This window comes from Micromys minutus (genome assembly GCF_963924665.1).
Source record: "Micromys minutus genome assembly, chromosome: 1".
Taxonomy (NCBI): domain Eukaryota; kingdom Metazoa; phylum Chordata; class Mammalia; order Rodentia; family Muridae; genus Micromys; species Micromys minutus.
Window position 1 is genome coordinate 31,169,758 of NC_137969.1, and position 141,537 is coordinate 31,311,294.

The window sequence follows — 141,537 nt, forward strand, 5'->3', positions numbered from 1 at the left end:
ATGATGTGAGCTCTCAGCTTCCTGCTCCAGTTTCCATGCTTGTCCCTGTGTCTCTCACCTTTATAGAGATGGGCTCTGGAACCTTTTGCCCAGATAAACTCTTCTATAAGTTGCTGTGCTCACGATGTCTCACTACAGTAGCAGAGAAGTAACTAACATAACATTCATTGGTAGAAACAGCAGGCAGGCAGGCAGTTGGTTTTTTTTTTTTTTGAGACAAGGTCTCATGTACCGGGCTAGCCTTGATCTTGCAATGACTTCGAAATCCTGATCCTCCTGCCTCTGATCCTAAGTGGGTCATGTGAGTGTGCTCTATTGCTCAGTGTAGATGGAAATCAAAAGTAGACAAAGTGACGCTTCCTTAGTGTTAGCCACTCTGGGCTCTGACTGGCAGCAGTGCCCAGTGGTTCTCCCAGCCTGAATCGCATTCTGCAATACTCCTGGCAGCTGGAGCCAGGAGCAATGCCTGTGGTTTTCTAACAGGCCCTTCTAGGAGCTTCTGCTGTAGTTATTGGAGACTGGCTGGCAGACTAGTCAGGGCTAACAGTCCTGGATGGTATCAACTTCTTAATGGTAACAAGAGAAACCTGATCTACTTGAGACAGAAATCATGAACCTGCAAAATAAACCATCCCAAAGCGGCTTTACTGTGATTGATTCTGCGTGTACAGAGACGCAGAATTGACCTGGTGTGGGTGAGGGGAATGTTGTTTCTGTGCTTACTTTAGTTATTTGGAGACAAGTTATCACCCCCACAGTCCTGGATGGATTGGTGGACTGAGACTCACCAAGCAGACCATATTGGTTTCAGACTCAGCCAGGCCATCAAACCCAGGGAAGTAGAGTTGAAACAGTGACTGTGCATCAGGCTTGAGATCAGCCCTGACTCAAAAACAACAAACAAACAAACAAAACCTCACATGAATCACTGAATTATGATTCTAGCTGTTTTCATTGGTATATTATTGACACCAATCCCTTAGACAGTCAGACCACTTGTTTATACACTGGGGAGTCTGACCCACAGCCTGCAGCAGGTTGCACAAGAGACCAACCCTCAGCTATAGACATTGTCACAGGAAGCCAGCTCACTGTAAGTCAGACTTGCAGGAAGGCGAGTGCTCTCTGGTGACAATCAACAAGCCAATCTATAACTTCTGTGCAGGCTGCAAACATTCAGAACCTGATTAATAATTGGCAGCTTTCCTAGTTTATACCCTTGCTTCCAGTTTAAGACGAGCTAGAAAAAGACAAACACGTTCCCCTATCCAAAATATGTGAGGGTACATAGTGGACAGACCCTAATCAGATGTGTGAACAGATGCCCACAGTGGACAGACCAAAAGTGGAAGGTGCACACAACAGGTAGATCTTCTGTGTGAGGTGCCCACGGTAGACAACTTCTAACCAAGTGTGTGAGGTGCCCACAGAGGACAGACCTCTAGTGTCTGATCAGGGCCTTCTCCTCCTCCCTCCCTGCTTTATTCTTGTTTTTGTCTTTTTTTTTTTGTTTTTTGTTTTGTTTTGGGTTTGTTTGCTTGTTTACTTTGAGACAGAGACTTGCTGTGTAACCCCTGATGGCCTCAAAACTCAAACTCCTGGCAATTTTCTCTCTCTTCAGCCTTTTGCGTGAAAGGTACCAAGCCTGTTGGGAGCACAGCACAAAGGTCCCTGTGCCCACAGATCTCCAGGAAAACCATGAAGCACACAGGATTGTCCATTCAAAGGAATGGGTATAAAACCTGTTCTTCCATCTAGAAGGCTTGGAATTGGGGGTGATTAATAGCCTGGTGATCTGCATGATCTGTTGGGCCAGGCCATACCAAGTTCCTATAGCCAGGATCAAAGATATCTAGTAATCTAAATAATCCTTTCAGCTAGGGGCTCCCCAAGCTTCCACAACAAGGACTAGAGATACCTAAAAGTCCAAATAATCTAAATGACTCTTACATTACCTGTATAGCCAGAGACTCCCTGGAGCTTCCACAACCAGGACCAGAGGTAGCTAATAGCCCAAATGACTTCTACACCATCTGTATGACAGAGACCAGGCTGTATTCTTCCTTGGGCCTGTAGACTATTCTACCTCCAGAATATTATTCCTTGAAAGAAATAATATGTACCCTGAGTTGAGTTTCAATGTAATTATGCTTTCTTGTGTACCAGGGATTCTTTTATATCAGGACACTTTTCCCCCAAATTATGCTGGGTTTAAATATACTGGTAATAACTCCCCTGGCATCAGACTCTCTAAAAGTTTTCATCCAGGTTTATGAAATCAATCTGAACTGAGTTTTTAGTCTCATGTCTTTGAGGTTCATTCACCTGTCTATTTCTGCAGGGTTCCCCACACAAGCCCACCTTTAACCAGGACATTTTTGTTTGTTGTTTTTCAGACAGCACCTCATGTAGCCCATGATATCCTTGAACATGCTATGTAGCTAAGGTTGGCCTTGAGCTCCTTATCATCCTGTTTTAGCCTCCTGAGTGCTAGGATGTAGTGAGCCACATGCCCAGCAATTAGAACCTTCACAAAATGTTTTCTACTACAAAGCTTTTTCATGATGTGTGTCTTTGAGTCTGTAAACATGATGATCATAGCAAACTCCCTAGTATAGCAAGCTCTGGACACGTCTCTGGAAAAGCCTAAGCTTGCTTTGTTTGGTCATTTTAATTTATTTACATAGTTATCATTATATGATCATCAGTAGAAGGAATTTTACTTGGAACATGGACTGTGTATGTAGAGATGAGGTGAGGGCATTTCAAGTGGTTCAAAGGGAACAGAGAGACTCAGGAGCTCCAGGGCAGTCTAATCAAAAAAATTTGGAGCTGAAAAGATGGCTCAATGTTTAAGAGCGCATAATGTTCTTCCAAGGGTCTGTGTTAAATTCCCAGCACATGGTAGCTCACCATTGTTTATAACTTCAGTTCCAGGGAATCTGATGTCCTTTTCTGCCTGCTATGGGCACCAGGTGCACAACACACACACACACACACACACACACACACACACACACACACACGGTAATACAGTTATATACATGCAAGCAAAACACTCATACAGGTAAAAATAATCTTTAAAAAAGAGTAGAAAATGCCTGTCAGACATTCCTCAGGGCAATCTGATGAAAGGAAGCAATTCCTCAGCTGAGGTTCCTTTTTCCCATATGACTCTAGTTTGAGTCACATTGGTGGACACTAATGGCTCACACAGATTTGCAACAAGTAAGTTTATTGGGAGCAAAGCTATAGTACAGGGCTGAGAGGCCATATGAGTCAGAGTAGTCAGGCCCAATCATTTGGGGCTTCCTTTTAGGATTCAAGAGAGGGAGTTTGGCTCCTATGGGGTATGGGATGGCTAGTTCTCTATTCTGACTGATATGTTAGGCCAGATAATAATTTTTCAACTGCATATATCCCTTCCTATAACACTTGGTTTTAATCAGGTGCACACCCAGTTATGCACTGGCATAAGTTAGTAAATGGAGACTTCTCTCTGAAAGTTTGTTTGGGGCCACAGATTTGCTGTAACTGCATGCATCCCGAAAGAGCTCATGCTGGACAATGTCATCACCCTGTACCAGGATGCACTAGAGACATAACTGAATAAAACTGTCTAAATTTGATTGTATAGGGGTAGAGAAATTTATACTATTTTTCAGAGAGAGCAGTTTGTGCCTGATGCAGGTTTGGGTACAAGACTGCTGAATGCATTATTCAGAGAGGACGTTTGTGCGTAGTATGGGCAGTAAAGGATCGAGGTTGCAGTATTAGAAGAGGTGGTTGTTCAGAACCAGATCGAGTCCTAGGCTATGAAACTATTTCCTATGCTTACTAGCCTCAGTTTTGTTTCTAGCTTTGGTCAGAGCTGGGAAGAAATAATTCCATTTCATTCAGCCTCTCCTCTAGCAACTACAATTTGTTAAAAGATGAAATAAAATCCAGGCCATAGGAGCTAGAGGGATGGCTCATTAGTTAAGATGGGAATAACACATAGAATAAGTTCCTATGGAATGCTCAGTGACAAATGGGACATCTACATCACCATCCTCTGACCCCCACAAGCTCAAGAACCATCACTGAAGAGAAATCTAAAGATCATAAAAGCCAGAGGTGCAGGGTACATACCTTTACTCCCAGCACTTGGGAGGCAGGGAGAGCAGAACTCTGATTTCTAGGCTAGCCTGCTGTACACAGCAAGTGCCAAGTCAGCAAGATTGTTATAGAGACTCAGTTCAGAGGCTGGGGGGAGGACGGAGGCTGTGTAACTGTCTTATGTACATGACAAGACTCCTGCACTCATGAACTCAAAGCAGCTGTGGATGTTTGCTTAAGACCTGCACAAGATCAAGCCAGTCAACATTCTAGCATGGACTAGGAAGGGATTCATGAGCCTCCCCCAGAATTGTGGACTGGAATGGGAGGAATCATCTCTTTGAGGGCATGGATTCCTTTGGTTAAGATGTGCATGTAGCCCTGAGAAAACATACTACAATTTGCAGGATACTTAGTATTTTAAAATAAATATTGGTTTCATTTAGTTTTTTTTTTTTTTTTTTTCTTTCTTTCAAGATACAGTTTCTTTGTGTAGCCTTGGCTGTCCTGGAACTCTCTGTTTAGACTAGGCTCTTCTCCAATTCAGTGATCTGCCTGCTTCTGCCTCCCAAGTGTTGGGATTAAATATATGTGCCACTATGGCCCAGTTATAGTATTAATTTAGGATCAGTAAAGTCCATACTGTGTGTTGACGTAACAGTAAAACAGAGACCTGCTGGGATGCCAACTTGCAACTTGCTTTAGAAAATTTACATGATCCTCAGAAATTGTTCTGTGAATGTAGTAACTACATACAATGACTTAAGATTCTACTACGTGGGGGCTGGAGAGATGGCTCAGTGGTTAAGAGTGTTGGCTGCTCTTCCAAAGGACTTGGGTTCAATTTCCATCACCCACATGGCATTTTATCATCATCTGTAATGACAGTTCCAGGTGTTCTGACACCTTCACGTAGATACAAATGCAGCCAAAACGCCAATGCACATAAATAAAAATAACTTTAAAAATTCTACAACTTTACTCTGGCAAGCCCCAAATGTTCTTGCTGTTCTAATTTTTAACCTTCCTGATATGCCAAGGTTAGGAGAGAATAAAGCTTAACCAACACACACACACAGTAGTTTTGGCTTGGGTGTGAGATTAGTTAACATAGAGGGTTGGGTGGATCATAGGGTCCATAACTTTCCAGGGAACTCACAGCCACATCTTATGACCTGCCTCTCAGCATGTCTTTAAATGTATTTTCATTAAACTTTCCGTTTTAGAGATGCAGATTTTCTGGAGGCCAAGGAAGCTGAACTTGATCCCGCATAAAGCCTCAACCACATGCTCCTTATAGCATGTACATGATGACTTGGCCAATGTTAACCCTGGTTACACTACGCTTTCCAGCTTCCCAAATGCACCTTTGCATATGTGCGTGCGTTGCTGGAGCCTAAATTAGAAACAATGTAAGCTCAGGAACTTGAATATCTACCATAATCCTATCTTCAAGATGTTTTAGGACAACCCATACAGACAACAGGTTGCATACACTACCAAGGAGATTGCTGTTGGCAGCTATTGTACATTTTTGGAGTCTTTTTTTCAAAGTCTCTTGCAGCTACGATTGATCTTGAACTCATTTTCCTCTCTCTACCAGCTAAGCCAAGTGTTAGGATTACACAGAAGTGAGCTGCCACGCCCAGCCAGACCAGAAAGTTACTAGAAGAGGATTTCCTTGTGGCTCAGAGTAAAAAGGGAGAAATGCCAAGTGGCAGGGCGCCCAGAACCTGGGTTGGAGAGTGGCTCTGTCCCTTCCCAGGGGCTTGAGGCCCGCCTCCCTGATCGCTAGGCAGGCTGGGAAGTCGGCCTCCCTAAAGATGGCGGCAGAATTGAAAAGTTGGATCCACTCCCGCGCGGCCCTGAAGGGTTCGGGCGAGCTGGGGGGTGTTGGGGCGCTTTTCCAGAGGGGACAGGAAGGACTGGAGAATAGGCAGGTGTGCTCCTTAGGACCTGAGGAGGCGTGAGAGCTCCGGAGTGATCCTGGGTCTCTTCTGAAGCATCCGGGAAAGAGTTTGCCCAGCAAGGCAGCGCCCTCCTTGGGCCCAGAGGATTAGTCTGGGCGGAAGTGCGGGAGCGCCAAGGCTGTGGGCGGGGCACGAGGGGGCGGGGTCTCTGCGGTGGGCCGGCTCCCTAGGTCCGGAAGTGCGGGTGGGGCGCGGCCGGGGCGGAGACTGCGGGCGGGTCGGCGGCGCGGTGAGCGCGGGGGTGGCGGGCCCAGAGCGAGCATGTAGCGGCCGCTGGCGGTGGGGCTCCCGGGGCGGGCCGCGGGGGCCGCACGCGGCGACATGGAGGAGGAGGGCAAGAAGGGCAAGAAGGTGAGCGCTCACCGGCGCGTCCTGCCGCCGGGCGGGGGCGTGGGGTGGGGGTCCCTCGGGGTGAGCGGGCGGCGGAGCGGGCAGGGACAGTGGTCAGGTGGGCCTGCGGCTCCCAGAGGAAGTGCCGCGCCTTTCCGGTGGGGGGGTCCCTTTTGCTGCTCGCCCCCGGTCTGCTCCAGACGGCTTGTCAGGGGGCCCGTCTTCCCCGCGCGACGGGCTGGGGCCACAAAGGAAGTGGGCCCAGCGAGGGGCCAGAAGGTGGCCTGAGCTGGAACTTGGGCCATTGGGCTATGTCGTGACCGGCGAGGCTCTTATTGCCCACTTGGCTTTGTTTTTGGATGTCCAGTAAAAGCAAAGATGGACTTAGCTTCTCAGCGGGTTTCGCTCGTCGACTGTCGCTCGTATTTAATACCACTGAGCGATTTTAGTGACGTTATGTTTGGCAGTGAGATTTAGGACATGGTTCAAGAGGCTCCTTCGTTTCTGTAGTTTAAAAATGTGGCTTTAATTACAGGCTTGAGTAGTTGATAAAGAATATTTTAAGGAGCCAGGGAAGACCATGTGGGGATAAACTGCTTTAACTGCCTTTAAAGCGAAAAGTGGGGCTTGATAAAATGTATCCCTTTCAAATAAATGCTTTGCAATCTTCATGTTTGCCTGTCATTTTCATTTTGATAAATGTGTGCACGTTGTGGACAAGTTTAAAACAGACTTTGATGTCCGGGCTCAGTTACTACCTGGCCTCCTTGTAGCCTTTAATTGGCCACACCACTCACCTTGTTTTAGGAGGTGTCCCATTTTTCAGAAAGTCTTACTTGAAATAGAGTGTGGTCAGGTGGCCTTCAGGGAGTCCAGGCCAGCGGCGCTGACCCCCACTTTCTTTTGTTTTAAGACAGAAACTTGTACTTGCTGTTTAGATGTCCTATCAACTTGTAACCTCCGAAGATGGTTAAAGGCTGGGAAACACCCCCATGAAGTAATTCAGCCTACAAGTATAGAAGAGGGGGATTTGAGCATTGTAAAAGAAAAAGGGGGGGATTAGCTAGAAAAGAGGGGTGCTTTTAGGAAGGACTTGGCCCAGAGTGTGGATGATGCTGAACTGTACCAGCTGGTCTTTGTAATGCCAGTAGCCTGCATCCCTGGAGACTAGTCATTGTATTTGCAACACACTCTTAGTGCTCTGTAAGACACCTGGCCCACATTCTTGTTTGGGACAAATTACCTGGCTGGCTTTTGTTTTCTATATCATACAAGTTTGGGTAGAAAGCTGAGGAGCAGAGACGCATTAAGACCCCCCCCCCCAGCTTTTGGATCAGTAGCAAGAAAATCTTACAGTTACATGTGGTGAACTACAGACAGAGGCAATGATTAATTTCATTGTCTATTAAAGGAGGTAATGCGCTGTGTGGGGATCTGTTCAGTTGTAGGCATTCTGCCACCTGTACAGTTTGTTCCCTGTAAGTAGGCGAGACAGCCTTTGGGACCTGAATTTCTATGTAGGTCATGACTTAACACAGTTTACCAGGTATCTTCTGATCAAGAGCTGGTAGAACCTTCCTCAGTTGTTTGTTTGTTTGTCTTTGAGATAGGGTTTCTTTGTTATGCAGCCCTGGCTATCCTGCAACTAGATATCTAGACCAGGCTGGCCTTGAACTCCTTGAAATCCTGCCTCTTCAGAACTGGCTTAAAAGCTGTGCCACTACACCTGACTCCTTAAAGTGCTGTTTAATATGTAGTATCAACTCCAACTTAGGAGTTTAAGTGTGTTTCATAATAGTTAACAAGAGGTACTTGTTTTAAACATTTAATCAATTCATTCCATCTCACCCCGAGACAGAGATTCCCTTTGAAGATCTGGCTATCCTTGAACTGGTTCTGTAGATCAGGCTGCCCTTAAACTTAAATTCTCCTGTCTCTGCTGGGGACTAAAGGTGTGCACCACAACAGCTTGGCCACAATTTCAAACTTCCTACGTTTTATTACAGTTTAGACATTTAAATGCACCCAGCTCTTTGAAAGAGCTGTAAGCTTGAAATAGGAAATATTTCAATGAAATATGGAAATAGGAATATGTGCTGAAGATGTAGCTTGTTTGGTATACTGCTTGCCTTCCAGGAAAGAAGCCCTGGTTTGGATCCCCAGTGCTTTGGATGACCCAGAGGCATGATAGTGTATTATAATCCTGGCGCTTGAGAGGGGGAGGTCAGAGGCTCAGAAGTTCAAGGTCATCCTTGGCAGCTTACTGTGGCTCATGGCCAGCCTGGGATATAAGATGTAAGGATATAAGAACCTGTCTCAAAACTGGACTGGCAGGCCTTTTCCAGGTCTCAGACACTTGATGTCTTGTCAAACAATGGCTTTACACTGGCCTATTCTTCAGACAGAAAAACCAGTGATTCCCGAGGACCAAATAGATTTCGTGGAGGCAGCCCCAGGTGTTGCCCTGCCATTCTTGCAGCTACTATAGCAACAGAAATATGGTGAACTATATATCTCCGTCAAACAGTCTGTTGAGCCAGTTGTGTTCATGAACGCTCAATCATGGGGATAAAGAAAAGCTAGAGAGCTTGTGGAGCTAGCTATTGTAGAGTTGGATCAATCCCCAGCCAGGCCAGAGGGGTGAGTGCATCAGAAAAACAGGCTGACTAGCCCTATGACTTATTTTTATGTACATTGGTGCTTTGCCTATATGTGTGTCTGTGTGAAAGTGTCAGATCCCCTGGAATTGGAGCTACAGATTGCCCTGTAAGTGCTGGCAATTGAACCCAGGTCCTCTAGAAGAGCAGCCAGTGTTCTTTTTGTTTTTAATTAACCAGTTTCTTTTATGTACATCCCAAATGCTGCTCCCCCCTTCCAGTCTCTCCTCACAGAGTTCCTCCCTCCATCTCCTCTTCTGAGAGTATGGGGTTCCCCCTGCGTACCCTCCTACCCATCAAGTCAACAGCCAGTGTTCTTAATCACTGAGCCATTGGTCCAGCCCCTTTCAATTTTGTATATGTACATGTCTGGGTTTGCTCATGTGAATGTGGGTACCTGTGAAGGCCAGAGGCAATGACTTCTCCTGGAGCTGGACTTAGAAGCAGTTATGAGCCACAAGGTAGTGTGTTGAGAATTAAGCTAGAATCCTCTTTAGGAACAAACAGTAAGTGATCTTAACTCCTCAGCCATCTCCTCAGCCCTGAATAAGGCTCTTATGTACAGAATATTCTTAGATGTTGGTCATGTATAGTATTTTACTATACTAAATATGATGCAATGTAGACCTCTCCCCTACCCCTCTTTTCTGAGACAGGGTCTCAAATAGGCCAGACTGGTCTAAACCTACTATGTAGTCAAGGATGGATGACCTTTAACTCACATCTTCCTGCCTCTACCTCTGGTCTGGGATTATAGGTGTACATAGGGGGCCTAAATCCAGGGCTTTGTGTGTGATAGCCAATCAGTTGTTTTATCAATTTAAGCTACATTCTGTCTTCTTACCCATTTCTAAGGACAGGCACTTAACAACCCAGGCTGGGCTGGAACTAAGAATGACTGAACTGTTCAACTTCTGATCCTCCTGCCTCTTCCTCCTGAGTACTAGGATGGCAGGCACGTGGCACCTCCTCTGGATTTAAGGATAGCTGTTCAAGATACACAAATGCTTTGCTAAGTAAACTATATCCCTATCTCTGACCCTCTAATTAATTCCCCGCACGTGTAGACAAGGGTCTCATGTTTCAGGTGAGTTTGGAACCCCTTACCTGTTTATGGAGTGCTGGGGCTTAATTGTACAAACTTCGTGGATGCTAGGCAAGAACTCTACCAACTGAGCTTCATCTCTGGTTCCTCTTTGGCCCTCTTTAAAGCACAGTCTTGCCATGTAGACTTGGTAATCCTCAAACTTACTGTCTTTAAATTTGTGACAGTTTTCTTCCTAGGTGTTGAGATTACAGGCATATACTAACACCTGGCTAGTAAATACTTTTTAAAATTATTATTTTTAATGTTTTAGATTTCTTATGTGAATGAATGCCTAATATATGTTTGTGCACCATGTGTGTGCAGGTGTCCAAGGAGGTCAGAGAGGGCGTTGGATCCCCGGAACTGGAGTTACAGAATGTGTGAGTTGCAGTGTCGGTACTGGAATGGAACCCGGGTTCCCTGCAAGAGGAACAAACCCTCCAGCCCTGTACTTAGCTGTGTGTGTCCACTAATTGGCATATGGAGGTCAAAGAATAACCTGTAGGCTGTGAGCTCACTTCCTAATACTCTTTGGGTGGCTGGAAATTGTAGCTCCAGTTCCAGAGAATTTGATGCCTTCATCTGGCCTCCATGGGTACACACCACACAGATAGACAGATTTTTTTTTCTTTTCTTGAAACAAGAGTTTGACCATTTTTTCCTGGCCCTGCTGGATCTTGCTTTATAGCTCAGGCTAGGTTTGAACTTACAGAGATCTATCTTCCTCTACGTCCTAAGCACTGGGATTAAAGACATGTGCCACCATTTCTGGTCAAAATAAAATCTTTTTGTTTTATCTAATTATTTGTTTTTGAGACAGGATCTCTACATAGTCCTGCTTGTCCTGGAACTCACTATATATATCAGGCTGGCCTGGAACTCATACACATCCACCTGCTTCTGGGATTAAAGGCGCGCTCCACCATGCCCAGCCTAAGTAAAATCTTAAAAGACAACCCTCTCCTACTATGTGGGTCCTGGTGTGTGAACTTACACTATCTGATACCTTTAGCCATCTTTTTCATCTATTGATCAAGTGAGTTTTTTTGAACAAATTTAGGTGTGTACCCGAGTAGGGAAGTATGTTTTATAGTCTACCTGAATGAGGATCACAACTCAAGAAAATTGCCATTTGGCTTGATTTGTTAGTATCTACTTTGATGACTCTGCCCTGAGGTTGGAGCGCAAAATGGCCATGGTTTCCATCTGAGCCATGTTAGATACTTTGTGTTGATTAATTTATTTGCTTTACTTAAACATAAAAAAAGGTATGGTAGTCCCAGGAAATGTAGGATTAGATACTAAATGGTGATAAAGAATATTAATTTACTTGTCATTTACTCCCAGTGCTCGGGAGGCAGAGGCAGGTGGATCTCTGAGAGTTCTGTTTTGAGACATGATCTCACTATATAGTCCTGGCTGGCCTGGAACTTGCTATGTAGAAAAGGCTGGCTTTAAACTCTGCCTGACTCTGTCTCCCTCTTCCAATTTCTAGGATTAAAGGCACAGTAACACTCCTGGCTTTTTGTTTTTGCTTTTTCAAGACAGGGTTTCTCCATGTAGCCCTGGTTGTCCTGGAACTCTCTAGACCAGACTGGCCTCAAACTCAGATCTGCTGGCCTTTGCTTCCCAAGTGCTGGGATTAAAAGCATTGGGACACCATACTTTTAAAACAATACCAAAACAACCCCTCCCCCAAACAAACAAACCCCAAGAGGATCTCCTGTTAATTAGCCTGGCCTTATATTTACTATGTAGCTGATGATAACCTTGAACTACTGACTCCTGCCTCTACCTCTCAAGTGCTGAAATGGTAGCTGTGCCTGTCACCATGCCTAGGTACTGTGCAGTACTAAGTCATCCTTACTAAGTGCCCGTGCCATGCTTACCATAGAGAGGAGAAGGAAGGACTTCGGGAATTTGGCCCCTTAGATGTCAAACCCAAGAATATGAGAGGTGCTGCCGTCAGTATATTAGGAAAGATAGGAAGACAGCACCAAGTTCTAGGTGGGGATCTGGGGCTACCACTGAAGGTCAGACCCTGAGAAGCAGTAGAGGCGCCCTTAACTCTGCTGAGACTAATGGGCTGCAGGAGATTAATGTTGGCCTATGTACACTGAAGCTGCTATAGAGGTGTGCTGTAGTAATCTGCTTACTTATCCATTAGGTGAATGCTGGTCAGTACCACCAGTGCCAGGCACAGGCAGCCAGCAGCTTCGACTAGGAAGTGGAGCCTAGGTTGAAGAACTTTGAAAGAAATGATCAGGAGAACCTTTCGATGATGAAAACTTCAAGTACGAATGCAGCCCCCATGGCTGACTTCAAACAGGATTGATGTGTAGGCAGCCCTTTTTGTTCCTTTAGTCTCGTTCCTGCTTGTACCTGTGTGGGCTGAATTGTCCCTACATCCTTAGGTTCATATGCTGTCTTTAAACCCCCACTATCTCATGAGGTGACTGTATGTGGAGGGGGAACTCTTTAAAGAGGTGCCTGAATGCTTCTCCTTGATTGTTTTTGGGACAGGATCTCAAGCTTAGTTTGCCCTAAGCTTACCTTGTAGCCCAGGCTGGCCTTGAAACTATGGAAACTACCCTAGCCTCCCAGAGTGCTGAAATCAGAGCTTGCACCATCACACCTGGCAAGAGATGCTTGTGTTGTACCCGAGGCTCACTGTGATCTGAGTTGCATTATTATGAGAGGAGATAGGGACACAGTTGGGATCCAGGAAGAAGATGCTGCCCAACTACATGCATAGGAGAAACCCAGGAAAAGTAGCCCTGCCTACACCATGATTGAGTTTTCAGCTCCCAGAGCTGGCAGAGAATAAGCTTCAGCAGTTCAAGTAAGCCATTTTTTAAAAATTAACTATTTATTTTTGGCAATACAGAGTATTGAACCTAGGGCCTTATGCATATTAGGCAAGTGTTGTACCACTGAATGAACATCTGGGCTTTTTACCATGAGTTTATGATATGTCTGTGTGGCCCTAGGAAGATTGATTGATTGATTGATTGATTGATTTATATTACTTTTAGAGACAGGGTTTTTCAGTGTAGCCCTGGCTGTCCTAGAACTAGTTCTGTAGACCAGGTTGGCCTCAAGCTCCGAATCCTCCGGCCTTTTCCTTCAGAGTACTGGGATTAAAGGCATGCCAGTTTTAGAACATTAGAAAACAAAGCTGTTTTTCCGTATTTCTTCTCTGTGCAGTATGTGTATGAGGAAAAGGGAAGAGCAGTGAGACCTGTGCACATCTATTCAGGTGCTCTTGTGTGCATGGAGGCAGAGACTACACAAGGTCTCCGTGAGCCCGTCTCCGTTAAGGTTGGCTGGCCAGCAAGCCCCTGTGATCATCCACTCACAAGCTCTCGGGTTACAGTGTGTGTGTTCCGTGAGTGCCTGGGATCTGTTCTTGTGTGGCAGGCATTTTGCTCATTGAACCACCTCCTCAGTCCCTTAGCAGGGTATCTTGAGGCTGACTGTTAGAGGACAGTTTTTAGGTGGGAGGACTGTGTTCTTAGGGAGGTTTCTGAGAACTGATCTACGGGTCACTCTGGACAAGCTCTTACTGTATTTTGTAACAACCACGGGGTTACATCTCACTCTATTTGAGGGAACTTGAGGATAGCATTTACCTTGTCGTACCTGTCCCGGAATTCACTGTGTATGTAGCCTAGGCTACTCTTGAATTTGTGGTTATGATTCATCTCCAACCCCCTGAGTGCTGGGAATGCAGGCATAAACCGTCATAACGTTTATGCTGCAGTTCACTCTTATGGTCAGGGAACCACATAGAGTATTTTATGTGCAGACCCCACGGTGGAACACATTTTGTCTTTAGGATTCTGTAGTAGGAGTGGCTAGCATGAAAAAATCATGCCACCATTGTAAAGCTAGATCCTTCAGTGTGCTTGCTGCTGCTACACTTGTCCCTTAGTTTGAGAGAAACAACAAGATTTTGCTTTGTTGTTGATAAGACAGGATCTGTGTAGCTCTGGCTGGCCTGGTACTAGCTATGTAAACCAGGCTGGCCTTGAACCCAGGAATGTGCCTGTCTGTCTCCTTGTGCTGGGATTCATGGCAAGTGCTTGGCAGCATCAGCAGTTCCTCAGATGACTATGAGCAGTGAAAGGGTTTATGTTTGGATTGTCCAGTGAGACAATAGACGTTTGGTTTTTTGGGGTTTCTGGTACTGAGGGTTGAAAAACCCAGGGCCTCATGAATGTTAGGCAGGGGCTCTATCTCGGAGCCACACCCCCAAGCCAGGTCTTTTCTTTTTCCAGTACAAATAGGAAAGTTTTTTTCCTTACCTCTGTGCTGGTGCCAAATATGTGACACGTTTTTCCTCTCAAGTGTCCCTGATTGGTAACAGTTTTTTGTTTGGATTGTGTGAAGAATTAGGCATTTGACTACAGGCATTAAGTGTATACAATGAAAGTAATCCTCTTTAATAAGCACAGGAGGAAGTTGGAATTTGGCTTTTGTTTGGGGCTTAAGGTGGTGTATTGTGTCCCCTGGGGAGGTGGAAAGGACGCTGAACTCTGCTTGTGAGCCTAAGCCTGCATGTTGCTGTTCTTACCACATAGGACTCCACGTGTGCTGTCACCTGGGTGTAAAGTACACTTCACATGCACGATTACTTGTAGCTTTGAGGGGTGAGAAGTGTTTGTATCCATTCTGTAGTTTAAAATTCCATTAAAGTCTTTCTGACAGTTTTTAACCTACTTCATGTGTTGTACTGTGAGATGTATCTTCTGTGACTTAGAGAATTCTGTCTCCTTTGTTGCTTTACATGGAGTGAGTTACTAAGAAGGCACAGACGGGTGTATCTCTGGAGGTTGGAGGCCAGCCTGGCCTACATTGAGAGTTCTAGGCTAGTCAGGGTTGCCTAGTGAGACTCTGTCTCAAAGAGGAGGAGGGCCTGGATATGGCTCATTGGTTAAGAAAGACACTGGCCAGCTACTCTTCCAAAGGACCAGGTTTGATTCCCAGAATAAATATGGTAGAAGCTGTTTTACAATCCTATCTGACTTTGTAGCCGCCTTGGCCACCAGGTGTGAATGTGGAACGTACACACATACATGCAAGCAAATCACACAGACACATAAAAGTAAAAAATGTAAAGAGAAAGGAGACGACCTAGATAGGCAGGCTGGCATCCTGTCACATGCGAGTATATCCGGGTCTCATGTGGCTGTTGTGTGTCTGCTGTTCAGTGACTCCTTCCCTAGCTCCTGGCAGTTCGGCAGGCATCGGCTGTCAGAGCCCAAACAGCTTCTGTCTTGCGACTCCTCACAATGTCCTCTTTATCTTGAAACTCACAGGGCTGGCTTTCTGGGCTTTTGATCTTTCTTCTTCCCCTTTTCTTTGTTTGCTTGTTTGTTTGTTTGTTTTCTGGGGGAGTTTCTCTGTGTAACCCTGGCATCCTGGAACTCTACAGACCAGACTGGCCTCAAATTCAGAAAATCCACCTGCTTCTGCCTCCTGAGTGCTGGGATTAAAGGTGTTCATCACATTGGCCGGCTAGTTTCCTTTGCTAACCCAGCTGCCACGCAGCATTTTATTTTGTTTTTAAACATTTATTTACTTTTATTATATATATATATACATATATATATATATATATGAATGTTTCACCTGAATCTGTGTGTACATCATGTGCATGCAGTGCCTGAGGAGGCCAGAAGAGGGCGTAGGGTCCCCTGGAACTGGAGTTACAGGCATTTGTGAGCTGTGTGGGTGTTGTTGGCAACTGAACCCACATACTGTGCAAGAGCAGCTGCTAAGCTGCTCCAGCTCTCTAGCATTTCATTATGAATTATAATTTTTCTCTTTTTATTCTCCAGGTGTTCTGAGATTACAGGTGTGCACTATTACACCTGCATTTCCATGAGGATTGGAGCCCAGGTTCTGATGTTTGCATCTCCCCAGCTTTTCTCCTACTTTACAGTTTAAAATTTTATTTTATGCATGTGGTTGATTATCTATGCTTGTAGCTATGTCCCACGTGTGTGCCTGGTACCTGTTCCCTGGGACTGGAGTTAGAAATAGTGTGAGTCACCACGTGGGTGCTGGGAGTTGAACCAATCTTTCTAGCTCCACTCCCTGTTTCTGAGATACAGTCTCTCATAGCCTAGGCAAGTCTCAAATCCACTGGGGAATTAAGGCAGCCCTTGAACCCTGAGCTTCCAGCATCTTCCTCCCAAATATGTACCACTGCCCTTCACTTTGATTTTTTGTTTGTTTTTGTTTGTTTGCTGAGACAATTTCTCACTGTGTAGTCTTGAAACTCATTGTAGACCAGGCTGGCCTTTGTCTCTCAAGCACTGGGGTTGAAGATGTGACACCACACCTGCCTTGGTTTTTTTGTTTGTTTGTTGTGGGAGTGGGTGGGTTGGGTAACCGCAGGGTCTTCCATAGGGGAGGTTGGCCTCAAACTCTGCTTTAGGGAGAGTGATCCTGAATGATCCTGACTCCACCTTCCAGGTACAGGACTGGCTTGTTCTTACCCACTGTCTAGGTCCCGCAGCTGTCCTGACTGCATCCTTTATCCTGTCTAGTTATCTGATCCTGCCCAGTCACTGACTGTTCTGATGCATTTCAAAGAATTTTTTAAAAAAGATTTATTTATCTATTTTATGTATATGAGTACACTGCTGCTGTCCCCAGACACACCAGAAGAGGGCATTGGATCCCTTGTAGATGGTTGTGGGCCACCGTGTGGTTGCTGGGAATAGAACTCAGTGTTAACCTTAACCATGAGCCATCTCTCCAGCACTGTTTCAAAGGATTTTACAGACATTACTTTACCCCAGGATATGTCAGCATTCATGTTATTAACCAGAAATTTGTTAACAAGTTTCTTTCCTTCCTTTTTGTTTTTTCAAGACAAGGTTTCTCTGTGTAGCCTTGGCTGCTTGTCTATCCTAGAACTGGTTTTGTAGACCAGGCTGGCCTGAACTCAAAGAGATCTGTCTGACTCTCAGCCTCTCAAATGCTCTTTCTTTTCTTTCTTTTTTTCCTTGCCCTGGGAATTATGTGCATTGGTGTTTTGCCTGCATACATGTCTGTGTAAAGGTTTTAGATCCCCTGAAACTGGAGTTACGGAAAAGCAGCTAGTACTCTTAGCTGCTGACCCATCTTCCAGTGTCTTCTCTCCTTTTCCCTTTCCTTCTTTATTTCTTTCTTATTTATATAGAGACAAGATCTTGCTGTGTAGTCTGGAATGGCCTGGAACTTGCTATGTAGAGCAGGCTGGCCTGGAAAAATATCTTCTACCTCCAGTGTGCTGGGTTGACATAAGGTCCTACAATTTAAAAAAAAAATGTTTTTGGTCCTGCAATTTAAAAAAAATGTTTTTGAGAGACAATTTATAAACAATGAAATGTGCATAGTCTCCATTACACATTAAGTCTTGACAAATGCATACATTGACAACTTGTTAGCTTTCTGTAAACTATACCAAAACACTGGAGACAATATCTTTAAAAGGCTGCTTTGTGATTTAGTGTCCCAGTGTTGGATCTGTGTTCAGGTGGCACGTGGAAGAGGGAATGTGTCAGAACCTCCTGATCTAGAGCCAGGGGCAAAAGGTTGGTGTACGAGCTCAAACACACACGTACACACTTGAAGGGGGGAGGGGTGCACACACAAACAGTGCGACTTCAGGACCTTTTGACAAGTCCCACTCCCAAATGTCCAATTCTAGTACTAGGGACCAAATTTAAATGCTGGGGACCAGACATTTACCACACAGGCTGTTTGGGGAGAAATTGAGCATCCAAATTGTAGCAGAACCAAAAATTCTACTGAGAAATAGATCACCACCATCTCTGGGAGTACCAATATGCTTTCCACCTAGTTCCCCATGTTAACATTTCAGCACTAGTTAGGAATGAGCTGTAGTGGCATGTGCCTGTACTTCTAGAACTCCAGGGGAGAGGCAGGAAGAGTACAAGTTGAAGCCAGATTGTACATAATGAGACCCTGTCTTCATAACAAAACGAGAATATACCGCCTCTTAAGGTTTTATTTTTGAGACAAGGTCTCTGGTAGCCCTGGATGGCCTCAACCTTGCTATCTATGTATCTTGGACCTGGAGTATCTATCTGATCTTCCTGCTCTCGTGTAAGTATTTGCTATCATATGTGAGGGTTGAACCCAGGGCCTCATACTTGCTAGGCACATATTCTACCAACTGAGTGACAGCTATATTCCCAGCCTTGAATAGGGATTTTAGTTGTTAACGTTATTACTATTTGAGGCAGGGTTTGTTGTCACTGCCCTGGCTTTCTTGAAACTCACTAAGTAGATAGTTGGCCTTGAATTTTCAGAGATCCTCAGTATCCCCTTTGTTGGGTTCAAAAGCTTGAACTACCTATTATGCCTGGCCTTATTTATTTTTGAGATAAGGTCTCAGGCTGACCTTGAACTCACAGCCAGCAGTTCCGCCTTAGCCTTCTAGGTATTGGAATTACAGCTGAGACCTACCATGTCTAGCTGTATTTAGCAATACAAGGTAATACTAAACTGTTTCCAACTGAATTTCTTCCTTTTCCTATTCCCCCTCCTCTCATCTGCCTTCCCCTTCTTCATCTTCCCCAGCTCTCTTTTCTTCCACACTATCTTATATAGCACACACTAGCTTTAACTTGAGATCTTGCAGCCTAAACGTCTGTCTTTTAAAAAGACATTTTAAAGCTGTATTGTTTGACAATTTCCTACCTATACACAGTGTATTTCTGAACCCATCCGTCCTAACAAAGATGCTCTCGTGTGATTGATCTTACAGAATATTTTCTTTTTATAATGTGTATATATGTATGTCTTTATGTGCGTACTGAGTAGAATGTCTGAGGCCTAGAGGAGTATGCCACTGGTTGTAAGCCACCCAGTGTGGGTGCTAGGAACCGAACTCAGTATCCTGCAAGAGCAGAACGTGCTCTTAAATGCTGAACTGGCTGTCTTTCCACTTACCAAGTTTAACTTGGATGCTTGCTGAATGTAGATGTGGGGTTATTTACTAGAGCAGGGAACTGACCAGTGGCTGTACCACTGACTCCTCACATCTTACTTCCTGATGCTCTTCACTAGGTTGGGGCCTGAGTTCTCTCCAGGGATGGAGTGCTGGTGAGGTAGCTTATGCAGGTGACATAGCTGCTGAGTGTGTGACCATGACAGGTCCTAAAGATAGCTTGTCACAGGCTCCTCATCTTCTGGCCCGTACATTCTGCTCCCTCTTCTGCGTTGTTTCTGACCCATACAGTGGTGCCACAGATGTCAACTTTTGGGCCGAGCACCCAACTGTAGCTTACCCTCTCTGTACTTTGACCAGTTATGAGTCTCTGCATTAATCATGGCCCACTGTAAAAGAAGCTTCTCTGGCCACGGCTGAGAACATCACAGATCTGTAAGTGTAAAATTAAATATTTAGGGGCTGGAGAGATGACTCACTGCTTAAGAATACTTGGTGGTAACACTTACCTATAACTCTGGCTACAGGGAATCCAATGATGTTGTTGTACACAAACATGAATGAAGGTAAAAAACATTCACACATACAATGAATACATTTAATTTTAAAAATTAAAAAAATACACACATACACACACACACACACACACACACACACACACACACACACACACACACATACACTTAGAATGACAACATGTCCATTTGCCAAAACAACAGTAGTAGATTCCCCTCAAGACTCCTGAGCTTTTGGGCAGATTTTCAGTACCAGGCATAAATTCCCTGCTTCGGAGCAGGCTTCAGATCTCATTTAGAAGAGTTCCATCCTTCCTTCCTTCCTTCCTTCCTTCCTTCCTTTTTTTCTTCCTTTTTTTATTTCTTTTTTCCTTTTTTAGTCAGCTTTTCACTCTGTAGCCCATAATTCTGGAACTTAGTACTCTAGGCTGTCCTTGAAGTTACCTTAGCCTCCTGATTTTAGGTGTGAGCCACTGTAACAGGCAAAACCGAGTGCTTATTTTTCTTTGTAATACAAGGCTTCATACATGCTTGGTGAGCATTCTAGCTCAGAGCTATATCCTCAGACTTCCTCATGTTAGTAGCTGTTTTTTAAAAATAATTTGAGAATTTTGTACGATGACATTTTACTATATTCACCCCTCCCAACTCCTCCCACGTCCTATCCCCTTCCCTGTCTACCATATTTGTGTCTTTTTTTTATCCCCTATCTACCAAGTCCAGTTTGTGCTGCCCATATATTCATGGGTGCATAGCCTTTCACTGGATCATGGTTGACCTACCAGGGGCAACTATGAATTGCCAATAACTCCCTTGATATGTAGGAGTGAGATTTCGTTTCCAGCTTCCCTCTCTAGAGGACTAGTCACCCAGTGTACTTCCTGTAGGGGGCTAAAGAGGTAACTGGCATGGTGGTTAAGAGCACTGGTTTTCCTTCCAGAGCACCCAGGTTCAATTCCTAGCACTCACATAGCACCTCACAACCATCTGTAACATTAGGCAACAGACATATTCTTGGTGCATAGACACACATGCAGGCAAATGTGTGTATTTATAAAATCGACAAAACAACCTGTAAAGACAAGGTAGGAAGTATTTTATTAGACTTCAGGTCGTTAACTAGAGACTTAAGCAATGAAAGAGAAGGACTTTTGCTAAGTTTATACTGAACAAGTTCAAAATGCCATAATCATGGAGTGAGCAGTGTTTCTTTCCCTCCCTCCCTCCCTCCCTCCCTCCTTCCTTCCTTTTTTTCTGAGACAGGGTTTCTCCAGTCAGTCTTGGCTGTCCTAGAACTTGCCCTGTAGACCTGGCTGGCCTCAAATTTTCAGATCCACCTGCCTTTGCTTCCTTTGTGCTGGGATTAAAAGCATTTGCCAGGTGAAGTGATTTTTTTGTTTGTTTGTTTATTTTATATTTTTTGAGGTAGGGTCTGCTGGGTGTCTTTAGATGGCTGGCTGGTCTTGAACTCACAGAAATCTCCCTACCTCTGTCTCCCAAGTGCTGGAGTTAAAAGTGTATCATGCTTGGTTTAGAACACATTTTTCTTGTATTTTTGGTTGTGAGATTAGCCTTTAATGATGGAACCCTCTCTCCAGCCCAGATTTTTTTTTCCTAATAGGATTCTATTACTGAGAATGAAATTCTTTTGGTGACTAACACTCTGCTGGCCTTGACTCACGTAGCCAAAGCTGGCCGTCGATTCTTTCTCCTGTGGCCTACCTCTCAAGTGCTGTGGTTACAAGTGTGTGCCATCATTCCTGGCACAAATGTTTACTTGTAAAAATGCAAGTAATGCAACTTCAGTGCCCCTGGAGATCTCCCATGGAGAACGAGGTAGGTTCAGACTCAGTGTAGGAACCAACATTCAAGTTGCTTCCAGGATGTGCTTTTACACTGGAACCCTGAGCCCTGCTCGTAGGTGCTGGCGGAGGGTGGTGACCAAGATCTGGGCCTGGGCCTGCAACTAGGGGTTGAATGGTTGAATGCATACTTAGCATACACAAGGCAGAAAATAAAACAAACATGTATTTGTATTTTTGGTTTATAAGCAACAGGCAGCTGTTGGCCAATCCCAGTCTGTCTAACTTCAGGTCATTCATTTTGGTTTAGCCATGTCTGCTTTATCACCCTAAGGAACTTTCTGTAGCCTCTGAGCACGGCACACTTGTTCTCTTTCCCTGGCCCTCTGTACCTGTTTTGTAGCGTTGTTCTTAAACCGCTTTCCTGAAGGCCCCTCCCAGTTTGCTCTGTACCCTTCTCTTTTGTGCTGATCCGGGTGCTTGTGGAGGAAGGATGCTGTTGATAGGTGGATTAGTGTTAATTACCTTTTAAGTCAATGGGTAGAGTGGGGCTGGAATTACAAAAGCACTGTGGCCTCCTGGTGTCTCACTTGGTTGTCCCCGCCCCTTCCTTTGTGTTACCTGGTTCCTCTCGGTAAAGCTTTTAGAAGGGAGCCTGAGGCTGTGAGTGCTCTGGTTTAAAGAGGTCCTGACCGGCCAGTTGGTGTCTGGTGTTGAGTCCCATGGGTCAATAGTGGGACTGACGACTTTCCCACTATTCTGTGCTTGCTGAGTTTTTGAAACACAGAATTGGTCTGTAGTAACAGTTTGTTTGGAACCAGGAAAGATGAAATTTATTTGTTGTACGACAGTGAAGCAAAACTGTATGAAATTGCCCTTTTTACGGACAAAGTTGGACAGGATATGTTAGCTAGCCTTTTGATTCGGTTCAGCACAGAATTCATAAAATGGTTAACTTGCTTTCTTATGGGATGGTTTCACTTAGTGGATTTTCAGCTCTAAAATGGCTCAAAAGGCACCCACATGGTTTTCTATAGAATTCAATGGATTATAAAAATACCTACTGCTGGCTTAGGTGGTACTGTTTGACAGGGCTGATGTAGGCGGTCTGAGCACGTTTAAGGCAGATGCAGCTACACGGGAGCTTAGGTAGGTTATATGCATTTTGACTTAATTTATGATGGATTTATTGGGAGCTTAATTCATCATAGGGTCAGGAACATTTGCATTTTCATTTTGTTACATTTGCTTTTTTTTTTTTAAGTATATGAGTACATTGTAGCTATCTTAAGACACACCAGAAAGGGGCATCAAATCTCATTACAGATGGTTGTGAGCCACCATGTGGTTGCTGGGATTTCAACTCAGGACCTCTGGAAGAGGAATCAGTGCTCTTAACCGCTGAGCCATCTCTCTAACCCACATTTGCTTATTGGTCTATGGGTGTGTATAGTCAGTCATACCAATTAACAAGTTAAATAGCCATTCCTATTGCTAGCTATAACTGTAAGGGCTTTTTTATCAATAATAAATTTGACTTTTTTTTTCCTGGATGAGGAAGTTTAACTGTGAGGAAATTAAAACAACTTGCTTATGAACACATACATTATTTTGCTGCAAATTGATGACTTAAATTCAAGTCTCCTGGCCCTGGGCTAGTATAGGTTGAGCACTTTGCACCTCTGGAAATGGACCTGGAAATGCACCTATGAAGTCTTGCTGCTGTGACCAAGTTTTGAAATAGCATGTGGAGCAGGCTTGTCCTTGTCCTTCTGCCACTGGGACCTGGGGGCCTGGGGTCCTACCTAATGGTAGCCCTGCGTGTGCCCATGATCAGACTTCCAAAGAAGCATCATCAGCAATGGATTGCACCATTGCAGAGTTGGCTGGAAAAATGGCCACGGGCTGCCTGTGCTGCCCGTGGGATTCTGCTCTGAGCAGTGGGAGAAGGCTTGCTAGTTTACTTTGTGTCTCTTGCAGGCAATCTTCTTGGAATTGGCCAACAGTTTCTGGATGCTGTTGCTCTTTAAGCTTTCTTAAAACTGTAAACAACGTCAGTAAGCTTTGCAGAAGGAAGCTGTGGTTTCTGGTCTTCCTGTGTGCTCATGTTTTTTAGAGGGAGGGCTTAGCATCTGATCATATTTTCAACCATCTCAGAAAGGACTAGAAAAGGCACGGCAGCTGTCGGCAGAAGGGGAGGAACCAGGATTCCTCCAAAGAGACTTTTCCAACTTCAGTGCCCCTGGAGATCTCCCATGGAGAACGAGGTAGGTTCAGACTCAGTGTAAGAAAGAATATCCTTGTAGGAACCAACATTCAAGTTGCTTCTAGGATGTGCTTTCACACTGGAACCCTGAGCCCTGCTCGGAGGTGCTGGGTGGAGGAAGGTGGTGACCAAGATCTGGGCCTGCATGTGGGTGGCTGTCCTGTCCGAGTAAGGTTAGATTGATGCACTCCTTCATCTGAAGGAATGAGAGGCCGTGGGCTTTATGTCTTTCTGGGAAAATGTTTCCTGTGGCCTTGTAGTCTCTTGAGTTCTAAGGTCACAGTTGAAATTTGATAGAAGGGAAAGAGTTGAGGAATTGAGGGAACTCTGGGGATCCCTAGAGTGCACGCAGTCAGTGGGTGTATAACTGGACTGGGCTGCCAGCAGGGACCCTGGCCTGCCCCCAGCACGCCTCTGGGGTTAAGACTCTGGGAGACTTAGCAGTAGAGCAAGAGTAGTCGGGGTCCCATTTGATTCCATTCCTCCTGAACCAGGGCGTCCTGAGGCAGAATGTATGCAGGGGATATGTATGTGCCCATTGTCTTGGTCCTTGTGTCCAGGTCCTTTTTATTGGTAGGGACTGGAGCACTCTTCTTCACTCCTTTCCCTCTCCTCCCCCACAGTCTCTAACATCCCAGTCTGGCATTAGTTAAGGATGACCTTGAACTTCTGATCTTCTGCATCCCCAACCCTTAATTTTCCTTAAAAACCAAAAAGAAAGAGAAAAGTGAATGTGTCACAGGTGTTGCCAATACTGCTTGAAGCTGGTTGCTGTGAGGCTGCTATAGAGTAGGGGCAGCAGAAGGGGCTCCTTTTTGTTTGGTTTGGTTGCCTTTTTTGAGACAAGGTTTTACGGTGTATCCTTGGCTGACTTGGAACTCAGAGATCCTTTGCTTCCTGAGTGCTGGGATTAAAGGAGTGTGTCATGTCTGTCCACCCCCAGCTAGTAATGCTTTCTGTTAGAGTTTGTGTAAGATGCAGCCTGGACAGGATGTGATCTCGAGAAATGTTGGGTGGAATCTGTAGGGACTTGCTCCTGCTGGTCTTCCTGACAGAGCTATGCAGGGCCATCCACAGGTCTCCTTTCAGACCCCCCACTGACCTCTGGGCCTCCTCCCCTTACAGTCCCCTGTCCCTCCCTGTCCCTCCCTGGCTGTCTCAGTGCAGTTGCCGTCTGCCTTCCTGTTGGACTGGGCTTGGGGAGGCTGTGCCTTCACTTTCACTGTCTATCCATCCTGTGTGGCGTGTGGCCAGCATGCACAAGGCCTTTAGTAGCTGATGGTGGAGACTAAATGACATGCACTTGCAAACTGTTGAGGCCCTTTGTACCTTAGTTTGCTTCTTCTATCTCAGGCTTGCTAACACTTTCTCCAGAATAATGTACTGAGCTGGGGCTTTGCAGGGAAAACACAGCATGTGTGTCTGATTTGCTACTAGTCTTTAAAGAAAGAGCTTGCTCCCAGGAGTCTAGAGGTATCACTAAAGCTTTTATTACACAAGAAGTTAACTGCTAGACAGGGCCTTCTCCAGTCTATTTCTGTGTCTTCTTCCCACTATATACCTCCAGGGGAGGTCAGGGTCCATTATAGAAGAGGTGCCTGGGAGAATAAAATACGGCAATATTTTTTCCAAAGTCCTCCAAATCCTTCTAGGTGCTGTTGAGAATCTTCTGGTAGAAGAGGTAGGAACTTTAACTCTCATCTCCAAGATTTTCCATATCTAAGTCCTGGGGAGCTTTTATCTTCTTTTGTTGTTGACTAGTCCTGTTTGACATGGAGGGGTCTTCCACTTCATGGCTGCTTTTCCTTTCTGGGCAAGTCAGATCTGCTGCAAGACATCCCTGAGCTTCTCAGATAGTGTGATGTTGGTGTGTGCACTGATGTCCCCTTCTTGAGGTGGTGCCTTATAGTTGACCTTCTCTATCACAGTCCTGACCATGGCACTTCCTTCCCAATCCCTGCTCAGGACCCTGCAGTGTTTGAACAAGTTTTTCAGCTCCATCTGGGGACAATTGATCTTTCTTCTTGGAGGTCCCATTGCTACACTCAGAGGCTCACTCTTGGAGCGGCCATATATGTATATGGACATGTGTGTGTGTGTGTGTGTGTGTGTGTGTATGTGTGTGTATATATGTGTGTGTATGTATGTGTGTATATATATATATATATGTAAAATGTGTATATGTCTGTCTGTCTGTGTCCGTGCCATGGTGCATGTGGAGGACAGTCACTACATGGAAAGACCAGTGAGTTAGTTTCAGAGATTTGTGTATTTTTGAGATAGGGTCTCCTTGTCTACCCTAGGCTAGCATAAAGCTCAAGATCCTTCTGCTATCATGGGGTGTACCACCACAGTTGTCTGGGTAGTTGTGATTTTTCTGTTACTGTTTTTAGATTTCTGCCTCCTGCTCCCAAATGCACACACGTCTTTCTTCTTTCTGCGACACTAAAGATTAAACAAGAACTTGGTGTTTGCTAGTGTGGTGGTTTCTGTGCTACCAAGCTGCACGTCACTCTGTTTCCAACTTGAAGGACTATTTTATGCATAAGATGGCAAAGAATGGAAAAAGAATTGACAGGAGCTGGGAGGCTTTTCAGAGAGACTTTAAAACCTTCTCACTGTGCAGAAGTTTTGTTCATGTGTTCTGTATTCTTTCCCAGCTTTGTGTCTTGGTCCCTGGCTTGCCCTCTGACCTGAGGACTCAGTTTCTTCAGGGAAGACTTGGCCTGGAAGACCCTGCCTTTGTTGGGATTCCACTTAGCTTGCTGCTCTTCTGGGGTCCAACTCGTGCACACTCAGTAGCATGCTGCAGAATGAAGATTAGCAGTTGCTAATCTGCCTTTTATTCCTGGTGTACTTACCTACAGGACATCACAGCAGATTAAAGACCTTACGATCAATTACTGAAACCTGACTCTGCCTATCAAAATGTTATTTGTCCATTTGCTTTATTGATTGATTGATTCATTCATTCATTGAGACAGGATCTGTCTATGTAGCCCTGCTGATCTGGAACTCAGATCCTCCTGCCTCTGCCTCCCAATTAAAGATGTGTCACATCTAGCTCCTTAAGAGCTATTGTGGTAACTCTCTCCTGTAATTGTGGCCCTCAGAAGTCTGCAGCAGGAAAAGTGGCCATGAATTCTGCCCTAAGCCAGCCTGAGTTATAGAATGAGCCCTGTCTCAAAAAGAAACCATCTGAAAACAGACTCATAAACACATCAACGAAACAAAAAGCAACTTAAGATCTGAGATATAAAAAAGCCTCCATCTTTTTACGTGGGCCTCGAATGCTAGGCAGACCTCTCCCCGCCTGGCACACCCTTGGTACTTTGTTGTTTTATCTGAGACCCAGTGTGCAAACTTCCCGCCTCAGTAACACACTCCTTGTTCAGGTTTGTTTCTGGAATGTCTGAATGCTGTCCTCCAGTCCTGCTGTTCTAGCTGTTTGTCCCCACCAGCTGGGAGCTGAGGCAATGGGTTGGTCAGCCCTGTCCAGAGCATTAGTCATTCCTTATTGTGGGCTGTGCTTCAATGTTCTACATTGTAGGGACCAATTCAAATAATTTGAGGCATTGGGGACAGGGGTGGGGGCACATAGTGCTTATTCTATCCAAGGCTCAGTTGTAGGGCCAGACACATCCCCCTCCACAGTCAGTGTTTTTTCCATCTACACAGGTGTATTGAAGGCCCACTAATGGGTGCTTGAAACTGAGGGTAGTACTAAGCCCAGTATCTGTATAGACTTTTTCCTCATACCTACATGTCTGTGCTAAAGTTCTGGTGTGGTAAAGAGATGAGCACTATATATTATTATGTAGCAGTTGTAACATTGTCCTGTAGTAAACATATTTAAAACTTGTGACTCGTTACGTTCTGGAGTTCTCCATTTAGTATTCTCACAGTTTGACTGTGGGTAACTGAGATCCAGGAAGTGAGGCCGTGGGTAACGGGGATTGTTTCAGTTCACTTATTTGAGCTTGGTTAGACTTGAAGGCTCAAGATTGAGAGGCCCTGGAGGGCTTCCTCTTGATTTAGGCCTAGGATTTGGAGATTGTGCTTTTTCTGGCTAGTCTGTGAGTGGACTATGGTGACATTAATTCTGGTCAGATCTCCTGTTCCTTGCTGCTTAGAGTAGCCATAAAACCTGGTGGTTTGACATTATGGTAGGCCACCAAAAGCTGCTGAGCTGCAGACTCTTGGCTGTTTTTGCCATGGGTTTAGTTTCTCTTACTCTGTGCTTGTCCTGATTTTTTGCTTCACTATAGCCCTCCTTAGGGTGGGACTGTTCCCTCAGCCTTTCTGGATTATCAGTTCTGGTAGGCACACAAAATAAAGGTTCTGCACTGGGATTTATTACTTATTGAGGTCTGCACAGGCTTCATACATGCTACATTGGATGCTGGAGGCCACACAAGCTGCAAAGGCCAGACTAGGGGTCCAGCTCTGTGCAGGACACTTGCTGGGCATGTGTGGGGCTGGAGAGCATGAACTCTGAGACAGGGGAGAGACTTCTGGCCCATGTCACTTCATTACAGAGGGTCTGTCTATCTTTTGGGCTGGGGTTACAAGGTACCTCAGGGTCCTTGCCAACACAGACTCTATTTTATGAGCTGTGTGTATATCACTGTTACAGAATCAGTGTAAGTGGCCTGTGGTCTGTGGGCCTGCTGATTGGGTGAGAGCTTGGTTAGAGGTTGGTTTTGGCAAACCCCTAGTTTCAGAGTTGGTTTCCTGTTACTTCCATGTATAAGTTAATAATGAGTTGGACTGACAGACAACTGGAAAGGCAGACGGACGGAGCTAAGCCACCTGCCTATAGGAGCCAGCCTTCAGTCACTATCTACTGCAAGGAACTGTTGTTGAGGGAAGGAGCTCTGTGGGGCTGGGGAAGAGTGGGTGTGGATAGACACTCTTCTGCCCAGAGTGAGGGACTGTGGTTGTAGAGATGACACTTGTGGAGCATCGTGTTCATGGATCATGAACATAAGGACATTTAAACTCAGGAAGAATAAGGTGATTTACCATAATTTGAGTACTATCTGGTCAATGGTTCCACGGTGACGAACTCACAGCTGTCTTCATTGGGGTTGCATTGCTCAAATGTGTCACTAGTTTTGGGGGGTCATTTTTAGCCTGCAGTTGTCTAACCAGTCAGGTTGTCAGGTAAGTCTCAAGTGACCATTTCTCATTGTCCCATACGAGATTATCCTGTACACTGCCCCATCCATTCATCTAAACTCATCCTGGGGCTGAAAGAAACATTTGTGGGAGCTCCCAAAGAATGTGCCTGGAAGGTCCTCAATGTCAGCCTGTCCTCACTCATCTCCAAGTGGGGACCTGGCAGGTTGGTCCTCTTAGCTCTTCTGGAAGTGCCTCCTGTTCTTTCTGCTGGTTGTCACCTTCTATAGATCTTGGTTCTCCTGACCTTTCATGTGTTTACATCTTGTTATAGTCTAGGCCTGCGCAGTGATAGGTGGCAATTGTTCATCTTTCTCAATTGTATACTGTTATGAAAATCTAAATTAAAAAAATGGAGGGGCTGGGGGTGTAACACAGGTGGAGGAGAACCTGCCCAGTATGTGGAAAGCCCTGGGTTCTATTCTTAGCTCTGCAAAAAAGAAAACAAAAGCATATAAGCCTGTAATTACATGCAAGCCCATAATCCTAGCACTAGCCCTCGGGGTCGGGAAACAAGACTGGAGTTCTGGGTTTGAAGCTAGCCTGAGCTATATGAGAAATCTCAAAAAAGTGGCTGAAGTACCTCCACTTATTACTCAGCGGCAGCTGTTGTAGTCCCTGTCATCTTATTTCACTCTTTCCACACCAGAGGAAGTGCCAGAAACTGCTCTGTGTGCGTGTGTGCATGTACATGCGTGCACAGATCAAGACTATCCCCGGGCCACAGAGGCAGATGCCAGGTGATAGAATCAGCTCCCATGAGTGGAACATTTTAATATTTGCAGGGCTGTGGGTCAGTCTTTTCCTACGTTGGGTGTGTGGATGCAGAGGCAGGTCATGGGTTGTGGGCCATTATCTTGTCTGCGGTCATGGTAAGTGGAAGATAGTCTGAGGCTTTGATGCTGGGCTGTAAGGACAGCAGTTGAAGAGGAGATGGGTTGTCGTGAGTAAAAACTTCCATGAAAATAACTGTTGACTCCATGAGGTCTTGCGAGGATCATAGTTCATTTTAGAGACGGTGGCTTAGCTAACTGTCTTGTATGGGAAGGAAGCAGGATAGTTCAGACCATATGAGAGTAGCTGAGCCTTGAGCCCGTGCTCACTCTAAGCCTGAGGTCCTGAGCTAGAGGGAAGCTTGTGGGGAACAGCAGGAATGATGGCTGCGTGTGCAGTGCTAACACCAAGACTGGGCCTCCTGGAGCTGTGTCCATCTCAGGAGATCAGTGGAATTAAAGGGGCAAGGATATAAAGCTGAGGGGCAGGAAGCTGTCCATGGCACGAGGCTGCGGCACAAGAAAGGTCAGGGTGATTTTCTGAGGCTGGGTGAGTCTTGATTATTGGACTCATGTCTAGTGCTAGAGAGCTGAGTCTAAGAGTGAGGCTGGGGAGCAGCCCACACGTGGCATCTCCTGGGAGCCTTGGCCATGTGAGTCCTGTCTGATAATTTATTCTATGTTTGTTTGTTACTAGTTCGGAGGATAAAGTAAGGTCAGAGCTGAGTCTGCTGTGGTTTCCCAGCTGCTGCCTGGGTACCAGGAGCACAGTGGCTGAGTATCAGGAGAAGTGTGGACAGCTCTCCCAGCTGTCTACTGCAGAGAGAAAACAGCTTGGACATTTGCTCATGGCTTTGGTCTGTGAGCTGCTGCTGTAGAGGACGCATTTAAGTGTCTTGGTTTCTCTTTGGTCAGGAAGAATGGCTGGCAGCGCCATCTTTCTGCATAGCGGGGTATAGCTTCTATCTCGGTCGTTTGGGAAGGTTTGGTTTCCCTCTCCCTAGCCCACAGTTCATCTTGATTACAGGTGGAGTCTTCAAAGCCTTGGTGTGAGGCTCTGAGTGTCAGTGGCCGGCTTAGGGCCTTACTAGAGGGAAGACGCTGCATGAGAACCTGGGGCTCTGTTAGGGCCCAGGCTCCTTAGAGCTCATTTGACCTTGATTGCTGAGACAGATGCCTTTGTGGATAGCAACCCTGTCCCACTTGCACCCTCAGAGCTGAGATGACATGGCCTTACAGAGCTGCCAGGAGTTGGAGCTACGCTGTGTGACTGTCCTCTGGGGGACTGTTCCCCGAATGTTTTCATGAGAGTTGCCTTCTGAGAATGACAGGAGCCATTTCACAGGCCTGTCTGTCCTCTGTGCAGTCTGCTTGGACACTTAGGCTACCACAGTGTGTGAGCAGGCTGTACGCCACGCTTCAGCCTCACGTTGGTCCTTTCTCACAGGCTTGTGTGGACGTCTAATAGTTTTGGCCACCTCCTTTCGTTAATGGTAGGTACAACACAAATGAGTTAATAATGAACTCCAATCATTGCCATTTCTGCCTGCAGCCTGGAATTGTGTCGCCATTTAAACGAGTATTCCTAAAAGGTGAAAAGAGTAGAGATAAGAAAGCCCATGAGAAGGTGACAGAGAGGCGCCCTCTGCATACTGTGGTGCTGGCGTTACCTGAGCGCGTCGAGCCAGACAGACTGCTGAGCGACTATATTGAGAAGGAGGTGAAGGTAAGTCACCGTGGGCCACAGGGCATGCCTGCCAAACAGCTCGTTACCAACTCTGCATAAACACATTAGCATGCGCTCTACCCACTGTCCTGCCTCTGGATGTATCAATAACAAAAATTCCAAACCCAGTTCCAGTCCTTAGCTTTGCTTTCTGATCCTTTGTTTGGCAGGACACTGCTCTGTTTTGAAGATCATAGGTATTGTGTAGAACCGGGAAACCTTATCTCCTCTGATTTGCAGGTGACAGCAGGTGCATGTTCCAGGCCCTTTCAGGACCCAGACACTCAGTGTAGCGCTGTAGGCCTTATGTCTCAGGCGTGTGCCCAAGAGACTGCTCAAGCCTCAGAGTTCAGAGAAAAGAGGAGGGGTGACAGCCGTGGGAGCCCGTTGGAAAGAAGGAAGCAGGGAAGGTGAAGCAGCCTAATTGGTGGCTCTAGCTGGGTCAGGTCCCTGCAGAGAACAGTCCAGTGGCTCAGGAGGCCCCAGCACTGACTAAATAGGGATTTGTAGGCACCCTCCACACCCAGAGGTGGGCTTTGAATTTACTGACACCTGGCACAGGAGTGGGTGGAGAGACCTCGGCTGAAGGGGAAGCTAAGTCAAAGCCTATTAGGGATGATGGGAATCCATAACCCTTTTATGTCCAGGCTTCCGGAGTGTCTCTGAATAGGCCTCTCCTACAGTTTACGGTAAAGCGCCACTTCTCTTTGATGTAGCTGAGAAAATGTGTACTGACCCTAGCAATTATTTGCCATTCAGTTTGAGCAAAACCTAGCAGATGGAAAGTCTGCCCAGTACACATCTTCAGTCAGCTCTTCAGCACCGCCCTTTAACTCAGGACCTCTGGAAGAGCAGTCAGTGCTCCTAACCGCCGAGCCACCTCTCCAGCTCCTTAAATATGGGCAGCGGAGCATAAGTTCACATTTAAGGCAAACTCCTAACATTTAGCCCAAGACAGTAAACATGGATTCAAAAGCAGTGGCTCCGAAGTGAGGGCATTGTGTTTGCTGATAGAGGGTCATGTCTGAGGAGAGTGTTGTTGGGTAGCTTTGCTGCTGTGAACGTCAGACTGTGCAAACCTACATGTAGATGGGTATGCCAACCATCTCTCTTTGGAGTAAACATCATCTGTTGGCTGCTAGTGAACTACTTTCAACTGATAACAGCAAACTGAGGTTTTAGTTTTTAAAATGTTTTAAATGAGTTAATTGGTTTTATACATATGGATATTTTATTTACCTGTATGTCTGTACACCACATGTATCTGTGCCCACAGAGGCCAGAGGAGGATGTGGAGTTCCCTGGATCTGCTGCTGAGAAATGGAACCCAGGTTGTCTGGAAGACCTCAGCCATCTCTCCAGCTCTGGTTTGGTTTTTGAGACAATATCTCACTATGTGTCTCAGGCTGCCCATAACTGAAGGTCTTTCTTCCTCTGCCTCCTAAGAGGTGGGATTGTGGGTGTGTGCCCTACACTTGGTTATAAACTGTTTTTTACTGGAGTACTCAAATGCTAACCAGTACAATATAGTAAATACATAGACCAGTAACATAGTTATATTAAACTCCTTTTCTCTGCTTTGACAAACCAGCTGATTGAAGCAACTCAAGGGAGGCTTTAATCTGGTTCCTAGAATGAGGGTGAATAGAAGGAAAGTCATGGCTTCAGGGTTGTGGGGCAGCTGGTCCCATGGCACCCACAGCAGGAAACAGAGAGGGGTGCATGGCCATGTTCCGCTCACTTTCTCCTTTGTACACAGTTTGGGGTGCTGCTGTGTGGCCTGCCGTTAGGGTGGCCTGTCATCATTCCATAGTGCCCACGCCAGTAGTCCAGTCTAGCGGCTCTCTCACAGGCATGCCTGTGGGTCTGTCTCCTAGGTAAGTCTAGACTGTCAGGTTGGCAGTACCAACATCAGTCATTTATTATAACTGTATATGTGCTATATGGCTATTGTGTAGCTGTTAATATATTCCACCTTGTTTACACCATGTTACTATGAATTGACCCACGTGTTGCACTGGGATGTTCAGATGGCCACAAAGTTCCTCAGCATTAAGAAAATTTGATGCCTTCACGATCTTAGGGAACCACTGTCATATTAGCTATTGTTGGCCAAGTTCTCACTAGGCAGCATGTGGCTGTATAGTGTATTCCCCAAAATGCAAGAGGACATACTGTTAATAATGCAATAACAAAGATTCTAGTTTTGTCTTTTTAAATTTATTTTTATTATTTTTAAGTGTGTTCCTGTGTGTGTGTGTGTGTGTGTGAGAGAGAGAGAGAGAGAGAGAGAGAGAGAGAGAGAGAGAGAGAGAGAGAGAGAGCGCACAAAGAGGATTGTGCATAGCTGGGCATGGTGATATACTTCTGTGATCCTAACTGCTCAGGAGAATGAGGGGGAGGGACACTTGAGCCCAAGAGTTCAAGGCCATCCTGGGCAGTGTAAATAAGGAGGGGGGAAGGGATGGACTGTTGGTGATAACATTATTTTAAAGTGACAAATAATCAGCCTGGTCAAGGCACACACTTTTCATCCCAGCACTCCAGAGGCAGATGGATCTTCTTGAGGCCAGCCTAATCTACAGAGCATGTTCCAGGACAGCCAGGGAAAATGGGAAGATAATGTCTTAAAAATGATAAATGAAACAATAGAAACCTAAGTTCAATATATTTTTTTAAATGACCATGTGCCAGAAGGCTAAAACTCTTGCAAGACTGCCTGTTATAAATGGCTTATAGTATTATTCTGATTTACTGGGTTGGTGGTTGATTTTAATTGATTTTTAATCATGTACATTTATTACTCTGATAAAATAAAATCAATACAAAATCTTCCAATCTCAAGGAAATACTTCTCCCTACTCCAGTATGGTTCTTTAAGAAAATACATTAGGGTTGGAGAGACGGCTCAGTGGTTAAGAGCACTGACTGCTCTTCCAGAGGTTCTGAGTTCAATTCCCAGCAACCACATGGTGACTCACAACCATCTGTAATGGGATCTGATACCCTCTTCTGGTGTGTCTGAAGACAGCTACAGTATACTTATATATAATAAATAAATCTTTAAAAAAGAGACTACTGTAAGCTGGGTGATAGTGACTTCCTTTTAATCCCAGCATGTGGGAGGCAGAGGGACAGGACGGTGCAGCCCATCCAAATGCCGCATTCACCACTGGGCAGAGGAAGTAAGAGCTTGCCTTGGAGGAACTGTTACCTGAGGCCCAGGGTATGGTCAGAGCCTTTCAGTGGTCCTACAGGAAAGCCAGTAAAGAAAATACAGTGGCCAAAAAAAAAAAAGAAAAAAAGAAAAAAAAAGAAAAAGAAAAAAGTTGCTTTGCTGATGTGTGTTAGCTCACCTGTGATCCTAGCACTCAAAAGACTGATATAGGAGCTAGCCTAGACTACACAGAGTTCGCTGTCAGACTGGGCTACAGAATAAGTCCCTGTCTCAAAAATACAACAAAACCCGGAAAGGCTCAACTAGTGAAATCCCTATCTATGTGAAGAAAGTAGAATCTGAACTGGAGAGAGGGCTAAGGTGCTTCCTGCTCTTAACAGGAAACAGGGTTTTGTTCTGAGTACCCGTGTCAGGTAGTTCACACTGTGGCTCAGTTCACACCTGTGTCAGGCGACTCACACTGTCTGTGGCTCAGTTCTAGATCTGATACTCTTGCCTCCGTAGGCACCTGCACACACATAGGTATAAGTAAAAAAATCTTTAATTCTTACTTAGTTTTTCTGAAACAGGGTTTCTCTGTACAGCCCTGGCTGTCCTAGGACTTGCTCTGTAGACCAGGCTGGCCTTGAACTCAGAGACCTGCTGCCTCTGCCTCCTGAGTGCTGGGATCTAAACATATGCACCACTACGCCTACAATTTTTTTTTTTAAGGATAAAAAAATAGAATCCTTTTTGTTCCATGAACCTAAGTAGGAAGTATTGTGGCCATATTTTGGGTGACACTAAAAAGGATTATGGCCTTGTGTCACTTACCCCAGGTCTTGGAACTACATCAGAATTTCTGTGTGATTGCAGACACATGTCAGGGTACTTTGTTTTAGCATGTGACATACAAAGATAGGAGGGATAGCTAGTAATCCAGTGTCATATTGATAGCTTGTCTTAGTCAGGGCTACTCTTGCTGGGATGAGCTGCTATGACCAAAGCAACTAGAGGAAGGAAGGGTTTGTTTCCTCTCATCCTTCCCAGTGACAGCCCATCATCGAGGGAAGTCCGGGCAACAGCCTGGACAGGAGCTGATGCAGAGGCCACGGAGGGTGCTGCTTACTGGCTTGCTGAGCCTGCTTTCTTATAGAACCCAGGATCACCAGCCCGGGGATGGCCCCGCCCAGTGGGCTGGGCCCACTGATCAGTAGTTTAGAAGATGCCCTACAGCTGGATCTTATGGGTGCATTTCCTCAGTTGCAATTCCCTCTTTCCAGATTGTTCTAGCTTGTGTCAAGTTGAGATAAAAACTACTCAGTACATCACTTGAGCTTTTAACCAATTATTTTTTCTGTTTAAAAATTTATTTTCTGCTGCTTTATTTCGGGCATTTGCTAATTAAATTTGTCCTTTGGCAATTTCATAGCATACATAGTATATACTGAGCACTCCCATCTTCATCTGTCTCCCTCCCGTTATTCTGTCTGCAACCCTGTCTTCATTAAACATCTCTTTCCCATATTCTTGTCTTTTTTTTTTTTTTTTTAATTTTGACCCTCTTAGCCATCTTCATGACCCTGGGTTTAGGGTCATCTGTTGAAAAGCGGTGGGCTCAGCAGAGGGTGCTCCCAGAGTCTGTCGTGGCCAGTAAGTAGTTCAATAATGGAGTAGGTTCCCAGGGCCCCTCCTCTACCCATGGCTGGAGCGGCTGTGAGTTCACGATGACGGTGATAATACAGAGGTTAGAGGATGGCACTTCACTATCAGCTCCTACCCCCACCCCACCCACCCCTCACCAACAGTGTTCCCTGAGCCTTAGAGGGGTTGTGTAAGAGCACTCAACAGTCACTTTATTCTTCACATTCTGTCACTGAAAAGTGTTTTTTCAAGCAAATGCTTAGTTTTGTCGCTCATTGTTTAGTTACAGGCACATATCTAGAGAACAGGCGTAGAACAGAGGGCATTCAAGGTACTCTTAAAATCCAGCTCTTAGGACAGGTGAGATGGCTCAGTAGATTTAGGTGCTTATCACAATCCTGATGACTTGAGCTTAATTCTTAGAATCCAGATTGCTCAGAGAACCAACTCCTCCAGGTCCTCCGACCCCTATGTGTGCCTTGGTATCATATGCCCCCTTCCCACAGGCCTGAAAAATAAACGTAGATATGGGATTATTTTATGTTTGTCTGTTTGTTTTGTTCTGAGACAGGGTTTCACTATGTCGCCCTGGCTGGCCTGAAACTCACAGAAATCTGCCTGCTTCTACCTCCCAAGTGCTGGGATTAAAGACCTGTGCCACCATGCCTGATAGATAGGTCTTACTATAACTAATTTTGTGTGTGTTCTCATGTTCATGTGAATGTGGGTGCACTTGTGTGGAAGTCAGATGGCAATCTCAAATGTAGCCTTTAGTCATAAGGCAGGCTCTCTCTTGTTTGCTGCTGAGTACCCCAGGCTAGCAGGCTGGGAGCTCTGGGAATTCACTTTTCTCACCTCCCATCTTGCTGTAGAAGCCCTGAAGTTACTATGCCCAGTTTGATGTAGTTTCTGGAGATTTTAACTCGATCTCACATTTCCATAGAAAATGTTTTTGATTACTGAACTATCTTATCTTCCCAACCCTTTAGACTAAACTGGCCTTGAACTCCTGACCCTGCTTTTACATCCTGAGTGCTTTAGCTACTGGCATGTCCACAGTGCACTGCTTGAAACACCCTCCACCTCACCCCATTCCTTTCTCAGACATTCAGTAGAATTAACTGTTGAGCCTGTCTGGGTCTGGGACTCTGCGCAGGAAGGCTTTTAATTTCTGAGTCTATTTCTTTAATAGATCATTGGGTCATTCAGCTCGTCTGTTCCTCCTATGAGTTCTTCCTTCTTTGATAGGTTGTTTCTATAAGCAGACATTGTACAGTGGCCTCTTTCAAAGGTACAGTGTGTATTTATGGCCGAGAACGTGTAGGTCACTGTAAACAGATGCACTGAAGACTGGATCTGCTTGCTTTTGCCGGATGGTGCTGATGGTGGCAACAGGCATGGCTGTTGGTATTGGTGCTGCCACTTCTGTCCTATGATTGGCTGGGGGTAGGCGTGGGTGCAACATTCAGGATATGAGTGTGTGTCCATGTGGAAAAGCCAGAGATAACATCAGATGTCTTCCTCCATTGCTGTCCATGTTATTTTTTGAGACAGTATCCCTTGCTGAACCTAGTTAGCTTGTTGATTTGGGGATCCTCCTGTCTCTACTTCCCCAGCAGCATTACCGGAATGTTCTTCCTCACGTGCATACTGGGGATAGAACTCAGGTCTCAGGTTTGCACAGTGTGCACTTTACTACAAGCTCCTTCCAGCTCCCTCTGGTCTTCTGCCTGCTTCTTTGCCTGTCCATTTCTGATTGAAGTCCCAACAGTAATGTGTTTGTCTGCTTTTCTTTGTAGTTCCACTAGTTTTTACCTTTGCATATTTTGGTACACGTTGGGTAGACACATAACACATTGTGAATAACTACATTCTTATTGAAGAATTGACTCCCGGCCGGGCATGATAGCACACACCTTTAATCTCAGCACTTGGAAGTCAGGCAGACAGGCACATTTCTGTGAGTTCAGAGCTACATAGTGAGACCCTGTCTGTAAAATGAAGCAAAACAAAAAGCGACTCCTTTATCAGCATGTCTACCTCATTACCTCTGATTTCCCCCTGTGGTGCTGGGATTGAGTCCATGGCCTCATGCAAACCAAGCAAGTGCTCTACCACTGAGCTAACCCCCAGTCCCTCCACCCTTTCATTACCTTTGGGGGACAAGGGTAGGGTCTCCCCATGTGTAGTCCTGGATGTCTTGGAACTTGCTCTGTAGACCAGGCTGGCCTCAAACTCACAGAGATCCACCTGCCTCTGCCTCCCCAGTGCTGGGATCAAAGGTGTGTGTGCACGTGAGGCATGGCCTGACTCCTTCCATTTGTCTATCTCTAGTCTTACTTTATCTTTTTTTTTTTTTTTTAATTTTTTTAAAAAGTACATGAGCACACTGTAGTTGTCTTCAGACACACCAGAAGAGGGCATCAGATCTCATTACAGATGGTTGTGAGCCACCATGTGGTTGCTGGGATTTGAACTCAGGACCTCAGGAAGTGCAGTCAGTGCTTTTAACCGTTGAGCCATCTCTCCAGCCCCTTACTTTATCTTTCTTGTTTAGACTGCATTGGCTTTCTTTCATCAAGCATTACCTCAAGAGAACTCTTTCTGTTTTCTCATAATCTCTATGCATCTTCATAAACAAAGTGGTTTTCTTGTAGAGAACATAACTAGATCTTGCTTTATTTTAAAATCTGATCTGGGCTGGGTGATTCTCGCCTGTAATCTCTGCACTGGGGCGACAGAGACAGGAGGAACTGTATGGGAGGCCAGTCAGTTACAGGATTGCTAGGGTAATATAGAGAGACCCTGTTTCAAAACAAACAACAATAACAATATAATAAAATAAGTAAAATTCAGTCTCACAGTATTTGTCCTTTTTTCCTTCTGTGTGATGTGTGTATATGTGCATATAGTTTCAAAAAGGCCAGAGAAAAGAGCATCAGGTGTCCTGCTTTGTCACTTGCTACTATATTCCCTTGAGACAGGGTTTCTTACTGAACTAGGCCCTCCGCCAGCAAGTCTAGCGATCCTCCGTGTCAACCACCTATAGTACTGGGGTTACAGGTACCCATGGGACCATGCCCAGCTTTTTATGTTGACTCTGGGGATCTGAACCCAGGTCCTTGTGTTTACATAGCTAGTGTTTTTACCTGCTAAGCTATCTCCCCATCCTTGCGAGTGTGTGTGCCTTTTACTAGAATTAAAATTAGGGCCTCACATATGCTAGATCCCCAATACCCAATCTCTCTATGAATTGGTATATTTAGACCACTCATATTAAAGTAAATAGTGATGTAGCTAGGTTAACACTTAATATATTTAGCCTTTTTCCTTCTGGTTTTTGTTTTGGGTTTGCAGAAAACATTTACAACTAACCGCTCCAATTTCAGACAGTGTAGTCCTGTTTTATACGTAGTTGTGGCTATTTTACTACTGAAGACTGCTTGAGTAACCCTTACCAGGAAAACACCAAAAGTGTTTCAGATATTGGCATTTTTCTGGCATTGGAATGTTTGTATAATGTTTTATGGGTTGAGCCTCCCTGGAAATCCAAAACACTCAACAGTTTGAGACTTTTGAACATTGTCTTAGTTTAGGTTTTATTGCTGTAAAGAGACATCATGACCACGGCAACTCTTACAAATGAAAACATTCAGTTGGAGGCTGGCTTACAGTTTCAGAGGTTCAGTTTATTATCATCATGGCGGGAAGCATGGCAGTGTGCATGCAGCTATGGTGCTGGAGAAGGGGCCAAGAGTTGTACATCTTTATCCAAAGGCAGCCAGGAGACTGGAATTCCACTCTGGGTGGAGCTTGAGCATAGGAGACCTCAAAGACACAGTTCTTTCAACAAGGCCACACCTACTAGTGCCCCTCCCTATGGACCAAGCATTCAAACATGTGAGTCTGTGGGGGCATTGCTGTTCAAACTACCACAGGCATCATGTTGATACGCAGAATGTTCAGTCCCAGTAACTTTTTTTCCCTGTCTCACTACACACACACACACACACACACACACACACACACACACACATATACTCACACTCACACAATAGAGCAGTCAGTGCTCTTAATCGCTGAGCCAGCTCTCCAGCCCATTTATTTACTTTCAAGTTGCCCTCACCCAGTGGACTATTGCTGCTTTTATTTTCAATCAGCTGCTTTTAGGACAATTAAAATAAGAAAGTAGAAGATTTGATTTTACTTTAATTACTTATTATTTCTTAATGTAGAACACAGATTCTGATCAAGTTATCTCCTGTATTTTTGTTTTGTATATATGTGAGTGCCCACAAAGATATGTGTGTGCACCACACATGTGTTGTCTGGTGCCTGGAGAAGTCAGAAGGCAGTGGTGCTGGGAGTTTGAGTTGTATAGTGAGTTCCAGGCCAGCTAGAACATAGCAAGATCCTGTCAAGAAAAAATAGAAGGGGTTGAAAGATCCTTAGTAGTTGCTGCTTTTCTAGACGACCTGGGTTTGATTGCCAACACCCACATGGTGACTCACAACCATCTATAACTTTAGTCACAGGAAATTCAGTGCCCTCTTTTGGTCCCATGGGTACCAGGCATGCATGTGGTACATAGATATGCAGTCAAAACATTCATACACATTATTTGTGTACACATACCACACACACACACACACACACACACACACACACACACACACACACACCCCATACACACATAGTAATTATAAAATAAAATTTAAAATCTAGTTATGGGACCTGGATTCACTTCCCAGCACCCATGCGGCTCACAACCATCTGTAAATGCAGCTGGAAGGAGAAAGGGACCTGAGGGCCTGTAGACACAACTCAGTGGTTAGGAGCAGTGGTTCCTCTCATTTTATTCCCACCACCCATGTGCTGCCTCACACTGCCTCACATCTAGTGTGTAACTCTAGTTCCAGGGAATCTCCTGCCTCCTGCTTCCATGGGCACCAGACACAAAAGTGCTACACAGATACACGTGTAAGCAAAACATTCACACACATGCAAACTAAAAAGACAAGGTCCTGCTTCTGCTACTGTGCCATTACTTCATTTCTAAGGGCAGAGTCTCTGGCCTAACTTCTCCCCACAACCCACCTTTTAACACTTACTTCAGGGTTAAGTGTCAGACGTAGATTTTGGGGGTGCATTCAAGCCATGGCGCTTCGGTTTCCATTTGTGTGCATTTGTTGACTGCGCTGATTTTTTTTTTTTTTTAAAGTGGGGCTGTACACAGTGCCCCAGCAGTAAGAAGGAAACATCTGCCATCCAGGTCTCAATTGTACCAAAACTAGACTTGAGATATCTTTGCAAGACTTGATGCCAGTTGTGAACACAGAGTAGTAGGAAATGTGGGAAGATCGTGCACAGCTGCTGAGACTTCAGTAAGCATGTAGGACCCGGGGATGGAGACAGATAGATAATCAGTGAATCAATCTACCTACAGTGAGGTCCAGGACAGTCAGAGCAACACAGAAAACCCTGCCTTGACATTAAAAAAAGAAAAGAAAAGAAAAAAAAAAAAGCAGGGCTCCTCTAAGAGTGCCGAAAACAGATGGGCCTGGTGGCCTGGGGACAGGCCAGGGGTCTGCATTCTGTAGCAACAGTAGTCTGACTGTTTCTCACAATGCTCTTCCCTCTCTTGCAGTACTTAGGTCAGTTAACCTCCATTCCCGGCTACCTGAACCCTTCCAGTAGGACGGAGATCCTGCATTTCATAGACAAGGCAAAGGTAACAGCCCCTCCTGTGCTCTCTGCTACTTAGCTGCATCAGCCTGTGGTCCCCTCACCTTCGACCTCAGCCTCAGAGGGATAGCTCAGGTCTATCACTTTGCGAGTATCCTTGGCTCTACAAAGTCTTCAGACAAAGATGGTTTCTTAGTTGGAACCTCTACTCTCTAGACTTGGTTTTGGGCTGCTTCCCAAGTTCAGTCTGAAGATATTCTAGATTTCTAGATACTGAAAATCTGGATCTGAAAGGTAGTCTCAGAAGAATCCCCCACACGATTCAAGCATGTTGACATCCTTGGAGTGAGTGCCACTGTCCTGAGGGGAGCAGCACTTTTTGTCACCTCTCTTTGGCTTAGAGCCTGTTGTGTGGACTTTAGCCAGCACAGCTCTCCCCAAGGAGAGCTCGATACAGTGGCCCAGCGTTTCTGATGCCTGTGGTTCTTTGCAGCGATCCCACCAACTTCCTGGGCACCTGACTCAGGAGCACGATGCTGTGCTCAGTCTGTCTGCCTACAACGTCAAGCTGGCCTGGAGAGACGGGGAGGACATTATCCTCAGGGTGCCCATCCACGACATCGCTGCTGTCTCCTACGTCCGAGACGATGCTGCACACCTGGTGGTGCTGAAGACAGGTATGGACTTCGGGAGTGGTAGTCTGGAGGTCTGCGTCCTAAGGAGGGTCCTGGTTTTCCTGACATTGTGGAGATGGCTTCTGCAGCTATTATGGGTATAAATTAGATTTCCTGCCATGAGCTTCTGCCCCAGAGTTCCTGTCACACTCAGGGCCTTTGGAAACTTGAGGAATATAATATTCAGGGTCAGTGTTCAAATAAGGTTTTTCTTAGGCCAGGTGTGGACAAAGGCAGGTGGATCTCTGTGAGTTCAAGGCCTGGTCTCTAAAGTAAGTTCCAGGATAGCCAGAGCTACAAAGTGAGACTCTGTCTCAAAAATACCTTTCTTCTAGTGACTCCTCAGTCCCTGCTCCCCATAATTGATTTTGCCTCCACTGCTTAGGTACAGTGGACCCCCAGAAAGAGAGGAGTGGTAACCAAAAGCTGTGACAGGGACTTCTGAGCCCAATCCACATTTTTTTTTGTTTGGTTGTTTGTATTTAATAAGATAGGGTCTCTACATAGCCCTGGCTGTCTTACAACTCACAGAGATCTCCCCGCCTCTGCCTCCTAGATACTGGAGTTAAAGGTGTGCCCTGCTGCATCTAGTCTCCAGTCTACATTTTGAGCCCCAGTGTTCCCAAAGCTGGGACAGCAAAGCCAGTTAGTTTCCCTGGCCCCTGTGCTGTCTCTTTGTTCAGACAGCAGGGTGCTCCTTCCACTTGCTGTGCTCCTCCTCTGCTGATGCTTACAGGACCTGCCTTTTTCTCACTAGTGTACAAGCTTCTATGAGCTTCTGGGTGTCCACCCTAACATTTAAGCCAGTGAGAAATGGGAGGACCTGTTCTACCTGTGTACCTTGGCACAGGCACACTGGCCTAGGCTTGCTTGGGTCACTGTGAGTGGTTGGGATGATCCCAAAACCAGCCCTGGAGGGCTGGCGACAAGGCACAAGGGTCAGATGGTCTAGCCCTTTTCACAGTATGGGAAGAGTGTGCCTGGCTTATGATGCTGGTCCTAGTGCTATGGTCAATTCCAGGCAGCTGGAGGGTTGTGAAGGAGTTTTAGCTGCTCTGCCTTGTCTGTGTAGAATGGCTCATTCCCTGCCCAGCACACTTACACACCATATTTTCTCTTATACAACTCACACGTCCCATACCACACACACTACATACAGTTGCATATATCGCACAGCTATAGACTCGAATGCACTTGTCTGCCCAGCCCAGTCAACATCCACACATGCATGCCCTCACACAGATGCCAGTCCAGTCTGAACAAGCTCTCTTGAATTATTTAACTTACAAAGTGCAAAGGCTTATGTTTAGTTAAGGTCTCACTCTAATCTCATCTGACCTGGAATTCATTCTGAGGTCCAGGGTAGCCTCAAACTCACAGTGGTCCTGCCCCAGCTTTCTGAGTGACGGGATTACGCAGTGAGCCACCGTTCTCAGCCTGCTACAAGGGGAAAAGGCTTGTGTGGCTCATGGCGTCTGAGGTGCAGGTAGGGATTGCATGACAGAACAGAGCTGCTTGTTTCACAGGGAAAGCCCAAAAAGAGGAAGCGGGTCAGGCCCCATGGCCTCTTTTGATAGCATGATCTGGTGACCAACTTCCTCACTTCCTGGTAGCGCCACCCTGAGACCAAGTCTTTGCCACATATTTAGCATCCAAATTATAGTGCTTTGTTTTTCTTTTTATAGTTGAGTGAGCCTGTCTGTCTGATGCTAGACACTGAATTAGGTTGAGCAGTATGAAATTGTCACTAACTTTTAATTTGAAAAATTGCCAATTTAATATGACTCAAACTAGTACAAAGTATCTGACATGAATTACCTCACTTAGCATCTGTAATATACCTCAGAGTAGTCCGTGAGTCTCCTCACAAGTGAAAGAGGTGGCCTCGAATTGTTTCCTTCTGGCTTTAGACCCCAGCCACTCTGCAGCCTCACCAAGGTGACCCTTTGGCTCGTGACCCTCAGAGACAGAGAGAGGAGGCTAGCTCCTGACCAGGCTCCTGTGAGCATCTGAAGCTGGTATAGAGAAATGGTCCCTATATTTCTCATGCTGCAGGAATATTTCTCAGCTTAAATCATTAGAATACATTGTTAAGGAAGAGAAAATGAGATTTTTCCCCCATATAAGGAACATTCCAAAAACATGAGAAGCAGTCCTGAGACTCTGCTCCTTTCACCAGCAGAGAATGCAGCCCCGTGTCCCAGGGCCTGGCCTCATTTTGGCAGGAGCATATGTGCATCCACTCTGATTCAGGCTTCTGGGCACATGGCTTTGTTTGGCTTTTGGCTTGTAGTTTCCCCACCCAGGGCCAGGCAGATGAATCCGTAACGTTCGCTGGGCACCTCCTTGCATGTGGAGGTACCTGTGTGCCTCTTCTGTTCAGAGGGTTGCTAGTGTTTGAGGCAGTCTAGTCTGGAGAGCTCAGGGTCCATTCGCCTTAGAGAGTGGGTGAAACAGGGAACGTGTGTGTCTGCCAGAGTGTTTTGAATGATGGAGGAGAGACAGGTGGCAGGTCTGAAGCTGGTGGCATAGAGCAGCCTGTGGCCGTCTCGGCCTGCTGCCCAGAGGGCAGAAGTGACATTGCCACAGACGGCCCCTGGCTGGTGCCCACACTTCACAGCTGCCCACCAGTGGCCAAGAAACAAATTTAAAATGTTAACAGAAATGCAAAAAAGCGAAATGACTTATAATAATACATTCATAGTCTCTCTGTGTATGTGAGGGTGGGGCATATACATATACCAGCCGTATAATACACATCCCTAACCTATTTTTTTATTCATATTCATTTAATATAATATATTTAATATTTTTTGAGACAGTGTTTTGCTGAGGCTGGTCTTAACGTGCTAGCTCAGGAAGGCCTTAGACTCAGTGATTCTTTTTGTCTCCCAAGCCCTGACATTGCAGGTATGCTCCACCATGCCTGGTTTAACAGTGTGTTCATTTTGTCTCCTGGATCTGTATGTTGCTGTGAGCGCATGTGAGCAATGTGAAGATGACTGAGCTAGTTATTAATTAAGCGATCCAGCCCTGGGTGTGATTTAGCCTGCTCTGAACAATTCAATACAGCCTCATCATGGTGTTTATACTTAGAAGCTCTGTGGTCAGTGCTGTTGTAAGGACGCAGGATCTCACTGGTAGTTCATAGCCATTGTCTGTGCTCCCACCTCTGTCTGGTCTAAGCCTGTCTCTGCCTGTGTTCCCAGGGCTGTAGCTAAAGACTAATGTTTCTCCAGTTTTGCCTACTGCACCTGAGGAGAGTGACAACAGGGCCACCTCTTAAGTTTAGCTTACAGTCCCAGCACCCTTCCCAGGCTGGTCTGAGCTGTGTGCTGCTCTCAGAGCCCCATTCCCTGGACAACTCTGGAACCACAGTGTGTTTTGTGTACAGTGTGAGGATATGGCCTTGGGCCTTGTCTTTTTCCACAGCTAGACCATTCATTGGCTTTCACGTCCCTCACTTTAGTTTATCCTATTGGAGGAAGAGTGCCTTGGGTCCAAACTCCCTTGAGGCATGGACCCCTGTTGGGATTATTTGTAGTCTGTTGCCTGTTAACTTGAGTTGTGTGAGTTCCTGCCTTTATGCAGCTCTAAGCAGTTGAGTACCAGCTGGCATGGTTTGGCGCACAGTGGGTATGAAGATGGCTGCTTAGGCGTCCTGCACCTCTCACAAGCTAGTTTTGTTTGGAAGGGCTAGGGGCTGGATTTTATTTATTGATATATTTTTAACTAAATATTTTTATTTTAAACACATACCACACACATACACCACACACACGATGTGTGTGTGCTGTGGTGAACATGTGTGCCATGGCATGCACAGAGGTCAGAGGGCAGCTTGGTGGAGTGGCTTCTCTTCTTCCACCATTATATGGTTCCTGGGGATGGAGATCAGGTTGTTCGCCTTGCATGGCAAGTGCTTTCTCACTGAGACATCTCACAGGGCCCTGGGGAGTGAATGTTTCTGTCTTCCATACACTGCACTAACCTGATGTGTTTACTTCTCAGCCCAGGACCCAGGCATCTCTCCCAGCCAAAGTCTGTGTGCAGAAAATTCTAGAGGCCTCAGTGCAGGTTCCTTGTCAGAAAGTGCAGTGGGGCCAGTAGAAGCATGTTGCCTGGTCATCATGGCTACAGAGAGCAAGGTGAGACCTCCCTGTTGTGGATCAGAGATATTCACAGCCTCTGCCTATCCTTAGTCAAAGCCTTGCCCAAGACCCAGCTCACAACCTAGTCGTGCCTATGATTAAGAGATTGCCTTGCCTCTAGCTTAGCCCTACCCAAGACCTGATCCCATCACATTTCTTCATGGCCCCACTTAGAACCCTGGCCCTAGCCACCTCTTCCTTCAGCTCTGTCTAGCACTACTTCAGACATTGTCCCTTCCCATTGTTTCTCCCTGACCAAGCCCTGTCCATGTCCTAATCAATGTCCCCACCTATAACCACATCTATAACTCCCGGGCTCCAGAGGGCACCTCCCATACCTAGATCTACCTCATTCTTCTCTGCCACCCTTGCCTTCGGGCTCTTTCTTGGCCAGTCCCTAGCATCATCCCTGAGATGGTCAGTAGGGCATTTGCTTACCTGTTTCCTCTTCGGAATGCCTTGCCCCACCCCACACCGACTGACAGTGATGGCTGCAGGCATGGTGACCTATACACCACACCCACCTGGTGCTTCGAACCAAGTTAGTATTTCCTTAACACATGGACAGTCACAGTGGCACAGAGGGGAGCCGTGAAGCCTCAGGAATCACTTGGCATCTTGCACGTAGTTTTTGCCTCTTACTCTGATTGGCTAATGGTGACTAACCTAACCGTCCTAGCTTACCTCGCTAGCCCACACACTAGTGATGCTCTCCATCAGACACTGTAGAGTGTTGAGCAATGTCCACAGGTACTGTCTCATCATCTACCGTTCTGGACAAAATTAACCCTCTAAAGACCTGTTTTAAACAGCACACTGTTACAGAACAACACCACTTCTTTAGGAAATGCCTCTAAGGTCAAAAATGAGACCGGGGTGTCTTTTTCTCTCTTACTTGGGCTTAGATGGGAATTTTGAACATATTGATGACCCGTTAGAGGAAGAAGACGCAAAGGTGATGCCAACATCCATGTCTAGCATGGTCTCCAGATACCTGTGAGGCCAAACCTAGGCCACAGTCTCTTCTCGGACATTGTTTCTGTTTTCTGATAACCCTCTGGGCTGTGAGAGGCACAGAGCAGTCCCTTTGGTTTGGGACTGCTCCCCATTTATATTTGTGGGTACCCTAGAGACATTTGCCTCTGAGACATTATGGGTACCCTAGAAACTATGGGAAAGTGCTGTCTGCAGCTTTAGCCACTGAGGACAGCTGTTGTTCTTCATTCACGGTAGGTCGCCGCCGAAGAGCTGTGCTCCCTGCTCAGCCAGGTCTTCCAGATTGTTTACACAGAGTCCACCATCGACTTTCTGGACCGAGCAATATTTGATGGGGCCTCCACACCCACTCACCACCTGTCGCTGCACAGCGGTATGTTGATGGAAGGGGGGCGGCTGTGAGCAGTTCATCTGGAAGCATAGGCTCCCAGACAGAGATGCTGCGGAACTGGGTAGGTGGAGCGTGGTTTGGGGACCCTCCCTTTTGGTATACCTGAGCTGCTGTCAGTGTGGAATCAGTCCCTTGCAAAATCACAAGCAGACTGCTTGAAGTTGTTCTGGCTTTGTGAAAAGCTGAGACCAGAAAACTGGGGAGTGTCAGGAAGAGCCGGAGAACCCTGGAGGGCCAGCACCTCTGCACCACCATGAAAACTGGCTGTAGTGCTGTGCAGACCTCCTATTAGTCCATAGATACTTCCTGTCTGGGTGTGGTGACATATACCTGTAATCCTGGAACCCAGGAGATAGAGGCAGGAGGACTGCTACAAGTTTGAGACCAGCCTGGGCTACATAGCCAGACTCTGTTTCAAAATAGCACATTTCCTATATGAGTCACTTTTTTTATTGCTGTACCCAAATGCCTGACAAGATGCAGTGCAAGGGAGGAATGGTTTATTGCCTGTTCCTCATGGTGGGGAAAGCAGTAGCTGGAGGGGAAGGCATGGCAGTAGGAGTCAGAAGGCTCTATCACCCCGTAGTTGGAAAACCAGGAGAGAGATGAGCAAGTGGGGCTAGGCTGTAACACCTCAAAGCTAGTGACCCCTTCCCTCAGCAGAGCTCCACAGCTTTCTCAAACAGTGCCACCAATTAGGGACTAAATGTTTAATCCCATGACGAATGTTGGAACAACCTATGGGAAATATTTCACATTCAAACCAGTGGCCTGTGGCCCCTCCCAGCATGCTCCTGGCATTCAGATGATGCAAAGTAAATTAATTCTGACTTCAGAAGTCCCTGTGGTCCGTGACAGTTGCAGTACTATTCAAAAGTCCAGTCTCTCTCCAGAACACACAACAGACCTTTACTACTCAAAACCAGGTTACATACTTCAAATACACTTCCAGGGCACAGTGACACGGGGCACTACCAGCTTCTTACCAGGATGTAACCTAGATGGCCTCTGACCTAAATGTAGGAGCACAGTTTTCACCATGTGCATTTCTGTCACTATTCTCCCTTTCCACTACTACCATGTGTCCCATTAAGCCCTAAGTTCTAGACTCTTCCACATTCCTCCTACAGGCCAGTTTTAAAGGTCTATGGACCACACACTCAGGTTTCTCTGCAAAGGCCCTACTCCTGATACTATAATTTGTTGGTGTTCTTTAGGGTACAAACCCACAGAATGAGTATATACTACAAGGCATTCATTGGCTGGGCCCACGCGGCACAGGCTGGGCAGTCCACTGGAAAGGCTGAGCTCAGTGTCTACTCAGGCCATGAGACTGGGTTCTTCAGCAGTCCCAAATGGCCCTAAGGCCTGGGGAACTCCCGGACAGCGAGAGAGGAGCTGGGCTCCTGTCAGCAAAGGATGAGAGCAACAGGGTAGGTACATTGAGGAGGAGGAGCAGAGACAGCCGTGAGAAGCTGTACTTACCTCAGACAGCTTTGTGCTTGGGCCACAGCCACTGGAAGAGCCGCCCGCGCTGGGGGAGGATCTTCCTCCCTTCAGTTGATCCTTCTAGGAAATACTCTCACAGTCTGACCCAGAGGCGTCTCTCTTAGTTGATCTCAAATCCAATCAAGTTGAGAACTAAAATTAACCATCACAGTTCATTTGTGAGGAAGCTCACGAAGATAGGTCTAAACATAGCATTGCCTACCTGACAGAACCCAGTGCTTAAACCGCACAAGCCTCATGGAGTTAAAGCCATTCTAGAACCTCCAGAGGCTCCAGTTCCCTGACTTTGCCAGCTTCTCACCCTTCCTAATGCTGCAACTCTTTAATATAGTTCCTCATGCCATGCTGACCGCCTACCATAAGGTTATTTTTATTGCTACTTCATAATTGCAATTTTGCTACTGTTACGAATCTAATGTAAATATCTGGTATGCAGAACATGAGATTTGTGACCCAGAAGGGGGTTGAGAACCGCTTGCTGTTCAAGAGGCTTCCTTAATCTTTACCTCATGTATAGCTCTGCCTTTCTCGGTGGCCACGCTTCCCGCTGACACACATGGAAGCCCTGTTGAGCTTTTCCTTACCATGACATGTCATATCTAGTGAGGAACGCTTTAGGAGGAAGAAGTGTTTGCCTTGCTCACGGCTTCAGAGGTTTTAGTCCGTGGCCAGCCCTGTTCCCTGGGCCATGGTGAGACAGCTCATGATAGGAGAGCAATAAGAACAAAGACCTCCCTTCCTGGTGGCCAGGAAGCAGAGAGGCAGAGGAGTTCTGCACGTGATGCGTGTCCAGTGCATATAGCCCCAGTGACCCACTTGCATAATTAAGCCCCATATCTTCAGGTTTCCACAATAGTGCCATGAGCTAGGACAAGGCTTGTAGCCACATCAGTTCCCCAACACAATCCAGAGTCCCCTCCCTGTCTCCAGTCTTCTAATTAGTAACCTTCATTAGTCTTTGCCTTGCACTGTTGCAGTCAGAGTCCCAGGAGGGGATGTGACATCTTCAGATGCCATTGCATGTACCTGGTCTCTCCCCCATCACTGTCTCCTGCTCCCAGGTAGTCTCATCAGGACTTCACCTCCCTGAGAGCCTTTGTTTACTACCTGTCCTGAGGTTGACAGTGTCTTACCTCAGGGCTACAGAAGTCTTAACTACACTAAGTGGTACTTACTGGATATTACACAGGCAACTGCTGTGGGCCAGATCCTCTTATACTGAGGGACTCAGCTGAGTCCAGGTGAGAATGAACCACCCAGCTGTGGCTTCTGCAGGGTGACCTGGAACAAGTGACGTCACCTCTCTGATTAATGAGCATGTCTCCAAAAGCAGCTGTTACTACCTTGGCCATATGTGAGTTCTCTATAGACTCAGTCCCAGCCTATGCCAGGATGTGTATTTGAAAAAGCCCTCAAGAGTGATGTGGGCTCAAGTCTGGGAAACGAGCCTTGGTCAGTCACTCAGCACGTTCCAGGATAGAAAGCTCCATGATGAAGTTCCCAGAGCTAGGGTTCCTTCCTATAGATGTGACATTGGGTTACCTGCACTGAGTGCTCAGTTTAGGGCCAGCTGGGTACCTGGGCCTGAAATACCTGCCAGTCCCTGAAAACCCTCTGTGTCTTCTATATCTTTACCACAGATGACTCTTCCACAAAAGTGGACATGAAGGACAGTTATGACGCTGACGCCAGCACCTTGTGAGTACATGCACTGATCAAATGTTGGGTCTTTTTTTTTTTTTTTTTTTTTTTTTTATGAGTACATTATAGCTGTCTTCAGACACAGGAGAAGAGGGGGGGATCAGATCTCATTACAGATGGTTGTGAGCCACCATGTGGTTGCTGGGATTTGAACTCAGGACCTTTGGAAGAGCAGTCAGTGCTCTTAACCACTGAGCTATCTCTCCAGCCCCCAAATTCTGGGTCTTATGTGTCTGGTTTCTAGCTCGACCCTACAGGTTCCCTTTAGCACCACAGAGTCCAGTATCCCCGATGTCCACCTCTAGAGCCCTGCCAGTCCTTTCTCTTCCCTACCGTCTGTGGCCTCTGGAAGTGACCTTAGAAAAGGCACAACATGGTGGTACCTTGCACCCTTCTGAAGCCTGTTAGCTTGGCCTGCACATTCTCTCAGACTTCCTGACCCTCTTTTGCTGTCTGTCAGCTCTGGCCAAGCCTTCTGCCCTAGCTCTCCCTCCCTTTGCTCGTGACCCATCTGAGAGTTACTTCACTGTGTCTCAGGTCCACTATGGTTGGCTGACTCCTGGGATCTCCTTGATCTCCATATGTGACTTATACCCAAGCGGTTCTTCCTTAGTTGGTGTCCTTTGCTTATATGGTTGTATTTGTGAACAGGACAACAGGCCCCAGCCCAAACCAGGCATATGAGGTTGGATTGTGAGTTTTGTACCTTGTGCCTTTGCAGCTGCTTCCCGGACTCTGGGGATGTGGGGGGCTTGCCGCCCTTGCCTTTCTGCATGCAGGCATCACCCCATAGCAAGACTGTCAGCGAGAGTGAGCTGAGTACCAGCGCCACAGAACTGCTTCAGGACTACATGCTCACGGTAGGCAGAGGCCTCATCACTGACCGGGTTTTACTATTTGGTCTGCGGGAGTCTGTGGGCCTGAATTGGTGCTGGGCTGTTTGGCCTGGACCATGCTGGTGCTGTTTAGGAACAGCAGCTCCGTTGGTGCCTAGGCCTCATGCCTCTGTAAAGTCAACCTTTTGGATCTGTATACCCCCAGGTCATGTATGTACTCTTGCTGCTCCGTGCAGAGCTAGCTTCAAGCCCTTTAGCCCTACTGAGGACCCTTTAGTTTCAAGACAGCGGTTCTCGGTGAAGTTTCTCTGCTGACCCTGGTGACAAGGCGCACATGCCAGGCATTCTGAGGCTGCAGCAGGTACACGCCAAGCCCTCACTGCCCTGTCTGCACTTCTGTCCTCACAGTTACGTACCAAGCTGTCATCACAGGAGATCCAGCAGTTTGCAGCACTGCTGCATGAGTACCGCAATGGGGCCTCTATCCATGAGTTTTGCATCAGCCTGCGGCAGCTCTACGGAGACAGCCGCAAGTTCCTGCTGCTTGGTAAGTGGGGCTTGGGAGGGTTGCTGGTCCCCTTTGGGAATGTGCAGAGTTCAGAGGGGGGACTCCATCACTGATTCCTCACAGCTTGGCTGAAGCTGCAGGACTGACAGGTTCTTGGAAGGGCCTTTCCATCCTTTTCACTCTGCTCGGATCCTGAGACAGAGTCTAAACAAGAAACCATACATCAGAACCGCTGCTGGGAAGAGTCTAGGGACTATTCAAGGGGGTATTTTTGTCAGTGGGTTTTGGGGAGCATGTAGAAATTTGTTGAGTGGAAAAGCAAAGACACCATCTAGAGAGAAGGACCTATCTTTGTACAGGACACCTGAAGTGCCTGGCACACTCTTCAGAGCCACTGCCAGTCTAGGTGTCAGGCCTGTGACATCAGCCTCACACCTGGAAGGAACAGTGAGCTGGCAGCAGCTCTCTGGAAGCCTTGAGGTTCTCCCCAGTGCTCTCAGTAAACCAAGGAAGGCCAGCTAGTCTTGTTTTGTGTTGGCCTGGTGCGCATCAGCTGCCTGCCTGGGGCTGTCTTTGGTTGGGAAGGACTGGAGATAGACCCTAGCTCTTCACTTCCTGCAGGATCAGGTACCTAGCAAGGCTCACTTTCCAGACCCCTGGCATCCAGCCCAGAATGCATATTCAGAAGCCTGAAGCTAGCTCCTTCCCATTTTGTTCTCAGCTGTCTCTATGCCAGAAATAGCAATAGAGCCAGACACAGTAGGACCCAGCCATAATCTGAACACTTGAGAGATGGAGGCAGGAGGTTCAAAATTAGCTTTTAGCTATATAGCAGGACTCTCAGAAAAAGGTTGGAAGAGAGTTGAGCTGTGGGTACCTGCCACTTAGTCCTGCATCAAGCAAGCATTTTTGTTAGCCTCTAGGCCTCTCTACCACCTCCTGGCCCCAACCTAAGCAGGTTTTTGTAGGAGTTCAGAGTCCTGTGCAGGTCAGGCTGGCCTCAAACTCTGTGTAGGGGAGGATGACGTTGAGTGCCTTACCTTCTGGGTCCTGTGTTCTGTAATTAGTAGTGTAAGTGATATGTCAGGGTTCTCTTAAAGGAGAATGCTATCTGTAAAGTAATCTGCTGTGTCCATGAAAGCCTTAACCCCTCTGGATAGGCCCAACCTGCCTGCCCACATCAAGGTTCCAGGATTCTGAGATACTGGTCTTCCTGAGTAGGACTGGTTTTGGCATGAGTTCTGGCTTTGAGGACAGACCTCATTGCCAGTGGCTTTGTGGCTTTTGCTTTCTGTCTTATTTAGATAGAGGTTTTGAAGGTCACAGACCCTTAGCTGATGCCATGCCTCAAAGCCAAAGAGGGTGAGATTGACAGTCGGCAAGCTATTCCTAGCTGGGGTCCTTGTCAGTCAGATTTAATTAAACCTGGCTCCAGGGCACAGCTTGTGTGATGTGGGGGTACTGAGCCACCCTCTGAGGTGTCACTCTGGGGTTGTATGTTGGCAGGACTGAGGCCCTTTATACCTGAGAAGGACAGTCAGCACTTTGAAAACTTCCTGGAGACCATTGGCGTGAAAGACGGCCGTGGTATCATCACCGACAGCTTTGGCAGGCATCGCCGTGCCCTGAGCACCACCTCCACATCCACCACCAATGGGAACAGGACCACAGGCAGCCCTGATGAGCACTCGGCGCCCTCAGAGGGGGATGAGTGGGACCGCATGATTTCGGACATCAGTAGTGATATTGAAGCGCTTGGCTGCAGCATGGACCAGGACTCAGCGTGAAGGAGCGTGACAGCATACGCTTGTCCCACACAGCCATCCCAGGCCTTCCTGGGAGGAATGCCCAGACCCGAGTCAGCCCTTCTGAGCTTGGAGCTAGAGAGGGGCTGCAGACACAGGTGGCTCTGGTGGCCAGGTCCTCTACTGTGAAGGAGCGGAGAGCTGCCACAGGACATGTGCCCAACACAGGGCAGAAACCTCTGTGCCTATTCCTCAGGGGCTCAGCAATGCCTGTAGCATATCCCCACTTGGGGAGGGCCAGGTGCAGCTGCAGGAAGAGCCAGTCCTGCCGGCCTGGCCCTGGACGTCTGATATTTGCACATGACTCTCCTCTTCTAATTCTCAGAGACCTTAAAAAGAAGTTTACTGCAATGTGAATAATTTAATCTCCAGTTGTCAAGCATGTTTTTTTTTCTATTCCTATTGGTTGAAAGCCATGTTGTCCCAAGTGGGGAGGTGTTCATTCTGGCCCCAGTCTACTGGACCATGACTGCCCATAGCATCCAGGACTGGGGTAGAAGAGGCCACTGGTGCTTCTGCTTTGGCTCTGTGGACAAGCGACAGGAATAGGCGTTTTGGTATTTCTCACATGTCAGGGCTACCTTGATCTATGCGTCTGTGTATATGTATAGATTATCCCTAGGACAGCACCATGCTCTGGCCCTGTGCTAAGCTTCCCTGATGAACAGAAGTACAGTATATAAGGAGGAGTGAAGCCTGCAGAGCTGAGAGTTGGGGCTGCTGAAGGCTGACATGGGTCCTATGCCCTCACTTTGTCCCCTACCATCAGCTCTTCCCATGCCTCTGACTTCATTCTGGCCTCTGCCCTCTAGACCCTTGAAGCTCTTCTACCCACCAAAAGAGGAGGGAAGTGACCTGGGGTCAGGCTGCCCTAGAAAGCTAGCCTAAGGTCATATGCCTCTGCTGCCCATACTTGGAGAGGAGGCTCTGTGTCCTGGTCAGAAGGCCATGGGGCTCTTTGGACACCTTGGTTGTATCCAGCACCAGCCACAGTGTCCCTGGGATCTCCGGATGCTTTCCTCAGTGGTATTGTGGCTTCAGGACAGTATGTGACAGAATTTTCCTGTCACCTGTCCTGGAGCCAGTCATGGGAGCCGAGGCCAAGCCAAGGAAGTTGAGACACTATTGGGTAGTCTCTTGTTTTACATGCAGCTAATTCCGTCGTTGAGGTGGGGATACTGAAGACAGAGTGATGTCCACCCTGTGCTCAGTTACATCCTACTGTTCCATATGCACTATGTGGCAGGGCGTATGTGGAAGGAAAGGACCAGGGCTGCCACCCTTCTATAGACAAAGCCGAGGGAGGTCCAGAGAGAGACCAGGGGGTCCCGGGAATGACAGGGCCACGTGAGGAGACACCAGAGGGCAACCAGGTAACAGCAGAGATGAGTCAGATATTAAAGGGGTGGGGAGGCAATGGGGTGATAGCATCAAGCAGTGAGGTAACAAGGCAGCAAAGGATACCAGGTGCCAAGGAATCCCTAGAGGGCAGTGACTGGACATCAAAAGGCCCTGATGAGACAACTGAGGGGACTCCAGAGGGTGAGCATGTGACACTGGTTTATTGAGCTGCTAGGCTGAGGAGAAACGGCTCCAGCTTCCAGTCAGCAGCTACATTGTCAGTTCCTGTGGAAGAATCGTCATGTTAGCGGAAGGTCTTTTGTGAAGGACCACACTAGGGACATCTGGGCTAAAGAAAAAAAGCCAATATTTGCTCACCATGATGGCATTAACAATGTCACTGTGGTTGTCTTTCAGGGCCCGAACAGCCTTTGCTCTGGATACATTGGCCTGGGCCATCACCAGTTCAATGTCACGAGGTTCTAGTCCAGCCTCCTCTACCTAGTAGAAAGGAATAAGGAAGTGGCTAAAGCTACCTGAGACCCCTTGAAGTAGTGTGCTGCCCAGGCAGAGTAAAGTCCCACCCTGACCTTCAGCCCACCCCCACACACCCATCAAAACGTCCGGAGCCTCTAGGCCTCACCTCCTCATCTTCCTCCTCTTGCTCCTCACACTCTGGTCTCACCCGGGGCCCAGGTGCCAGCTCAGGGACCAGGGCTGAGGACTCTGAGGGCACCTTGAATTTCTCTGCTGCAGCTTTGTGTACTTGCTGGGACAGGTCCTCAATCTACAGTACAGACAGTTGTGTGAGTAGAGCTCACTGACTCCTGCCCTTCCTCCCAAACCACACAGCATGATCATAGCCAAGACAGACCTTGGCCTCACCAAAGACCACATAGGTGTCCGAGGCAGGGCTCTTGAAGACATCTGGCTTGGCAATCACAAACAAGATGTTCTTTGACTTCTGGATGGTGATCCTAGTGACTCCCTGAATCTGCCGTAAGCCCAGTTTCGACATTGCCTGAGGCAGAGAGCAGGAACACTTAAACCACCTTTCCTGTGGCTGGCTGGCTACCCTTCCCCTTGTCAGGCAGACCTCCCTTTGTAAGTCTCCTCAGGACATTCCAGTGTTTAGGGGAAGGGGTGGAATACTAGATTTGACCAACCCTCTTCATGGATAATATTTCACTGGCTACCGGGTTTGAGGGGCGTTAGTGAGGATGCCTCCCCTATGTCCTCTCCCAGGGTCCTCTAGGGGAGCTCTCAGCTGACCTTTCGAGCCTTCTTCTCACTGCGGCTTTGCTTGGCTTTGGCAATCGTCTCCTCATTGCTGCTTGCTGGGCCCTATAGGAAGGTGAGGGCTAAGCATCTGTAGGGGCTGGGCTGGTGCTCACCCAGAGACCCACCCCCTTCTGGGGCCAGCACCTGTGCCGGGCACTGTGATTTCTGAGGTGAGATATCCTGTTCATCCAGCTCACCGGACGACTCTCCATGGCTATCCGAATGCTGGCCAGAGCCTGGGGCCCTCTGCGAGTCTGGGGGAGGGGCGAGGTATGAGGGCCTCTTACTATTTTGAGTGGTCCACTAGACCCATCCTCTAGTGTCCCCCTGGGGAGAGTCCAACTGGCCCCTCACCACCACACATGCTCTTACCTTCCTCCAAGCTATCTTCATCCTCTTGTTCATGAGCTGGGGACCCTCGAGGGCCCAATGGGTTCTGGGTCCCAGAGGGAGGAGGCACTTGGCAGGGGCTTGAGATGATGCAAGCCAGGTCTTTGGCATCTGTGGGAGTCACCTTGGGGTTGATGGTGGAGTGAGGTGAGAGGCTGACACGCTGTCGGGCTCCCAGAGGCTTTGTGGATCCTGAGGTGGTAATGGCAACTGCTCCCTGGGCTCCTGCCCAAGGCATCACACCACGAGAGGCTGGGGGCTTCTCTTCCACAGAGGCTTTCTGGGGAGTGGGGCACAGGCAAGGGTCTGGGGGCTCTGGGGATGATTGGGATGCCCTGTCGAGGGCACTAGGAGCAGAAGGGTCAGGGTCCAGAAACCTGTTCTGAGGTGTGGTGAGCAGGTCACCAGCAGAGTTTTCTGGGGAAAAATTAAGGGTATCAAGGGTCACCTTGGTCTGTTCTCCGCTGCCCAGGCCCAGCACAGGCTCCTGCTGCTGGAAGGGTGGTACACACCTGGCAGTCTCTTCACAGTAGACCCTGCTCAGTGTGCATGTGGCTCTTGCTGGGGACCCTGGGCAAGAACCTAGCTTGGATTGTACAGATACAGCCACAGGAAGCCTGGGGCCTGAGGAGTCCTTGCTGCTCTTTCCCTCTACAGCTGAGTTCGTCAGCTGTGGCTGGCTGACCTCAGAGCGTGCAGCAGAATGTGCCTTGAAAGTCTCCGTGGTACCTTGGGATGCTGCTGACTTGGACCCATTTCCCAGCCCTGGTGGTTTGTGGCCTCTACCACGCTTGTTCTTGTCCCTTTGAGGTGAGTGTGTCTTGACCCCATCATGGGCTTCAAGACATGCTCCTTGCTTGGATGCAGGTATGTTTTCAGCTACTTTCTCCCCCATACAAGGTATGGGCTCAGAATTCTTTGTGCTCAAAGTGGGACCTGACTCTTTTCCTGGAGTCCCAAAATTGTCACTCTTTACAACTGGCTCTGAGCCATTCTGTTGGGCTTGGTATGAAGTTAGGAATAATGACTTTGGAGGAGGTTCTTCTATATCCTGTTCCTTAAGCACTGGCTTTGGTCCTAGGGCCACACCTAGTTCCCGATCAGCCTCGGAGGCAGAAGGCTTGGTCTCTGGGGTGTAGCCTGCTTCTCTCTGCAGGGCCTGAGAGCTGTCTTGAGCTATCAGCTCTGGGTGTAAGATGGAATCTGTACCTTGAGGGGGTGGAGGTGCCACCACAGGGATGTCCTGGGTTGCTGTGACAATCCCTTCATCCTCCTGGGACTCCAGTGTTCCTGCAACCACAGATTCTAGGTCTGAGGTTGAATCTAAGCCTTGCAGCAGTGAGGGTGATGCTATTGGGGTAACTTGGGGTATGGTGACGCCCTCCTCATCCTGCTGTGGTCCCAGCGTGGCAGCGACCTCAGCTTCTTGGTCTGAAGTGGGATCTGCACTTTGCAGGGGTAGAGATGGAGCTGTAGGAAACTCCTGAAGTGCCGCGACAGTCGCTTCATCTTCCTGGGACCTCAGTGTGAGCACAGCCTCAGGTTCTGGTTCTGAAATGGGCTCTGCACCTTGCAGGACTGGGGATGATACCACAGGGGTATCCTGGGGCTCTGAGATGCCTTCCTCAGCCTGCTGGAACTCAAATGTGGCCATAGCCCTGGCCTCTGGACCTGAGGTTGGATCTGCACTTTGTAGGGTTGGAGGCAATACCACAGGAACATCCTGAAGCACTGTGACACACCTCGCATCTTTCTGGGGCTCTAGTGTAACTACAGCCACAGACTCTGGGCCTGAGGTGGGGTCTGTGTTTTGCAAGAGCGGGGGTGACGTCATATGGGGGTCCTGCGGTATTGTGGTACCTCCCTCAGCCTTCCAGAGCCCCACTGAAGCCACAGCCACATAGTCCTGTGTGGAGGGAAGGCCCTGGCCTCCCTCCTTCAAGTGCTCAGGAAGGACTGGGCACAGGCTGGGGCTTGCCTCTGTGGTGAGGGGCCTACAGCCTGAAATCATGCTTATCCCCTTCTGACAGGGCTCAGGAAGAGCCTTGGATGCTTGTTTAGCAACTGGGTCAACTTGGTTCCCCACCCAAGGGGTCGCTGTGGTAGCTTCCTCCGCCTGGGAGCCTGGAGCTGCTTGCGGAGCAGGAGGTGTCCTAGTAGCTTCAGCCTCTGCGCCTAAAGTTAGGATCTCTTCTGCTATTTCTGAAGCTGACGCCTGGCTATTGGTAGGACGAATCTCTTGCTCTTGCTCTGATGTCTGAGGTGTGAACTCTGTCCCCAGAAATGTGGTCCTGCTCCTGAACTCCTGTTCTGTATTCTGAGCACTGGGCTGGGCATGGGGCTCCTCACTGTACAGCCTGTCATCATCTGCCCCTGCATAGGAAGCTGAGTCTGAGTCAGAGGAGGCTGCCGAGGTATCGTCCCGGAAGGCGAAGGCCTCGTCCATGCCCTCGATGATGGACAGATCAGACAGTGACTGCAGGAAGGAGGCAGATGTGCTGTCATCCTCACCTTCTCCAGCCAGGTCTCCGTCTGGGGTTGCAGCAGCAGCAGCAGCCTCCTCTTCGTCCTCCTCCTCCTCCTCTTGGGGCAATGGTGTCACCTCTACAGCCTCCACCTGGAAGATGAGGCTACCCCGGAAGGGTAGTAGAGCAGCAGGGATCATCGGGTCGTTGGCCAGGCAGTTCGGGTCAAAGAAATGGCCCTCTTGGCTCCAGGAAGAGCTGCTGTCTGCTGAGAGGCTAGACTCAGAGGACAGGGGCTCTGAAGGTGATGTGGGGTGTGGCTCTAGTTCGTCCACCACTGACCCTGATGGGGAGATGCCCCAGTCGGAGGGAACGTCCAGCCCTTCAGCTGGGGCTAGTAGGCTGAGGGAACAGGAAGGTGATGAGGCCCAGCTGTCCCCATCTGCTGTAATGTAGGAGCCGGAGGGTGAGGCTGGTGTTGGGTCCAGTAACTCATCCAGCAGCTCGGCCTCCCGATCCCAGGCATCCCTGTGGGGCCCATGGTCAGGAAGCAGGGCATAGGTGGTCTTGGTGGGGGTAGAGGGGGGTGTGAAGTAAGAATCGGGATCAGGGGGAGGGGAAGGCACAGGAGGATCACCCTGAGAACACAGCTCCGGAGGTGGGTGCGAGGCAGTGTGCCCACCCTCCCGGTCCCTGAGCACTGGCCAGGCTTCCCTGGATGAAGGGATGAACTGGCATGTCTCCTCACCCATCACGATGCGGGGCTCCAGAGTGGTGGGGAGAGGGACCTCGGCAGGCACAGGCCGGAGAGGCAGGCCCTCAGGGAGGACCACTAGGCTTGGGCTGCCCTCTGCCGGGTCCACCCAGGTTGAGGCAGCTCCACTGGGCCCTGCATCCCAGCTGGCCCCCTCAGGCTGGGGCCGGGCACCTGGCTTGCTGGACAGGAATGTGAGAGCCAGAGGACTAGGCCCTGGGGTCAGGCCATGAGGCTCCCGCTGGTCCCCTTTCAGGATGGTTGCAATAGCTGCATCACATGAGAGATCTGTGGAGACAGAAAAGGACATGAGATGCCCTCTGGACACACATCTCAGGGCCAGGCCAGGTAACTCGAGGATAGTCAGGTTTCCATGGATACAATTCCAAGGAGGGCTGGTCAGGGACGTTAGTAGAGAAGACAATGGCCTGTAGGCACAGTGTATTTCAGGAAGAATTTCCAGGTGTTTGAGCAGATCAGGCAGCTGCTGACAGAGGCTTTACAAGAAGGGGAACCATGCTGTGGTGTATTAGAAACCGAGGATTTGGGGGAAGGCACAAATAGCAATTGTCTCTGTTCAGAATCCAGCTTGCCGGGTCAGTCTGGTTCAGCTGGGCTTGTCAGGAGCAGAGCCACAAGAACCCACTGGGCAGTGCCAGCTCCTTCCTGTGACAAGGGCAGGGGTCCTGCACACTACAGCGCTAGAACATTGCAGGTCTACTGTAAGTAGGAGCCTTTGCCTCTAGCCCATCTCCCTCCTATCCTTGCTTCCTCAGAGCTCTCAGCATAACCCTGCATGGAGCTAAGTTTCTGGAGAATGGAGACAGACATGTACCACAGAGTCTGAATTGCAGCATCAAGCTCAAAAGCACCATGGTGAGAACTGATGCCTACGGGAGCAGGACAGCTGAGGGAAGGCAGCCACTCATGGTAACAGATCCTCCACCATGCTGGGAGCTCCTGGCCTGCCCTGGGGTCTTTCTCTAGGTCTCAGGCACCATCTGGGTCAGGTACAGGTGCTTAGAAAAGCTCATGGGCTGACATGCCTTCTGCTGACATGTTGTACCGCATACACACGCTTGGGCCCCGGAGCACTGTGGGTCAGAAAGTACTGAGGGACTTAGGAAGGTAGCAAAGAAACCTCTCCAGATGGCAGTACCCCACACTCCCTCCTCTCTTTCTGGCTAATGCTGTTCTGCCTCTTGCATGTCCCTACCCAGGTTACTCTGCACATTCATCTGAGTCTTGTGGCTTTTAGCTCAACCCTGTGTTTCTGAGTGCTCAGTTTTAAAGACTCTGTAACAGCCCTGCCCTCAGCTGGACCATGGCCAAAAACACATCTCTTTGAAGTATTCACTTAAAGCCTTCCTAGTGTCCCCAGAGCTCAGTTCACATCCTGTGTAAGAGGGGGAGGGGCAGTGCCTAGGGGCCTGCCGCTCCAGCAGGCACACAGCCAATGCTGCTGGCTTTACCATGCTCATTGGTGACAGGGCAACATCGCCTGCACCGTGGCGGCTTTGTCTTTCTCAGCTACTGAGTAGTCGTCCCTCAGCTAGGATGAGAGGGAAGCTTAGGTGGAGACAGCCACCTCCCTGATCTCTGTTCTCAGCCATGTCTGAGCACTGGGCTCTTTGACACCAGCTGGATTCACTGACCCCAAGCTGGGCTACTATGGCAATCAGGGGTCCTGACAGAAGGGGGTGGGGGGTACCTTCAGGTTCTTTGAGGGACATGGCACTGGATGTGGGTGTGGCTAGTAGCCATCACTGGGTGTCCCCAAGTCAAGCTCTTGCCATCTACACTTCCTAGTGTGACCCCAGAGCAGTAGGGCAGAATTGGGCCAAGGTTAAAATGGAAGGGGGAAAAAAAAAAGGTGTGTATGTGTGTGTCATTCAAGGTCACCAGGCAAAACCAGCTTATGACTGGGTCTGGGGAGTCCGAGCCTAGATTGCCTGTTTCTAGCAAGAGTAGGGTGGGAGCTGTTGGCTCTTAACCAGGATGCAGGACGCTGGATCAGCACTGATACCATCCCCATTTGTGCTCATCCTGTCCCTAGGTAACTTCTTGCACCTAGCAAGGTGCCCTTGGCTTTGCCAAGTTTCACACAGCCCACCTCCAGCAGGGACCATTCAGACTTAGAGTATCCTCAGGCCTGCAAGTGGGCCGACCTCCACCAACATTTAATACCTCTTCTCCAAGGTCTGCATACTAAGACCACTGCTGGCTAGGATACCTGTTCAGGGCCCCACCTCTCAGACCTATCTCTGCCGGTGTCCTCTGGCTGGGCTCCCTCCCAGGTTCCATCGGTCCTAAAACTCCCTTTTAAGTCTAAGTCTTGGGTGCTGCTTGTTACCCTGGGTACCCAAGGTACCTCTAAGGACCCTCTGGTGGTCACAGGATGAGCCTGCAAGGACCCTTTGGGCCTCCTGCTTCCAAACCTGCCACTCCACCATCGGTCCTGGGGCCCAGCTCTCTGTGGACAATGGAACGCAATGTAACACAAAGACTCAAGTAAATGGGACTTGGTCCAAAGAGTACGGTCCCTCACAGCCCAGAGTGAAAGGCCAAGACGCTGCCCTTTATAGCTTCAAGGCTGGGAGGATGCTGTCTGCGGCCTCCAGGCTTTCATGAAATCCTGGGGCTGGAGCGTGGGAGAAAGATGCAGGTAGAGGGAAGAACCGGTCTGGAAAGACAGAGGGGACTGTGGGGATGTAGAGGGATGGAGGAGAGAGAAAGCCAGAGAAAGGTATTGAGCCAGAAAGCGGAGCCGGCGCGGTCTCACCTGTGTGGGATCCAGGCCCTCCTGCCTCAGGCAGCGGCAGCTCAGCGCCTGCAGCCTCCCCGGGCATGGCCTGGACTTGTGCCTGCCGATACCCCCGTCTCTCTGTCCCTCTGTCCGTCAATGCGCTTGGAGTAGCCAGCACGGCCACCGCCCCTCTGCTGGGGGGGGGCGTAAATGACGTCAGCACTGCCCCGCCCGCCTATCAAGCCGAATGAGCGTGCGCCAGAGCGCGGAGCACTGCGGAGCGCCTGAGGGAGGGCGCTCCTTCCCTACGTTCACCCGATCGTCTCTCTCCCACTGCTGAGTCTAGGGCCAGAAGGCTGCGCTCTGCCCCGCCTTTCCCGCGACATCCAAGAGGCTGCTTGGAGGCCAGACTCCTCCCAAGGTGACATCGCCTCTTAACTGGAAAGAGGCAAAAGGTTTCTCCAGAATCAAGGGTACGAGTTAATCTGGGGAGATAGCTACATATTCTGCAGAGGGGGCAGGGCCACTTTAATAAGTGATGACCCAACCTATCGCTCAATGACTGGACAGAGGACACAGGGAGCCTAGGGAAGGAGCCTAAGCCCCTAAGCCCCAAGATAAGCTGAAACAGCAGCTCAGGATTGGCTGGTTCTGGCAGTCAGTCTCCATAGCAACTACCTCCTGTCTCTGTGGCAACGGGAGATGGAACCGAGTGCGCCAGGGAAAGTGGCTCCAGACACGCTCTTGGGCTGAGCTGGATCTTTGACTAATAGCTCAGCGGTCTGCTTCGTTTCCTTCAGTTTTTTATGACAGGGAAGAAATGTATCTCACCCACTCTATTCCCACCAGCCCTGTGCCACACCTCCAGAGACGATGCTTATTACCATTTCCCTTCCTGAAATGTACTATGCTTCCATCCCGGCTGTTGCAATGCTCAGCGTGCCCCCCTCCCCTCTCAGTGCCAGGCACCAGATGAATGAATGACACATTGTCATCTGTGAGCTAGAGTCCTGGAGTCCGGGAAATTGAGGCAAGCAAGGAGGGCGTGTCCCATGTATAGGATTTTTGGATCTACAGGAAGCCAGGTGCTGTTCCCTACTCCCCTGTACCTCACTTGAGGTGCACACCAATGTACCCCTGGTACCACATCCAAATGTAAGCATCTCCTGAATAACTGGTCCCCCTGCTTCGTTGCTGACAGCCCACCCTGTCCTCCTGATATTTGACTTTATTCCACTTAAGTACTGTTACTTCACCCCCAAGGATCTAAATTGTTTCCTCCTGTGAACACCCCCCCCCCTTTTTTTTTTTCTGTGTAGTCTTGGCTGTCCTGGAACTCACACTATAAGACAGGCTGGTCTCGAATTCACATCTGCCTGTGCCTTTGAAGTGCTGGGACCAAAGGTGTGTGTCACCATTCCCAGCCCCTGGTGGCTGTGATGGTCTGACCATGTTGTTTTTCGGGAAGATTGTAGAAGTATCTGGAGCTATGGGTTAGAAAAGACAATTGGCTGCTGAGAGCTTAATGAGCTGCTGTGGGGGCTTAAAGACAGTAATGTTGAGAGGAACAGATGATTGAGACCGGGCTTGGTAAAGCAAAGACTCTACTGGGGGCATCTGTACAATATTTTGAATTAAGAATCTGTGGTTTCTGGTAGGCTGGGGCTGAAGAATGAGCTGTGCTTTTAACAAGAGACCAGCATTACTAACATAAAACCTTTGCTCTACTGAGACAATTGACAATGGTCAGCTGGGGCTGGGGGAAAGGTGAGCTGTGAATAGTAGAGACCAGTATTGCTGAGGCAAAATCTTAAGAGTATTTTCTCAGGGTCAGCACACAGAATTTGTGATTCAGCAGGACCAAAGCTTAATTTCAAGCTGCCAGCCGAGCTTAGGATTGTGTATGAGTACCCAAATGGTTTAGAAATTACTAGTACTGAAGACATGACAGTTATGGAGAGCAGCTGGGAACAATGTATTGGAGACACCAGGTCTGGGACCACTAACAGCAGTGGGTGGGGTCTGAGACACCTTCGTGTACGAAGAGCTTGTAAGGTTCCCCGAGCCTGCTTGGACAGATCACAGTGGCTCCTAGACATTAAACTACACCACTGGGGGTTGGTTTTGCTTTGTAACTGTGCCCTGGTCCTTTGCTCTTGGAATAGAAGTGTATTAATTACTTTGGATTTTAATAAAGTCCAGTTGAGAGACTGGACTTTTAAAGGTGTGTGCCACCATGGCAGATCCAATGTGTGTGGTATGTGCACATGTCACTGCATATGTGGAGGAAGTCAGAGAACATCTCACAGAACTTGGCTTTCTCCTTCCACCATGCTGGTTCTAGAGGGAACTCAGGTTAGGCTTGGCAGGAAAAGGCTTTGCAAGCTGACTTGTTTTGATGGTCCCATAAAACATATTTTAAAATTGACCTTAGATCATCCCTCAAAACATTTTTCTAGCCTTTAAACAGTACCAACATATTTAATAACAGGACTTGGTAGTAAGTTCCAGGACAGCCAAGGCTAACCAGCAAGACCCTGTCTACAAAAACCAAAACAAGGCAGGCATTGGTGGCATATACCTTTAATTTCAACACTTTGGAGGCAGAGGCAGGCAGGTCTCTTGAGTCCAGCCTGGTCTACAGAACAAGTTCCAAGACAGCCTGGGTTAAAAAGAGAACCCATTTTAGGAAACCAAAAAAGTAAAATAACACAGAATATATTCCCATACCACTATGAGCAAAAATCAGAACTCAATAAATATTCATGTATAAAGCAGGATCTACAAGTATGTCCCATAATTCTAGTGGTTGGGAGACAGAAACCAAATTACTGCAAGTTCAAGGCAAGCTGTGTCTACAGTGAGTACAGCTCAGTCAGAACTCCCTGATACGACCCTGTCTCCAAAGAAACACAACACATACACGAAACAAAATAAACCAAAACTAGATTGGAAATTTCTGCCCCAAAGTGGAATTAATATAAAAATAGCTATGTCATCACTATTTTGCAGGGCATCATTTGTTATCTGACTTGGCCTAACAGCAGAGTTGTCTGGCAGGAGCCAAACTCAGACCCCTGCACTGCACCTGAAGGACATCTTGCTCTTGAGCATTTCTCCTTTCCCTCAACCTGACATCTGGTTCCAACATCCGAGTAAAGCAGTCTCTAGGAATAGTTCACACCCAATGTCACCCACGTCTTTTGCCAGGATTTCTCAGATGGAAGTTCCAGATATAATCCTCCTGAGACTTACCATCTGTTGGGAAGCAGTGTTTCTGTGAGAACGGCCTCATCGGGTTGTGTGTGAATACATGGCCTCAGTTTGAACCATTAAGGGTTAGAAGTGTGTCACTGAAGCAGGCTTTGAGACTTCAAAAGAGCCTCCTGTCCCCTGCTTGGTATGAGCTCTTGGCTGTTTTTGGTCCATTCCATGGATGCCATCACACTGACTAGACCAGGAGAGCTCAGGGTAGCAGCTACACTGGGGTTGTTGTAAAGCAAACATCCGTCAAAGAATAGAAATTCAACCAAAATTCAAGGGCTGAGACAGGATTCCTCAGAAACCCGTGCTTTGAGTCATCATCCAATATATGGCACCTTTTCTATTACAGGGATTCATGGGTCCAGCATCCAAGGGGTGGGAATGGTACCATGCACGACCACTTTTAGTGACACAAAAACCTTTTGCTTTCTAATCCTTCAACATTGTTACTCTGCTGGCCAAAAGACTTTGGTACCAGAACAGTGAATGCTTCTGCCCAGAGGCAACAACAAACACCTCACTTAACTGTAAGCGACATTTTGGGCTCCCCCTGCCCTTGAGTCAACGGGTTGAGAAAGTAATTAGCTGGGTGTGTTACATGCATCTTTAACCCCAGCACTTAAGGCAGAGGTAAGTAGATCCCTGTTGAATTTGAGGGCAACCTACACAGTGAGCTCCCAGGACAGCAAGAGCTGAGTGATGCTGTCTCAAAAAACCTACCAACCGCCTCCTCCAAACAGCCTTAAACAAGTTGGAGCAAGCAGTTGTGTTCGAGGTGTGACCAAGGGGGAACAGGACTGCTTCTCCTAAATGAAGTCAGGCTGTCAGTACAGGAGACCCTTCCAGGAATACTTTGGTGTAGTTATGTCCTATGATTACATCCAATGGGAAGTTTCAACCCAGTCCGAGTAGGAATGAAAAGGGTCAGATCCTTCAGGGACGAAGGGAAAGAACCGAGAACTGTTGAGTTGCTTGCAGAGGGTGAATGGGTAGTAGAGGAAAGCAGTTACAGATACCAGCTTAGGCCACTGATAAGTCACAGAAATAAAGATTGTGAATAATGAATGTTGTTTAGTATTCACACACACCTCAGGCATTTGTGTTTGTTTTTTAATGGTTAATCTTGGTTTTCAACTTGTTCGAATCTGGGACCAACTGACAGACACTAGACAAGCTGTGAAGCATTTTCTGGAGATGAGCACACTCCTCTAGAGTCCAGTGCAGATGTATAGGAGTTTGAGGTGGGCAGGCAGGATGGCTCAGTGGACTAGTATGCTTGCTGCATAAACCTGGGGAATAAACATATAAACTTGGACAAACTATCCTCTAGCTTACTCACATGCACATACAATGGCTTTCATGCCCACCTACCATAATAAGTAAATTAGGCAGCTGTGACTAAGAACTATTGAGTCCTGTAGTGAACCTAAAGACTGACTACCCCAGGTGTGCACCACTAAAGTGATAGATGGCTTGACATCTAAACTCTCTAAGGTGTTCACGAATCAGTCACCTGTGCCCCAACCATCATTAATCATATGTTAAAAAACAAAAACAAAAAAACCCGAGGAAATTTTACAAGGGTAAGAGCCCCGTGCTCTTGAAGATCTGTGCTGAGCATGGTGGTTCACCAAACACACGAGCAGATGGACCGCACTAGCCGGAGGGAGCACAGTGCTGCTTGTCTGTCCACACCGCTCCTTGCTAGGGTTGCTACCACGCCACCTTTCACTAAACACCAGAACTCTGCATCTCCAGCCTTCCAAACTGGACTGAAGACAAGTGACTCTCCAGGAATGTTTCAGATCTTGAGAACAAGATCGACGTCACCCAGTCAGCCGGCCTTGAGGCCTAAGCAGCTACCAAGTTCTCAGCTCTCCAATGCTAAGTCATCAACTGGTTCTGCTCCTCTAGAGAACCCTAACACATAGAAAATATCGGCATTCTCCTGTAATTCCAAAACTTGGGAAGTGGTAGCAGGAAGATCAGGATCAGAAGTTCAAGGTCAGCCAGCTTCCACTAAATACAAAAAAACAAGCTCATGAGACTAGCAGGAGAGCTCAGGCCAGGTGGCCTGTGAGTTTGAGGCCATCGTGGTCTACAGAGTTGAGTTCTGGAACAGCTAAGGCTCTACAGAGAAACCCTGTCCTAAAAAGCCAAATAAATAAATAGAAAGGAAAAATAAAAGAGAGCCCAGAAACGGGATAGTATAAACAAATCAACAAACACATCTGTTTGGTTCCCAGGCAGCCCATCTGTCTCTCAGTCTAGCTGTAGATTAGGCATCTGTACAAAGTCAGAGACACACATGTATATACACAGCTCTTTAAAAACAAAATAGGTGCACACCTTTAAACCCAGCACTATGGAGGCAGACAGGAGGATTTCCTGGGTTTGAGACTAACCTGGTCTGTGACAGCCAAAGCTACATAGTGAGACTGTCTCAATTCATTCTCCACCCCCCCAAACTGAACAAATGTCACTGTGCCACAATCATTCTGAGCCCTTGGTCATACAGTGAAGAAACAAAAGCTATCAGAGACCCTTGTTTATTGAACAATTCAGGACGTTGATGACACGCCTCCCCAAAATCTTCAATAGACATAGTGCAATTCTACTAAAATCTCACTAAACCTTGATGGAAAAACAAAGAAGCTACAGCTGAAACCACCTCACATAAGAGGACCCAGTGAGCATTTCTCACTATGCAATCCTGGCTGTCCTAGAACTCACTCCGTAAATCAGGCTGGCCTCGAACTCAGAGATCTGCCTCCTCCTGTCATCCAAGTGCTGGGATTAAACCTGGAGCCCCTGTACCTGGCTACCTGACACAAAGAGATAGCTCAGGCAAGTTCAAACTTGCAATCTTTCTGCTTCAGCCCCTCTAAGAGCTGGGTTACAAGAGTGTACCACCACGCCTGCCTAAGGCAATTTTATCTATCTATCTATCTATCTATCTATCTATCTATCTATCTATCTATCTATCTATCTATCTATCTATCAATGTATATGAGTACACTGTCAATGTCTTCAGATATACCAGAAGAGGGCACCAGATATCATTAGGGATGGTGGTGAGCTACCATGTGGTTGCTGGGAATTGAACTCAGGACCTCTGGAAGAGCAGTCAGCGCTCTTAACCACTGAACCATCTCTCCAGCCCCTAAGACAATTTTAAAGCCACACGGACAGCAAGCTTATCAACAGCCCCCAAACTCAGAAATGGACAGAAAAAGACGCAAACTTTTTACATAAGTACAAATACAAAACCCACCAAGGGAAGAGGGCTCTTAACATAGGATCTGGAGCAGCTGGACACCTAGAGGCCACACCCCTAACCTCATTCTAAATCTCACAAACACTGTAAAGTGCCTGCCTTTAAATGTGAGGAGGATCTGAGCTTGATCCTAGAGTGCATGTGTTTCCAGACTTAGCAAGGCAGAGACAGAAGGACCCCAGGGCTTACTTGGCAAAATCCTGGCCAGACACCACACCGACAATAAATACATAAATAAATGAATCAGAAAGCAAACAAAATGTGGACAGTGTCCTAGGTATAACACCTAGGCTGGGTTCCAGTCTGCACACTCAAGTGCACAAACATGAACACAGGTGCACAAAGAAGCTAGGCAAGAAAGTTCCTCTACTTGAAGATGAGCTCTTGCCTCAAAATCAATTAAGATTTGGGGCTGGAGAGATGGCTCCTGTTAATAGCATTCACTGGCTGATCTTTCAGAAAACCCAGGTTTGGTTCAATTCCCAGCACCCACATGTAAGCTCACAAGTGGCTGTTAATTCCAGTTTTGGGGATCTGATGCCTTCACACAGACATACATGCAGATATAACATCAATGCACATTAAAAGAAAAATGAGGTTAAGAAAAAAAAAGACAAAATTGTCAAAAACTTTTAGGAAAACTTCAGGACTCTTAGGACTAGACACAATCTGTAAGATTTGACACAGAAGTACCAGAAAAGGAAAAATGAGGGGGCTGGAGAGATGGCTCAGCAGTTAGGAGCACTGACTGCTCTTCCAGAGGTCCTGAGTTCAATTCCCAGCAACCACATGGGGATCTGATGGCCTCTTCTGATGTATCTGAAAGCAGGGACAGTGTACTCACATACATGATATAAATAAACCTTAAAACCACCAACTATTAATTGGGAGAAGATATTTGCAAAGGACTAAGACCTAGCCTCTTTAAAACCATGAAACCTGGGCTGGAAGCGTAGCTTAGCAGCAGAGCACTTACTGAGAATGTAGACCGTGGGTCTGATTTCAGCACTGCAATCAGCTGCAGACACTCTACCAGGTGGCAAATGCTCATCTGTTTTATCAAAGATAAATGATGCCCAGAAGATACCAGTAACTTAAACCCTCATCACAAGCAATTTGTAAGAACTATTGCACCAGAGGCTGAGGAGAGCTCAGCAGCTGAGAACACCTGCTGTCCTTCCAGAGGACCTGAGTTCAGCTCTTAGTGCCTATAGGTACCTTCACTCATGGCCTAAACAAAATCTTAAAAGCAAATAGAAACACCACCAGTACAATGTTTGCTGGTCGTGAAATAGCTACATCAATCTAGAAATTGTATTTCCAGTTTTCATCCTGAGTCCCCCATGAACCACTCTTAGAGGAAGACAGTAGCAATGTGACAGACAGCTCTAGGTGGTTAATATGGGCTGGTCAGGTGTCCTACGGATCCTGTGGTGACAGCAATGTCTTCCAGCTGATTTCTGATTGTCAGCACCAGAGTGGCTTTGTAGCAGTCCCACCACTGACAAAGCCGCCCGAGTGTTGACTGGAGATCTCCAGTTAGCTCAAAAGAAAAGCCAGTGGCCCATGTGGCAAGCATCCCAAACTTTTATTTCCTTACACACCAGCAGACTTCCCCAATTGGCTTGTCAGAACTACGCACCCACTCCACCTCAACCTAGACAAGCTGTAGCCAACTGCTCCTTCCTGTAAGCTGCTTCTTCAGCTTTGTGGTAACCAACAGTATGTGCAGAACAAGAGAAGTGCTAAATCCCAGAGGACTCAACTGGTGCTTTGGGGGGGAATGTGCCAAGTAGGGTAAGAAGCCCCTTTGTTTTAAGACTCCCCTTTGGACAAGCCTTATCTACGGGAGTCTCCTGCAGAGGACCCAGGGCCCCACCCGAAGGGTAGTCCATAACTTGGCTGTAGTAGTCATGAGTGACAGTCTGGCTATGGATCTTGTTATCAGCCAAGTAGACTTTATTCTTGTCCCAGAACTAGGGCCTTCCAAATGCCTTCACAGCACCTGCTCCCTTCAGACACTCTCTAGTGACATGGTGTGGGAGAGAACCTCTCAGGACAGTAACCACAATTCTGCTAAACACTCCAAGTACACTTCCTGGGAAGCTCAAGTGTCCAGGATCCTACCCATTAAAGTCCCAGGTTTTCTGTCTCTCAAGTCCCTCCTCTGCTGTGCCACAGCACACAGGCATTACTGGGGAGGAGGGGGAGAGTACACCGGTAGAATCCTGGAGAGTTAGGGAACTGGAGAGGGTGTGTGTGTGTGTCCAAAATAAGGGAGAGGAGACAGAGACAGACAGCCTGGAAGATACCTGGCATCCACCAAAACAAAAGGATTTATTAGGACCACCAGTCCTTTGGAGCTGCTGAGCATCCCCTACTCTGGCCAAGGTCCTACAGAGACAGTTCAACTCTGACCTGCCTGGCACTCACTGCTGGGTCCCTGAGCAGTCAGGTCTTTGGGATGCAGTCTGACTGATGGGAAAGGTCACTTGGCTAGCTCCTCAGCCACTGCTTTTCGCATCTTGTCCTTGAGGTAGGCGCTTTTCTGCCATTCAGACTTCAGATCCAGCCATTCATAATATGGGACCTGGAAGAAGGTAGTAGAGACCAGTCACATGGACTATGGAGTCCTTTCCTGTCTTTTCATGGCCAGTGGCCTTCCCACTCTGACAGTGCTGTTGACTGACAGCTTTAAACACTCAGTTCTTGGCTTCAAAGTCCTCAGAAAGAGCGCAGAGCGTGAGGCTATGCACATGGAAAGATCCTGGCTCTGGCAGGGGCAAAGAGATTGCAAACCAGTTATGTTCCAGCAAAGCTACTGAAGAAAATGTGCTGGGAACTTTATATAGCACTCAAAGCTATGAACTTTCTCTTTGCAGGAAACTCAGCATTCACATGTGATCTCAGCCCTGACACATTCCATAGTTATACAGCAGCAGTTGGTTACAGAGCAAGACAGAGCAAGGGTCCCATGGCTGTGCAGCATTTTCAGTTTAATGTGCCCACAGGGGGCAAGCTACGCTTTTGTGTGTGTAGAGTGGGAATATAGATTACACACCCACTGCAGTGATCCCTTGCTTAACAGGTACTCACATCTACCACCAGGAAGCCTGCAGCCACCACATGTCGACGGGCCAGGACAAAACGGCCCAACAAGTCCTTGCTTCTGCTGTTGAAGTTTGGAAACTCCCAGCGAAGGAAAGCGATTCTAGCAGGAGAAAAGGGTGCTCATAGAGCATGTTCCCAGATTAAGGCCAAAGAGATACAAGGCATTCAAGAACAGCAGTACTGTTGAATCCCTTACCAGTACATGACCAGGGATCTCTGGCCACATACCTTTTAGCTCCTGGGGGTAGTGGCTGGTTCCCAACTGGCTGGGCAAGGTGAGGAGCAACAAAATCTCTTAGGGGCAGGAAGTGGCCATCAGCATCCAGGAGCACCTCTGCATCTGCAGGGGGGGGAACAGGATGAGTTCCTGTAGGTGATGCCTCAGAGACCCCACAGCACACACACAAATAAGTATTAGGGGAGGTACCCGCCATTCTCTGGGTTGTTCCTTGCTATACCTATATGTAGGGTTACAATGGGCCTGTTAACACTTAGACCCTCTCCCGACAGAAGGGAACCCTTACCCAGCACCCAGCCATACTGTGTGGCCACCTCCAGGCTGCCCTTGTCAGTGCTCCCCAGCAGCGCCTTCAGTGTCTCCTGCAGCTCCTTCTGTAGGGGTGTCATCTTCTTGTTAGAGGGTGAGGGACTGGGGGCTACAGCTGAGGCTGGCAGGAAAGGGCCTTTATATTCAGGGTACTCCAGCAGGGCAGTGGTGTTGATGTGGACCAACTTCTGGAAGGTACTCTGGTCCTTTGGAGACTTGCTCTCTGGGGGAGGAAGAGAAAAAGGTAGGTTGAAGCACTGCAGAAATGGGGACCACAGGAAATACAGTATCTCACACCCAATCTTAGGCTGGTGTCCCAAAGTTAGGATCGTAGGACAACTGCAGGGAGTGGTTAAAAAGTCATGAGGTTGTGCTTTGTGTGCTCTGGACTTCTCTGTTCCCGTGTCTTCCCTGGCTGGTAGACCAGAAAGCCTACATGTTACATGGGAGTGCGTGCTTATGTTGTGTGCAGGGGAGAAGTCTCACCTAGAAATCGTGTGTGGACTCCAGGATGGAGAACTGTTTGCAGTTCTGCTTCTTGAACTTGCTGCAGCACACATAGTGCCCACACCAGGTCCACCTGCAGGGCTGGCTCCAGGCTCCCCAGCATGGAGTTCAGCTTCTCATGCACCTGAGTCGGGAATACAGCGAAGAAAGCAGATCCAGCCAGCGACTAAAACACCCTAGGAAAGTCTGCAGCCAACCTGTACTCTTGACTTGTCATAGCAGTCAATTGGAAAGCAAGACCAATTTCCTGACTTGGTAAAGCCTGCACCAATTCCAGGCTGATGTATAAGAATTTTCCTCATGCCTGGAGTCCAGTATCCTGGTGTTTTATTCACACTTTGCCCATGAACAGGGACCCAAGATCTCAAATCCCTTGGGATACTATCCAATGGGCACTGTGATGAAGAAAGAATATTTGGTCAGGGCACCTAGGTGGTGATATAGTTGTTGCCCCAGTAGTTTTCCTGTTCTCCAGTAGTCTCTGGAATGCCGCTCATTCCCACGTTGAATGTTGTGCCCACTCCCACCCCCTACTCTAGACAGCAGCCCGAGCCAGAAGTCAATGTGTCAGAAGTGGTAGTTCAGTGCTCATACCAATTTGAAGAACTGATCCTCTTGTTCAGGATGAAAGTTCAGCCGGGCAAAGGCAAGAAGAACACTGCACAGATGGGACAGGGAGACATCCTGTACTTTGGTCAGGAGGTGCTAAGACATTAGAGGGATAAAGTAAGTGCCCAGCAGCCATTTCTCCCCTCTCTAGAGTTCAAAACTGTTCAATCCGCAGCAGCTTTACAGACTACAACTCCCTGGTAGTGGCTTTAGAAACTTTCTGACAGCTACAGGGACATGCACACGGGCACCATGTTTTCATACAATTCTGCTCATAGTGTCAGTAGCTGGGAGTACAAAGGTGCCTCCCCACCTGGTGTGGCTGCTCCTTGGGAGGTCTGGCCAACAACTGACTAATGTAGATTTAGGTGCTTGGAGCCAATCACCAGACTGAGCTCAGAGACCCCCATGGGGGAGCTGGCGGAAGGACTGGAGGAGCAGAGGGGAATTGCAACCCCTTAGGAAGAACAACACTGGCAGGCTGGACCACCCAGTCCTCCCAAATACTAGACCACCAACCAAGGAGTGCACAGGGAGGGAAGGCCCTTGGTCCTATGGGGTGGGAGAGGGCAGATGTGGAATGGGGGGTTTGTGGAGGGGTAACTGGAAAATCATCTGAGATGCAAATAAATGGAATACAAACAAAACAAACAAACAAAGGTGCTCCCCCCTTTTTTGCAGCCATGGCTGCTCCAAGATGAATGGGAACAGGACACTCAGGAACAAAACAGGCAATTGCTCTCAAATGTTTCCCCTCACCAGTATACACCACCTCCCAAACTGGAGAGAGATCTGTATTTACAACCCACAAATGCATATTTTCAGTTTGGCTTTGCCTCCATAATTAAGCAGCGGTCCCAATGGTGACCACAGATAGCCCTGTGGTCCTAACTCACCTCAGTAAAGGCTTCAAACAAAGGCAGGTTGAGCCACTTGAGGAAGGCAAAGGACTTGGCGCAGCGGGCCACCTCTCCAGGTGTCATGCTGGGAACGAAGGGTAGGAGGTCAGCAGCTAGGCGCTGGGACACTTGGGTTTGGTGGAAACTGAGCTTACCTGTGGGATGGAGCAGACACCAGAGATAAGTTGTGGGGGAGGTCAATGTCCCACACCCACTGCTCCACCCCACCTTAGACTTGATGTCTGTGACTAAATTTATCCCTGAACCCAGAATGGGGACCAGGCCTCAAATGTCACAAGAGTTTCTATGGCAGCCTTCTGGGCCAGTGCTCGCCACCATCAGGACAGGCACTGAATTTGACACAGCTGCAAGTGTCTATGGTCAGGGCTTTCTCTTACCATAGGCGTAGGCCAGGTCCAGGAGCATGCCTTTAGTCATCGGGAAGGGCTTCTGTACCAGGTGATAAGAGATGGCCCGCAGCAAGGGCACCGACCGCCGGCTCTGTGCTGCCAGCGTCACTAGCACCTTCCTCAGCTCATCAGGGCCAAATTGCTCCACCAGCTCCAGGCACTGTCAACCACAGCCGCGCAGGTATCAGCTGAGGTGGTTGGGATGAGCTGGGGGCAGGGGTCCCATCCAGTGCAGCCCCTGTGAGACAGCAACTGGGCCTGAGCTGACTCAACACAGGCCCGGCTGCACAGAATCAGCCTTCTTGCCTGCCCCAGGGACTCCCGGGCCTGGAGTTCAATGTCTGCAACCAAACTTATCCCTAGGTCCCAGGGCTGGGGACATAGGGCCCATGAGCAGCAGAGCTTGCTGTGGCAGCCATTTTGGCCAGTTCCCATCATGAGAGGATAGGAGCTGAATTTGACTTGACTGCAGGGATAGCACACGGAACAGCTCAGGCCTACCCAGGACTCCTATGTTAACTTCAGAAGTTGCCCGCCACACCTACTTCTTATGGTTAGATGCTGGATTTATGTGGCTGGAGCTCTTTCCCATGTGATGCCTAAGACTGAGCAGAAGCTTTCAGGGCTCCAATCCCATTTCCCTTTCTGAAGAAGACAATCACCCAAGGCTAGGCCTAAAGTCCCTGGAGGTCTGTTCTCAGCCCCATACCTTGTCTTCTAGACGATTCATCAGTGACTCTGAGAGGTGTTCTGTCATCGTCATCATGGTCACCAATGTACGGCTGTCATTGATTTCTGTCCAGCGTCTCTCTAGGTGCATCAGCAGCTCAGCCAGTAGCTCCTTGGAGTTCTGCTCCTTCATGAAGGAGGCACAGGACTCAGCCAGGAAGACCAAGTGCTTGTACTTCAGCCTCCGCAGACGCCAGCGCACTTCCTGTTCCACTGACTGCAGCTCCTTAGAGGTCTGAGGAAGCACTAGTGTGTACAGGCTCCGCAGCAGCTTCACAAGGGTTCCATGCCAGACAGAAGTTATCTGCACAAAGGAGGACAAGTCAGTACAAAGCCAGTTTCAAAGGTATTTAACACCACTATTCAGAGCAGCCATTCCCACTCTAGTCTCACAGGACCTGCTAGCTGAGCATGCTCCTGCAGCCTCCAAAGAATCTAGTGCTTTACTAGAAGTGGCCCAGGTAGTTTGCCATTGCAAGAAAGAGTTCTAAGTATTAAGAAAGATTCCTTCATACAGATTCAATCTGATGTAGCTGGCACAGACATGTGGTGCATACACGATCTGCAAGCTCAACAGATAAAAACACAGGTCAGTATCACCAACTTTCTGGCCAGTTCTGTGAAATTTACTATTTTTGCTTACAATGACACATTTTCAGGTATTAAAGAAGAGAAACAAAACAAAACAAAACAAAACCCCCAATTTTCCTTCAGAAAAGTTATTTTGTGCCTGTAAAGCTCTAACCTTTCTACCATTCTTCAATAAGTTTCTGGTAATGTGGTGTTGTCCCAAGTCTCAGAATAGTTCTGAGTCCAGAGCCTGTTCTAATGCCACCTGATTTTTTTCTGACGACACCGATTCTTCTGTGCATGGAGTAACTTGGGTCTTAGGAACTATGGGGAAGGCCACCACAGGGAGGAGAGCAAATGGTGTGATGATAATGACTGTCATCACATGTGGTCTCTGCACCTCTCATAGCCTCTGAAAGGGAAACAGAGCACAGTGGAAGGAGGTGAGCTGGGAACGGAGAAGCTGCTGTCTGAAGGGCTGAGGAGGCAGGGCAAGCACTGCAGTTATTTAGTCCCTGGGAGGTTTGAGTGCCTGCATCACCTTTGGGCACACACAACAGGTTTACTGTAGTGTCAAAGAATGATGGTGCTCACACAGGAAGCAGGAAGAAGTGCTCTGCACTAGAGTCTACTCAGAAACTCTGGGCATGAGTGGGGCCTTCTCAGAACTCTGTATTTCTAGGCATAGAGGATTTAGAGCTGCAGTTTTTAAACCTGGACAACAGCAAATCCCACCACCATTTTACATCATGAAGACTTGGTTTCAGACCTGAGAAGACAATTTAGAAGGTAAAAAAAAGTGCTTGCAGTGAAGCCTGGTGGACAGAAAAAACTGACTTCTATAAGGTATACTCTGACTTCTGCATGCATTCCATATACTAACACAGACAAAAGAACTATTTTCTACTGATACTGTCTTCCAATTCTGTAAAACAATGCTTAGTCTTATTTTAAGACTTTAAGTTATCTATGGGAACAATCAACTATACACTTAGGAAAAGGACAAGTGAACCTGACCTGATACAGTATAAACTATGTTAATATGCTTAACTATTAAGAGTTTTTTCTATACTATCTACCTCGTAAAAATAGCCACATCTTATAATGATTTAAAAACCCACAACTTTTAAAGCATTTAGCCCAATCTTTCTTTTTTTAAAAAAAGACTTATTTACTATAAGTATTCTGTAGCTGTCTTCAGACACACCAGAAGAAGGCGTCAGATCTCATTACAAATGGTTGTGAGCCACCATGTGGTTGGGAATTAAACTCAGGACCTCTGGAAGAGCAGACAGTGCTCTTAACCACTGAGCCATTGCTCCATCCAGTTTGGCCAGGGCGGGTTTGTACTTCCTCTTAGCTGATGGAATCTAGGGAAGCGCTATGTGAAGGAGTCTTTCCTTGCACTGGACATAAACTGGCTGTTGCTGAGTAGGGTTGCAGAATCCCACAAACAGGCCTTATCTCATCCTCACATTCATTCTTTGAAGGTCTGAATGCGGCAAGTGTAGCCCTAGGTTTAGGGACCCTCCATTAATCATAGTATCTCATCTGATTTCAAGAATGATGTCAACGAGCAGCCAGACCCTCCAGGGATAGGAGGGAATGTAAGCCACGGCTGTGGAGTTGAGAACAAAGTACCAAAGGAACTGAAAGGACCAGGCTCATCTCTACTTCTGATACCTAATGTATCAGAGGGTTGGGCTGCCTGCCTTTGACTTACCCCAACAGGCTCCTGAGAGGATAAATAGAAAGCATAGCAATGTTCTTTGAAAACTAGAGTAAGAAATACCAAGAGAATGCCTGGGGGTGGTGGTGCATACTTTTAATCCCAATACCCTGGAGACAGAGGCAGGTGGATTTCTGTGAGTTTGAGGCCAGTTTGGTCTACAGAGAGAAAGAGAGAGTTCCAGGACAGCCAGGGTTACACAGAGAAACCTTGTCTTGAAAAACCAACCCCAGGATGGAGAGATGGCTCAGAGGTTAAAAGCACTGGGGTCCTGAGTTTAACCACATGGTGGCTCACAACCATCTGTAATGGGATCTGATGCCCTCTTCTGGTGTGTCTGAAGACAGCTAAGGTGTACTTATATGCATAAAATAAACAAATCTTTAAAAAGAAAAAAATGCCAGGAGCCCTGTGTACATCCACCTTCAGTGGCTACTTTCCCCTAATGTACATGGTAACCGCTTACCTGACTGTCAACTAGTTTGACAAGTTGGCGAAAGCGAGCATCCTCTACAAGCAAGGCCTTTTCCTTTGGCTTCTCAGAAAGCAGGTAGGAGAGCCGGATGAGTATGAGGGCCGCATGATTGTGGTGCAGGCTATGGTCACCACCTATCAGTTCCAGTAGCTCCTCTGGCCTGGTGGCTTTCTCAATGAGGTAGTCCACCTCTTGGTACTCTGGGTAGGGAGTAAACACCTGCTCTTTCCCCAAAAGCTCCGTCAAGGAACCCGAGGAAGGGGAACTGACTGAAGAAGTCAAAGTCTTACAGGCCACTCCAGCAAGTCTCAGTCGGCCAACTGGAGCAACAGAAGGAACTAGGCGGGTGGCTTCTCTAAGCAGGCATGTGCACTGTTTCATCAGTCGGACTGCCATGATGATGGGAGCAGGGGAGAGAAGACTCTTAGTAAGCGATTTCCAAGTCCTGAAAAAAAGGGGAGTATTATATAAGCTTAGAAGGAAACCATGACAATGGCAGGAGGATAAGGCAATTTTAAACAACTGGCCTTAATCTTTGGTTTTAACACCCATTGTATATGAAGGAGCACTTTCTGAAGCAAGAGTCCTGGGAGCTTCTGCTTCAGGACAGAGTGATCAGACATCCCAGCCCAGCATTCAGCCTGGAAGGCACCAGGCCTTACTGTACTTTCAAACTCCCCAGGTCCTCAATGTTTCCTTGATGCAAATCTGGGCATGTGTGTTTTATACAGTGCTACATTATTGTGTTCCTAATTTCAGGTATCCAGGATTTAAAAAAAAATTGGCTTAAATACTCTAAGAATGATTTTGGGAAACAGGATATATAACCCACGTTCCTGAAACTTCTAGGAAGACTCAGAGACACTGATACGAGAGTGAGGCTCCAAATCCAGCAGGCTGCCTCATTAAACAACCTGAAAAAGTCACCCTTTCTTAACTTTTGGACTCTTTTGTGGTAGGCGGAGGTGACAAGATTGCTCAGCGGTTAACTGCATTTGCTGTTCTTCCAGATAACCAAAGTTCAGTCCCTAGCACCCTCAACCTAGTGACTGACAACTGCCTGTAACTCCAGCTCCAGGGAGCTGACAACTCTCTCCTGGCCTCTGCCCAAATGTGTAGCCATGCTCACATATAGACATACAAATAAAGAAAAAAAATTAACTTTAAAAAAGAAAAGACTACAATTACTTTATGTAGCTGAGGATGACCTTGAACTTTTATTCCTTTGCCTCCACCTTCCCAACTGCTAAGATTATAGATAGCCAACCTCTCTTGGTATTATGCGGTGCTAAGGTTCAAATCTAAGTCTTTATGTGAGCTAGACAAGCAGTTTCAATTAAGTCACACCCCAGAACCCTTAAAAGCAAAGCAAAACACACAGACCGAATAGATCACAAACAAACCCTAACACCACCCAGAGTCACCACCTTGCCAATTTTAACCCATTCCCTACAATACAGGCTCCATTCCAATTATGTTTTGCACTTTTATCCCACAGTGCAAGACTTGCTACTGAGTTCTCTGTCAATCAGAGGGTATGGCAAAACATACTACTTTTTTTCTAAGTCCTGCAAAATGTTACCTTCTTCAAGAACATGCTATGAATCCACATGGCGTTTCTTTCAACAATTCTGCCGGTCTTGTTCCCTAAGATTAAACAGGAATCAGGTGAGACAAGTTACTGGACCTTGCTTCAACCAAAGGAGAAAACACCTTGAATTTTTTGCTTCCGGGAATCGGGTATACGGCTAGCTTATTTTGCTGTTACATGAGCACATTATTGCAGCTGTAAAAAGAGATAGGTTTAATTATACTTATAGGGAAATAAAATATGACTTAGAAGGGGGACTTCTGCCCAAACCCAATATCCATCACTGAACCCAGACAGTAAAGCAGCACGGCGAACATTATCGATTTTTTAAGATACCTCTAAAAAGCAATTTAGGTCAAACCTGAGATTAAGTAAATATCAACCCTGAAACCTAAAATGCAGAAACACGAAAAGCGACTGGCAGGGGACACCAAGGGTCACTTGCGAGCAGCGTAGATTCCTCGGCTAGGCCTCGTGTCCAACGCGGGTCGAGGGGCGCGTGCGCAATGGCAAGCCGGAACCGAATTTGCTACCGGCCAGCGCCCTTGGGTCGCGGCGTCAAAAGCCCCTTTCCTGGCTACCCCTACCACAGCCCCACTGGCCCTTACTAACTGCTGCCCTTCCCAGCCACCCTTCCTGTCTCGGATACCCACGCTCAGAAATCCAGTCTCTCCATGACGCCAGACTGGTGCGGCGAAAACCTTCACTGACCTCCATCAGCCGTACCGCCTCCACGCGGCCCGGCGCGCTCACGTACGTCACTGGCGCGCCGCCGGAAGCTAGCTTGCCTAGTGCTCTCGGACGGAGGCCACGCCTCAGGCCGTTCCGGGCAGGTGCCATCTTTGCTGAGCTCAGATTTCCGGTTTTGGGAAGCGTAGTGCGAGGTTGGTGGTGGGAAACTCAGACGGAAGGGAGGAGGTGAATTCTGGAAGGCAGCTTTGGTCGGAGCAGAATCCCCTATTTGTGCCGTGTTTGAGTAGCAACTCTAAAGTCAGTCCGTTCTGCCACAGGTCCTGTAGGAAAGGCTTGAGTTGGGGTCGCGGTGGTGACTTTGGGGTTTGCAGAGGGAAGGCGTTGCCAAGTGGCGACTAATAACAGAGAAGCGAGCTGTAGGTCTTGGAAATGCAAGCAGTTTATCTACATTAGACATATCATATATAATGGCACGTCTGTAAGTTCCTGTAATCTCAGTAATGGAGGCAGGACTAGCTTGCACTACTGTCGAGGACCTGTTACAAGAAGCAGAACAGCCGTGAGTGGTGGCACACCTTAAAATCCCAGTCAAGAGATAGAGGAAAAAGAATCTTTGAGTTCGTGGCTAACTTGGTTTACATACCGAGTTCAGGACAGCCGGGGCCACCTAGAGAGACCCTGCACATCTCCGACAGGACTGAGGAGGTAGTTTTGCCCCAAAGAAAACAAACTACAAAATGTTGGGTAGGATGGTAGGGCTGTGAGTTTTCCTTGTAATCCCAATGCTAGGGAAGCAGAGACTGGATCTCTGAGACAAATGTGTATGTGTGCATGAGATCACAAGAAAACTTGGGGGAAATTTGTTTCTTTCATCATGTGGGATCTGAAAATTAAACACAGGTCAAGTGCTTTTTACCCATAAACTGTTTTTCTAGACAGGGTTTGTCTATTTAGCCTTGGCTGTCTTGGAAAACTGTATAGATCAGGCTGGCCTTGAAATCACAGAGATCCCTCTCCTACTGCCTCTGGAGTGCAGGACTAAAGGCAAGGGCCACCACCACCAGGGTCCGACTAAGTTATCTTGCTGGCCTTAATTTTGTAAAAAAAAAATTAACTTTTTTCCTTAAAAATGTTTATGTTTGTAAGAGTGTACTACTTTTCTTCTTTGTGGCGAAAATGAAGCATAAACTCTAGTTCTTGTTTAATAAAAGATTGCTGAATTTCCCAGGGAAGCTCCTCTTGCTTTAGTCTAACGTCACATTGTTTGTCTTGGTTGTTAAGAGTCTCATGCTGAATACAAAATTTAACTCAAATAGGTCAGAGATATATATGTATAAAACTCTTGAGGAAAAACACATTTTTACTATCTTGGATGAAACAGTACTTTCTTAGATAGGATATCATAACCAAAAACAACAAAATGGAGCAAAAAAAGGTTAAAATGGACTTTCAAGAACACCAGAAGGTTGCAGTGGTGGACATACCACCACACCCAGCTGAGGATGTTTAAAATTTTTAGTGCTGAGACTGGAGTAATGACAGAAATGCTTCAGTGGTTAAGAGCTGGCTATTTCAGAGCACCCTGGTTGGATCCCAAGCACCCACATAGTGGCTCACAGCCCCCATAACTTCGGTCCTGGGGCATCTGACCTCTTCTGGCTACTGTTGGCACTGCAAGGTAGAGCACACAGGTACATGTACGAGCATACCCATATATACAAAATAATAAAAAAGTTCTTCAATAAGCAACTCCTAATTTAAATTGTCAAAGAGTGACTGGAAAGTTGATGCTTTCTGCTTTTTCAGAGCCTGGCCTGACTACATAGAGATTCTCTATCTCCTCTACTAACTGACATTGTACCAATGTACAGGTCTTTGTGGTCACTGAGTGGAGTGGTATCACCAGGTTATACGACCTGTGAGAATGAGCTTCCCCTATATGGGTTCCTTGTGATGTTGGCTCCTGATGACTATGGTCTTCTCACTGAATTATACTGTTATCCTTATTTGTGAGTTTTGAGAAGGGTCTTCCCAGAGCAGGATAGGTGACCTATGAAGCCAACCATCCCAGACAGCTCAATGGTGGGAGTCATCTCTGGTTTCTTAGTTACTTTTTTATTGTTTTGTCAAAACGCCATGACTAAGAAGGCATTTAATTGAGGGCTTGCTTACAGTTTCAGAGGGTGAGTTCATGACCATTAAGACAGAGCTTGGCAGCAGGCAGGCAGGCAGGCGGGAGCAGTAGCTGAGAGCTCAAATTGTTTTACAAGCAAGAGGCAGAGAGCAAGAGGCTAGATGGGATTGGTAGGGCTTTCAAAACCTCAAAGTCCTCCCCTCCCACCCTATGACACACCTCCTCTAAGGTCACATGTCCTAATTTTTCTTGAACAGTTCCTCCAACTGCAGACCAAGCATTGAAATATATGAGTCTACTTAAACCACCTTAGCTGGTAAGCTAGACAGGATTCTGATCCACAAAGACACAGGCTCAAGTCAAGAGAGTGAGCCTAAGTTTCCTTGTGAAAAGGCTAACAGTGGAGTCCCATGTGTTCAGTGTAAAAGTATCTTTTATTTACCTGATGTAATTGTTGTCTCCGAGAATTGTGCCTCTGTTTGCTAACTAGGCCTAGTCTTGGAAGCTTCTAGCCTCTGTACAATTTTATCTAGGCCTAGAATATTTTCAGCTTCTGAGACTTACTGCTGAACAATCTTACTCTTTTTAGCTCTTGCTGAACTTTGGCTGGCTGGTCAACTCAATTGTTCTGGTTCAAAACTCCTCTTCATGCTGACTGATTCAAACTGGCTTCTTTCTTGGCCTCTTGCCTTTTTGTTTTGCTTGGACTCATACTAACTTTGGTAATCTGTTGTAATCTTCTGGTGCCTTCTTGCTCTCTGGCTCGTTCTCTGACTTGTTTTTACCTGTGTCTAAATTGTTCTCTGCAATCTGTCTCTGTACAACTGTCACAACAAAACTGCCTCCTTCCTTTTTTCTGCACTGCCCCTTGAGTAGCTTCCCTTTTCTCTTTTTTCTTGTGAGAGTTGGGCAGATCCTATTCTGTTAAATCTTTCTCTGACTCATCACTTCGTCTGCCACTCACTTAGACATCACTTTCAAACACCGGTGCTTCCTTCTACAAGCTAACTTTACCTTCATTGTTTGGGATTAAAGGCGTGTGATAAGAGGGATTAAAGATGTGAGCTAAGAGCTGCCACATCACAAGTAGAAATGTGTTTCTCAGTAAGTAACACAATCTCAGGGTTCACAGTATGATCAAATACTCGGCAACAGTTAGGAGCACCTCCACTCAAGACTCCTTAAAGCTGTATACCACTCTCATCTCATGCCCATACCTAGTCACAGGTCCCCACAGGCTGGGCCAGATGCCAGAGGCCTTGTAGCTTCAGGTGGCCAGCAGAATTGATGCCAGCTAGAAGTAAGGGAATGGGTTAATTTTCTCTGCCAATTAAATAATTAAAAGATAGGAAAGATGTGTTATTTGGGATCTTGGGGAGCCCCAGGAGAGTCATTATATGGTGCCTAGGGAATTAGGGTTCTTATTAATAAAAAAATTTAGGCACATACACAAATGGAAGCCTAAGAAAATGAGAGTTCAAAAAGAAAACCCCAAGGTGTTGCAGTAAATATTAAAATGGAATGGCTTATTTATTTATTGGCCCCCATGGTCTCACTCTGTTGACACTGCTCTAGTATGGAGGGAAACGCTCGGACTCTGTCACTCAGTCCAAGCCACCCTCTCCACTCGGTTCCCTTTCCAGGTGGTTCACTCCACCTGCCCTGCTGCTTTTGCCCCAGGTAGATTCTACTGCCCCAGTGTGTTTCCACTACCACCCAGTACAAACATTACTCTAAGGCCCGGTTGCTTTTCATTTTAGGTTTATATATTCAATCTCAATCCACAAACCCTCTATACAATAATACATCCAATAGACAAAGACACAATTTACCCTTCTATATAAGATAAAATGACCTACAGAAACCCTTAAAATATTTCTATCTACTTATCGCTGATTAAGCCCACCCAAATCTAGGTCTGCTTTCTCCAGCTCCATCTTGCTTCTCCTCTCTCCGCCCCCGCCTCTCCTCCCCTCCTTGACTTTTCTCTGCCTATTTTTCTCATGTCCAGTCATATATCACCTTAACATAAATCTACACCAGAGCAGTTCAGCCATAAACCTCAAAGCTGCCTGGAGGAGAGCTGGGGAATGGAGAAGAGCCATGCAGCTTGAGCTGGACAGTTCACAGGTCAGCCATTGGGTGGCAGGCATCTATGTGGTTGGGAGCTCGAGCTTTGCAGCTTGAACTGGATGGTGCACAGGTCAGCCACCATGACAGGCAACCATGTACTAGAGAGTTTTAGGAAAAGAGCAAGAGACCCCAAAGTGTTAGATAGTAGATTTAAGACAGACTTTAGCCAACGTCTTTGTTAGATTTCTATTGCTGTGATTAAACAAAAACAAAAACAAACAAACAAACAAAAAAACATAGCCAAAAACAACTTGTGGGGGAGGAAAGGGTTTATTTGGCTTAACATTTCTACACCACACATCATCATCAAAGAAAGAACAAGAATTCAAGGCAAAAACTGGAGCAGAGGCCATTGTGCATGATGTGTTTAGATGCTGAGTTCTGTGACCCAAGATCTGGACATGAGCACTGTATTGACCAATGTGCTGTAAAGAATGCTTCTTTAGGCTTACCCTGACTCTGTTGCCTGCCTGTGGATACTGTTTCCTTAACTGGGCTGCCCTGTCTGGCCTCAGTGGGGAGGATGTGCCTAACCCTGCAGTGGCTTGAGGGAATGGAAGGAAGGACCACTGTTCCTAAAGTGAATGATGTGGATCCTAAAACTGAACCAGCCTTCAGCTGCAGGCAGGACCCACTGAGCCACCTGAGCACAGAGCAGCCAGAGAGCTGCTGCACCACCTCACCTCAGACCCAAGACAGATGGAACCACTAACTTTTGCTTGACTGTGCTTTCTATGCAGAAAGATTTTTTTTTTTTTTTTGCAAGTGGAGGCACTGAAGTGATTATGCTCAGTTGAATGAAAGATTTGAAACTCGGTAGTAAGCCAGACAGCCTCAAAGGCGAGAGAGGCACTGTCATCTGGTATGGCAAATGCTACTGTCAGCCTTAATTGTTAATGAAGTTTCCCTCTGCTTTTTCTGGGATATACATATATATCATAATATATATTATATATTGATACAATATAGTGATATATTAATATAATATAACCATATTGTGGTGGTTTGAGTATGCTTGGCCCATAGGGTACTGTTAGGAGGTATGGCCTTGTTGAGGAAGTGTGTCACTGTGAGGGTGGGCCTCAGAGGTCTCCTATGCTCAGGCTCCACCCATTGCAGAAGAGGGGCTTCCTCCTTTGGATGCCAGTCTTCCTGGATGCCTTCTGATTAAGATGCAGAACTCTCAGATTCTTCTCCAGCACCATGTCTGCTTGCATGCTGCCATGCCCTCCTGCCATGTTAGTAATGGACTGAACCTTTGAAGTTGTAACCCAGCCCCAATTAAATGTTTGCCTTTATAAGAGTTGCCTTGGTCACAGTGTCTCTTCATAGCAATGAAATCCTACCTAAGACAATTATATATAATATAATGGTATAGTTATAATATAATAATATATGTATATATACATATGTAGAAGTTAGGACCTGGTTCTTCTTTCTAGCCCCATGCTCCCAAAAATAAGACTCAGACTCAAAATACTATAGATGCTTAGGCTATATGGTTAGCCTCTTCTCTGACTAGAGCATAACTTATTTGTTGTGTGTAATTTTGATGTCGTGCTAGCTCTTTCTCAAGAGCTCTGCCAGAGCTCTCTCAGCCTTCACAACTAGTTCCACCAAGCCATAGCCTACCCCAGCTGTGCCCTTTCTCCTGCCCACCTTAGTGACTACTGATGGAACACACCAGACAGCCTAAATATTTCAAAACTAGCCAGATAACTCAGTGGCAAGGCAAAGAATATCCTGTCCTGTCTTCCTTAGCTTCCGCCCAGGAAGGTTACAGACTATAGGTGCCCGAGACTTACATGTGTGCCGCTCCTTCTACTCTACCAACTGCTCTGCTCCTCCCTTTGACCTCTTCTCTTCCTTCTGGGACCCAGAAGTCCCTCCTTTTTCCTTTCACCCAACAATTGACTTCCACCGTCTTTATTGACACAGTCACAAACCAATTATGGAATCGACATCTCCCTCTGTACTTATTATAACCCACTTACTTTAATCTGCATTCTTCCATGTAGCTGGTTACCTGTGCTCAGGTACTATGCATCTTGTCACATCTTCCAGGGTGAATCTTCCACTCCTGCCTCTATCCCAGAATTATTTCTGCCTCCCAGATGTCCCACCTTCTATACTACCCTTTCTTACGGGCCATAGGCTTTTAAGTTGACAGGTAATGCATCCATACAATACACAAGAGATTCTACACACACACACACACACACACACACACACATATATTACAATACTTATTACATAATATATACATATGTATATGTAATATACATATATATGTACACATACAAATTTATCCACACACACACACTTATACACTTATAAATCTCCACTTTGGATCAATACAATAGTATTATTATTATTATTTTAATATCAACGGCTTTATTTTCCTAGAACTCTAATTGTCTATTATTCTCAGAGCTACACTTTCAAAGCTACAGTCAGCAATTTTTCTTCAGAGCCCAGAGGAGAGATGGGATTAAAAGACAAGAGAAGAAAGAGAGGCAGAAGAAACCACTAGAAAAGGCTGGAGGCCACTTTTTCCTGTATTCTCAGTGGGCTACAAACTGGGTGTGTGAAAATTTCAGAGAACAACTCTGGAAGAACATCAAAGCCCCAGCTCCAAAGAGAAAACCAACCCTGATGAGAAGGTGAGTCTCCTGGTGCACCTCAAAAATGGGTCAATAGTGGGGGGAAAGGAGCAGAAAAGGGAGCACACAAAGGGGTGGGTTAACTCTTTTCCTTTGATAATCTTTTCTAAATTAAAAACACTTCCTAAAAAAATGTGTCTTTACCCTCATGTCTGGGTGAAATGTTTGACAACAGGCTGGCCTTGAGCATTGGGAAGTGGGACAAAGGCAGCAGTGTCTCCCCAGGTTGTCATCTCTGCCCTGAGCTCTAAAGAGGCATTTCCTCAGTGCAAATCAGTTGGCCCCTCAGCTCTCTCCAGGTCCTAGAGACAACTTGGAAAATCCAAAGTCCAGATGTTAATCTACAATTCCTTGAACCCTGGGGTCAGGGGAAAAAGTGTTTCCAAAAATCACCAAGGATTTACATATGGATGGTAGCCTCTCTCCCCAGTGTCCCATTTCTTGAATGTAGGCAGATGGGAAAAAAGCTGTGGGGGCTGGAGATAGGCAATGCTCAGGTAGGCAATGCCATCCATGAACCCACACTCATTTATATTCCTTCACCTCCACTCCTGCCCCAACCCACCCCAAAGGTCTAGAATGCCTTCAGCAGGGCAGAGGGGTCGGGAGTGGAAACAGCAGCCCAGACCCCAACAGAAACCTAGGAAATAAGCGTAAGGAGATACGAAGACCTCATCTCATCCTGGGGCACATGGCCCTGACTCAGGTCACAGGTTATATAGGAAGGGAGCCGGAGGTGAGGGCCAAGACAATCTCCAGGAGTGGGCTTAAAGAGGAGAGAGTGAGTGAAGGAATAGGGTGAGTTGAGTAGAAAAGGGTTCCCAGTTTGCAGGCCCTGGCCAGTTTCCCCAGTAGCACTCAGACAGCAGCAGGAACGGGGCAGGGGTTCCCCTTGAAACATTGGTGGCTACAGGCTCCCATGATCTCTGATTCCCTGGGCTTCAGCCTCTTCCTTGGCAGCCTCTTCCTCCCTCTCTTCTTCCTCTGGAGAAGGTCCCTGGCCAGAGTCTGGCTCAGAGAGCTTGCTGTTCTCCATCTCTACTGGTAGGGGCCTCTCACCCCCCAAGGCAGCTATGTCCTTGTCCCCCTCTTTGTGGGCTCCTGACGACTTGGGACGTTTCAGGGGAGCATGTCCCCTGATTTCCTCTTCAGCATGCCATTTTCAGTCTTCTCCTTGGCTGCTCATCAATGACCTCTTGCAGTAAATACTAAAGATGGAAAGGCTTATCCCTTTATCAGCCCCGAGGTCTCATGCCTCAGGTGCTGCTTCTAGTAAGGAGCTGGGTGTGTGGACTCTGTCACTCAACCCAAAAGCCGTATTCTCTGCACTTCCTTTCCCTGGCAGTTTACTCTGCCTGCCCTACTGCCTCCCTCCCGGGTGGAATTACCACCCTGCCCAGCACAAACATGACTCTAAGGCCCGATAGCTTTTCATACAGGTTTATATATTAAACTCTCAATCCACAAATTCTCTACACAATAAGATTACATCAAATGGACAAAGATGTGAACTGCCCTTCTATATGAGATAAAAAGACCTATAAAATCCTTAAAATGTTTATAGCTACCTAACGCCAATTAAGTCCACCTGGATCCAGTTCATCCTTTCCAATGTCCATCTTTTTTTTTTTCCCTTCTGTCTCCTCTCCCCTTATCTCAGACCCTCTCTCTCCACCTCTCTTCCTCTGCCCGATCACTGGCTCTTGCCTTTATTTTACTAATTAAAATGGGAAGGTTCAGATGAAGCCACCTGAGTACGTGACTAGGCTTGGGGAAGTGGAATTAATATCAAAATACAAATGGCTGCAGGACCATCTACAATGCCCAGTTTCCCTTCTTAGTTGTTGCTACTCTCTGCATTGCCTTCTTATCACCGTCACCCTCATGGACTTCAGGTTCTTTTTCCGGCTCTTCTGCATAGCTCTTTTTCTGGGAGGACTGGTAGCCATAGGCCTTGATTGTAGGGTTGTTCTCAATTTCCCACAGCCCCTCCCTGAACCCTTTCCTCTTGTTGGGCTTGCCAAACTTCTTCTTGGATTCCTCATAAAAGAAGAGGTCTTTGGGGCCCAGGAATGCCATCTCATGGGTCCCCGCCCCCCACAAAAAAGACTTGGTATTTGTTGTTTGTTGATTTCACTGCAGCCTCAGGTATCTCATCAATCTGGGCCGGTCAATGTGCGTATCCCCTCAACTTCTCAACACCAGGTCTTCGCACTTGTACTCTTTCCTAATAGTATTACCTTGTATCAATTTTTCATATTATATCTGATTAGGAAATAAAACTTACAATACATTCCCTATTTGTATGCAAAATTTTATTAATCAAGTTTCTGATTCAAAAAAGAATGTTCCCCAATAACCTCTGACTGGACAATAAAAGACTGGAGCCCGTGGCTAGGCTGCAGGGAGAAGAAGGTAGAACTTGAGATGGAGTAGAGGGTCTCAGGTAGGGTCCATGAGGAGAAGAAAAAAGGTAGGGAAGAAAGAGGTTGCCATGAGGCAGGATGGACCATAACGTGTGGTCAAGAGAAAATCACTATGAGGACACACATGGAGCAGAGGAAACAGAGCAAGATTCAGCGGGTAAGTAACACAGGGCCTATGGCTGGGATGTAGGTGAGAATCTGCCCAGCATGATGTCAACAGCTTAATAAAATACCAGGTTAGCTTAAGAAAATACCAGGTTAGCTTAATAAAATACCAGGTTTCTGTGTCTTTTAGTTGGGGCTATATAGGCTAGAGTGGGACAGAAGCACCCCCATAAAATTACTTCAATAGGTCATGAAGGAACTGGCTTGCTCAGCCTGTTTTCTTACAGCATCTAGGACCACCTGTGTAGGGGTGACACTGCCCACAGTTGGCTGGGCCCTCTTGCATGAATCATCAGTCAAGAAAATGCTCCACAGGCTTGCCTACAGGCTTTCTTTCTTTCTTTTTAAGATTTATTTATTTATTATATATAAGTACATTGTAGCTGTCTTCAGACACACCAAAAGAGGGCATCAGATCTCACTACAGATGGTTGTGAGCCACCATGTGGTTGCTGGGATTTGGACTCAGGACCTCTGGAAGAGCAGTCAGTGCTCTTAACCACTGAGCCATCTCTCTAGCCTCTATAAATCTTTTTAAAATTTTTTAAAAATTTATTTTATGTGAGAACACTGTAGCTGTTTTTTTTTCAAAATAAAATTCCTGTTTACTGTTGAACATTGTTTCACACATCAAACAGCCCCCCCCACAAAATAAACAGCAACTACATAGACCAAAAAAAAAAAAAAAAAAAAAAAAAAGGAAAAGAAAACTTTTATCTTTGGCCTTTTTAACTACCTCATACAAACCAACTACTTATAGTACAGCTAGGTACATACACAAAAAAAAGTTACTGGAATGCTCGGAATAAGATTTTTTTTGTTGTTGTTATTTTTGATTTCGTTTTTTACAAGTTTTTTTTTTTTCCTCCTTTGAGATTATAATGAACATGGTCACACCACAAGTAAAGTCTGAAGTAGGACCTAAAACGCTCTGAGGGCTGGTTCGGTGACCCATTATCATTAAAAATGGCTGACCCCTAACAATATGTACAAAAATATAAAATGTAAATAAAAAATACAAACAAATTTTCCTTTTGAAGTATTTTTAAGAAAAAAAGCAGGGCCTGGGAAGTTCTGTTTTTTTTTCTCCCATGTTGCCAATTCATGTTGTGGTTTTGGTGGGGTGGTGGAGAGCGCATGTCATTTGTGGGTGGCACTGCCCACTATGGGTGGGCGGGGCCTGCTTCTCTACTGGAAGGTGACCACGTTTGAATTCTGAGACAGGAAGTGGAGGGTGAATAGGTCACGGTGTGTAAGGTTAGCTTTTCCTCTTGCTGTCTAGTCATCCTCATCAGTCTTCTGCTTCTTGGTATCAGCATCATCATCCTCATCATCCTCAGCTACCCTCTTGCCCGTAGGAGCCTCAGCTTCCTCATCTTCATCTCCATCCTCTTGCTCACCATCACCTTCTTCCTCCTCCTTCTCTTCCTCCCCACCTTCTTTCTCCCCACCTTCTTCCTCTTCTTTGTCTACCTCATTGTCAGCCTCCTGCTCCCCATTTTCCTCAGTTTGGGCGTTCCCATTCGCAGGTGCATCTCTTCCATTTTCTGCCTCCTTCACAACTTCCTTCTTCTCCTTCAAGTCCTTGGTGGTGATCTTGGAGCTGGTGTCCACTGCCGCGTCTGACATGGTGGGGCACGCCGGTGGTCCGATGCTGCGAGCAAGGGATTAGTCGAGTTCGAGGACTCTGGCGAGAAAGCTGCTGGAGGAGGTGGTGGGCGGCAAAGGTGGCTGCAGTGAGCGCCGGGGGAACAATGCAAAGATGGCTTGTCGGAGCAGCCAATGGGGCCACTGTAGCTGTTTTCAGACACACCAGAAGAGGGCGTTGGAACCCATTACAGATGGTTGTGAGCCACCATGTGGTTGCTGGGAACTGAACACAGGACCTTTGGAAGAGCAGTCAGTGCTCTTAACGGCTGAGCCATCTCTCCAGCTCTAATACATAAATCTTAAGAAAAGAAAAAGAAAGAGAAAAATACTCCTAAGAATACACATGCACTAAAGAGCAGAGACAGGCCTAAAATGCAAAAGCCCAACTTCCCCAGTGGCAGGACCCTGTATGGGTCTTTAACATTAAGTGCTTCCTTCTCAGACCTCCCAGGTGTTCTGAAAGAGTTAAAATTTCAAGTTGGCCCCACTGATCCTGTTTTGAGGACAAATATGCTTCAAGGCTAAAAACAAAATAACTTGTTTAAAGAAATGACCCAAACCCAGACCAGCCACTTGATAAGGTCTAGGCTGGCCTTGCAGTCCTGAGAAAAACTAGTATGAAGGTCAGTGTGCCTTCAAAAACAGAGTGGTCTAGAGTTGAATCATATCCAAAAGCAGACAGAGTGTGCCAATTTGAATAAACCAATGAAATTATTATGTGCTTGTTGCTAACTGCTTATGTAATTTTCCCCATAAATATGTTCCCCTAATTGAGTTCAGGGTCGATGCCTCTGTCTCCTGCATGAGATATGTATCGGCCCGGAGCTCCGTCATTAAACTACCTCGTGCTTTTGCAGCAAGGTCTCTCCAGTTTCATTGGGTAACCCCGTGTCCTGAGACTCGATTGGGGGTCCCCGAAAGGGGGTCCTACAGTTCAAGTGTTCAAGTGTACAGTTTTGTTATGTGCTGCCCTCCTTAGGATGGGTTTCCAGTCTTTCTACTAACTAGCTTTTTTCTCATCCCCCACAAGCCCCCCCTCTCTGAGTGTGCCTGCCTGTGTATGGCAGAGGAGAAAGTTGGGTGTCGATCAGAGTCTTACAGAAACTGAAGCTTGCCATGAGGGGCCCTAAGGGCTTTTACAGTCTCACACCCTCCCTACAGTTTTCCCCTCTCACTGAGGGTCTTACAGCTCCCTTCTTCCACTAAGGGCTTTTGCGGTTCCGCACCCTCCAGGAAGGAGTGCCTCAACCTTATCTGGGCAGTCCCTGGAATGTAGGGGAAGAAATATGACCCAGGTACCAAACAGCACTCCTTCCCAGGGAGAAGAAGTGTCTTATCTGGGCGGTCTCTGGAATGTAGAGCATAGGTCCTGAGATGCAACCCACATTGGCAACAGCCAATCAACTTAAAAGTCAACTAAACCCACCAATGCTTGCATGACTAATCACCATTGTTGTAGCCCACTCATTACCAAGTGTGTATAAAAACTATACTGACAGAGTGCTCAGGGTCGCCTCTCCTTTGGATGTAGACCACCCCAGTGCATTGGACTAATAAACCTCTTGCTTTTGCATCGATCCCCGATCTCTTGTCTCATTCATGGGAGCCTCAAATAGATAAGACTCAATTTAGGTCTTAGAGCCACTTTAGCTAAATTTGACAGCCAACAACTTCCCAGAATCTATCCTTGTCCAACGGATAGAGTGCTGGAGTTACAGGTACATGTAGCCATGTGCAGCTTTCATGTGAGTGCTGGAGACCTGAATTCACATGTTCTTACTTTCATGGGATGTGCTCTTACCCACTGAGCCATCTCCCCAGTTCCTCATTTAATCCTGGTGCTCTTTCTGCTGCCACCATATTACTTCTACAGTCAGGAAGCAGAGAGAAATAAATGCTGATTTGTTTGGGAGCTCTGGGCCAGAAAGTCTGCTGAGATTAGAACAGCCTTCAACAAGTTGTGATCCAATGTGTTAGGCAAGAATCCACTAGAAATTTAAGATTATCAGCATGAGAGTTAGAATTCTTTAATCCAAGTGAGAGAAAGGTGGTGCCAGAATAAGTCATGTGGACTCAAATAGGGAACCTTGAAACAAAAAAACACAGGGGTAGTCTGAGGTCCTCTGCTGCAAAAGGCAGGCTGCTCTGAGTCCAAGAGCCGAAAACAGAAGCTGCCTGCTTCCTTAGCAAATGTTGATTGGAGAATGATTTAATTCAAAGACTGGTTTATTTGCTTTTAGGATAGATTTATAGACAGAGTCTGTTCAAATAGTGGGGAATTTTTGCCCACTATTTGGAACTAAGTTAAGAAAAAAAGAAGTCTGAGGCTCCAGGTAGAGAGCATAAGAGATAGATAGTATAGAAGTTATTAATAAATAGAAGTCTGAGGCCCCAGGCAGAGAGCATAACAGACATTAAAGTCTGCAGGAAACTCATATTCTCTAATGTGGGCATCACGGAAATTTTGGGTTAATTTCCTGGCAGGACAAATTAAAAAGGCTTAAGAATAGGCTCATGCAGTATTTTAGTTCACTTGTTTTGAATTGTTTTAATTTTCAAAATGGGTGTGAGTTTGAGTTTTGTGGTTATATTATTTCTCTGGGAAAGAATACAGGATGCAAGCTTTTCTGGTTGCTGAGTAAAGGGTATGCTGATTTGGGAAAGGTTTTGTCTTTGCACTTTTAGAAAAGGTGATTAGACTCCGGACACCTTCCAGAGTTATGTGGATCAGATTTGATAGAGGGAGACCTTCTGAAGAACTAGATTCAAAAAGAATAAAACAAAACAAAAAAGCAGAATTTCATTTTAATTACTCCATAAACCCTACACAGACTGATACGATCCAAACAGACATCTTGATGATACTTAAATTTTGTTTTGAGATTTATATATTACAGAATGTACAGCTTTGGTGAGTCTCATCATCAGACATGCTAAACTGACCCTCTTGAACTCCTAATATCAGGGACTGTCAGCTGGATCCAGTTAGGACAGACATCAGTGGGTCTCCTCTCCTTGTTAAACTCTTCTAGAACATCTTTTTTTTTCCTATTTCTTTCATTTTTATTGGATATTCTCTGTAAATTTACATTTCAAATGTTATCCTCTTTCCCCCCATTCCTATCCCCCCTCCCAGGTCTAGAAACATCTTAATAAGCTCACTCAGAGTTCTGTCTCCATGCTGATTCTAAATCCAGTCAAATTGACAATTAAAATTCACCATTACAGCTCTTGGACCTTACGATGGCAAAGCCATGTGACCTTTATTCTGACAGGTTGGAGTCAAAAAAGAAGAGACATGAACAAATGTCTACCCTGCCCAGATAAAAGAATGAATGATGAATCAAAGTAAGGGTACTACCAAAGTCCGATTTGATGGAACAATGAATTCTCTTAGAGTTAGGAGTATGAGTGAAGGTGTCTTAGTTACTTTTCTATTGTCTAGAGTTTTGTTTTCCATGCAGCCTGCTGGTCTGAGAGTGTCTTTTAGAAGTTTTTACTGCTTATATAGATTTGAGGAAGGAGGAGCCTAGCACATATGTCAGTTTCAGAAACTTCCTAAAAGTTTTGTGTTGTTTACTTCCTGAGTTTTTTACCTATTGGTTATTTTATTTATTTACATTTCAAATGTTATCCCCCTTCCTGGTTTCCCCTCTACAAACTCCCTATTACTTTCTGAGTTTTAACTAGCTTCTCTGCAGGATGAAATTTTTAGCTTCAGCTAAAACCCCCTGACACACTGCTTTTTAGAAAATCCTGTGCCTTTTCTTAGGTTCTCTTCAAGATGGAAGTTTTTTTTTTTTTTTTTTTTTTTTTTTAATTAAGAACTGTTTTGAATAATGATGTGAAACAAGTTCTAGCTGATTTTATTTTATTTTTTTAAAGATTTACTTATTTATTATATATAAATACACTGTAGCTGTCTTCAGACACACCAGAAGAAGGCATCAGATCTCACTACAGATGGTTGTGAGGTAACATGTGGTTGCTGGGATTTGAACTCAGAACCTCTGGAAGAGCAGTCTATAAGAAAGCAGGCTGAGTAAGCCAGGGGAAGCAACCCAGTAAGCATCATCTTCCATGGCCTTTGCATCAGGTTCTGCCTCCAGGTTCCTGCCCTGTGTGAGTTCCTGTCCTAACTTCCTTCAGTGATGAATGACATGAACCTATAAGCCAAAAAAAAACCTTTTCTCCCCAACTTATTTTTTTGGTAATGGTGTTTCATTGTGGCAATAGAAACCCTAATTGAGAGAAGCCAGCTTCTGCTCTGTGTGGGGCTGGGGCTGGGGCTGGGGCTGGTCACACCTTGGAAGGATTCAGATGCAAAAAATACTCATTTCTCTGGAGCGAGGTGAGGAGATCTTTCCTGGTCCTGAGGTCTACCTTGGTTCCACAGTCTGGATGGAGTTTGGCTGTAGCTCGGCAGCCTGATTGAGCATCCTGCCCTCCCATGCTTGCTCACCACCACTGGGGGATCACCTGTGGCTGACTTGCCACCCTGGAGATCCTAGGGTAATGCAGGCCTGTGTGTGCTTGCCTTGTCATTCCAAGAGCTCAGGACAGATGGACAGACAGAGACATAAAGCCAAATGGATTTTTATTAGCAGCAGGTAGGAAGCATTATGTTCTCTTTGGATCCAAGAGTGAAGGTTCTTGCTGTACAGGCTTGGACTGGTCACTCCTGACAGGCAGGGATCCCAGGGCAGGCTGCTCACTGAAGGGATATCTCTGTAGGGGATATGGATGGGGATGAGACAATGGAGGTTACCTCTGCTTCTATCTTAGTCAGACCTACTACTCCAGGGGCCTGAAGGGCAGACCCCTTTACTGGCTTTGCAGGTGAGCGTGTACAGTTCTTTACACTGACCCCTAATTACCCATAAGCAGGTCGGTGAGACGCCCTCACCAGCAGAAGGGATGCCAAGGTCACAGGTGGACATAGTCCGCTGGATTTGAGCTCCTGTTCTTAACTTTGAACACTTCACTGTTTCCTCTGGTTAAGTGCCAAAGGCACCATGTGGCTCCTGGACTCAGCAGGACCAGCTTTGAGTGTTGGAATGGCCTGTTCTCTCAGGCCTACTTGTTCACTGACATTCACTTCTACTGTGATTGGCCACAGCATGTCCCCACAGGCTTGCAGGTGGTGTACATGGATTGGCTAGGACATTCTCCTCCTACCCTGGGACCTAGTCCTGGGCTGTCCTCACATCGTATCTGCTCTTGGATCTCATGAAGGGTAAGGTGGTGGCCAGAGAAAGTCTGGGGAGAAATGGGGCTCCTGGGTCTTGAAGCTGCATACCTGGTTCTGGGTTCACACAAGTCATGACACAGTCAATGTTGCAGCATTTCTTGTTGCCAGTACATTCACTGTCGCTGAAGCATTTTATTTCCTTGGGGCATGGCCCAGCAGTGATCATCTGGGATGGATTCCAGGGGCAGTGGCCAGCCTTTGGAACATCAACTGGGGAGAGAGAGTCACTATCTTAGCACCCAAAACCTTCCATGATCAAGCTTTGATGAATGCACTTTACTGAACTCTGACTGAAAAGAACCCATTTTGTGAATGGGGCATTTGTTGAGGTCTGTCCTATTGTCAGGCAGAGCGTTGGAAGCCTAAGACCCCAAGGGCCAGGAAGAGCATCAGGCTACAGGGAGGGTCTGGTAGGTGAGAGGGGCTCAGAGTTGGTGTGTGAGTAAAGGTCTATGTGTCCTCTCTAGGCAGACTCTTGACCTGCTGGCTCCTCCCCACCGCAAGGATTGGACAGGAACTTACTGGGGGCAAGAGGTTTATAGGTGCTACCACAGCAACCGGGACAACAAATGTCGTTGTTCTGGACACACTCCTCGCTGGTTTTACAGTTGTTGCACTCAGTGTCTTCACTGGAGCTGGATCCAGAGCACATGGACTGAGCTGCACAAAAGGCAGGCAGGTGAGTGGGGGCCCAGATGCCACCTTCACCTCTAAGGCTTCTCAGAAGAAGGTTTGGAGACATGGATAGAAGCTACAAAAAGCTAAGCTTTTGAGGAGCTTTAAAAGTGAAAACAAAACAAAACCCCCAAACCAAAAAACCTGCTAGAATTGGAGTTTGGGTGATAGAAGCGTGAGAAAGCAGCTGTGAAAATTAGGAAGCACATCATAGGCTCATGGTCCTAGGCAGAGCATTAAGCCACAGACAGGCTCATCATTTTAGGTAGAGCATTCAGAATCTGACCAGAAGTGACCAGAGCCTAAGGGTAACTCCCATCAACCTGTCTCTCAACTTGAATATTTTCCACACAGATTCCAGGCTGTGTAGTTTGTGTGGGGCAGGTTCCTACTTCCTGCCATCCTTGGACTCTCCCCTAGGGGTGTCCTTTTGTCCCTTGCCTCCTCAGTGTAAGACAGCTGGGATCAGTCTGGGGGTTGGGGAGAGGACTCTCCAAGTCACACCCTGTAGTAAGGTGGATAGCTGCGGCTTACCTGAGTTGAAGACTGGTCCCTGTAGGTTCCGAGCAAGGGCCACCTCCAGGGCCAGCAGGCCAAGCACGAGGCTGATGAAGCAGCGCATGGTGTCGGTGGCAGACAAGTGACTGATGGCAGTGTGAGCATCTGGGATGTATTTAAAGAACCCACAGGAGGAAGACTTTGGGGAAGGGAGGGCAGGCTGGCATGGATGAGCTAAAACACTTCCTTCTTGGACACAGAGAGAGCAGGCCCAGCGTGCCAGGAAGAAGGGCCACAATGGAGTTCATTTTTAGAAAGTCCTTTGTAAGGGTGGGCATTTTTTCCACTTAAAAGGTAATACTTGTTTATTATGAAAATGAGGAAAATTAAGGAGCCGAGAAGGAAGAAATAGGAGCTATAACAAATGTGACAAGTGTCACTTTGAATGGTTGGGCTGCAACCCTTCACAAAAACTTCTGAGCTTCAAATTTGCACAGTCACATAGGGGGAAGAAAGACAGAAGATGTCAAACAAGTCTTAGGTTGGGGATACCTCAGGTTATGGCTTCTTCTCCTGGTGCTAAAAATTGTTAAAAGAATGTTGAAGCACTTGCTCCTTGTAGGGAATATAGGGTACACATTGAAAAGGAGCTGCCTGTTCAGGGCATATTGGGTGGCTGCTTCCCAGAAGAGCCTATAATGTGCCAAGGGTGTCATGTCAAGGATGGGATATCCTGCTGGGCACTGTGCACCCATTGCTCTGGGGACATTTCCTTGATTTCTCTTGTGAGGAAGGGGATGTAATGACCCAGAATGACTGTGTGCTGACTGGCTGTCAGCTCCAGTCTGTGATACTGGTCATACTCCTTTGTTTGGCCAGAGGTCTTCACTGATGGTCCATGGCCTCTCCTCTTTGAATACTAAGTCTCAGGTGAAGCTCTCTCAGGCTGGAATCTTGGCCTTTCATTTCAGGCCAGCCCCAAAGGAAAGCTGGTGCCCACTAGCAGTGTCTCGCTAATCCCCTGAGCCCCCAGACCTTGGCAACCACCTCTCTCTTCTCTGCTTCTGCATTTGTCTATTCTGGGCATCTCACGTAAATGGGACCTGACAGTAGGCAGCCTGCTGAGTGTGAGCTGTTCTTACTGAGCTTTACTTTCAGGCTTATCTGCTTTGTGGGAGCTGCCAGTGCTTTGGTCACCTGTGGGATCCGGTGCTGCACAGCAGACACATAAACATTTGTTGTCCCACATCTAAGGCCACTGTCAGGACACAGCCATGCTCAAATTCAAGGCTAGGCCACACCCCTGCTCTGCCAGTGCTCTGATTCTTCCCCTGTTTCCATTTCCTCCTCACCAGGAAAGGGCTGGCCAGCGTTTCTTGGTTGCTTGGGTTTCCCAGAAGCTCTGTTCGCTCTGTATCTTGCTGGGGCTTTGTACACATGGAGCCAGGCCCCATGCCCTCTGTGTTCTGTGCACACTAGCTGTTATCTTTGCCTGTGTATCACTGTCCTGCTGTACTTACAGACACAGGCTCAAAGGAGAAACCACTGAGAATTTTAAGCTGATGGCGGCAGTTGTAAACACAGGTGACTGTATACAGGGGTGGCTGGCACGAAGCTAGCAGACATCCCAGATATCTCTCTTTCAGCAATTGCTTGGTTGCTTCCATGGGTCTCAGAGCCCCCATTCCTGCTCCCTTCTTCCCAGCCATGCTCAAGTCTGATAGTGAGATTCAGCTGCTATCCCCTGCCCCCGCCCCCCTTCTCCAAATGGTTTGGTACCTCTTGGTCCATGACTGGGTCCTCAGCCTCTTGAAGCTCTAGGCCCTTGCATGAGCTCCTTCTTCTTACTCCTCATCTGCCTGTGAACTCTTTGGATGTATATCCTATGTGTGATGAGTACCTATGATCTGAGTCTCTGTTGCAGAACATCTTTTTACTTAAGGGGTTTTCATGATCTGCACCGACGGGCAAGGCTCTGGACTCCTCCCACCCTGCTGTAGCAGCAAAGGAATTCTAGCTTCAGAGAGGAACCAGGAGACAGGTTGAGCCCACCCTGTGGCCCGCAGAAGGCCAGGGGCTCCTCAGCTCCATCATCTTGCTTCTTAAGCTAATGTGTGCATGACTGTGTGTATATATGTGAGTACAAGTATTTGTATATATGTGAGTGTATGTGTGTGTATAATACAAGTGTGTGTATCAGTATATATATATAAGACCAGGTCTTATTTATTTATATTTATATGAGTACACTGCAGCTGTCTTCAGACACACTAGGAGAGGGCATCAGATCCCATTACAGATGGTTGTGAGCCACCATGTGGTTGCTGGGAATTGAACTCACGACCTCTGGAAGAGCAGTCAGTGCTCTTAACCGCTGAGCCATCTCTCCAGCCCCTCTCTAGTTCCTCCTGTCCTCTTTCAGAGCAATAGGAGGAGAGAGTTGGGCCACCTGGAAGGGAGGCTTGCCTCAGGCCTCATATCCAGCCCTTGTTTCTGGATGTTTGTTTCTTACCCTTTTTGGAGATAATCAAAACAGGTTCAAACATGGATGCATAGGTCAGTTTTTAAGAAGATAATTCTCTTTTTATTCCCCTCCACTTAGAGGTATCTTGGAAACTGGTTCCTCTGTTGACACACAGATACACTCAACTGTTGGATGGCTCTTTAGTTTGCATAGCATTATGGATCCGACCATGTATTTCCTGGCCTATTCAGGAAATTTAGATTGTTCCTGATTCCTTATATTTTAAAATTTTATTTAACATGTAGTGTTTGAGTGTTTTTCTGCCTGTATTTTTTTGTGTACCATGCCAAGTTTGCCTGGTGCCCATGGAGACCAGAAGAGGGCATCTGACTCTCTAGAACTGGAGTTATGGATGTTTATGATTCATGATTCAGGGGTTGGGAATTGATGCTGGGTCCTCTGCAGGTATAGCAAGTACTCTTTGCTTTAAGCCATCTCTCCAGGCACCCCACCTCCCCACTATGCCTGGTTTGTTACTGTCACAGATGTGCACAGGGGCAAAGGGCTGTGCAGGGTTTAAATACAGAAGCAACATTGTTGAGAAACAGGTTTCATGTTTTGCCCATGTGGCCGGTTCTGTCTAGGACTCTCCAGGAGACTGTCCCAATTCTGGACTACTGCTGGCACAGGTGGCTATAAGAGGTCCATGTCCTCAACACCAGCCATTAAGCCCTCTCATCCTGCCATGTGGATAGATTGATAGTTAAAGATGCAGGTGTCACCATTACTGCATTGTTTGTTTGTTATTAGTATGTCTATACTCTGTGTGTGTGTGTGTGTGTGTGTGTGTGTTTGTGTGTGTGTAAGAGAGAGACAACTTTCAGGAACTGCTTCTCTTCTTGCACTGTGGGCTCCAGTGATCAAAGTCAGACAAGTCAGACTTGCATGGCAAATACTTTTATCCGCTCAGCCACCTCACCAGCCCACTAATACTAATACGCTATTTTAATTTTATGTGTATGTGTGTTCTGCCTGTGTATATGTCTGTGTATGTGTGTGCAGTGTCATAGAAGCCAGAAGAGGGCATCAGATGCTCTGGAGCTGGAGTTACAGACGGTTGTGAGCTGCCATGTGGGAGCTGGGAACTAAAAGATCAGCTAGTGCTCTTAAAGGCTGAGCCATTTCTCCACCTCCACCCCCCATTGCTTTTTAAAAAGCACGATTTTAAACATATAAATGAGTAGAAACAGTTTTTTAAAAAAACACCTCCCTATTGAATTCCTGGATTCACAATTAAAAACCTCATTCTGGGGCTGAAGAAATAGCTCAGTGGTTAAGAGCACTGACTGCTCTTCTAAAGGTCCTGAGTTCAATTTCCAGCAACCACAAGGTGGATCACAACCATCTGTAATGGGATCTGACGCCCTCTTCTGGTGTGTTTGAAGACAGCTACAATGTGCTCATACATAAAATAAACAAATAAAAAAGAAAAGAAAACCTTGTTCCAGAGTCAAGGCCACCATCTGTGTTGTCACAATTAATCCCCATGGTTCCATCCCTAAGTACTTTCGTATGGGAACAAAATGAGCAAGGGTCATTTCCCTGTATACACAATTCTGTGTGTTAACGGCTCAGTGCTGCTCCTGCTCATGTGCGAGGCACTGGCTCAGACTAACCTTTTCCTTTGGCCGATACAGGAGCGGTGCAGTCCCTCCCTCAGGCTGCCCAGCATCCCTCTGTTCCTGTCTGTTCACAGACAACCCCCACTCTTCTCTCTCACTCTCACCTAAACCGAGCTGCCCTGGGGATTTGCCTTTGTCTACACTCTATGTCAGTCAGGTAAGTCATTTCCTCCCATGCCCCAGCTCCCTGTAAAATGGAGGGAGCAACAGCATCTTTCATCCTGTACTGAGGATTAACAACATGATGATAAAAACTGAGCACTCCCAAATAGAGACGGTCTTCCATGGCTGGCAGTGTAGACAGCTTAGAAAGAAAATCTCTGGGCAGGCGCGGTGGTGCAAGCCAGTACTTGGAAGGCAGAGGCAAGTGGATCTCTGTGAGTTTGAGGCCAGTCTGGTCTGCAGAATGAGTTCCAGGACAGCCAAGGACTACATGGAGAGAATTGTGTGTGTGTGTGTGTGTGTGTTTATCTGGCTAGGGCTGTAGGTTAGTAGTAGAGCTTTTGCATAGCATGTGTGAAGAAAGCACCTTGGATGCCCTCCCCAGCAATACACACACATACACACTCGTGCACACACACATACACACACATATGTGCACACACGCACACATACATATATAAAGAGAGAGGGACTATATATCTGGATCTAGATTTGCATCTATATTTTGAAGTGCCTGTATTATATTCTCTGTGCACATAAACAGAAAGTGTCAGAGCTGTGGGCAGCCCTGGTGACATCTTGTCAAGATTTTTTGGGAAAACATTGTTAGTGGTTGGGGAACAGTCAACTCTGCTAGCAGGCTACTGACATATATATTTTTTTAAGATTTTAAAAATTTATTTTATATATGTGAGTACACTGTAGCTGTTTTCAGACACACCAGAAGAGGGCATTGGATCCCATTACAGATGGTCATGAGCTGGGAATTGGACTCAGCACCTCCAGAAGAGCAGTCAGTGCTCGTAACCACTGAGCCATCAAGGATACTGCCATTTTGAAGCATTTTCTTAGCTTCTAAAAGAATCAGTTGTAGAGCTTTTCATGGTGACACACACTTTTGATCCCAGAAGTAGGTATCAAAGGCAGGCAGATCTCTGTGTTTTCCAGGCCAGACTGGTTTATGTAGTGAGCTCTAGGCCAGCTAGGGCTACTTAGACCCTATCACAAACATACCACATTGGTTTTAAGGTGCAATTGTGGAACACAGACCAGAACCCTAACAGAAGTACTTCTGTCCCAGTACTCGAGGGAACCTGGTCTTGAGGCCCTCGGGGTGACACTGGCCAGTTGAGGACATGTTTCAGTGTGGTTGGGTAAGTGTAGGGAGGACAGAGAGGCTCTGGCTGAACAAGGTGTTCAGTGAGGTACACACATATGCTCAGAGCCTGCAGGCTAGGTCGGGAAGCCAGAACGTTCTAGGAATGAAGACATTACTCTGAATTCACCAGGCCCAGCAGCAAGGGGCATGGGGTTCTTGTGCCCTGGGGGTGTTCTAGTTCTTGGTTCTAGTTGCCAGTTTTGAGCATGTGCTCTTCCAATGTGTATAAGCTCTTTCATGCCCCATCAGCTCTGCATGGCCAGGATGGGAAAAGGACACCAGGGTTTTGATAGTACGTACTCTGCACCTGAAACCAAGCAGCCGACGGTGGATGCCACCCTGGTCCACGGACTTGCTTCTTCCGTGTAGTGCTTGTTATGGCTTCTGGGTGTACACCCTGACTTCATTCTTGGTCATGGTGCTTAGAAACTCTCCTTCTTCAGTGGAGTCACAACTGTGTGTCATCCTTGTCGCTGGGGTCACTACCCTGTGTGCAGACCTTAGTCCTAGGCCTTGCCTGAGCATTCTAAGGCTCTCTCCACAACCCTTCAGATCCATCATTATACCCATATATAATGGGGTCTCTCCTTCCCCAAAGCTCCTTGGCCTGTCCCTTGTCACCTGGGGCGAGTGTGTTAGACATTCCAGATGACACTGGTTGCTCTAAGCAAGGAGATGGGAACTACATGGCTGCTGCACTGGACTATGTGATAGTAGTTTGTTCCCTTGTGGCTCCTTAGCTAGCACTTGTCTATGTCGGGGGACACAGTGGATGGGGTGCAGCCTCCAGAGATGTTCCCTGAGCAGCCCCTCCCCAGCTGTGAGGCTTTTGATGTGGCCTCCAGGCATCTGAAAGCACAGGTGTAGGCAGGGACCAGATCCTCAGGTGGATCACGGAGGACGGATGGCTGTCCCCTGACCTCCACACTCACACACTGTGGCACCTGCATGGCTGCATACATGCACACACATACACACATACATAAATAAGATAAATATACAATAAAAACAAAAGGAAGTGAGCCGACTGGCTGCCCAAGGACCGGATGGGTACAGAGTATACAGGGGCCAAGGAGGGAGAGCTGGCTGGCATAGCGTCTAGACTGGCCGCGTTTGAGTGACAAGGCAGGAGTGCAGCAAAGGAGAGAGGTGTTGAGTCCTTTTGGTAGGAAGAGGGAGGCCTGTGCTCTCCTCTGATGAGAAGAGAAATCCGAGCTGCTACTTCCTCCTTCAGAAACCAGCCAGGAGGGTCTTTGTGACTCAGATCAGGGACTGAGGAGAATTAGCAGGCGATAAAGATGTGGTTTCTCAACAGTGCCGGGGAACCCTTTACAGTCTAGGGGTTTTTTTTTCCCCAGTCATGATGTGATTTGGGACAAGTTCCCAGGCTTGTGGATCCTGAAGGACAGCACGGATCAGAATATCAAGATGATCCCCACCTTAAAAAAGGGGCCCAAATTTCCTTTCATATGATTCCTTAGGCACAGGGTAAAGAGTTTACTGGGGTTTAACCTTGGTCTTAGATGGCCTGGGAGAAGTCCCTGAGCTTTTCCTCTAGTAGAGACTGGTTAGGTGTTCCAGTCTGCCGAAAATATTTCAGGGACTCCACCATCTTCTACAGATCAACCCAGAACCAGAACTGCCGTGACACATACAAACTATTGTGTTTTAGGCTTTACGAATGGCTCAGCAGTTAAGAGCGCTTGTTGCTCTTGCTGAAGATGCAGGCTTGATTTCTAGCACCCACATGATAGCCAAGGATGGCACCTAAGTCCAGTTTCAGGGGACCTGTCTCTGGCCTTTGTGGGCACTGCATGCACACTGTACTCACATGTAAATATTCACATGCATACAGTACAAATAAATAAAATCTTTGAAAAATTATTTGTGCCCCTTATTCTATTAAAAATTATTTTCAGGGCCCGGAAAGATGGCTCAGTTGTTAAGGGCACTTGGTGATCTTGTAGAGAACCAAGTTTGTCTCTCAGGATTCAAATCTGTTGGCTCACAATTCCTGCGATTCCAGAACCTAGGCCTTCTGCTTTACCCTAGGTACTTTCATACACATAGCATACCTTCACACGTGCACACACGTATGTACAACACATGCATGCACACACACAAATAAGTCATTTAATTAATTAATTAATTATGAGTACACTGTAGCTGTCATCAGAAACACCAGATGAGGGCACCAGATCCCATGACAGATGGTTGTGAGCCACCATGTGGTTGCTGGGAATTGAACCCAGGACCTCTGGAAGAGTAGTCGGTGCTCTTAACCACTGAGTCATCATCTCTCCAGCCTCCAAACATTCATACACATAAAATAAGATCTATATTTATATTTATATACACCTCCATCTATATTTACAGCAGGCAGAGACCCTGCAGAAGGCCCGGATCATGACCCAGGGTTAGACACAGCACATTAGAAAGTGAAAAGGGAGCTGGAGAGGTGGCTCAGTATATAAGAGCACCTGCTCCTCTTCCAGAGGATCTGGGTTTGATTCCCAACATCTACATAGTGCTACCCATAGGCTAGTTCCAGAGGATCTACCACCCCTTCCTGGCCTCTGAGGGCACCAGGCACACCAGCGGTACACAGACACATATACAGGCAAGACACCCATACACCTTAAAACAAAATTAAGAAAAGAAAGGGAGAAAGACTCAAGAGAAGACAAAGACGGAGGAAACCATGTGTAGTGAGGAGTCAGTGAAGCTAGAAGCCGGAAAGTTCCCTGGATAGAGTGTTTTGCGTGAGCCCCAGGGATCACACTACAGATTATTATTTTGACACTGCTGTTAGTACACTTGGAGTCTGCCCTCAGTCAGGTTCCACCATCTCTCCCCAGTAAACCATCAGAAAGGGCCAGATTTAACAAAGGAGAATTATCCAATGTGGCCACAATGGGAAGAGGGACAAAAAGACCCAATAACCCTTCCCTCCCCCAGTCCGTTTTCAGAGACTGAAGTTTGAGCAGCGGACCAAGGGTGAATACATCTAAGTAACTCCCTAGAAGACAGGGTCCTGCCCCAGCAACTTTTCTCTGCTTCCTGGTAATGAGAATAAACAAAGGCCATTCAATGAAGACAAGCTGTTGGTAGGCCTAAGGGCAGCCAGGGGAGGTGACCGGACTGCTCCGTAAGAGAAGTGGAACCCGCTGGGAGCGGCGTGGAGACGCTGGAGGTCTTCTTCCCTGATTGGCCCGGGGTTGAAGTGGGCGCTAGAATACAGAAAGCTGCGGGTTACTGGTCAAGCTCTGGTTACTCGGGGCGGAGGAGTTTGACTTCATACTCGTTGTTATGCGATGCGTGGCCTCCTGCAATCTGCTTTACAAGCCCGTGGATGGCCTGGGTTGAGTCCCTTTCTCAGACATGTTCTGGACATGACTTGCATGATGTACAGGTTCTCCCTGGGTTCTAGTAAGTCAGAAGACAGCCAATTTGGATCTCTCTCCTCGTTGGGAACCAGTCTAGAAGTCAAACCGCTGGCGAGATGAGAAAGATAGGAACCCGGTGGGCATCTTCAGCATGAGGTCCCGGAGAAAAGCCGCTGCTTCCTGCCTCCTTGTTGGGCAGGCCCAGGAAAGCAGGGAAGGAAGACAGGTCAGCTCATACCCACGTGGCCATCTTATTGCTGGTAGTATCAAGCTTGGATAGCTCAGTCGCCCCGACATCTCAACGCCGCGCCTCTGTTGCTCTTTTGCACACGGACCTCAGACAAAAACCTCTGAGTTTGCCACGTGAACTCAGGAAAACAAAATAAAAAACAACCCAAAACAACAACAACAAAAAACCCCCAAACCCCAAACCGATTAACAGCTCCCTCCACTGGCCCACTTGAATTACTACAGTTGCTTTATCAAAAACAACTGGTTCCCTAGTCCCAGCACCAGACTCCATCCACCCCTGAGCCAGTTTTCTTCCACCCTCGCTAGGTCAAAGCCAAGCCCTGAGCCCCCAGTTCTTCTCCTTGCTATCTTCATGGTACGTGTTGTCCCCGTTGACCCAGCTTCTTCAGCCACACTGGTCTCCTGATGGCCCTCTCCTGGAGAATCTTGACTCCGACGGGGTCAAGTGACATCTTGGTGGCAGTTATTATTGTTAAAAAGTCACGGGGCACCAATGTTGTTAAAAGATGACGTCTTGGGTTTTGGCACCAATGTTAGGAAAAGGATGAAGAGAGTGGGGGAAGGGATATGTCCCATGGAGGTACGGCAAAGCCTGGAGGCAAGGGAGATACCTCTGAGGGGCCCATGTTGGGAATCCCTTCCCCCTGAGGGACCAGCCACACTATGGTATAGTACAGAATAGAGTTTAGTCAAGTCATGGAAGAGTTAAGAAGGTAGTAGAGGCAAAGAGAGAGAGAGAGAGAGAGAGAGAGAGAGAGAGAGAGAGGAGGGGACAGCCCCCTTTATAGTGTCAGGTCACTGGGGCAGAGCTTACCTGCCAGGTAACTGAGGGGTGGGCTTTACAGATTCCCAACAGTTATCTTGGAGAATATACCTGAGATTGTGTGAACATCCTTGTTCTCCTAAAAGCTGTGAGCAGTTTAACCAATGTTAGTAACTCTCAGCTCAGCTCTGTTCACGCTCTGGACCATTCTTCTGAGTATCTGCATGACTCCACTTTATGCCTAGTAAGAATGTGGTGTTTGGGGCACTGGCTCCATTGGAACCAATACTGCTCCCCTTTCTGGGTCCCTGGAGCTGATAGTACAGTTTGTCACCAGCTTGAGAGGTGCAACTGGGGTGCCTTTTGATCTACTTCTGCTTCATACATTTGTGTGAGTGAGTTTTTGTGTCTATCAGTATGTATATGAGTGTAAGCATGTGTATGTGTGTGTGTGAATGTGTGAGCATGTATATGTATTTGTGTGAGTGTGTATGTATGTGTAAGTGTGTATGTATATGTGTGTGATTGGTATGTGTGTATGTGTGTGTAAGTATGTATGTGTGAGTGTAAGCATGTATATGTGTGTGTGTAGGTGTGTGAGTGTGTATGTGTGTGAGCATGTGTATATGTGTGAGTATGTATGTGTGAGTGTAAGCATGTGTATGTGTGAGTGTGAATGTGTGTATGTGTGTGAATGTGTGTGAGTGTGAATGTGTATGAGTGTGAATGTGTATGAGTGTGAATGTGTGTGAGTGTGAATGTGTGTGAGTGTGAATGTGTGTGAGTGTGTATGTGTGTGAGTGTATATGTGTGTGATTGTATTTCTGTGTGAGTGAGTATATGTGTATGTGAGTGTGTGTATGTGTGGGTGAGTGTGAAGGTGAGAGGAGAACCTTCTGGAGCTGTTTCTCTCTTACTATGTGAAACCTTAGGGGTCAAACTCAGGTTGCCAGGCATGTGTTTTTACTCTCTGAAACACATCGCCACTCCCCCTCTCCCCATTTTAGACAGGGTCTTGCTTTGTAGCCTAGGCTGGTCTCAAATGCAAGATCCTTCTGCTTCTGCCTCCCATGTGATGGGATACAGGCTTCAGCCTGACTCTGCTTTTTCAACTATAAATTAAAAACAAAAAGAAAACTGAGACAGATTCAGGAGTACTATCTGAACTGACGTGAATTTTAAGTGTCAATTATGAAGCAAAAGTGTGAAAGAGCAATTTAGAGTGTCTCATTAAGAATCTTATGGGTCTGGAGAGATGGCTCAGTGGTTAAGAGCACTGACTGCTCTTCCAGAGGTCCTGAGTTCAATTCCCAACAACCACATGGTAGCTCACAACCATCTGTAATGGGATTTGATGCCCTCTTCTGGTGTATCTGAAGACAGCTACAGTGGATTCATATAAATAAAATAATTAAATAAATCTTAAAACACACCAAGAAAACTTTGACTGTTTCCATGTTACATTTTGTTTTACATGTACTTTATGCTCACTGTAACTAGTAAGATTTCAATGCATACTATCAAACCTTTAAAAAAAATCAAGTACTGACAAAAATGTATTTATATAGTTTTATTCCAAAATGCTTTAAAAATCTGTACATTTATCTCTGTTTTTTAAAATAATTGCTTAATTAAAAAAATCTTAAAAAAGAATTTTACATACTGATTACACATTGAAGGAATATTCACAAAAAAAAAAAATAAAAAAGAAAGGTGTAATGATGCAGATGATGTTTGGTTAAAACTTAAAATTTCAGATTTGGGGTTGTAGCTCAGGGGTAGAGAGCTTGCTTGGTGCTCCCTGGACCTTACATCTGCGGCAGAACAAACTTAAACACTTACCTGGCTCATTTTGCTTTCTTCCGTTGGTTGCAGGATTTATGTACATTTGTGCTTACACAGAATCCACATCGCAGTCTTCCCCGACAGCTCTCCTCCGTGGGATGCTGAGGGAACCACCCCGGGCACTATCCTTCCTCAGGAGATGGAAAATATGGGCCCGAAGGAACAGCTCTATGCTTGCACTGTGCTGTTCCGGCCTGTTGTGTGACACTATTCCTGGGGGGCACAAGCTGTGTCTACTGATTCTAGACACACAAAAGGAAGGACACTGCCTAAGTCCATCTCGATGAACCAGTGAGTTAGTTCTATTGGGGTTACAAAGATGGTTGCATCGGCACTAGCATAGGGGACAATTACGAGAAGCTGGAAACCCGAGCACGCTGCAAACCTGCAGGCAGCTCAGAAGCTTGTGGAACGTTCTTTCCAGGTAGCTCAGTTGGTTTGGACCTCTGCCTCGCAGCTCAGTGCATTCGAGAGTGTGCTTGAGCATTCTTTACTGCTTATAACTGCCCCGGAGGGAGGGGTCTAGTGAATCTAGTTTGCTTCAAAGGCTTCCTGAAGCTATTGAGTTGTTTACCTTCTGAGTGGAAGGTGTGTCGCTTCCCCTTAAAACAATTGTTTCAATCTTCTTAATGCTGTGACCCTTTAATACAGTTCCTCAAGTTGTGCTGACCCCACAACCATAAAATTATTTTTGTTACTACTTTACAAGTGTTATTTTGCTACTGTTGGTACTTTCAGGTTGCTGATGTCAAATAAGTGAATGGTCTGTTGAGGACCACAGGCAGGCTCCAGATGCCAGCTCTGACCCTTTATGTAGGCACCTGGCAGGAACTGGGTTAGTAGGCTAAAGGTCATATTGTATAGAAAAGGGAAAGAGGTCATGAGAAGGTGAAAGTGATTGCTAATTTCTCTCTCTCTCTCTCTCTCTCTCTCTCTCTCTCTCTCTCTCTCACACACACACACACACACACACACACACACACGGATGCTGCCATAGCACACATTAACTTGTTACACACGCTCAAGCACTGCACATACATCACATACATCACACACTCCTATGAACACACCTCTCATATGTTATACCTCACACTTATAAGAACCATGTTGCACCCACAGGTGTCGACAACACATAAACTCTCACTGAGTAAATATGACATAGCAGCACCAGGCCCCAGATGCTGATCCCAGCTCTGCCCACCGTTGGCCATGGGAAAGAGGGATATACCTCTAAGTACAGGTCTGCTAGAGAAACTCAGTGTTGGCATTTAGTCTAGGCTCTGCCCCACAGTTACCTGGCAACAGCCAGGTGTGCCTGACTCACTATAAAAGGGGCTGCTTGCCCCTCCTCTCTCTCTTGCTTTCTTGCTCGTGCTCTGTTCTCTTGCCCCTACCCACTCTTTCTCCGTTCCTCTCCCCCTTCTCTGTCAACCTGATCATGGCTGGCCTCTACTCCTCTACTCTCTTTCAAGAGAATGATAAATTCAGCAGAGCTAGAGGTCATAAAAACGTGCCGGCCAGAACCCTGTAGTTAAAGACCTCCATAAATAAAAAGAATATGAAAATAAAGTGGAGAGCCCCCAAGAGTCCAGCTGGTTAGGCTGAAGCATTTCTGGGCTTGAAGGCAGATCTTCTGATGAAACACACTCACACATGCCCAGGACAGAGAAGAAAGGATAAAGACAGTCTTCGAGATCGGAGGGATTGCTAGGCAAGCAAACCCTAACATAATGAGTAGTCCTTGGGGCTGGGACTGCTCCTTCTGAGGACCCAGGTTCGTTTCCTAACACCCACTTGGTGGCTCACAATTTTCCAGAACTCCACTTGCAAGGGGATTTGATGCCCTCTTCTGGTCGCTACAGGTACTGCATGCAAGTGGTGCACTAACACACACTAGGCAATCAACAACATACATAAGTTACAAATGAAGAAACGTCCAACTAAAATAAAGAGTAGTCTAAAAGGAGGAGTGACATGGCATGGAAAACCCATTCAATGACCTATTCAGCCTTATTTCAGTGCCGAAAACTGTATTTTTGGGAATGATAAGATACCAGGAAGCTCAGGTGACCTGCAACAGATTCATTTATTTGACATCAGCATTGCTTTGATTTCCCCAAACCAGACGCACAGAAAAAAGAAAACTATAGACCAATATCCCTTATAAATATGTATATCAATAAAGCACTAAAAATATACAATATAAATAAATCTCTAAAAGTGTATGTGTGTGTGTGTGTGTGTGTGTGTGTAAAATACTTCAAGACTTTGCTCTGAGAAAGTACTTTTTTATTATGATCCCCCAAAGCCTAGGAAACAAAAGTAATTTGTCAGAGGAGATCATATAAAATTAAAAGCCATCCAGCAAAAGAGACTAGTGTGAAGTGGTAATTCAGGGAATGGGGGAAAATGTTTCCTATTAACCTTACAAGGGATTAACTTCAAGAATGTGTAAGGAATCAACAGCAAAAGTAAAATAGTTTGATTTAAAAATAGACAAGTGACCTGAATAAATGACTTTTTTCCCAAAAAAGATAGACAATTAGATAAAAAGTGTAAAAACACCCAAAATTATAAACAAACAAACAAAACAAAACAAAAATTAAAAAACTCCCCACAGTTTTAATATCTGATGCTTGCTAGTATGTTAGGAAGGACAAACTCCCCTCTGTCTGTGAATTAGCACAGCCATGGAAAGCTGCCTAGATCTTCCTCAAAAGGCTAGAAATAGAGCTATCGTGAGATTCAGCTCGAGGGTCTGCCCGGCAGACTCGGAAGCAGACGAGGTGGAGCCTGTATTTGTGCTTTCTCATTACTTTTCATAGTTGAGATAAGGAATCAACCACCGACACAGAAAGTTCGGTTTCTCTACACAATAGACTAGTATTCGCCACAGGAGGATGAGGTCCTGCAGCTCCTGCAGCGGGGATGGGACTGGGGGTGTGACATTAAGCAGAATAACGTTGCTCTCAGAGAGTCAGAGACTAGATTAGTGTTCCTTAGAGTGGCTGGCTAGTGGATGTGTGTGCACTTGGATGGTAGAGATCCAGTTTTCTTTTCTGAGGCTGTGACCACAGCATCATGGGGGAAGGGAGGGAGGGTTTTTTTTTTTTTTTTTTTTTTTTTTTTTTTTTTTTTTAAATCTTACAAGCGTATAGTCCACCACCAAGGGAAGCCAAGGCAGAAACTCAGGTAGGAGCATGAAGCAAAAACCACAGAGGAACACTGCTCATTAGCTTGCTCAATGCCTTGATTCTTGTATCACCGAGGCACACCTGCCCGGGATGGCGTCCGTCACAGGGGGCTGGGCTCTTCCACATCAATCAGCAAGAAAATGCTTCACGGACATGCCCACAGGCCAATCTGATGGAGGCAGCTCAAGTCCTCTGCTAAGATTCTCTCTTCCCTGGCGTGTCTCGGTTCTGACAAGTTTATAAAACTAAGGCAGGCAGGAAGAATACGCTTCCCAATGCTCCACTGTGATTTTAAGGAATGCTTATTTTATAGGTAGGAGTGTTTTACCCATATGTACGTGCCTGATGCTTGCAGAGGTCAAGAGAGGCTGTCAGATTCCCCTGGAACTGGGTCTGTTTTGAGCTGCCATGTGGGTGCTGGGGACAAACCCATGTCCTCTGCAAGAGCAGTCAGTGAGTGCTCTTAACCATCCAGCCACTGCTCCAGTCTCCTAACGCTTTACAGTATAGAATTCCTATGGTCGACATGATCTAAAATGATTATCTCAATGTAGTAAAGTGGGTTTTACAGGTTCTGAACATAAAGAAATAATGTCTGTTCAAGGCAATAGATCGGCCAGTTTCCCTAACTTGGTCATTGTGCATGGTCTTGAAGAACCTCACTGGACATTATAAATGTATATCACTACTATGCATTAATTAAAATACATTTTAAAAAGAAGACAAAATTGGATAGTGAGTTGTGGGTTGGGTCAGAAACCTTCCTTTATGTAATTTTCCCTTCTGCAGGTGTGTCGGCTCGATGAGGCGCTGTTATGTAAATGTTATTCCAGCAGGGGGCGCCAAATCACCAGCAATGTCTCTGACTGAGGCAGGCTTGTTAGCTGGGAGAAGGAGCTGAAATCTCTGATCTTGAGTATATGGAAGATGGTGTGTGTGTGTGTGTGTGTGTGTGTGTGTGTGTGTGTGTAGTGTTATGTGTTGTTAGTATATCTGTGATTTGTGTATGTCTTGTATGTGTGTGTGCATATCTTTGTGTATGATGTATGTATGTACTGTATGTGTGTGCTTGTGTGTAGTATGTGTACGTGTGTATATTGTATGTAATGTGTATTGTATTATGTGCACATATGTGTGTTATATGTGAAGTGTGTATGCGTGTATGTGTGTGTGTGTGTGTGTGTGTGCGCGCACTTCATGCACATGTGCCTGTGTGTGAAGCTTTATGGCAGAAGTGTCCAGTTCAGGGAGAGTACCAGGCAAGATGCTGTGCATTTCTGTCAGGCAGAAGTGGGGCGCTGTCTGATCACAATGTCCTCTTAAAAAGCGTGAAGGAGAACGTCCTTAAACATTTAAGAGGACGACTAATTGACTGGCCACTGTGACTTGAATTGGGAAGTTGGTCTAAAGGTGTGTGAATGATGTTGGGGTAAGAGAACCCCAGAGTACAAGACGCAGGTACAGGAAGGTTCAGCTTGATGAGCCCAAGGATATAGATGCACGCACCCATGTGTGGGAGGAGTGGCCATTTCCGTAGTAGATGGAAAACAGCTAAGATCAACAGCTGGACTCCTCGGTGACCTCCCTGGTGGGCAGAGAGACACACAAGGAATGCAGTAGCCACTGTGGGGCCTCCTGTCCCCGGCTGGCTCCAGGAGGTCCTTGCCTAACGTCCCAGGGCTGACTGCTCACTGATCAATGTGCTGGTGTCCTCAAAATGATAGTCCCAGCAGCTGTCCAGCATTCCTGACACTTCCTGGGCTTCCAGCCCACGAACATTCTGACTTTAGGCATCAGCCGAGGGGTCTTGTCCCAGCCCCCATGCTGCCTTCCCTCAAGTCTGCTGTTCTGCTAGGACAACCCCTCTTCATCACCTAGGGTGTGGGGCAGGTTGGGTTGGCATTGCTCAAGCCCTACCCTCAAACGTGTTCCTGTTGGACCTGGACCACCAGGTAAGTTCTGTACCCTAGAGATGACATATAGAGCTTGGGTTTTCCCTAGAAGAAGCCAGTCATACCAAGTGCTGAGCAAGAAAAAGAGGACTCCAAGTTATTAAGTCTTAGCATTACTGCTGCTGAATCTGAGAGGTTACGGCCATCAGAGATGTCTGGTTCAGGCCAGGAGTCATGATATTGTGGAAGAACAGCGGGAGTCTGTGACTCCACGACTCTTCCAGCATGTCCCCAGATGCTTTTCCACAGTGGCTGCTGTCTTCGGAGAAGGAACCCTGTCTCTCAGTCCTGTATCCCCATGGTCACAGGATCTCTGTGGGCAGACTGCCAAAAGCAGCCTGGTTCTGACTATCCCTGGTTCACGTCTGTCCTGGGTGCCCTGCTTGACACTGCTGGGGCTCAGAGGACAGTTCTGTGCAGATGGGCCACATGTGCAGCCTAGCCAGGACACAGGACCGGGAGGGAGGAGGATGGGAAGAACAGGGTGGCCCCTTATTCAGGAAAGCTGAACGGTGGTTGTGGCACTGGCCTCTCTTTGGCACTGTCCCCTCTCACAACCTGTGCTAAGTCAACCTGTGTAGGAGTAGACCCTGTCGCTGGGAGGCCATGGCTGAAAAGGAAGGCAGAAGGCTCTGCTTTGCAGGTGTGACATAGGCTGCCTCTCGGCAGGATCAGAGGCTCTTAGGGCATGCCAGGGGCGGGGTGGGAAGCCCCGTGTAGCTGAGGTGTTGGGACTCACCTCCAAGGACTGAGTCAGGTTTCCCAGTGAGCACTTCCTGCGGAGGACGCAACCTCAGCTGCCCTGAGCTGGTGCCCACCTGAGGCGCGCACTTGTCATTGCTGAGACACAGCCAAGCTGGTGCAGAGTCTGTCTTCCCATTCTGTCTTCAGGTTGTGGGGCAATCAACCTAAACTTCCGCTATAAGAGCAACCTGCTGGTTATCCGTTTTGTCTTGATTAGTGTCTCCCAACCTTAACACGGGGGAGGGGATTATGACCTACATGTTGGCCCCTCTAGACCCGTCCTGCACCTCCTTAGGCAGAAGCAGGGTGACTGACCAAGTTAAATCAATTTTAATTTTAATTAGACATCTTTGTTGTTGTTGTTGTAGTAAGCCCAGGCTTCCTAGGCTCTCTGCTAATTGGCTTTTAAAAGGTGTAATTTTTTTTTAATCTTTAAGATTTATTTAGTTTGTGTATGGGTGTGCACAATGCGCATGCGGCACCTTCAGAGGCTGGGACAGAGGGAACTGGTCCTATGAAGATGGAGTTGCCGACAACCCTGAGCTCTGTCCACTATCTGTAGGAACTGAACCCAGGTCCTCTGCAAGTGTCCTTAACTACTGTGGCATCTCTTCAGTCCTGAAGGAGTTACAGGTTTTTGTTTGTTTGTTTGCTTGTTTGTCCCCCCCCCCCAAGTCAAACATCTCTTCCTTGAATCAATTCTGTCTTGGACCAGAATTTTCTCAGTGAAAATTCACAGAAAGTTGTAAAGTGAGCCTTTCTAGGGCAGGAAAGGCCAGCTGGGCGCAGTGATGGGGCGTGGGACACCGCGTGCTTGTGTAGGTGGGAAAACCATCTTCCCAGGTCATCTCTAGCCAAAACTGCAGTCTTCCGGTCAGAACCCCTTTCCTAGCCCCGCCACGCTGGACTGGCTCTCCCACCCGACTGCACTTTCCCCTTCCTCTGTTCCAGTCCAGATCCCAACGCGACCCACCCGCCCCACCTCCTGTTCCCCACCACCGGTCCCACCAGAGAAAAGCTGAGGGTTCTAGGCAGCCTCGATAGTCAGGGGTGGAGTTGGGGCGTGGCCTGGGCCGGGGCTCTCTGAGGTCCCGCCCCGGTCCCGCCCCAAGTCTCCTACCTCTGCAAGTTGCTGCGAGCCGGGTGCTTCTTAGCTGGCCATGGAGATCTCAGCACAGCGGCTGCACCTTCTCCCTCTGTTGCTGCTGCTTTGTGGTAAGGGGATGTCTGGGTTGGGAGCACTCCAACTCCTCGGGACCTTGGGACCTACGCAGACTCTCTCCTTCCCGCGTCGAGCCTAGGCTGCGCTCTCCTTTTTACCGGAGTTTGGAAAGGACGAGCAGGCACGCTAACTCCAGAGCATCCTGCAGGTTTTGTGGAGGGTTTTCATAGCTCCTCCCATCTTAGAGGAGCCTAGGGAAAAGGTCTTGGGCTAAGGGATTCACAAGGGGCTGCGATGTCCTGGGGTCTAGGGTAGGGTCTAGGGAAGGGTCTTTGGTGAGGTAGTGAGCGTCCCATCCTGCCCTGAGCACACGGCACAGGTGCAGGTGGCTAGAATCCTTTTTCCAGTGAGAAAATTGAACTCAGGGAAAAAAACATTGCTCTCACAAGCTAGAAATGGGATAAATATTAAGCTTGGTTTGAAAGGGGTGTGGAGGGTATAAAGTTAGTAGGGAGACATATTAAGGGAGCCTAATGGGCAGGGAAAGTAGGTGTGAATATGCTCAAAATATGTTGTATACATGTATGAAATTTCAAAGAATAAAAATATTAAAAAAGAAATACTACACAAGAAAAAAAGAAGAAGTTATGTAAGGATAATTAAGAAGCTGAGTGTACACGTGTGTGTATGCATGTGTACATGCATGTATGCATGCATCTGTGCCTCTGAGTGTGCATGATTGTATCTGTGCGGCTGCACGGGCATGCGTGTGCGTGTATGCCTGTGGAAGGGTTTGATGGGAGAGAGCTTGCCAAGTGCTGGACCTGCTTGCTGGGCAGGGGCAGTCAGTGCTTGGCCAGAACTGGGAGGGAAACTGTTGGCAGGAGGAGGGGCGAGGCCTCTGCCTTCCAGGGCCATAGTCCTGAGTCCTTTAGGATATTTTCCTTACTCTTCTGGCTCAGCCTCCTTGGCGGTAAGATGAAGTTGGACCTGTTGCAGTGTCTTCCTCAGTGGTGATGACTTGGGATGCGGTCTGGGAGTTGGGACAGAGACGGGCCAGACTCAACAATTTGTAGAAGGTCCGGGACTCTGCCGTGTGGGGATTTCAGTAATCTTCCAATGCAAGGCTCTCCTGGTGAGGATTTTGTTTCTAGAGGAAGGAAGCCCCAGAGTTTACTTAGAAGGAAACTGTGTCTCTCCTGACTGTTGCTAGTATGGAACTGGGAAGCAACACAGATGGGAACCACAGGAAGTCCTGGCAGCCCTGGTCTCCAATGACTACCTTCTCATCCTACTTTGGAAGTCCCTGCTGCCCTCATCACCCAGGGGCCAGGCTTCTTAGCGGCAGGTCAGGTTTGGCCTTCTCACAGACCTGTGAGTCTGGCCAGCCCGAGAGTCAGAGATGAAACATGAGTTTTGTCACATGCAGTCCGGCCAAAATGGGGTCTGAGCTCCATCTACCTTCTTGAAAGGAGGAGCTGAGCTTCCTCGCTCCTGGGAATGCTGACTATCATCTGTGCTCTGTTGACACTGTGATGTCTGGGGCTCTAGACTACATAGCTCTGGGGCCTAGTCATTGTAGAGAGCAGCATCAGAGAGCCATCGCTTCCAAACAACAAAGGTCTGGGCCTCTGGGGCTTCCCTGAAGTTCCAAAGTACTCTACAGGGACACTTTGATACTTCTCAGGGTCCTGGCATGAGGAGTCCAGCAGGTGTCTGCTTACTGGCTCTCAGCCTCAGTTTCCCTAATTACAGCAAGAGTGCAGCTATGGAGTGCCGCTGTGCTGACTGGCTTGAGTCAGTTGAGTTTAGGTCAGTCACTCTGCTGTGGAGCCCAAATGCTCAGGGTAAAGCAGAGGATGCTTCAGGCACATGTGATCTTTTAGCACCATGCGTGAGAACAGCCTGGGATCTGTGTGCACACGCATGTGTGCGTGTCCACTGATGGGAACATGGTGCCCTGATTTTTTTTTTTTTTTATCATGAGTTATAGTAATGTGCTCTGCCACAGTGTCACCTGTCACACTCGTCTTGAGCGGAGCAGACGGCAAGCCATGCTGGAGATGGAAGGTCTTGAGGAAGCTGGTTTGTTAAACACAGAGCTACCTTGGAGGTCATTTGGCCCATTTCTCATCAGGGAATTCAGGTGGAGGAGTAGGGAGAGAACTACCCTGAGGATAGGCACGGGGGGGGGGCAGAACAGTCTAGAAACTGCAGCCCCCAAGGCCAGCTACCCGCCTTTGCGACCAGCCTGGCTACGCTCATTCCACAGAGGACGAAAGTGCCTGACTTCATTTCCAGACGACTGACGACAAAGGGCCATTCTCTAGGAAATACATCTGTCCGGTTCTTTATCATCTCTTGGCATCTGGAAGTCACTGAGACAAAAGATGCGCAGGGCTGAGTGTTCTTTGTTTCGGAATGGAACCATCCAGGATGGATTTCTACTTTGATTCAGTTCCCGAGAACATTACAGATCAGCCAGTGGCTTGAGGGGTGGTAACCTACTTTCACGGGGTCCCAGGGGTCAGGGTCTTTACTCAAGAGTGCTGGTATTTTGGGTGGGTTGTTGAGGTGGAGCTGGAAGCCCTTTTAGCTTTGTATGCATCTGAAATGGTGACGGATTGAGGTTCCCCCGGAGGGCACTGCCTGTGACCCCATGCCTGTCTAGGTGGGCCCAGAGCATTTTTGAAACATGTCTGACCAGGGCAGGGAAGTCAGCAGTTCTGCCTGAGGTTGGCACACACTCCTCCACAGCAACTAACAATTGCATGGGACAGACCCTTGCTGTGTCATGCCCAGAGGGGCGGGTTCATGGGTAAACAAGGCTTCTGGAACAGGTAAAGATTCTAGAGTTCACAATAATTTTGGGGCTACTTGGAGATACTGGGATTTTCAGAGATCTGGGGTACATGGAGATTTTTGGGGTGTGTGGAGATTCTGGAGCATTTGAACGTCATGGGGTCACAGAGGGGTCTAGGGCTCACAGAGGTTCTGGTGGTACGGAGTTTCTGGGGCACATGGAAGTTCTGGGGTACTTAAAACTTCGGGGGCACATTGAAACACTGGAAACTGTGGAAACTGGGGCACACAGGGATTCAAGGCAGATCTGGGAGGCAGGAGTGTGATGAGAGGCTCCCCACTTCTTCTTAGGTAGTGGTTGGGTTCACTTGGTGGAGGGTGGTAAAGTCATGGAGGAAGGGCTGAGCAAGCTTAGTGTGTGTGTGTGTGTGTGTGTGTGTGTGTGTGTGTGTGTGTGTGATGGAGGGGAGGGGAATCTGTCATCTTTAATCTGACTCCTATGATTCCAGTTCTTTCTGATGTCCAGGGTGAAGAGAAAAAAGGAAGAGGGAGAAGGAAGAGGATCAAGGGGCGGAATCAAAAGGAAGGAGGTGGGGGAGGGGGAGAGGAGAGGAAGCCTTGGTGGTCTGGCAGCTGGTCGGCAGGTCAGGCTGAGGGGGCTGATTTAGACCCAGGTCTAGGAGGGCAAGAGTGGAAATGTGGGTCACCAGAGCATGTGACTGGTAGGGCTTGCCTGGCTGGCGCATGTTCAGATGTTGGGTGGAGGTCAGCACCTATGCTAGGGCACTGAGAGGATCCCACCAGGTACTGACACAGCCAGAGCTGGGAATGAAGGTGAGAACTGGATGTGGTAAGTACCAAGGGACTGTCAGAGCCCAGGGTGGGGAGATGCAGGATGTTTATGGAACAAGGAGGCCTTTGGGAGAAAGGGACGTAGTGTGTCATCATTGTCATCTGCCTGCATGCAGTCCCTAAGGGACTATCCTGGCACGAAGCAGGACTGCTTCTCCACCTCTGCCCTAGCAGGCCTGGCAAGAGCAGCTGAGCAGAAGACACGGGGGGGGGGGGGACAGCTGGCACTGTCCTCTAGCTCAGATGCTCACCATGGTCATGGGTAAGCAGCTTTGCTTCTGGGCTTGGCTTTCCTATCATTTAACGGTGGGGTCAAGAAGAATAATGCTTTCTTGAGATTAACTGAGGAAGGTGAGGAGTCGGGCTCTGAAGTGGGGAGCAGGTCCCTGGCCCAGAGACACTGAGGCTCAGTGGCCAAGGGTGTCAAGGCCTAAGCGAATGGGCAGGGCTGCTGCTCTCTGCTGGTCTATGCCTTACACCTACATCATGGTCCTCAGACCTGCAGATGGGGTGTCTTCTGGGGTTTATCAGAGGGGAAAGTCTGATCCAATTATGATGGCGGAGAACGGGCTCTGCATGAGGCCTGTGGGCAATGGGCCTGCACACCTGAATGTACACGCATTCTCTCTTCTTCATCCTTAGCCTGCTGTGTACATTAGCGAAGACACTTCAGGGATTTTAACAAACAGGGACCCCCTGGTCCTCACCTCATCTATTCAATAGGCCCGGGCTGTGGCCTGGGTGGGTTTAATGTGCAGCCCAGTCAGCTGTTCCGTTCTATATCATGTGTTTACCCTCAGAGTTAGAATTATCTAGAAGGGTTGGGCTTAGAGCTCTTAGCCCTTGTGTTTTTGAGTGGGCTAGATATGCTGGCCCCCCACTTAAATCAGGGAGGAATATCTTTGCCTCACCTTCAAAAGGTTGTCTTCTTTCTAATTTTGAGTGTCAACTTGACACACCCAGGAAGAAGGAGCCACAGCTGAGGAATGGCTTTCTTCAGACTGACCTGCCTTGATTGCCTATTGATGTAGGAGGCCCTAGCCCACCATGAGCAGTACCACCCTGGGGCTGTATGAACGAGGTCACCAGGCAGCAGGAGAAGCAAGCCATGAGCAGTTTTCCTCCACGACTTCTGCCTCCAGGTTCCTTCCTGCCAACCCCTCCCCCGATGATGAACCTGTGAGCTCAACTAAACCATTTCCTCCTCCAAGTTGGTTTTGGACAGTGTTTACCCCGGCAACAGATCAGCAAACTAGGATACCTTGTGTAATTATTCCCTTTGAAGTACTTCAGAGCCTAGAGGCATGCTAAAGCAGAACTTGGTGTCAGCACCCTGAGATGCATGAGAAGACACGGTGTGGGGACCCTGGAGGGCTGACCGAAGGTTGGGAGCAGCCGGAGTCTGTGGGAGCAGACAATAGGAAGCTGGACCCCAGTGGCATAAAATTTTTCTTTTGTCTTTTGTGTTTGATCAAGACAGGATTTCTCTGTGTAGTCCTGGTTGACCTAGAATTTTCTCTCTAGACCAGGATGGCCTCAAATTCGCAGAGATCAGCTTTCTTCTGACTTTGGAAGTGCTGGTATTAAAGGTGCATGCCACCATTGCCCTGGCTCAGATTTTAAAGGACACTTTGTAAATCACTGCCTATGAAATCATCAGAATTTTCTAAATCTTGATTTCTTTTTCAAGTCTGTTTCTGGGGCCAGAGAGATGGCTCAGAAGTTAAAAGTTAAGAGAGTTTCCTGCTCCTGTAGAGGACCTGAATTCCTTTCTTGGCATCCACATGGGAGAAGCTCAGAATCCCTGGAGTTTGACTTCAGAGGATCCAGGACCTGCATTTGGCCTCTGAGGGCACTGAGACACACGTAGCATATGCTCATATAGACACAACACATGCTCATAAAAAAAACTAAAATAAAATCTTTATATAAATCGATTTCTTCTTTAAATTATTAAGAGAAAGGCATCAAATTCTTGTCTTTTGTTTTGGTATGTATATTTCGATACTATTGGTAGGAAGACAATGCTTTGGAATGTTGTACATTCTTGTTTAACTGAGTCCTTTATTGTGTCTTAGCTAGGCTTCTATTGCTGTGATAAAACAGTATGACCCAAAAGCACTCAGGGTGGGAAGTGTTTGTATACTTGTCCCTATCATGAGGGAAAGTCAAGGCAAGGCTCCAAGGCAGGAATCTGGAGGCAGGAACTGAGGCAGAGACTATGGAGGGGTTCTGCTTACTGGGCTCTTGCTCAGCTTGCCTTCTTATAGGCAGAACCACCTCCTGCCCAGTGTTGGCATCACCCACAGTGGGCTGAGTCCTCCCACATCAATCAAGAAAATACACACTTGCCTGCACATTAATCTAATGGAGACATTTTCTCGCCTGAGGTTTCTTCTTCTCAGATAAACTTGGCCAGTGTCAAGTGGACAAAAAACCAACCAGGATGGTTGTTCAAGGTCTTTTTTGTCTCTGGAGAGACATTTTGCTGCAAAGCATCCCTTGTCTAATAGAATTTCTGGAACTGGAATTATGGTGGATTGTGAACTATCCGTGGGTGTTGGGAATTGAACTGAGGTCCTCTGGAAGAACAGCCAGTGTTCTTGACTACTAAGGCATTTCTTGAACTCTTTACCATCTTTTTGAGGCATGGTCTCTCACTGAACCAGAGCATACCATTTGATTAGACTGATTGGCCAGTAAAATCCAGAAGTTCACCTTTCTCAGCTGTAGTTTCAGGGTTATAGGTGCACAATACCATTCCATTTCCTCCCTCCATCCCTCCCTCTCTCCCTCTCTCTCTCCATCCCTCCCTCCCCTATCTCTCCCTCCATCCCTCTCTATCACCCTCCCTCCCTCCCTCCCTCCCCCATTTGTTCTTTGAGGTAGGCTCTCTGTATATAGCTCTGACTGTCCTGGAACTCACTATGTAGTCCAGAATGGCCTTGAACTCATGGATATCTGGCTGCCCTTGTCTCCCAAGTGCTGGGTTCAAAGACATGCATCATTACACCTGGCTTTCCATGCCAGGCTTTCATGTGGCTGCTGGGGATCCAAACCCAGACGTTCATGTCTGTATGCCAGATGTTCTACCAGCTGGGCTGTCTTCCTTGTCCTACACCTCCGTTTTTCATTTCCTGTGCACACACAGGTCCATATGGAGGCTAGAGGTTAATGTTGAATGTCTCTCCTGGTTGCTTCTCTCCCTGAGACTGGCTGGAAACATTGAGGGATCTTCTGTGTCCACATCCCCAGCTCTGGGAGTATAGGCACATGTCACTGTGATGCCTTTTAAAATATCTTAAAAAGATTTATCTTATTTCTAAAATGTGTGTGTGTGTGTGTGTGTGTGTGTGTGTGTGTGTGTGCAGGTGCCTGAAGAGGCCACTGAAATGCCTAGAGCTGGAGTTATGAGCAGTCATGAACTGCCAGATGTAGGTGCTGAGAACTGAACTCAGGTCCTCTGCAAGAGCAGCATGTGATTCCAGCTGTTGAGATACTGAGCCATATCCACAGTCACTTGCTTAAAGAAACAAACCCATTGGTGCTGAGGGTGTGAGGATTGGAGCTGGTCTTTGTGCTAGCTTCATAGTGCTTTACTGAGTCATCTTTCCAGCTGGCTTTTGGCTGGCTGTACACTCATTAAGCAGCTGAAAATGACCTTGAGCCTGGCTCTTCCCGCTTCTATCTTCCAAGTGCTGAGGTTCCAGCCGTGTCCCGCTAACCCCAGCTGCCACTTGGTTGAACTTTCAGGTCAGTTTATCGGTTACCGCAAGGGACTTGTGCGCTCTTTATAGCAGTCACATCAGATCTGGAGAGCATTAGGTAACTGACTTAGGGTTCTCGAGAGAAACAAAGCTGATTGGATGAAGAGATACTAAAAAGGAGGTTCATTAGACTGGCAATAGAATAAGGTCTGGCAATCGAACAGTCGATGACGTCATACTGAAGATGCTGAGAACCCAGCAGCTGCTTTGTCTGTGTGGTTAGAACTCTCAATCTGGCTGTGGATGATTCCTGGAGAGCCATTTTCAGGTCATGTTAAGGGCCAAAGAGTCTGAGTTTTGATGGCGGTGAAGGGTGGTAGCAGCAGCCACAACAGCGGTACAGCAGACAACTCAGCCAGTTGGAGGCAAAAGCAAGCAGGCAAAAAGCCAAGTGCTCCTTCCCTAGGGTTTTTTTTTTTTTTTTTTTTTTTTTTTTATATCTGGTCCTCTACTGGAAGGTGCCGCCCACATCTAATATGGGTGTTCTTGCTTCAGTTACCAGAACCAAAAAAACCCATCACAAGTGTGTCAGAGGCTTCCTCAGAGATGAGTCTGGATCTTGTCAAGTTGAAGTCAGTAGTAACCATGACAGGAGTATTGACATCTTAATATTAAATACTTAGATAGATGAGAATGGGCTGACTTTCCATATATATAGATCCTAGGTTTTATAGTTTTCAGAGTACAGATTTTGGCCTTGGTTGGTAAATTGAATGCCAAGAATTTAATTATTATTGACTATATTATTACCAAATTTATTTCTTTTCTTTTTTGGTTGCTTATTAATACTTTAAGAAGACTTATTACTGTTTTTATATGTATGAGTGTTTTGCCTGCATGGGTGTGTGTATGTGCACCACATCATGCATGTCTGATACCCAGAGAGGCCTGGGGAGGGTGTGGATCTCCAGGATCTGGGGTTGCAGATGGTTTTGAGTACCATGTGGTGCTAGAAACCAAACCCAGATCCTCTGTAAAAGCAGCCCAGTGTTCCTGGCTGCTGAGCCAGCTCTCCAGCCCGGTGTGACTTCAGTTGTGTCTTGGTTTGTCCCTGTTTCTTTTCAGAGCTGAGGGGTAACGCTTTCAGTTCTTGTGTGGCTCCTTTGAGGCCGTGTGCATGGAAGACCAGTACTTTCAAAGTTCAGATACTTTCCGGTCTTCCTTTCCAATTTGGATCTTTTGTTTCTTTCCTGCCAACTGCTCCTGTTTGAACCTCCAGCTCCGTGTTGACTAGGAGTGCTAAAAACAGACATCCTTGTCCTTTCCTGGTCTCAGGAGAAAATATTTCAGCCTTTTAACCCTGGGCGTGAGTGTGGTATTAACTCTGAGATTTTCCTATGTGGCCTTGAATGTATTAAGGATGTTGTATTCTCTTTCAGGTTGTGTGTGTGTGTGTGTGTGTGTGTGTGTGTCCTAAAACTACATTTTAGTTTTTCAAATGCCTTTTCTGAGCTGCATGGTCCTCTCATCCTTTCTTCTGTATGGTACACCGCACTGGTTTCTATATGTTGAACAATCTTTGCATTTCTAGGAAATTCCCCTTGGCCGTGGTGTGCAGTCATTCTTGTATGCTGCTGAACTTGCAAAGCCGGTGTTTAGCGAAGGTTTTTTTTTTTTTTTTTCTTTTTTTGTTTTTTGTTTTTGCATGCATACGCCTAAGAGTTATCACTTTCCTCCTAGGGATGACTTTTGCTACCAAGATAAAAGTGGCCTCACAGAATGAGTAATAAAGTGGAGAAGCCCGGATTTCCTGTTCTGTTATCTGAAGAGATAGAGATGGTTTCTGTTAAGTCTTTAGACACTTGGTGGAATTGCCAGTTCAGCCTTCTGCGTCTGGGGTTATTTTTACAGACGGTTTTAGTTACTCAGTCCCCTACTCACTGTGATTCTTTTCGGGGTTCTCGTTTCTTCTTGAGCGAACTTCGGACATTTGTATCTTTAATACTGTCCTGCAGCTGTCACTGAGAATCAGAAGCCAAGTGACTGGACACAGTGGGAGTGTCTCTTACCACTTCTGTAACCCCGATGGGACATGCTCTTTTATTTCCTCTGCCTAGCTTCTGGTGGCCCCAAGAATCTCTCACACTGTGGTCTCAGCGTGATTCAGTGGGGTCTCAGGTGACTTCCCCTCTGTGTTTGCCCCTGTGCCCAAGTGTCTCTTTTTGTGAGAAAACTGCTCACGTGGACTAGGGCCCACCCAAATGGGCTCATTAGAAGTTGATATGATCTTCTTCAAAGATCATATTTTTTGCTTGGAGTGAAGACTTCAACATACTTTGCCTCCCTCCAGGGGATACATGTGTGGAGGTCAGAGGAAAACTTGCAGAAGTCAACCCTCTCTCTCTCCCACGTGAATCTCAGAAGCTGAACTTAGGTTGTTGGGCTTGGTGGCTGGTGTCTATACCCACTGAGCCATCTCAATGGCTCCCTCCCTGCTAACCTCCTCAGCTTTATGGCTCATCAGTGGAGCTCTGTTGTTTTTGACACTTTGGCATGGACTTCTGCATTCCTCCACATTGCAATCCATCTCCACTGCCAGTACTATGGAGATTTCTGTGCCCTTTACAGCCTGCCTCTCCCTCTAGATGGGACCTCAGTGTTACTCTCTTGGATTTTGAGGTGTCACAGTAACTTGAGTCTACCAGAGAAGCCCAGTTTCCCATTGGCGAAGGGAACTGCAGCTTCTGGCATCCTTGGCTTTCTTCTCTCAATGTGCCGCCCTCTTCCCGACCTGCAAGCTCAGTGGGGAACCAATATTATTGGCTGATCATGCTGTGCATAGATAGCATTTGTAGAAGTGGGGGCTGGGTGGGGAAGGAGCCTCTGTCCTTCTGGACCCATTGCCCAACATGGACAGAGTTCCTACAGCATGCGGCTCAGGGAATGAGATGTATCTGTTCCTCCCAGGGAAGAACTGTAGGCGAAGACTGGGAGCTGGTGTTGAAGAGAGGATCCATCCCCCTTGATGTTGGCTGGGGTAGAGTCTCTGTAGCTGGAGTTGTGGCAGGAGGGTCCAGTTTGTGGTTCAGTGTTATTGACTCACTGCTCCAAGATGCAAAGATTCTCAGTGTGTGTGTGTGTGTGTGTGTGTGTGTGTGTGTGTGTGTGTGTGTGTGTGTGTTTGTATGTGCACTTGTGTGTACACAGAGACTCAAGGTCCTTAATCACTCTTCACTTTATTTACTAAGGGGAGTCTGTCACTGAAGCCAGAGCTCTTCAGCCCTAGCTAGTGTATCTGGGGACCTGCTGTCCTTGCCTCTTGAGTTCTGTGATTACAGGTGGCTGCCATGCCTGCTTAGCTTTTTACGTGGGCTCCGGGGATCCCAATTCAGGTCTTTGTGCGCATGCTTTGCCCGCCCAGCTCTTTTCAGTCCATGTTCACTTTTGGGTGTGTGCTGCTCTTCTTGGTATCTTTTCGTGCTGAGGCTGACTGGTCAGGTACCCAACTTCCTTGGATGAGGGACGATGGAAATCTAATGAGGGCTGCCATCATAGTGCATCTTCCCGGAGAGGGCCTAGCTTTGCCTCTGCTCTGGGATGCCTGTCTGAGGTCACCTTCCACAGGATGTAACTTGGGGTTTCTATGGATGGACCGAGTTCATGTGGGTTTAAACTATAAATGCACAGGTCATTTTATACTCAGGGTTCCCCTTACCCTGCCTCCCAGCCTGCCAAGGGTGCAACTCTTTCTGGCTCATTTCCTATAGAGCATCTGTCTTCTGAAGTCTTTGCACTATATATCATCCTGGGCTTCATTTTCTCATGGCGTTTCTAGGCTGGGCCAGCACTTTGAGGGCAAAAATCAGTCCATGGCCCAGTGTTCCCATCCATTGAGCCTTTGGCTCTATAATTCCTTACTCCAAACTGTATGGCTTTAGGTAGGATTTGTCTGGTGAGTGTTGGAGACCCTTGGAGCTTCTGTGAAGCCAGAGAGATAACTGTTTCCTTCACTGGTTGGTGTTATTTTCTTGTCTTCTGACCACGATTAGTATTTACTGATGCCACAGAGCTTTGGATGCCTGGGTTTGTCTTCTTGTTGCTCTAAGTCCTGCCTTCCACCTGGACAACCCGTATCGACTCAAATAACCCAGTCAGGGTCCACCTGTTCCTGAAGCCCTCAGCCTTTGCACCAGGCCGTACTGTGGCCTTGAAGCATCTCTGGCTGTCCCTTCTCCTACTGCTGTAGTCCAGAGCATGGGTCTTGTGACAGTGGTTATCTGTATGCATAGCTCGAATACAACCTGGAGGTAAGATTTCCTGGTCATCAGGATTGCACAACCAAACACCCTGGCCTAAGTTTCTTCCCTTTCAGAGCTTGGATCTTTGTGCTTCCATCTTGTGCCCTGGATGGCAGGTCCCCTGAAAACAAGGGGCCAATTTCTCCTTTCTTCCCTTCTAAGGACCCAGCAGAGTTCTCCACACAAATGCTCAGGTCTTCGCTAAGCCTCCCAGCGAGGGAGCTGGAGAGATGGCTCAGCAGTTTAGGGCACTGGCTGCTCTCCCGGAGGTTCTGTGTCCGGTTCCCAGCACCCTCATGGTGGTTGCAATCTGTACCTCTAGTTCCAGAAGTTCTGACGCTCTTCTGGCCTCTATGGGCACTGCACACACATGGTAGAGAGGCAGCACAAGCAGGCAAAAGGCCCAAATGCACAAGGTGAAAAAAAGAAAGCCTTCACATTGTTTACAAGTGTGGGTAAAATGCTTTGCAGTGAGAACAGGCCCTCAACTTTATGTGCAGACCTGGTGGGACCAGACAGGGTCCTGGGCAATAGGTGGCTAAGGGACAGCGGCATACTAAGTATGTGACTGTTCTATGTGGAAGAGAATACATGGACGCAGACAGGGGCCAGACCCCTGCGTGTGATATTTTGAGCTCTCAGATGAGTCAGGCCCACAGTGTGCAGGTGTAAGAAACCAGGGAGAGGGCTCAGGAGGCCATGGATAGCTGCTCCGGGAGAGATGGGTCGCTGGTACCTGTTTCCAGGGGACTGTCCTGCAGAAATGTGGTCACCCTCCATCCCATGATGTGTGGGGAGGGTCTGATGCAGAGTCCTGTCCTCCTGTTGTCACAGGTCCTTGGAGGCTTCGGAGTGCTCAGAGGGGAGTTGTTAGGAAGCAGACATTGGGTCCTGTTTTTCTTACCTCTCCACTGAGCCCTGGTGTTACCCAGTATGCTCAGCCTGGGTTCTGAGGTCTAGATTTAAACAGGCACAGAGGAAGGAGGCATTCTAGACTGAGCATCCAGGTCCTAAGCTGCTGAGGGTCCCTTTTGTGTCCCATTCTCTGGCTTCCAGACAGCATGGGTCTCTCCTGTTCCCCGTGGTGCAGAGGAAGGCAGCTTTGCTTGCTGCAGGTACGTGGTGTGGCCCTTTACCAGGTGAATGCCAAGGTGGACACCTGAGGTCCTTGCTTCTGCTCTCTCTGAAAATTCACTCTTGTCCCTCATCTGTCCCTTGTCCTTCATCTATCCCTAGAAGGTCCCTGGACCTGAGCCAGGTCCCCAGGCTTCCTGTCATACATGTGGTGGAATGGGCTGGACCTCAGGCTTTTATTTGAGAACCTCTGGCCTCTTGGGGCTTCTCTCTGAGGATTCAGAGGGCTGTGGCTTCCCCTCTGAAGTCTGGTGACCTACCCACCAGAACTGTTTCCTTTCAGTGGCTTAGCAGCTCTCAGTGTGCAGGGTGAGCTTGCCTGCCCTCTCAGAGTACACTAGCATCCATTCCACAAGGTTATGCTAAGTGAGGGAAGCGAGCAAGCGTTTGCTACCACCTGCAACAGAACTTCAACATGGCTGCTGGGGACACAGCCTTGTGAACTTTTACCTTGTTTAGGGATGGGAATTCTGAGGCTGAGCTCATAATTAGTGTGGCTAAGTCTATCCCATTCCAAGCAGGAACTTCTCTCCTGTCTCCTCCAGCCCTTCACTGGCTTCTAGGATACAAAGAACTGGGCCATAACCCACATCCCGGGATCTAGGCAGTAGGGGCTCTATACATCCCCAACACAACACACTCACATGCACACTCACATAGAGACATAGAGACAAATACACAGGGACACAGATACACACACACATACACACTCACATACACACACACACAGATACATACACCCAGACATAGACAGTAGGACTGTAAACCTCCCACCCCTCCACACTCTCTTCAAGGCAGGGTTGTACACACCAGGACACAGTTGGTGTACATCCACCCCCCAAGCCACACAGGCCTGTGTTTCAATTGGTTTCTTGATGGGAGCAACAGAGCCTAGGCAAAGGAAGTAGTGACGCCATTTGCAAACAGGATGGCCATGCACGGGTGAGTTCTTGAGGACAAGATGGCCTTGAGTGGTGGGAAGTAAGGTATTCCTGGTCCTCACTAGGAAATGCATGTAGAATGAAGGTGTGAGGTAGAGGGGATAGTATGTTGAAATCCTTGGTGACAAGCAGTGACCGACCCAAGAATTCCATGAACTTTCTCATCACTGGGAACTTGAGTCCCCGTGAGGCCTCAGCCTAAGGCCTCCCAGAATCCAAGCAGGTTATGACAGGGCTGGGAGGTCTGTTCCAGCTCAGATCCTTTCTCAGTACTGCTGCAAGCACCCTGAGCCACTGGATATGCCCAGGACCTCTGTCCTTTCCTGACGACTCTGGCCCAGGGCCTCCCTGTGACTTTCTCTCCTTGTGGCACTGCTGTGCTTAAGTGGAGCATACTTTTGTTTTACCTCAGCCAAGGTTGAGGGAGAACTCTGGCTGGTGATGGCATATCAGTGGGAGGGGCCGTGCTTACATCAGCAAGGAATGGAGCTGTGCCTGTCAGAGTTCCCTGGACATTCCTCTTCTCACTGTTGTCCCTTCCAGGTGAGTGTGCCCAAGTATGTGGCTGCAATGAGACAGGAATGCTGGAGCGGTTGCCTCGCTGTGGGAAAGCCTTTGCTGAAATGATGCAGAAGGTGGATGTCTGGAAGTGGTGCAACCTGTCCGAGTTCATCGTGTAAGTGCCCTGATAAACACGGGACCCAGCCACTGTGCTGTTAGCATGTGCCTAGCCCTGCCCCTTGACCCCTCCCATACTTCTGCTCATGGTCTTGGGCACACTCACCCACAGCCTTCCCATAGTCCCCACCCAGCTCTGCCTACACACTGTTCTGGCCTGCGGGCTCTCCTGGGGTCTGTTTGGCTTAGCTGTGAGAACAACTGGGGGGTAGTGTTTCAGGGCAATTCAGGGGCAAGGTCTTGGAGACACGGGGTCGCAGCACATGCTTCTCAACACACATGGAGATTATGACTTCCCGTCCCAGACCCCCTGGAACTTGGTCATCTCCAGGGCTGCAGCTCAGAGTGGGCTCTGAGTCTGGAACGGTTTTGGGTCCTTGCTTCTGGTTCTTCCTTGTTACGGTTACTTGCAAGGCTATAGGCTTGTGGTTTAGGCTTGGAAAGCCAGTCTAGAGTGAGTGAGAAACCTGGGCGGTGTGGACACAGATGACTTAGGATCCCGACACTATGTCCCTCTTAGCCTTCATCTGATGCTTCTGACAATTCACATTGCAGGGGCATTTTCGAAGCTGCATGTTGGAAGTACCTTCCTTCCTGTTAATGGGCAGGTCCCCACTCCTTCCTGGAACAGCACAGGAAGGAGGAGGTGGGTCCCTGTCCTGATCCTGTGGGAGACTGGCTCAGGATGCTCTTCCTCCTGGGTTTGTCCTTCATCTGAACAGGCCTGGGGAAGTGTCATCTTTGGGCAGACATTCATCCTCTCAGCTTCCTCCAGAGCCTCTTAGGTGACCTTAGCCTGAAAGACTCCAACAGCAGGGACGTCACCATCTCTCCAGAGGATGCTCAATGCATCCTGGATTAGGGGGCTACTTGGAAATCCTTACACACATCAGGCTGAACTCTGGATCCTGGTAGCTGTGGTCCTTGGCCAGCCTATGGAACCAATGAGGTTCTCTGGGAGCCTTTTCCACATTTGCTCAAACGAGCAAGTTGTCTTGCATCTTGTCAGATGGGGCCGAGGAGACAACTTTTAAGGAACTCATAGGTGTATCTGGCTTCTTGATTGATTTGGTTGGGAGGAAGCTAGCCCTGGCCTCAGACAGACTCTTTTCTCAGACCTTCAGCATATCCTGATGACTAAGGCCTTTCAGGTCCATGTAGCTGTGAGTTCTGGGCTCCATGTCATTTGGGGAATGCACGGTGTTGGGGAGGTTTGTTACTGAACAGACATCACAGGCCCAGAGAGCTTCAAGGGAGTGGGTGATGGCTACAGATGTAGGAAAAAGCCACAGGTACAGAGGACCCAGTTAGAAGTGACTTCTAAGGCCACAGTTTCGTAGGTGGCCAAGTGGGACTGAGCCAAGATAATTTCTTACCTGTTTGTTGGGTCCTGGGGCCAGGGCAGGTATGAGAGATGTTGGGAGAGCTCCATTTTCTGCCTCTGCAGGTACTATGAAAGCTTCACGAACTGCACAGAGATGGAGGCCAACATCGTGGGCTGCTACTGGCCCAACCCGCTGGCCCAGAGCTTCATTACTGGTATCCACAGGCAGTTTTTTTCCAACTGCACCGTGGACAGGACCCACTGGGAAGACCCCCCGGATGAAGTGCTCATCCCACTGATCGCAGTTCCTGTCTTGCTGACTGTGGCCATGGCTGGCCTGGTGGTGTGGCGCAGCAAGCGCACCGACCGGCTGCTGTGAGGGTCTGCCGGATGGAAGGCCATGCCTGGCAAGAGCTTTGAGAGCCGGCAGACTCTGTTTCTGTCTGGTCTGCATTGGCCACCCCCTACCTGGTCATGCCGAAGTCCTCCTGACTAGACTGATGTGACCCTTGCTGTCTAGCCTGCTGCCTAGTGGATTTCAGGCCGCCCATCTGAGTGCTTCACTCTTGAGCTGGTGGAAGAAAGTGATAAATCTCAAGTTTGTGTACCAGGCATGAAAATCATGTTTCTGAGTCCTACCCTCCGCAAGCTGAATCCCTGAGTCTCTAGCCATTTCTTGACAGAGTCCTGTTCAGCCTCAACTCCAGCCCAGGTCCTGACCCATTTCTAGCCCTGACCCTGAACCCTGCTATACTTGGGCAGAGAGGACAGGCAAGGTCATCTGGAAGATGTGGAATTCTGATCCCTTCTGTTCAAGAGACTGAGCACACCCTTTGTTGAACATGAAGGAACGCCCGGGGATTGGGGAATGGAGTCATTAAAAGCTACATGTGACCTACAGATCTGCCTGTCTTCTATGTGACCTCTCACCATTCTGTGTCCAGTGTGGGCTGAAACTGTGGCCCATTTATCCCTTCAAAGTCACCTAATCTGAGGGAAGACCGTGAACCTTTCTCTTGAGGGGTATTCCTGGAAGTAAGGCATGCCCTGAGTGTGTGAAAGGGTTCTGTCTGCTGATGTCTGTTCTCTTTGATTAAAGTGTCTTACACATGGTCTTTCTTGTTTTATTTCAGGGTACTCAGGGTAAGTTGGTGGGTCTCTCAGATGCTCAGATATTGTCACAGGGGCCTCACCCAACAGGAGAGGGTCCTGATGTTCTGTTTCACTGCCCTCCCTTCTTTTCCCTTTTCTGGTTTTGCCAGAGGCCCTGCCTGTGGGTTGTGGGGAGGAGAGTCCCTGATCAGATGTGGCCATCCAGTTGCTGGGCAGTAGGTGGTATTGTACCATTTCAGGCTTCATCTGTGTTCCAGCTGGAGGACCTGCATCACTGGGTAGAGGCTGCTGACATCTGTGGTGCCATGTTCTGCTGGGGATATGTGTGTCCTGACTGCCTAGAGAAGACAGAGCAAAGGCTGGAATGGGGAGTCTTTGGTCCATGTTTCCCTTTGGGGCATCAGATGCTGATACACGCTGGACCTGAAGGGGAACACTGGAGTCTGGAACGGATGCTGTGGTTCCCGGTCTCCTCTCTGGGTACCCAGGTACTTACGGTGGGCCACCTGGAGAGGAAATCAGTAATGGGAGTCCATGGTCTACTTTTCCCTCTGGGAGTCAGGAGGGAGGAAGTGGGAGCCTGGGATGGAGCAGGTCTGATTCGATTGGAAATGCCTAGTGCTGGAGGAGCAGAAGATAAGAATAGCCTTCTCAGGGAGTCTTAGGTATGGACCTTTTAGGAGAAAGACTTCCCTGTGGTGATCTTTAATAGAGCAGCTTTCTTAGATGATTCTTGCTTGTTCATATTACTTTATTGGGGGTGGACATGAGGGTATACATTTTATTTTCTGTGAACTAAGGATTAGGGACCTCTTAGGGGAAGAGTGTGAGAATATCCATTGGCTGAAGGCTAAGGCTATCTATGTACCTCTTTAGCATGAAGAAGAATTCCAGGTGCCATAGCACCCAACTACGTGACTGGGTACTGGAGTCTTCTCTATTGGGTGCCATGGCTACGTGTTGCAGAGCAGGTACAGAGATAAGTAGGAAGTGGATCGACTCCTGCTGTTCTCAAATCTCAAATCTGCTGGGGTTAGAGATTATTCACTCTTGCCAGTTCTTAAACCTGTTCTTATACAAGCCCACGTGCCCTACAGACCTCCATGTCCTCTGGCTAGCATTGGGACTGGGAAGACCCCAAAGGTCCTGTGCCATTGGAGACCCTTTTCCCTAGAGACTTCCTGGTGGATACCATGGCATTGCAAGTCTGGGTGGCATGAACCTGTGCCATGATGACAACAGAGGACAAGATCTGGGGCCTTTCTATGTTTGTGAGGAAGGCCAGGGTATAGAAAGTTGCCATATGAGTGTAAGTCTGCCTTGTTGCTCTTGCATACTCCCTGCTACCCAAGCAACACCCGAAAGATAAAATGCTATCTACTGGCTGAGATAACCTTGTGGGTCCTGAACTGGTGGGATGTTCACAGGGGCCATACCATCTGACCTATACATAGGGGGCACGTAGACTATTAGATGGTGTCTCAGGATTTTTATTACTGTGACTATGGCACCATGACAACATCAGCTCTTACAAAAGAAAGTGTGTAATTGAGAGCAATAGTTTCAGGGGGTTAGTCAGTTATTGTCATGGTGGGAAGCATAGCAGCATGCAGGCAGACATGGTGCTGGAGAAGGAGCTGGGAGTTCTACATCTTTGATTCTCAGGGAGCAGAAGAGACTGAGAGCCACACTGGGCATAGCTTGAATATGTGAGAGCCCAAAGCTCACTCCCAAGGTGGCACATTTCCTCCAACAAGGCCATACCTCCTAACAGTACCACTCCCTGGGGGGACAAGAAATCAAACATATGAATCTATGAACATATGATTCCTTTTCAGACCACCACAAATGTGGTAGCCTGTTCTCACACGATGTTCTGGGGGTTGCTGAGGGTACAGCTCCACTGTTGTCTGTCTTGACCCCGCCCCCATTTGAGCACCCCTGAGACATATTTTAAAATGTACCGAAGAAACCCCATGGTTCTCCTCTGGGGAAGACACCTTCAGCCATCTCCTGATAGCTTCCCAGACAGATGTGAGCCTGCAGCTGCTTTCCCTGGCCTTTCTGTAGTGTTTGGGCACCAATTGCACAATCTCTCATCTCCTTTTCTCTCTATGGGAGTCACTAAGAAGAAACAGGAGAGGAGGAATAAGTAGAGTTTAAGTGCTGGGGCTTGGTGGCACACGTCTTTAACCCCAGCATTGAAGGACATTTGGATCTTAGTAAATATGAGGGCAGCCTGGTTTACAGAGCAAGTTCCAGATCAGTCAGAGCGACACAGCAACACCCTGTCTCAAAAGAGCAGCAGTAAACAAAAAGAGGAGGTAGGTGCATTTGTCCAAGAAGCTTGAAATGAGAGGTTTCCTGGACTACAGTTCCCAGGGTGCTGCTTGGTTGAGATAGGGCAGCTCAAGCATGGCTTCTCCTCCAAGGTTTTGCTGCAGACCTGGAATCATCTCATGAGATCCTGGAGGCAGATATGGGCACCACATCTGATTTAGAAGCCCATTTCTTATGGATAAGGTGTCTGTCCACAGCAAAGGAGTATGGGGTGGGTAAGAGAGTTCTTTGGGAGCCTGGAAGTAGGGAATGAATGGGAAGAATGCTGCGGGGGAGCCTGTGAGTGCTGAGGCAGGTAGGCAGGCTAACCACTGACATATCCAGGTGTGTACACAAGGGGCTTTAAGTTAGAATGGGGGATGGGGAGAACTCCATAACAGCCCCCCATGTGGGTACCTCAGATGCAATCAGGAAGCATGAAAAGCAATGGGTGGGTGCTGGTGTGTCATTGAGCTTGACCACAAAGCTCTGTCTTGAAACCACAGGATGGAAGGAGAAAAATCTGATCTCTACATGTAAACCACTGTGTGTGTGTGTGTGTGTGTGTGTGTGTGTTTGTGCACGCGCGCTCACATGCGTGCAGAAATTACATAATAAAGCAAAGCAAAACAGGAAGCCCAAACAGAATCATAACCCAGGAAACCTCAGAGATTTCCTTAAGCATTGACTTCTAAAAAGGCAACAGCAGACAGGGCACACTTGTGGTCCCAGCACTTGGGAGGCTGAGGCAGGGCGGGCAGCAAGTCGCTCAAGGAAGGCTACGTGACACCCTGTCTCACAATGACACTCCCACCTCTGTGCAGCACAGAAACTCCCCCGCAGACCCCTGGAAGGAGACCATTCACTATCTTTGAAAACTGGGAATGAATAGAGCAGCAGCTACAACTGCAGTCCAAAGCTGACAGAGGCGAGATCTGCAGTGGCTGAGGGGTAAGGAACCAGGTGAGAAGGGAATATAGCCTTCTTAATTCCAGTCACTCCCTGGGGCAGCCCCAGGAGATGCTAGCAGCTCCTTGTCTGAGGAGCAGACCCTGGGCGTGGCCCACCTGGTTGGAGTGAGTCTACAAAGCAGTTTAGGAGACTCTGAACTGCAGGTTTACAACCTTCTACTTGCTAAAACCTTTCCATAAATGGTTTCCTTCAGTCTGTAGGATTTCCTAGAGGGACACCAAGAAGGCAGGCTGGGACACAGCTTTCACAGGGGCTTTGGCATGGAGGAGAGTGGCCAGGTTGAGTGCTGGTTCTGAAGAAGGTGTGTGTGTGTGTGTGTGTGTGTGTGTGTGTGTGTGTGTGTGTGGTGGAGGGGCCAGACATGGGAACAGGATGGTGGCAGTTTCTGCAGCCAGAAATTGAAACATTTCCTGACAACAATGGAGACGCTGTTAAGGAAGAAATGTGGACATCCAGCCTCGAAACACATAGCAAACCCTTCCTGAGTGCCTGCTGCCTCCCAGGAGCCAACTCTGAGGTCAGCACATCCTGTGACCTACAGGCCTGTACCCTCTGAGGTAGCTGTGCTTCCCCGCTCTTTTGTAGAGGAAACTAGGGCCTGGCTCTGGTCAGTTATGTTCTCACACAATCATTAGCGCCGTGGTGACTGCAGAAGACCGGCCTGCATCTTTAGGCCAAATCCCACAGCCTGAATTGGGCCACATCTCCCTGCTGCTTTCTCTGGGACTCTGTGCTGTGCCTTGAAAGCTCTTGATTTATGGTACCTGGCTCTTCCATGCTCCTTGTCACATAAGCTGTGATTCAAGTGATGTGAAACTTCCTGCCACACCCTAAAGATATATATATAAAACTATATAAAAACTATATATATCACTATATATAACTATATATAACTATATATATAACTATATATAACTACATATATAACTACATATATATATATATATATATGTATATATAAAATAAATCAAATCTTTTCTTAGCTGTGGGAGTTTAGTCCTGAGAGACTTCTGAGGGAGATTTGTTCTGGGAGATTGCCTTGAAGATGCTCCTGGCCCCATCCTTGCTATCCCAACCTTCTCGTGCCTCTCTGTCTGTCTGTCTGTCTGTCTGTCTCTGTCTCTTCCCCCCATTTAAGCTGCTTTCCAGGTTTTAAATGGAAGCACATTCTTCCATTTAGGACAGCATCATGTATAGATCTCCATATATTATACTGTTTCTGTATAATCTACCCAACCTCCAACCCCCACTCTGAGGCCTCCTTACTGTAGAGAATTGTGTTAGTTTCCTTTGCAGGCTGTGGCTGCCTTGCTTATTTTATTACATAGAACAGATTAGCTATAAACTTATATGACACTAAACACTGGTGCTTTGAACCAGCTCCTTGTTGATGTGGATGTGAGAGAATTGGAGCATCTGGACTGACCCAGGCTTATCCTTGCTTCTCTCTGGCTCTTAGTCCCCAAGAGACATTCTCCATAACAATAAAGAGGTCCTGTCCCTAACTAGGATTATCCTTGCCTTTCTGGGAACTTATTAGGGTGTACACCTGAATGTTTTCTCTTATGTGGTCTCACAGCTGAAAAATGAAGAACCTTAGAGGGGTTCTACCTTTACCACTCATGGCCAGTGAGAACATCAAAGTACAGATGATAAGACCTGTCCTAGGTCATCTGAGAGCAGGGACAGTTAGAGCCTATCCCTACTCCTGTTTATACCACTCTGTCTCCAAATCCTGATCTATTTATGATGATTTTCTTCCTCCTGTTTTGTGGTGGTTTGAATGAGAATGGCCTCATAGTCTCATATGCTTGAACGCCTGATCTTCAGTTAATGGAACTGTTTTGGAAGGATGGGAACATGTGTTCTTGCTAGAGGAAGTATGTCACTAAGAGTGAACTTTGAGGTTTTAAAAGCCCACACCAGGCCCAATCTCCCCCCACCTCCTGTGTGGCCATACACCTTGCTTTCTATAAGTGTAGTGGGACCCCAAATAGATGCTTTCTTTTGTCATGGCCTTCACAGTAACAGAACAATAGCTAAGACAGAAGTTGGTACCTCGAGTTGTGTATTGAGGTTTGACTATGCTGTTTCTTGGAAGAAGACTTTGGGACTTTGGGCTAGAAAAGTAGTTGAATGCTTTAAGCAGGTCATCCTAGTAGGAGCTTGAAAGACTTAAAAGAAATTCAGGGTATGGTGGCCCAGCTCAAGAGGCTTCAGAGGGTATGACCATTGGCAAATGGCCTAAAGACCATTCTTGACATACTTTAGCCAAAAAAAAAAAAAAAAAAAAAAAAAAAAAAAAAAAAAAAAAAATGTGGTTGATTGATTTCTGCCCTTGTCCAAAAACTTTGTCTGAGGCTAAATTATAGAGTTTAGATTAATATCATTGGCAGGAAAGATTTCAAGATAGCCTAGTTTTGACTGATGATTTGGATAGGAATGGCCCCCATAGTCTCATGTGTTTGAATGGTTGGTTCACAGAAAGCAGCACTAATGGAGGTGTGGCCTTGTAGTAGGTGTGGCTTTGTTTGTGTCACTAGGGGGTGGGCTTTGAGTTCTCAGAAGTTCAAAACCAGGCCTAGTAGTTCAGTTTCTCTTCCTGCTGCCTGCTGATCTGGATGTAGGACTCTCAGTTCCTTCTCCAGTACAATGTCTGTTTGTATGCCACCATGCTTCCCACATGACAATAATGGACGAAACCTCTGAAACTGTAAGCCAGCCCCAATGAAATGTTTTCTTTTGTAAGAGTTGCTGTGGTCATGGTGCCTCCTCACAGCAATAGAAACCTCTAACTATGACACATGGTTATTAGTAATCTTATCACTATGATCTTTCTTATAAATGATCTACAGTCTTATAAATGACCTACAATAAAAAGGCGGGGCAAGAAGAAATACAAAATGCACACTTGGAAGAGAAAAGGAACACCAGGAAATATAATACTGGATCCAAATTTATGCTCAAAGGGATGAGAAGATTGAAGAGAAGTCTGGTGATAAATGGAATAAAGGGAGTTGTGACCTCACCCAGATAATCCTGAAGTCTGTGAAAAAAAATTTTGGAGGGATTAAACACCACATGTTTAAAGATCGTGGAAAAGGTGCTTGTATGTTATCTGCTTGCAGGTTTCTTGAAATGTCCTAGCACTCCCACAGAGGTTTCTGTTCTTGCTTTGTGTGGCTGGGTTTAAATCCTTGTTCATTGCTTTTTGAA

At 47.3% G+C, this 141,537-nt stretch overlaps 6 protein-coding genes and 1 pseudogene across 10 annotated transcripts; 2 read left to right on the forward strand and 5 right to left on the reverse strand.

Annotated features, from left to right (window-relative positions):
- Nucleotides 1-6,285: 6,285 nt before the first annotated feature.
- CCM2 (CCM2 scaffold protein) lies at nucleotides 6,286-54,863 on the forward strand. 2 transcript variants are annotated; one of them, XM_080926047.1, is made up of 10 exons: nucleotides 6,286-6,419; nucleotides 31,203-31,376; nucleotides 41,825-41,908; nucleotides 42,356-42,539; nucleotides 46,548-46,684; nucleotides 47,921-48,056; nucleotides 51,224-51,281; nucleotides 52,006-52,144; nucleotides 52,529-52,667; nucleotides 54,135-54,863. In XM_080926047.1, exons 1-10 carry the CDS (start codon nucleotides 6,390-6,392, stop codon nucleotides 54,413-54,415), a joined length of 1,362 nt encoding a protein of 453 aa, XP_080782173.1. In that variant the 5' UTR covers nucleotides 6,286-6,389; the 3' UTR covers nucleotides 54,416-54,863. The 2 variants fall into 2 exon arrangements, with proteins under 2 accessions (XP_080782173.1, XP_080782174.1); XM_080926048.1 differs by lacking the exon at nucleotides 31,203-31,376 and having other exon boundaries at nucleotides 6,362-6,419.
- Nucleotides 54,864-56,044: 1,181 nt separating this feature from the next.
- NACAD (NAC alpha domain containing) lies at nucleotides 56,045-63,703 on the reverse strand (the record flags this gene model as incomplete). The annotated part of the gene is given in 9 exon segments (XM_080919706.1): nucleotides 56,045-56,059; nucleotides 56,153-56,275; nucleotides 56,418-56,561; nucleotides 56,649-56,795; nucleotides 57,047-57,118; nucleotides 57,200-57,352; nucleotides 57,355-57,401; nucleotides 57,404-60,952; nucleotides 63,447-63,703. Coding segments are annotated over 9 exon segments (4,317 nt in total). The 5' UTR covers nucleotides 63,514-63,703.
- A 7,817-nt stretch (nucleotides 63,704-71,520) lies between these two features.
- TBRG4 (transforming growth factor beta regulator 4) lies at nucleotides 71,521-81,886 on the reverse strand. 3 transcript variants are annotated; one of them, XM_080917182.1, is made up of 12 exons: nucleotides 81,782-81,886; nucleotides 81,120-81,184; nucleotides 79,529-79,982; nucleotides 76,744-77,067; nucleotides 76,023-76,194; nucleotides 75,622-75,779; nucleotides 74,711-74,821; nucleotides 74,096-74,240; nucleotides 73,587-73,832; nucleotides 73,291-73,402; nucleotides 73,048-73,162; nucleotides 71,521-72,541 (listed from the first exon to the last, which is right to left on the reverse strand). In XM_080917182.1, the coding sequence occupies exons 3-12, from the start codon at nucleotides 79,931-79,933 to the stop codon at nucleotides 72,440-72,442; spliced, it is 1,890 nt and encodes a 629-aa protein (XP_080773308.1). In that variant the 5' UTR covers nucleotides 79,934-79,982; nucleotides 81,120-81,184; nucleotides 81,782-81,886; the 3' UTR covers nucleotides 71,521-72,439. The 3 variants fall into 3 exon arrangements, with proteins under 3 accessions (XP_080773308.1, XP_080773309.1, XP_080773310.1); XM_080917183.1 differs by having other exon boundaries at nucleotides 81,840-81,880; XM_080917184.1 differs by lacking the exon at nucleotides 81,782-81,886 and adding an exon at nucleotides 81,490-81,552.
- A 7,772-nt stretch (nucleotides 81,887-89,658) lies between these two features.
- LOC308423168 (hepatoma-derived growth factor-like) lies at nucleotides 89,659-91,628 on the reverse strand (annotated as a pseudogene). Its single transcript has 3 exons — nucleotides 91,568-91,628; nucleotides 90,549-90,991; nucleotides 89,659-89,929 (listed from the first exon to the last, which is right to left on the reverse strand). The product of its transcript is annotated as a hepatoma-derived growth factor-like (transcript).
- Nucleotides 91,629-92,620: 992 nt separating this feature from the next.
- On the reverse strand, nucleotides 92,621-92,971 carry LOC308415250 (uncharacterized protein; the record flags this gene model as incomplete). Its single annotated transcript, XM_080910245.1, has 1 exon — nucleotides 92,621-92,971. One exon carries the CDS (start codon nucleotides 92,969-92,971, stop codon nucleotides 92,621-92,623), a length of 351 nt encoding a protein of 116 aa, XP_080766371.1.
- A 5,207-nt stretch (nucleotides 92,972-98,178) lies between these two features.
- Nucleotides 98,179-99,540, reverse strand: LOC308423236 (whey acidic protein-like; the record flags this gene model as incomplete). The annotated part of the gene is made up of 3 exons (XM_080919939.1): nucleotides 98,179-98,453; nucleotides 98,766-98,903; nucleotides 99,453-99,540. 3 exons carry the CDS (start codon nucleotides 99,538-99,540, stop codon nucleotides 98,179-98,181), a joined length of 501 nt encoding a protein of 166 aa, XP_080776065.1.
- An 18,639-nt stretch (nucleotides 99,541-118,179) lies between these two features.
- On the forward strand, nucleotides 118,180-134,296 carry RAMP3 (receptor activity modifying protein 3; the record flags this gene model as incomplete). The annotated part of the gene is made up of 3 exons (XM_080937899.1): nucleotides 118,180-118,234; nucleotides 132,459-132,591; nucleotides 134,041-134,296. 3 exons carry the CDS (start codon nucleotides 118,180-118,182, stop codon nucleotides 134,294-134,296), a joined length of 444 nt encoding a protein of 147 aa, XP_080794025.1.
- Nucleotides 134,297-141,537: the final 7,241 nt, after the last annotated feature.

Excerpts from the sequence above, each read along its gene's own strand:
- CCM2 (XM_080926047.1), top strand. The coding sequence starts at position 6,390 with ATGGAGGAGGAGGGCAAGAAGGGCAAGAAG. Across the intron at positions 41,909-42,355 it reads ATTTCATAGACAAGGCAAAG|CGATCCCACCAACTTCCTGG; the intron begins GTAACAGCCCCT and ends GGTTCTTTGCAG. Across the intron at positions 51,282-52,005 it reads GACGCTGACGCCAGCACCTT|CTGCTTCCCGGACTCTGGGG; the intron begins GTGAGTACATGC and ends GTGCCTTTGCAG.
- TBRG4 (XM_080917182.1), bottom strand. The coding sequence starts at position 79,933 with ATGGCAGTCCGACTGATGAAACAGTGCACATGCCTGCTTAGAGAAGCC. Across the intron at positions 77,068-79,528 it reads TCAAACTAGTTGACAGTCAG|ATAACTTCTGTCTGGCATGG; the intron begins GTAAGCGGTTAC and ends TCCTTTGTGCAG. Across the intron at positions 73,833-74,095 it reads AGTCCACACACGATTTCTAG|AGAGCAAGTCTCCAAAGGAC; the intron begins GTGAGACTTCTC and ends TTCCTCCCCCAG.